This window comes from Rhinopithecus roxellana, chromosome 11 (assembly GCF_007565055.1).
Source record: "Rhinopithecus roxellana isolate Shanxi Qingling chromosome 11, ASM756505v1, whole genome shotgun sequence".
Taxonomy (NCBI): domain Eukaryota; kingdom Metazoa; phylum Chordata; class Mammalia; order Primates; family Cercopithecidae; genus Rhinopithecus; species Rhinopithecus roxellana.
Window position 1 is genome coordinate 117,229,994 of NC_044559.1, and position 112,018 is coordinate 117,342,011.

Here is a 112,018-nt window from a genome sequence, read left to right on the forward strand (position 1 = left end):
TATTAGCCAGGATGGTCTCGATCTCCTGACCTCGTGATCCGCCCGTCTCGGCCTCCCAAAGTGCTGGGATTACAGGCTTGAGCCACCGCGCCCGGCTGAAAGCTTACAACTTAATAAAACAATTCAATTTTTTGAAATGAGCAAAAGATTTGAATTCACACTTCACAGAGATATAGAAATGACCAATAGCCAGCTGGGCACTGTGGCTCGTGCCTGTAATCTCAGCACTTTGGGAGGCTAAGGCAGGCAGATCACCTGAGGTCAGGAGTTCAAGACCACCTTGGCCAACATGGCAAAACCCCGTCTCTACTAAAAATACAAAAATTAGCTGGGTGTGGTGGCATGCCCTTGTAATCTCAGCTACTTGGGAGTCTGAGGCAGGAGAATCACTTGAACCTGGGAGGTGGAGGTTGCAGTGAGCCGAGATGGCACCACAGCACTCCAGCCTGGGCTACAAGAGCGAAACTCCATCTCAAAAAAAAAAGTAAAAAAGAAATGGCCAATAGCACATGCAAAAGTGCTCAATCTTATTAGTCATTTGGGAAATGCATATTAAACCCACAATGAGATAGCCCCACACAGCCACTCAAGTGGTTAATATATTAAAGTGTTAGCAAGGACTGGCATTCTCACACAAGGTTTAAAAGAATACTGCTTTGGAAAATAATTTGGCAATTTCTTACATCAATATACACTTAGCATATGATCCAGTAATTTCACTGTTGGTATTTAACCAAGAGACATAAAAACATATGTCTACACTAAGTCTTGAAACCAAATGTTCATAGCAGCTTTAGTCATAGTAACTCCAAACTGAAAATAACTCATGTGCCCATCAATGTGTGAATGAATAAACAGATTGTAGTGTATTCATACAATGGAATATTACCCAGCAATAAAAAGGAACATACTATTGTACATGTCACATGAATGAATCTCATTAACTTTGTGCTGAGCAAAAGAAGCCAGACACAAAATATTATATGGTATATGATTACTTTTATATAAAACTCTAGAAGAGCAAAATCCAATCTAACGGGACAGAAAACAAAAAATTGTTTACTGAAGTTGGGGATGCCTGTAGGGAGAAGAGACTAAGAATAAATACAGGAAACCTTTTGCAGTAGTGTGAATGTTCACCATGTCGATCATGGTGGTTACACAGCTTTACATATTTGTTACAACTCATCATACTGGCCTGGTCCAGTGGCTCATGCCTGCAATACATGCATTTTGGGGGGCTGAGGCGGGCAGATCATCTGAAGTTAAGAGTTCGAGACCAGTGTGGCCAACATGGTGAAACACTGTCTCTACTAAAAATACAAAAATTAGCCAGGCGTGGTGGTGCATGCCTGTAGTCCCAGCTACTCGGGAGACTGAGGGATGAGAATCACTTGAACCTGCAGGTAGAGGTTGCAGTGAGTCGAGATCATGCTGCTGAACTCTAGTCTGGGCAACAGAGACTCAATCTCAAAGGGGGAAAAAAAAAAAAAAAAAACCTCATCATACTGAACACATAAAGTAGATGCAATTCTTGAATATAAATTATTAGAATTGATTTATAAATGCCATGAACAGTATACATTTTAACATGTAAAATTTATAATATTGATACGTTTAACATGAAACCCAAATATTGAGGCAGAAAGCTTTGTATTTTGCAGTTAATAGTTTCCCTACCAAATATTCCTCTAAAACATCGAATCTGCCACAAGATATAACTCATTTTCACAATAGTTATGCATGGTACAAAGTTCAATATAATAACACTTTGAAAAATAAACTTTTAAATGCTCTAGCAATAAATAATATTTCAACAGATTTGTAAAATCGTCCCTATAAAATGTGAATTTACCATGTACTATGTAGAAATAGGCGATACAAAATTGGATGAAACATGGAGCCTGTTTTCATGAAAGTAACAATGTTATATAGGCCGGGCGCGGTGGCTCAAGCCTGTAATACCAGCACTTTGGGAGGCCGAGACGGGCGGATCACGAGGTCAGGAGATCGAGACCATCCTGGCTAACACGGTGAAACCCCGTCTCTACTAAAAAAAGTACAAAAAAACTAGCCGGGCGAGGTGGCGGGCACCTGTAGTCCCAGCTACTGGGGAGGCTGAGGCAGGAGAATGGCGTGAACCCAGGAGGCGGAGCTTGCAGTGAGCTGAGATCCGGCCACTGCACTCCAGCCTGGGTGACAGAGCAAGACTCCGTCTAAAAAAAAAAAAAAAAAAGTTTATAATGGATAAGAAAATCATACACATTAATGTATTCCAAGATATGTTATTAATATGCCACCTCTCATGTGCCAGACACTTCAGCTGATTTAACCCACACAATATTTTCAGGTAGGTATTACTATCCACATTTTACAAATGAGCTTATTGAAGCCTGGAGAAGTTAAGAAACTTGCCCAAGCTTGCCAGCCAATGGGCAGTGATTTTGAAGGACCACTGGCTCCAAAGCCCATGTTCTATTATGAATTGCAGAGTATAATAAATTTGAAAACAGAGTTACATAGTGCTTTGGGAGCTAAAGAGCTGTCGAAAATGTAACTTGTTTGGAGAATCAGAAAATGACTCATGCAAGAAATCACTTTTAAATATTTAAAGAGTGAGTATGATTTCAACAAATCACAGAGAGTATTGCAGACTGAGAGCTGATCATAAACATGGGGGCAGGAAAAACAAACAAGTTTGAGGAGAAGTGAGTTGTGCAGATTAACGAAATGTTAGCAGTATTAGGGGAGAAGGATAAAATAAGAACCACTCTATTTTAAAAGGCAGTATGAGTTTCTAAAGATTTTCAGTATGAAAACCATAGAGAAGAAACACTGTTCTCAAAGATTAATTTGGACCAGGTGCCATGGCTCCCCCCTATAATCTCAGCACTTTGGGAGGCTGAGGCAGGCAGATCACCTGAGGTCAGGGGTTCGAGACCAGCCTGGCCAATATGGGAATCTCCGTCTCTAGTAAAAATACAAAAATTAGTGAGGTGCGATGGCGCGCACCTATAATCCCAGCTACTCAGGAGGCTGAGGTGGGAGAATCGCTTGAATATAGGAGAGGGAGTTTGCAGTGAGTGGAGATGGCAGCACTGCACTCCAGCCTGGGTGACAGAGTGAGACTCCGTCTCAAGAAAAAACAATTAATTTTGCAGCAATGTATCAAATACATTGGTACGAGGGGATGCAAGAAATGAGAGCTGTAGTCTAGGAGATGAGTAAGAAAGACCAGAACTGGGTTGGTGGCAATAGTCGTTGAAAAGTGGATGGTGAAGAGAACTTCAGTTTCATCTGAAGAGGAGGACGAATAAGGAGATATCTTTTTTTTTTTTTTTTTGAGACGGATTCTCGCTCTGTCGCCCAAACTGGAGTGCAGTGGCCGGATCTCAGCTCACTGCGAGCTCTGCCTTTCGGGTTCACGCCATTCTCCTGCCTCAGCCTCCCGAGTAGCTGGGACTATAGGCGGCCGCCACCTCGCCCGGTTAGTTTTTTGTATTTTTTTAGTAGAGACGGGGTTTCACCGTGTTAGCCAGGATGGTCTCGATCTCCTGACCTCGTGATCCGCCCGCCTCGGCCTCCCAAAGTGCTGGGATTACAGGCTTGAGCCACCGCGCCCGGCCCAGCCGGGAGATATCTTAAAAAATAAAATAAAATTAGGTTTTGGGGTACAAGTGGTTTCTGGTTATGTGAATGAAGTGTATAGTGGTGACGTCTGAGATTTTAGTGCACCTGTCACCTGAGTAGTGTATGTTGTACCCAGCATGTACTTTTGCTGTCCCTCAACGCCCTCCTGCCCTCCCTGCTGCTGAGTCTCTGGTGTTCACTACACCACTATGTGTGCCTTTGCATAGCCATAGCTTAGCTCCCAATGATAAGTGAGAATATATGGTACTTGATTTTCCATTCCTGAGTTGCTTCACTTAGAATAATGGCCTCCAGCTCCATTCAAGTTACTGCAAAAGACATGAATAAGGAGATATCTTGAGATAACGAGAGAATCAAAATAAGATTTTTATTTGTTGTTTTTTATTTGCCAAAGATGTCATGAAAGAGGGAGAGATTGATCACCTATTTGGGATGGGCTATTTTATGAAGCAAGATGTCTCTGACAGTGGAAAGATGAGGTAAGAAGATGGATGAAAAGATTAGGATTTTTTTTTTTTTTTTTTTACATGAAGTATCGCTCTGTCTCCAAGGCTGGAGTGCAGTGGCACCATCTCAGCTCACTGCAACATCCGCCTCCCGGGGTCCAGTGATTCTCCCGATTAGCTGGGATTACAGGTGCCCGCCACCATGCCCAGCTAATTTTTGTATTTTTAGTAGAGACGGGTTTTTGCCATGTTGGCCAGACTGGTCTCAAATTCCTGATCTCAGGTGATCCACCTGCCTTGACCTCCCAAAGTGTTGGGATTACAGGCATGAGCCACCATGCCCTGCTGGATTAGATTTCAAAAAGAGGGGAAAAAAAATCCTTCTTTCTCAGACAGGAGTAAAGAAAATGGAGATAGAGATATTTTGAGGTAGGGAAAAGAAAGTTGAGGTAGGTAGCTCCACTGAGAATGAGGTGTCCTGAGGGCAAATAAGGTTTGGAATGGCACCTTATATATAACCTGATTTTCTTCTCAAAAGATCATATTATTTTTCCCAGTCTAAGAAATAGCCCTTGCCTTTAGAATAAAGGCACTTGGAGCTCTCTATTATAACCTGAGCCCATAGGGACCAATGGAATATTACCTACTAGTCCATGCCATAAAAATCCTCTGATCCAGCAAGACAGGTCTGTTCCCTGTCCAAAAAGTGACCTAGACAGACTTTAATCCAAATATCCTTTCTGTTCACCCTCCCCAATCTGTGGTTTTCCCTTCCCAACTGCTCCCCAAGCTGCTGTTTTCCCTTATACAAACAAGAATGCTTTGAAAATCTCATTCATTCTTCAAAGACGTTTTCAACTCCAATTCTTTTAAGTGTCTTTCCCTGACCACTTCAATGTACATTAAATTCTCCAATAGTTTTAGCTATAAGGTGTCATTTCTTTTGGCATTTAATTATATATCACTTTCCGCTTTTCCAATAGTTTGTAGTGACACAAATAGTTTGTAGTGATACCAATAGTTTGTAGTGATGATGTGTCGTTTCTTTTGGCATTTAACTATATATCATTTTCTGCTTTTCCTTAATTTACACTTGGGTATGTTTTGTCTGTGAAGAAGAAATGCATATGAGAGATCACAAACTATATTTTTAAAAATCCTTCTCAAAAACCCATTAGTGTTTTGCAATTTTGAACAGCTTTGTGGAGTTATAAATGACATACAGCAAACTGCATATATTTAAAGTATACCATTTAATAAGTTTTAACAAATGTGTCCTCTGTGAAACTTTCACCACAATCAAGACACAGAACAGACCAGGCGCGGTGGCTCATGCCTGTAATCCCAGCACTTTGGGAGCCGAGGCAGGCGAATCTCAAGGTCAGGAGATGGAGACCACCCTGGCCAACATGGTGAAACCCCGTCTCCACTAAAAATACAAAAATTAGCTGGGTGTGGTGGTGCACACCTGTAGTCCTGGCTACTTGGCAGGCTGAGGCAGGAGAATTGCTTGAACCCGGGAGGTGGAGGTTGCAGTGAGCCGAGATTGTACCATTAAACTCCAGCCTGGGGGACAGAGCGAGACTCCATTTCAAAAACAAAACAAAACAAAACAAAACAAAACAAAACAAAACACATATCCATCACCTCGAAAAGTGTTCTCCTGCCCTTTTGTAATCCCCACCTCCTCCCCCGCAACGACTCATCTGCTTTCTATCACTGCAGAGTGGTTTGCATTTGCAAGAAGGTTGTATGAATAGAATCATATATGACGTACTCTTTGTTGACTTTGTTTTTGTGTTCACTCTGGGTAATTATTTTGAGCTGGTCCATGGTTGGCCCATGGGCATGTGATCTATGTAGTCCATAGAGTCTTGCACTTAGAAGGGCTCCTTGCTTGTTTGGGCCGGGCACAGTGGCTCATGACTGTAATTCCAGCACTTTGGAAGGCCGAGGCGGGAAGATCACGAGGAGATCGAGACCACCCTGGCTAACACGAAGAAACCCCCTCTTTACTAAAAATACAAAAAATTAGCCGGGTGTGGTAGCACACGCCTGTAGTCACAGCTACTCAGGAGGCTGAGGCAGGAGAATCGCTTGAACCCGGGAGGCGGAGCTTGCAGTGAGCCAAGATCGCACCACTGCACTCCAGCCTGGGCGACAGAGTGAGACTCCATCTTAGTAGGAAAAAAAAAAAAAAAAAAAAAGAAAGAGAAAGTCTCCGTGGTTGTTTGAACGCTCCACTGTCATTGTTTTTGAAGTTCTTAATACTTTGTGAACAAGAAGACCTACATTTTCCTTTTGCACTGGCCCCACAAATTATGTTGCTGGTCCTGAAATATTCATCCATATGTGTATATAGATTAACCATTTGTTTTGTTTTATTGCTGAGCAGTTATTCCATCATATGGATATACTACAATTTGTTTATCCATTCATTCACTAAAAGCATTTGGGTTTTTTCCCAGTTACAAATAAAGGATCCATGAACTTTTGTGCACAAGCCTATATAAAGACATGCATTCGAGCTGGACATAGTGGCTCATGCATATAATCTCAGCACTTTGAGAGGCCAAGGTTAGAGGATAGCTTGAGGCCAGGAATTTGAGACCAAGCTGGGGAACATAGCAATACCCTGTCTTGAAAAAAAAAAAAATGCCTTCATTTCTTTTAGGTAAATACTGAAATGCAGAATGACTGAGTAACATAGTTAAGTGTATGTCTAACTTTTTAAGAAATCACAGTGTTTTCTTTTTTCTTTTCTTTTCTTTTTTTTTTTTTTGAGACGGAGTCTCGCTCTGTCGCCCACGCTGGAGTGCAGTGGCGCGATCTAGGCTCACTGCAAGCTCCGCCTCCCGGGTTCACGTGATTCTCCTGCCTCAGCCTCCAGAGTAGCTGGTACTACAGGTGCCCGCCACCACGCCCAGCTAATTTTTTGTGTTCTTTTTTTTTTTTTTTTTTGAGACGGAGTCTCGCTGTGTTGCTCAGGCTGGAGTGCAGTGGCCGGATCTCAGCTCACTGCAAGCTCCGCCTCCCGGGTTTACGCCATTCTCCTGCCTCAGCCTCCTGAGTAGCTGGGACTACAGGCGCCCGCCACCTCGCCCGGCTAATTTTTCTTTTTTTTTTATTAGTAGAGATGGGGTTTCACCGTGTTAGCCAGGATGGTCTCGATCTCCTGACCTCGTGATCCGCCCGTCTCGGCCTCCCAAAGTGCTGGGATTACAGGCTTGAGCCACCGCGCCCGGCCAATTTTTTGTGTTCTTAGTAGAGATGGGGTTTCACCGTGTTAGCCAGGATGGTCTGGATCTCCTGACCTCGTGATCCGCCCGTCTCAGCCTCCCACAGTGCTGGGATTACAGGCATGAGCCACCGTGCCTGGCCTGTTTTCTAATTTTTAAAAGAGATTCACAAATTTTTTACTTTATGCACAAAGAGTTAGCATGGTTTCTTTCATGGGATGAAGTACCTGGATAATCCATTCAATGAAGTTCACTTAGTGCAACTTAATGAAACCTATATCCTTTGCACACTGGGGAACATATTGAGGCTGTATTTTTGGATCACATCATACTGGTTTGAGCAAGAACCCTGGCCAATTTCACAGGTGGCTCTAGTATAGCTGCTGGAGACCCATCTTGCCCTTAAGAGTAAGAGGTGAAAGGAAACAGCTAGCATGTACATGCACTTTTCAAATATTTCCAGTTTTTCTAAAGTGGTTGCACCATTTTACATTCCCATCAGCCGTGCAGGAGAGTTTCAGTTGCTCCACATCCTAGCCAACACTTGGTGTGGTCAGTCTTCAAAATTTTAGACATTCTAATAGATGTCTTATTTCATTGTGGTTTTAATTTTCACTTCCCTAATGACTAATTATGCTGTTGCTTTCCATGTGCTTCTTTGTCAGTTGTATATCTTCCTTGGTATAGTTACTGTTCAAATCTGTTGACCAATTTTTTTTTCTTTCTTTCTTTTTTTTTTTTTTTTATTTTGAGACAGGGTCTCACTTTCTCACCCAGGCTGGAGTGCAGTGGCACGATCTCAGTTCCACCTCCCAGGTTCAAGCGATTCTCATATCTCAGCCTCCCAAGTAGATGGGATTACAGGTGCAAGCCACTATACCCAGATAATTTTTTTTTTTTGAGACAGTCTCCCTCTGTTGCCCAGGCTGGAGTGCAGTGGCATGGTCTCGGCTCACTGCAACCTCTGCCTCCCGGGTTCAAGCGATTCTTCTGTCTCAGCCTCCCAAGTAGCTGGGATTACAGGTGCCTGCCACCATGCCCGGCTAGTTCTTTTGTATTTTTAGTAGAGATGGGGTTTCGCCATGTTGGCCAGGCTGGTCTCGAAATCCTGACCTCGTGATCCGCCCACCTCGGCCTCCCAAAGCACTGGGATTACAGGAATGAGCCACTACACTTGGCCTGTTGCTGAATTTTGTGGTGGATTAATTGCTTTCTTTAATTATTAAGTTTTGAGACTACTATATATTTTATAGGTAAAAATCCTTTATCAGATATATGATTTGCAAATATTTTTTCACAGTTCATGGGATAATTTTTATTTATTTATTTATTTAGAGACAGAGTCTCACTGTGTTGCCCAGGTCAGTTTGAATTCCTGAGCTCAAGCAATCCTCCCACTAAAGTGCTGTGATTCCAGGCATGAGCCAGTGGGAGAATTCTCTTGACAGTACCTTTCAAAGGGCAGAAGTTATTAATTTTGATGAAGTTCTGCTTATCAAGTTTTTTATTTGAAGGATTGAGTGTTTAGTGTTATATCTAGGAAATTATGGGCTAACCCAAGGTAACAAAGATTTTGTTCTATTTTCTTCTGGAAATTTAATATTTGAGGTTTTATATTCGGGTCTATGATCCATTTTGAATTAATTTTTGTATATGATATGAGGTATGAAATGAGGTTTATATTTTTGCTTATAAATATCCAAGTGTTCCAGGGCCATTTGTTGAAAACCTATCTTATCTCTGCTGAATTGCTTCTGTACCTTGTCAAAAATCAGTTGTCCATTTATGTAGGAATATATTTCTGTTAGGTCTATTCTGTTCCATTGAATCTTCTTTTTTTATTTTTTATTTTTTATTTTTTTTTTTGAGATGGAGCCTTGCTCTGTTGCCCAGGCTGGAGTGCAGTGGCACGATCTTGGCTCACTGCAAGCTCTGCCTCCCAGGTTCACGCCATTCTCCTGCCTCAGCCTCCCAAGTAGCTGGGACTACAGGCGCCTGCCACCACGCCCGGCTAACTTTTTGTATTTTTAGTAGAGATGGGGTTTCACCCTGTTAGCCAGGATGGTCTCAATCTCCTGACCTCATGATCCACCTGCCTCGGCCTCCCAAACTGCTGGGATCACAGGTGTGAACCACTGCGCCCGGCCTTGTTCTATTGATCTTCTTGTCTGTCTTTTGCCAGTTCCATGTTATCTTGATTACCATAGCTTTATAACAAATCTTGAAATCAAGTCGTGATTCGTGTTTGTGACAGCGACAGTGTTAATGATGTTAGTAATCTGTAATGTGTATGTTCTTAGCACATCATGATAGAATTTGACTAAGCATGGTGTGGTTACTTCAACAGGATGAGAGCAATGATACCACTAGAGAGAAGTGATATCATTAATTTTAGAGGAAAAAAAACACTTTAAAATTTCACCAGTTTTTCTATTTGTAGGTATCACAATGGGAAGGAATGTCAGGAAGAAAGCTGGTGCATTTGGGAGAACACTTGTGAAATGTAGCAGAAGGCCAGGCGTGGTGGCTCACGCCTGTAATCCCAGCACTTTGGGAGGCCGAGGTGGGCGGATCATTTGAAGTCAGGAGTTCCAGCACAGCCTGGCCAATATGGTGAAACCCCGTCTCTACTAAAAATACAAAAATTAGCTGGGTATGGTGGTGGGCGCCTGTAGTCTCAGCTGCTCAGGAGGCTGAGGCAGGAGAATTGCTTGAAATCGGGAGGCAGAGAATGCAGTGAGCTGAGATTGCGCTACTGCACTCCAGCCTGGGCAACAGAGCAAGACTGAGTCTCAAAAAAAAAAAAAAAAAAGTATAGCAGAAGTGAGCTGTAGTGGAAACAAACGCAAAGGAAGGGAATGAGAACTGAAACATGAAGAGCAAGAAACCTCTGAACACAGAGGACTGATCTGGAAAATGAAAAGTTGAGCATTGTGGTTTGGAAGGAATATTGGAATTCATTTAACCCAATCTCCTTATTGTTTTATTGATGTGAAAACTGAGACACAAGGAAGTTACTTTAGAGCTTATCTATAATCTCCTTTAGAAAAGAATCAGTCGTGCAAATTTGGTTCTAGGCTGACAGTTGAAAGTCAGGACCGGGCGCGGTGGCTCAAGCCTGTAATCCCAGCACTTTGGGAGGCCGAGACGGGTGGATCACGAGGTCAGGAGATCGAGACCATCCTGGCTAACACGGTGAAACCCCGTCTCTACTAAAAACTACAAAAAACTAGCCGGGCGACGTGGCGGCGCCTGTAGTCCCAGCTACCCGGGAGGCTGAGACAGGAGAATGGCGTGAACCCGGGAGGCGGAGCTTGCAGTGAGCTGAGATCCGGCCACAGCACTCCAGCCTGGGTGACAGAGCGAGACTCCGTCTCAAAAAAAAAAAAAAAAAAAAAAAAAAAGAAAGTCAGGACTTTGTAAGTAAAATCCTTCTGTTCCGTAGGTATATTATTGTAAATAAGAACTTCATTCTTAAAGAACAATTTCATACCTTTCAAAATTGATCATGAAAATAAAACAAAATTTACACATATGCGATCATGAATATTAATTATGTAAGACTAAAAACAATATAAAAAGTAGTATTTTAAATGCTCCTTTGTGGAATATTTTCTACATTGGTACAGATATAGTCCAGGGAATTTTAGAATGAAGATACCTTTTTTCCTTTTGTAAATATGTAAATTTCATTTTGTAAATATGTATATGCATATAGAGTAAGCATATGCATTTTTCATTGTGCTAAACGTTGAAGTGCCTTCAAAACTGGAGTCATCTATTCTGAAAAAATCTTTGAATGGTAAGTGATGGGAAGGAATAGATTCCTTTGTGAGGTCTTCAGTTTCAAAGATCCTTTGGATGTATCAGCTGCTGAGTCAGCAGAATCAGCATCAACCCAGACCAGCTGGTAAGTGTTGCTAATCTAGTTACCTGGTCTGTGGTAGTTACTAGGTGTTCATAAAAGAAAAGGACCTGATCTTTGTAATAGTAAAAGACAAAAGTGGAAGAAGTCATGAATTGAATTATGACGAATTGGATGAGTTTATATCATACTATCATTTGTTATGAAAAGGTTATTTATGGACCCTGGCATTATACAGATTGGTTCAAACTTCTCCAAATGAGACGTCAAACTATGATAGAGCAGCTGTTCCAGCATATCCATTAGGAGCAAAAGAGCAACAGGGGTGGGGACAGTACTGCGTCTAGTTGCTGGGTAAGAGTCTGAGAGAGGCTGTGGTTTTCAAACATTTTTGCTTTTTTGAAACTATACCTTCTCTCATATTTTTTTTTTTTTTTTTTTTTTTTTGAGACGGAGTCTGGCTCTGTCGCCCAGGCTGGAGTGCGGTGGCCGGATCTCAGCTCACTGCAAGCTCCGCCTCCCAGGTTCACGCCTTTCTCCTGCCTCCGCCTCCCAAGTAGCTGGGACTACAGGCGCCCGCCTCGTCGCCCGGCTAGTTTTTTGTATTCTTTAGTAGAGACGGGGTTTCACCATATTAGCCAGGATGGTCTCGATCTCCTGACCTCGTGATCCGCCCATCTCGGCCTCCCAAAGTGCTGGGATTACAGGCTTGAGCCACCGCGCCCGGCTACCTTCTCTCATATTTTTAAGTGACCTACAGTTTTTTGTGGGGGGATGAAGTCTCACTGTTGTCCCCCAGGCTGGAGTGCAGTGGCATGATCTCAGCTCATTGCAACATCTGCCTCCCAGGTTGAAGCGATTCTCCTGCCTCAGCCTCCCGAGTAGCTGAGATTACAGGTGTGTACCACCACACCCAGCTAATATTTGTGTTTTAAGTAGAGATGGGGTTTCACTATATTGGCCAGGCTGGTCTCGAATTCCTGACCTCAGGTGATCTGCCCACCTCGGCCTCCCAAAGTGCTGGGATTACAGGCATGAGCCACCGTGCCTGGCCAGTTATTTATTTATTTTTAATCTTAACTCTAAACAGTTTCAAAGGATGTAATTTCTGGTGACTTTTAACAGCTTTATTTAGGTGTAATTCAAATACAGTATCTGTGCATATTTAAAATGTATGATTTAATAAATATTGGCATATATACCAATATATATTAAAAATGTAGTAATGAAAGCATTACTACAGTCTAAATAATGAAGATAGAGTGTCACCCCTTCCCACCCTTTCCCCCTCCCCAAAATACCCTATCTCTTTTAAAAATTTCCAGTGAAGCCATCTAGGCCTGGTGCTAACTTTGTTGAAAATTTTTATCATGAAATTCAAATAGAAATTTTCACATTAAATATTTCTTGGGGTGGGCATGGTGGCTCACACCCATAATCCCAGGACTTTGGGAGGCCAAGGAAAGAGAGTTGTTTGAGACCAGGAGTTTGAGACCTGCCTGGGCAACATGGCGAGACCCCATCTCTACAAAACAAAAAAAGATACAAATAAATAAGTATTTCCTCAGTGAGCTTTATTAGTTTGTGCCACTGAAGGGATTTGCCATTTCCTCCGTGTTGTCCAGTTTATGGGCATAAAGTTGGTCATAATATTTTATTATTATCCTGTTAACATCTATAGCATCTGTAGTGATGTCAGTTCTCTCATTTTGGAAGTTGTTAGTTTGTGACTTTTCTTTTTTCCCCCAATTAGTCTGGTTATAGTTTTTTTTTTTTTTTTTTTTTTTTTTTGAGACGGAGTCTTGCTCTGCCGCCCAGGCTGGAGTGCAGTGGCCGGGTCTCAGCTCACTGCAAGCTCCGCCTCCTGGGTTTAAGCCATTCTCCTGCCTCAGCCTCCCGAGTAGCTGGGACTACAGGCGCCCGCCAGATTGCCCGGCTAGTTTTTTGTATTTTTTAGTAGAGACGGGGTTTCACCGTGTTAGCCAGGATGGTCTCGATCTCCTGACCTCGTGATCCACCCGTCTCGGCCTCCCAAAGTGCTGGGATTACAGGCTTGAGCCACCGCGCCCGGCCGGTTATAGTTTTATCAGTTTTATTAACCTTTTCAAAAAACTGGCTTTAGTTTCTTTTATTTTCTCTATTTGTGTCTTGTTTCTCATTGATTTCCATTCTGATGTTTACTGGTACCTTTCTTCTGTGTACTTTGGGTTTCATTTGCTACTTTTTCTAGTTTTTTAAGGTAAAAGCTGAGATCATTGATTTGAGACTTTTCTTCTTTTCTAACATAAGTGCTATATTATACTATAAATATCTCTGTAAATACTGCTTTAGTTGCTTTCCACAAATTTTGATATGCTCTGTTTTCATTTTTATTCTATTTAAAATACTTCTCAATTTTCATTTTTATTTCTCTTTGACCCTGGGTTAGCAAATTAGTTGTTATTTAGTTTCTAAATGTTAATTAATATGTTAATTCATTTCCAAATATTTGGGGACTTTCGACTAGCCTTTTGCTACATACTTTTAATTTAACTCTTTTTAGTCAGAGAATATACTTTGTATGACTTGAATGTTTTTAGATTTACTGAGATTTGTATTATATCCCAGAATATAATCTGTCTTGATAAATAACTCATGTACACTGGAAAATAACGTACATTCAGCCTTTATTGGATGGAGTATTCTATCAAGTTCAATTAAATTAAGTTTGTTGTTAGTACTGTTCAAGTCTCTGTAGCCTTACTGATTTTCCTCTACTTGTCCTGTCAATATTGAGACAGGGAAGTTAAAATTTCAGCTATATGATGTAGTTGTTTATTTTTCCTTGAAATTCATCAGTTTTTGTTTCATGTACTTTGAAGCTCTGTTATTATATGCAAAATGCATAAAATTGTTATATTCTCTGTTTTTGTCTTTAAAATAGTTTTCTTATACACATCATATAGTTGGGTCTTGTTTTTAAAAAATAGACTGACAATTCCTGCCCTTTAATTGCAGTTTAGATCGTTTGTATTTAATGTAATTATTAATGACTAGGTCAAAATCTATCATCTTACTTTTGTTTTCTATTGGTCTCTTCTGTTCTCTTTTCTTCTTGTCCTCATTTGCTGCCTTTTTTGAATTATGTGAATTTAAGAAACTTTTATGTATTTCTACCATTGTCTCTCCATATCCTTTTGTTTGATTTTCTTTTGGGGGTATTACTCTAGGGTTTATGGTATGCATTTTTAACTTATCATAGTCTACTTTCAAATAATATTTATACCACTGCATGTATAATGTAAGAACTCTTTCAGTATTATATTGCTATTTGTCTCCTCCTATCTTTTGTGATACTATTTTCATATATCTTACTTTTGCCTATGCTATAAACTCCATAATACAATTATTATTATTATTTTCTTTTTTTTTTTTTTGAGATGGAGTCTCCTTCTGTCACCAGGCTGGAGTGCAGTGGCCGGATCTCAGCTCACTGCAAACTCCGCCTTCCGGGTTCCCGCCATTCTCCTGCCTCGGCCTCCAGAGTAGCTGGGACTACAGGCGCCCGCCACCTCGCCCAGCTAGTTTTTTTGTATTTTTTAGTAGAGATGGGGTTTCACCGGGTTAGCCAGGATGGTCTCGATCTCCTGACCTCGTGATCCGCCCGTCTCGGGCCTCCCAAAGTGCTGGGATTACAGGCATGAGCCACCGCGCCCGGCCTTAAAAATTCTTATGTTAATTCAATCATCTCTTTAATTTCCGGTTTTGTTTCCATGGACTGATTGCCCTACTGGTTATTAGCCACATTTTCCTGCCCCTTTATGCGTTCAGTAATATTTTATTGGAGTCTGGCCATTGAAGAATTTTATATTTTTGAATGCCATACATATATGCATTCCTGTTAAGAGTTTCATAATTTGTTCTGCCCCTAATTTATGTTGCCCAGCTTACCTTTCAAGAGTTACTCTTTCAGCTTTTTTAGAGCAAAGGTAGAGGCAGACTCCCTGTCAGGCCACTCCCCACTACCAAGACATTAGCCTTTTGGAGTATTTACTTAACACTCAATGTATTCTACTCATTTTCTTTCCCTCTGGCTTTGAGAACTAAAATGATTCCCTGACTTGTATGAACTCAGGATTTTTCAGATTTTGCTTCCCTGGTAATAGGTCTTTGCCTAAACGTGCTTTGCCCAAACTTGTAGAGCTTTACCGTACCCATGACTAGATTAGCATTCAAAGCCCCAAGGGGAACCTTTGTGCAGATTTTTTTTTTTTTTTTGAGATCAAGTTTTGCTGTTGTTGCCCAGGCTGGAGTACAATGGTGCGATCTTGGCTTACTCCAACCTCTGCCCCCTGGGTTCAAGCAATTATCCTGCCTCAGTCTCCTGAGTAGTCGGGATTGCAGGCACCTGCCACCACGCCCAGCTAATTTTATTTTTAGTGGAGACAGGGTTTCACTATGTTGGCCAGGCTGGTCTCGAACTCTTGACCTCAGGTGATCCACCCGCCTCAGCCTCCCAAAGTGCTGGGATTACAGGCGTGAGCCACTACGCCTGGCCCCTAGTGCAGATTTCTAAAGCTCTTGTCTGCATGGCACCCTCCTAATATATTGCCCTCCAAATTCTAGTCTCTTGTCCTCTTGGCCTCCTCAAACCTTGATTTTTGTCTCTTCAATGCAGTAAGACCTTTGGGTTCTTTTTGAGTCCCACCTCCCTGTGCCACAGCCTAGAAACTGATTCCAGGCAGAACGCTGTTGCAATCATTGGGCTCACTGCATATGCTTCCTTTCTTCTTGAAATTATAGTCCAGTGCTGTCTGTTGTCCCATGTTTGAAATCATTCCATATATTTTGTCCATGTTCTATTTGCTTATTGTAAAAAGATAAGTCTGGATCTTTTTACTCTCTCATGACCAGTAATGGAGGTTTGCCATTTTAATCATAATACATTTTATTTATTTACTACATTTAACAAACATTTATGGAATACCTACCGTGAAGAGCCCAGAAATAGAGAAAAATGAGTCACAGACTAATGCTTATACAATTAAAAAGTTACAATATTGTGGTAGCTTTTAAGTATGACCCCAAAATTCTTTGACATTCTTTCCACAAAGAGGTAAATTTTATTTCCTGTTCCCTTAAGTGTACATGTGTGACTGCCTGTCCAAAAGAATATGGCTGAAATGATGCTGTGCTTATTTCCTAGCCCAGGTCTTAAGAAACTGGCAGTTGCCTGGCTCTTGCAATACTCAGTCGTATGCCCATCCAACACACTGAAAGGAACCAAGCAGATACATAGGAGCTCCCATGTTGTTGTTCTGGTTGGTAACCCCAGTGACTCAGCCAACTGCTAGGACCAACTGCCAGACATGTAACTGAGCAAACTTTGAAATGACAGTAGCCCTGGCTGTAGTCATTCCAGCCTCTGAGCTACCCCTGCTGAGACTGTGTGGTCCCGGCTAAGTTATAACCAAATTTCTGTTTGTAAGCAAAATAAATTATTGTTGTTGCCCTAAGATGCGAAATTTTGCAATTTGCATTTTTTTTTTTTTTTTTTTTGAGATGGAGTTTCGCTCGTTGCCCAGGCTGGAGTGCAATGGTGTGATCTTGGCTCATTGCAACCTCCACCTCCTGTGTTCAAGCGATTCTCCTCCCTCAGCCACCCGAGTAGCTGAGATTACAGGCATGTGCCACCATGCCCAGCTAATTTTGTATTTTTAGTAGACAGGGTTTCTCCATGTTGGTCAGGCTGGTTTTGAACTCCCGAACTCAGGTGATCTGCTCACCTCAGCCGCCCAAAGTGCTGAGATTACAGATGTGAGCCACCGTGCCCGGTTGTAATAGACACCTGTAACACATATTATACCATTAAGTGCTATAATAGAGGTAGTCAATTAACAAATGAATTAACAAATATTTATTATGTGCCTATTACTAATCAGGTACTGAGTCAGGAAAGGCTTTTAAGAAGCAAAATCTAAGTGGAAGTTTGGAGGAGATCTAGGACCTAAATAGGTAAGAGCAGGAAAAGCAGAAATAGTTGTTTGTTTGAAGATATAAAAAAGCATGGGGTGAATGCCAGTAGTTCAGAAAGGCTAACATAGAGGCTAAGGAGAACAAAACTGTGAAGAGATGAGTTACTGAAAGGCCAGTTCATTAAGGAGCTAATGCTAAAGAATGGGGGTTTAATCCTGAAGGTAAGGCTACTCTGCACACTTGTAATCATGCAATTAATTTAATTTTTTATTTAATGGCTATCTTCCCCATAGGCTGTACTCCAAAAAGGCTAAATCACACAAAGCTTTTATCCCTGTAATTCCAGCATCTAAAATGTTACCTGGCACACATGGGAGTTAATGAATTTACTAATGACTGAGTAACTGAAGAAACCCTGTAAGAATTTTAAGGAAATGATATATAATCAGCTTTGTGTATTAGAAAAATCATTCTGGCAGTAGTACAGAGAATGGTTCAGAGGTAATAGCTGCATTAGCCATTTTGGGCTGCCATAACAAAATACCAGAGTGAGTGACTTATACAACAGAAATTAATTTTCTTGCCGTTCTAAAGGTTGGAAGTCTGAGATCAGGGTATCAGCATGGTTGGGTTCTGGTGAGGGCTCTCTTACTGGCCTGCAGACAGCTGCCTTCTTGCCCTATCCTCACGTGGCAGAGAGAGGGAGAGACGGTAAGCAATCCAGTGTCCTTCTTATAAGGGCACTAATCCCATTAGCAAGGCCCCAGTCTTATGCCCTCATCTAACTGTAATTATCTCCCAAAGATTCTGTCTCCAAATACCATCACAATGGGGGTAAGGGCTTCAACATTTGTATTTTTGAGGATACAATTCAGTCCACAGCTGTAGGAAAGGAGAAAAGACAGCAGGAGGTAAATGTAACAACTTGCCTAAGAGATGAGAGTATAAACTAAAGTAGTGACAATGCAGTGGAAGAGGAAAGACTGAGAAATAGTAATCATTCCTCCTTGGGCTGGAATTAACTGTTAAAAACCTTCCTAGTATATTCCTTTTCCTGAACTTTAAAATTATAGACTTTTCCCTGTAGTAACTCTATTTGCATATCAGTTTTTTTTTTCTTTTCTTTTCTTTGAGACAGAGTCTCTCTCTGTCACCTAGGCTGGAGTGAAGTGGCCTGATCTCAGCTCACTGCAACCTCCATCCACCAGGTTCAAGCGATTCTCCTACCTCAGCCTCCTGCATAGCTGGGATTACAGGTGACCACTACCATGCCCAGTTAAGTTTTGTGTATTTTTAGTAGAAACTGGGTTTTGCCATGTTGGCCAGGCTGGTCTTGAACTCCTGACCTCAGATGATCCACTTGCCTCAGTCTCCCAAAATTCTAGGATTACAGGTGTGAGCCACCACACTCAGCCAGTATTTTTGTTTTTAATGTAGATGAATTTTCAAAATCAAACAGAGATAAAGGGATATAACATTTGACAAACAACCACATAATTTATTAAACATACAACATTACGGAAACATTTTAATGTGATATTGATACGTAGTCTTCAAAATGTTTTAAAAACTATGGTAATACTAAAAGTGAAACTCTATAGAGTTTCAGTATTTTAAAGTGATAATAAGGGGCGTTAACCACAAAATACAAAGCGTTTCACTTTTTATGTTTGGCTTTTATGTTAAATATTGAAAGTTTTATATTTTAAAAATGTTTATTATTTATATAGCACATGAATCATCAAGACCCCCCTGCCCCCATAGCTAAAGTCATTCTACATCAGAATACATGGACACTGCTCTCAATACTAGTATGTATTATTCCCAGTGCACACACATTGATAATCAAGGCTTGAACAGTTTGTGCCCTGGCTTATTGCTGGCAACGGAGTAATTCAGTCTGGAGTACAGAACACATCCAAATGCATTTTCATCAATATCTGGCTCTGATACAGCCAGTCCGAGCCACCAATATCTGGCTCAGGGACTTACGATAATGGCCGAAGACACTGCTCAGGTTCTTAAGGTAAACAAGGTGTCACCTAATTCTGTCAGCCCAGCAATCAAAGCACATTTTTGAGAGGGAATGTTCCGACTTCCTTATCAGTTGTGATATTTCCAAATAATTCTATGCTTGTCATAATGAAACACAAGCATGCTTTTGGTATTGGCCCCTCAAAATACTAAGAAACTGGTGATACCAACATATCATTTTTTACATTGTGTGTTTTAACATTTTTTCTGCTTTTGAAAGAAATACATGCTCATCATTAAAATATTTTGAATAATAAAATGCACAAAGAACATTGTCTAGAATCTTGCCACTCAGAGATAATCATGTCATAATATTCTCATGTATTTCCTTTCAGACTTTTAAAATTGTGGGCATTTGTAATTTTCTAAGGTTTGTAACTTCCTTCTGAAAACTTATGTATTCAGATGTCTATGGAAATATGAATCTGTATTATGCACCTTAAATGGCTGTGTAGTTTTCACATCTTGTGTACTGTGATTTAACTGACCAATATTAATTACAATGATCAGAAACACTTATTTAGTGCTTACTCTATGCCAGGCACTGTAATAAGCGTTTTGCTTGTACTAATTCATTTGATCCTCACTACCCTATTATTCTTGTTTCTTACAGATGAAGAAACTGAGACACCAAGAGGTGAAGCAATTAGTCCAATCACTTAATGTGGGACATTTTAGTGGTTGGCAGTGCTTTGATCCTTTAGACAATGTTGCCATGTATACCTTTGTTCACGTTTTAAAATAATGTCTTTAGGATTAATTTGCCGAAATGGAATTGCTGGGTCCTAAGGTTTTAAAAATTTGTTACATGCTTCCAAATATTTCCTTTGGGAAGATGATACAGTATTTACAGTTCATCCAACAGTATGTGAGTGTCTCATTCCTCACATCCCTGATTCTTTGCAATTTTCTTTTTTTTTTTTTTTGAGACAGAGTTTCGCTCCCGGGTTCAAGCGATTCCCAGCCTCAGCATCCCGAGTAGCTGGGATTACAAGCGCACACCACCACGCCCGGCTAATTTTTTGTATTTTTAGTAGAGACGGGGTTGCACCATGGCCAGGCTGGTCTTGAACTCCTGACCTCTGGTGATCCGCTCGCCTCGGCCACCCAGAGCGCTGGGATTACAGGCGTGAGCCACCGCCCCCGGCCGATCCTTTGTAATTTTTACCTAAATGACAAAACATTATGTAACTGCTACTTTAATTTGAACATTTCACTTTTAGAGGTGGGACTTCATTTTTAATGAATTTTTGTAAGCACTCTTTGATTACTATATATTAATCCTGTGTTGACATGTCAGTATTAGTTTCCATGCTACATTTGGAGGTGCCGTAATTTGGGGGATAATTTCCATAATTTCAATTTACGTACAAGATGAGCTTACTAAGTTTGTTCCAAGTGGGATGCAAAATCTCTAGTAGATCCTCCTTAAAACTTCTCCATGACACAGAAAATAATTTTTGTTGGTTAAACTTAAAAGTAAAATAATTAAATCAACATTTTGGGTTGCTAGGAATCACGCACTGATCAACTTCTAGCTCCAGTTTTTTTGTTCTTTTTTTGCTCAGTCTAGGGAGGCTATCTTGGGCTGTGAAAGGCATGTCACCAACCATCACAGCTGCTGAGTGACTGCACGGTTAGTCAGTAGGTGCCAACGCCCTACTAGCAGAGCTGTCTGCAGATTCCGAAGCCTGGCGTTCAGGGACTCCCGGGAAGGAGCCAGCGTTACCTCAGCCTCTCCGAGGGAGCCTCGCGCCCTGAACACTCCCCTTTTGGGATTCAGGCCAATCCGTTCGGCTCCCATGACTTCATCCGAGCAAATTTGTCACCTCACGCAGCGAATTAAACTGTTTACCTAGAAGATGATCCAAAGGAATTTCCATTTCCTTCCAGAGGGAATACAAGGTTATGATAACCGAGAGAGCGAGACGAAAAATGGGGCACGGCTCTGCCCAAACTCAACCTGCTTTCTTTCTCCTGAGTCTCCCAGTCACTCCGGGGGTTGTTAGTAGGCTTGAGCACGCCTGAAGGACCCCGTCTTCCGGAGACTCCTAGCCAAGGGAAAAGCAGGAAACACAAGAACTAATTCCACTCTTCTGTGTGACTAATTAAAAGAGGAGTCAGGCAGAGGGGACTCCCTGTTCAGCCTTTACTGACGGGGCAGGCTCGGGGCACCTTTGGGACAGGCAGTGCCGAGGTCGCCCAGATTCCCGACAAGCTCCGTGCGGGGGCTTTCTCGGCTCATTGCTGTTGCCGCCGCCGCCGCCGCCGCCGCCGCTGCTGCGGTGGTTGCTGGGTTTGGGTGAGACGAGGAGCTGTCGCGGACCCTGTAGAGTCAGTTTCTGTCGCTCTTTTTACCTGAGGAGTCTTCCTTCCTACGTCGAGCCCTGAATCCCGTGCTGTCGACGGGGGAGTCCCCGCGGACACCTCGGCACGCAGTGGAGATGCCTCTCTTTGCCACCAATCCCTTCGATCAGGATGTTGGTAAGTGTTTTTGCCGCTCCATGCCCATTCCTCACCGGACTGCACGCTCACTCTGCCAGCCCCTTCCTGCATTCAGGACCCTCGGACCAGGGCCGAGGAAGAGCTCGCTCTTCCCCTTTCCTGAGCTTCCCTCCTTCAGAGCTGGGAGGAGGTCGAGGGCTTGGCGCATTCTCTTTGAAAGAAATGGGACTCAGTCCTGTAAAATGGGCCTTGAGCTAGGACCGTAGGTTGCCAAAGAACTGCTGAAGGGGTTGGTGTAAAGGGCCTGGGAGGAGCAGCTGGTGTAGCATCTGGTGCAGGGACTGTGCTTCTGGACGAACAGCGAAGGGTTTAAGGCGTATGTCGACTAGATTAGGATGGTAAACCCTATACCAAAAGTGCTTGCCTAGACAAATAAATGTTGAGCGTCTGGAACTGGCAGAATGTTTTAGGTAAGGTTCCTTAGAGGATTTTAAAATCTTTTTGCAACGGTAACTGAAGGAGGGAGCTCTGGTTAAGGGTAGACTCTCAAAAATGTTGGGAGCAATGAAGATGAAATACTTGGCAATAGCTGAAACTGAATTGAGGACCTGAGCCTTTGGGATGTCTCTCTTAGGCTAGGTCTCTGCACTTAAAAAAGTGTAAAGAAGTGTGGAAGAAGTTGTTGAATCTGGAAAGAGTCTGAAGTGCTACATTTTTGTTGTTTTCTGAATCACTGGTTTTAGGTACTGATTATGTCAATTCAATAGGTTTGCTTTTTGTTTATTTTTTATTTTATTTTATTTTTTTTCTGGCTTGAAGATAATAATTATGGGAATTTGAGTTTCCGGGGAGAGAATTTTGGTTTAATTTGAACACACGTAGGAACTACCTTGGCACACAAGTGCGGAATGAAAGCAAGCCAAATACCATTTCCAAATCCCTTATGGCAGAATGTAATGATTACTGTGAATAAGGAAAACCTTATGAAGTTACTTTATATGTCTGTGTGTATTTTAATTATGAAAGGTGGATGTTGAATTTTGCTTTTTTAACTCTTCCTTAGAGCATGTCACTGAAACTTGGAGATTTATATAAGACTAGAAAAAAGGTTCATCCTTACCTCTGCCACTTCTCAGCTCACAGTGAAATCATAGACATTCTTTGAGTTCCAGTGTTCTTGTCTTTAAAGAGGGGAAAATACATCATTCCATTCTGCGATTAAATGATATGTGTAGAGGGCCTGCTACAGTACCTTTATGTGATAGGCACTTACTAGATGCTACCTTTTTTGTTCCAGCTTAAATGAGTGTCCTGAATCTTAGCAGTGGACGGAACCTTGGAGATCACCGATTATACTTAATGAATTGGAAAATTGCATTTAATTTAATAAGCAGTTAGCACACACTACAGGACACAGTGGCTCAGTGACATAAGAGATACGGTGATGAGCAAGGCCTAGTTGCTGCTCTCAAGCAGTTTTACATCTCACTACATGAATCTCTAGGGGAAGTACTTAAAACAGCTTCTTAGTACTTGTTTCTTCTGTTTACAGTACCTTTGTCTAGTTTTCTTGGTTCTGTATAATTTAGCTAGCAACTACCCAATCACCTTTGTATTCTACTGACTTTGTGAACACGTATTTGCATTGGATTCGGGTAAATTTCTTAATGTCAAACCCGTTCCTAGTACCTGTACCACCCAGTTCAAACACAGGCACCTTCTTGCCTTTATGCTTTTGCCCTGTGCTTACGCTTTTTTTTCTCTTTCAACATATCCTTATGTGTTAAGGCCAACTCAGAATCCAACTTGTTATACCTGAATTATTTCCTGATTGCTGTAGCCAAGGGTTTCTCAGTAGCAACGTTATTGACAGTTTGGACCAGATAAATATCTTTGTCATAGGGGTTTGTCCTGTGCAATGTAGGGTGTTCAGCCTTATGCCAGTGACACCCAGCCCCCACTCATGATTTTAGAAGTCTCAGGACATTGCTAAATGCCCCCTGGAGGGACAAAATACCTCCCAGTTGAGAACCACTGCACTAGTCCACTCTTAATTTCCACCTTCTTACAAAATCCTCTAACTTATTTTAGCATTTTTGTCTTTACCAAATTACTTAGCATTAAAGATATATACTGTATTTTCCTACTTAATGAGTGGTTGCTACATAGAAGGTGTTTAATAAACGTTTGTTGAGTTGAGAATGTGTCAGTTGAGCCTGCCAGATAGTACACTTCTTCAATGTAGCAACATTGTTTTGCTCCAGAAAAGCTTACTTTTAAAAGTTGCTCACGTTTTGGTATTGAACCAATTCTCTTCTCACAGTCTGTGTATTGAAATGTTCCAAAAGGTTTATCTGAGAAGACCCCTCAGAGATTCCCAGTACATAATCTTTGCGCAGATTCCAGTAGACTCCTATATTATTTTTAAATAGTATAACATATGGAATACGGTGTATAAAATACACTTACCATTTTTTTCTTTCACTATGTCATAACCAGTAAGTATGTCATAACATTAAAGTAACTCATTTGATACAATTATTTATCACTTAACGCTTGTATACATTTGCACGTCTTCAAAATTATTTGTCTTCAGTCTTAATCTGAAGCAGAATCAGAAATTCAGTGACTGATTTATTTAACATTTATTATAAAGAGACAAAATGCTGGTGATAGCTTTTCCCTTGAAGAAACACCGAAAGATGTTATTAGGATGTGAGTTCTGTGAGGACAGGGATTTTTGTTTGATTTGTTCACTGCTGTATCCCTGGCTGTAGACCAGTGTTTGGCATGCTGAAGAACTTTCAGTAAACATTTATGGAATAAATGAATCTCATTTTGGACATTATAATTCAAGAGTTGAATTTAGAAGCAATGTAAAGATAACTTATTTCATCAAGTTTTTATTTCAAAGTCTCTAGTGACTTCCACCTTGCCAAATCCAGTGGTCACTTTCTAGTCCATTTGTTTGTTGATCTCTTAAGCATTCCTCTTTGACATACAGTACTTTATTCATGGGATTTCACGACACTAAACTTTTTCTTATTTTCTACTTAGCTTCTTTTAGGTTTTTTTGCTTCTCCTTTTTGTAACTTCTAAAAGTTGAGTGCCCTAGGGCTCAGTTCCGGAGCCTCTTCTTTCCTTCCACTTTTTTTTTTTCCCTTAGAGTATTAGGAAGCAATTTAGCTTAGTGTTCATAATTCAGACTCTGAGGCCACACTGCTTGGATTCAGTCCCAGGTTTGCTGCTTACCGGCAGTGTGATTTTGGGCTAGTTGCTTAGATACTCTGTGTCTCAGTTTCCTTATCTTTAATATGGAATATAAGGGTAATAATAGTTCTTACCTCAGAGAGTTGTTGAGAAGGTTGAGTTAATATTTGTAAAGCACTTAGAAAAATTTCTGTACTTTTTATTAAGATTTTAAAAAGAATCTCATCCAAGTTCTTAGCTTTAAATACCTAGTGTATTCTGGTGACTCCTGGATTTATGTTCTTTTTTTTTTTTTTTTGAGGCGGAGTCTCGCTCTGTCGCCCAGGCTGGAGTGCAGTGGCCGGATCTCAGCTCACTGCAAGCTCCGCCTACCAGGTTTACGCCATTCTCCTGCCTCAGCCTCCCGAGTAGCTGGGACTACAGGCGCCCGCCACCTCTCCCGGCTAGTTTTTTTTTGTATTTTTTAGTAGAGACGGGGTTTCACCGTGTTAGCCAGGATGGTCTCGATCTCCTGACCTCGTGATCCGCCCGTCTCGGCCTCCCAAAGTGCTGGGATTACAGGCTTGAGCCACTGCGCCCTGCCGTGTCTCACTATTCTTACCTTACTTCAGTCGTTGTTATCTCTCATAGTCAGTGGCAAGAGCCTTCTTCCTTTTTTTTTTTTTTTTTTGGAGACGGAGTCTGGCTCTGTCGCCAGGGCTGGAGTGCAGTGGCCGGATCTCAGCTCACTGCAAGCTCCGCCTCCCGGGTTCCCGCCATTCTCCTGCCTCAGCCTCCCGAGTAGCTGGGACTACAGTCGCCCGCCACCTCGCCCGGCTAGATTTTTGTATTTTTTTGGTAGAGACGGGGTTTCACCGTGTTAGCCAGGATGGTCTCGATCTCCTGACCTCATGATCCGCCCGTCTCGGCCTCCCAAAGTGCTGGGATTACAGGCTTGAGCCACTGCGCCCGGCCGAGCCTTCTTCTTTGTTACCACTCTTGCCTCTACAATCAGTTCTCATTTACAAAGGTCAATGATCTTTTAAAAATGTTAGATAATGTCACCTGCTCAGAGCTCTCTTGTAGCTTCCTATCCTACTTAAAGGGTAATGCAAGTTTTTTATTGTGGTTCACAATATGGCTCCTTCCTGTGTGTCTGATATGATTATGCTCTCCAAACTCACTCTCTTGAATTCCAGGGTTTTGAATCTGAACGCTCCAAGCTCATTCCTGCCTCTGTAGCTACGTGGTACTCTTTGCCTGGGATACTCGTCACCCAGGTATTTGAAGGTCTGGATATTCATCACACCCATTCAGGACTCTGTTCAAACGTCATATTCTAAGAGAGGCTTTTCCTAATAATCTTCTGTAAAAAATATCCATCTTGGGCTGGGTGCAGTGGCTCACACCCGTAACCCCTACACTTTGGGAGGCTGAGGCAGGAGGATTCCTTGAGGCCAGGAATTGGAGACTAGTCTGGGCAACATAATGAGACACTGTCTCTACAAACAATAAAAAAATTAGCTGGCATGGTGGTATGCCTGTAGTCCCAGTTACTTGGGATGCTGAATCCAGAGGATTGGTTGAGCCTGGGAGGTCAAGGCTGCAGTGAGCTATGACTGCACTCTTGGCTGGGCAAGAGAGTGAGACCCTGTCTTTAAAAAAGTAAATAAATAAATTTTAAAAAATGCATCTTTACCCTCTCACTCTGTTTCTTTGTTCCATTTTTTTCTTTATAGTACTTAGTTACCTGACATTAATTGATTAATTATCTTTTGTGTGGAATGTAAACTCCATCAAGATGAGAACTTTTCATTTTTTTCCCCTAATACCTTAGGGATAGTGTCTGGTATATAGAAAACACTCAATAATTATTTATCAAATAATGAATTATCGATATTTTTCTAGAACATCAGTCTTGAATTTCTTTTTTTTTTTTTTTTTTTGAGACGGAGTCTCGCTCTGTCGCCCAGGCTGGAGTGCAGTGGCGCGATCTCGACTCACTGCAAGCTCCGCCTCCCGGGTTTACGCCATTCTCCTGCCTCCGCCTCCCGAGTAGCTGGGACTACAGGCCCCTGCCATCTCGCCTGGCTAGTTTTTTGTATTTTTTAATAGAGACGGGGTTTCACCGTGTAGGCCAGGATGATCTCGATCTCCTGACCTCGTGATCCACCCGTCTCGGCCTCCCAAAGTGCTGGGATTACAGGATTGAGCCACCGCGCCCGGCCAGTCTTGTATTTCTATTTGGTGTTCTTTTTTCCCTCCAAAACAAATTCATCTGTCAGAAAGCTGAAGTTAATTTGCCCAGTCTGGCTCTTCATTCATTATTTGCTAGCATTTTTGTTTGTTTTTAAATCTTTTTTACATTAATGTAGATGGGGTTTTGTTATGTTGGCCAGGCTGGTCTTGAACTCCTAGCCTTGAGTGATCTGCCTGCCTCAGCCTCCCAAAGTGCTGGGATTACAGCTGTGAGACACCCGGGCCCAGCCAGTTTGGTAATATATTAGTGTTGTGGTTATCTTGACTTGAAACCGAAGAGGCATCTTTGAATCATTTCCTTGCCTCTGCTAAATCATCATATGTCTTTGTTTCTATAATAGAATATTTGTGTTCCCAGTCAGATTGTTTTGGGCCAGTCCACGTCCTACATACTTGGACATTTTTTTAGTCCGCTTTGCTTAGTCCAGTCAGCCTTATAAATCATAAGCCAGATGAATCTTAAATGTTAGTGTCACATTCTCCTGAAGTGTGGTATGATAGAAAGACCTTGGACTTTGGGTTTAAATTGCACCTGCAGCATTTACTTTTAGTAAATGGGCACAATATATAGTTGGATAGGTATAGGACCCCTTTGAATTCACTTTTTACTTTGGTAAATAGGGATAGAAATATCCATTATACGTCATGTGGATGCTATGAGGATTACTTGTAAAAACACATGACATTCTAACTCTTTACCAGAGTTGAATAGGCTTCAGATATCTCAAGGTCAGCATGTTCAAAACCATTTGAAATTTTTCTTCTCAATTATGCTTTTCATCTGTTTTGATAGTTGGTACCTTAGTTTACTTAGTCATACAAGTCGAGAACTTGGGAGTAATTCTTGACTTCTGTAGTTATAATTTTGTACATTCTAAACAACAAATGTATCCTGTCTACCCTGTGCCAGATACCCTGGTACTGAATATGCCCTCAAGGATTCCAGGTTTGGGTCACCACTCTCTCAGATTAGTATAGTAGTTTCCAGCTGTTCTTCCCTGCCTCCAGTTTTTCCCTAGTTATTTTCCAGGTGGCTGATGTTGATATTTTTAAAATGTAAATCTACGCGTGACCCCTCTGTTTAAAATATTTCTACAGAGGGCTGGGCGTGGTGGCTCACACCTGTAATCCCAGCACTTTGGGAGGTCAAGATGGGCAGATTATGAGGTCAGGAGATCGAGACCATCCTGGCTAACACAGTGAAACCCCGTCTCTACTAAAAATACAAAAAAATGAGCCGAGCATTGTGGCGGGTGCCTGTAGTCCCAGCTACTTGGGAGGCTGAGGCAGGAGAATGGCATGGACCCGGGAGGTGGAACTTGCGGTGAGCCAAGATCACACCACTGCATTCCAGCCTGGGTGACAGAGCAAGACTCTGTCTCAATAAAACAAAAAACAAACAAACAAACAAAATTCTAGAGAATCTACAGCTTTCACAGTACTTTGAACTTTTCAGCAGGGCATGTAAGGCCTCTTACGTTTGGCTTTGTAACTCTTCAGCCTCATCTTCCACTTTTTTCTTACAGGTGTATTTCACTCCTTACCGGTTTTATGCCACTGTGCTCTTCAGATGTGGATCCTCTGGCTTGACATACTTATTTTGTTCATTAATCCTCAGTAAGTTTGTTTTGAGGAGATGATGCATGTAAAGCACTTAGCGTAAGCACCTGAATATAGTAACCAATGGATACGTTTTAGCTCCTTTTATAATCAAGTTAGAAATAGATGTGGAGACTATTGGATTCTAAGGTGTGCAATCAGTTACTGTCAAAACATAGGAGAGAAATGTGAAAATTCAGAATACGAGTTATGTTAACCGTCTGATGTCCACTGGATTAAGAACTTTTTTCTTTGGTTCTTCTGTCCCTATTTTACCTCTCCTCTAAGCTGTTGTTTCTAATGCTTTTAGGTTATCGTTTCTGTTTTGCGCTCCTCCCTGAAATCCTTCCATGCTGTTCTTTTGATACTTCTTTTTCTGGTTAGCAGAACTTCAGGTTGCTTTTTCTTTGCAGATACAATTTCCAGGAGGATCAGGGACATTAGATGAAAGATTTTTGAAGAATTGATTTGCAAAGAGGATAATGTCTTTCAGACTTACTTTTCCATTGGCCATTTTTAATGAACTGTTACATCTCTGGCCTGACTGAATGACAGTCCTTTCCCCACAGCCTAAATGTGACGCGAAGTCATCCTGTCAGCATTTCTCACCTCCCCAGATCTTTGACAGTCATAACTTGAGAAAAATCAAAAGTAGCTGTTTATCAGAAAAAAGTTCTCCAGTCTATTGAAAAGACTATTGAAATTCAAATGAGTCTCTGTGTGTGTTTTTTCTGGGTACTGCTGGGCAGATTTCTCAATCTCCTCTTTTTGAGTATTAGCGTAAGGATAATCTCAGGATAAAATGAGATCATTATGAAGCTTTGAATTCTTCAGAAGCAAGTCTGTTATTTTTGTCGCTTTTCCTTTTCCCACAAACCTTGTTTTTGTCTTAGAAAATAAATAGTTTTGACTTCATTTGCTATTCACAGAACCATGTTGTAGGTAGTTTATATTCTTCTGATTAAGAAAAAAAATACTTGTTCTTTTATAACTGGGAAGAATTGTGCCACTGATTTTGATGATTTTGAGGCAGCCTGAATAAATGATGTGAACAATTTTAGATTTCTAAAGTGGGTTGTGTTTCTGATCCATCCATACAAATTTGAGTCAGATGCTGATTCTATTTATGTGTAGGAAAGTAATGAAGTAGTTCATGAGTGTTCAACATAATATCTGCTGATAACTGTATCATGTGTTCCTGGGTATATCATTAATTCAGGAACTGTAAGATAGCACTCAATTATGATAGGCAATTTATTTATTTATTTATTTATTTTTTTGAGACGGAGTCTCGCTCTGTCGCCCAGGCTGGCAGTGGCCGGATCTCAGCTCACTGCAAGCTCCGCCTCCCGGGTTCACGCTATTTTCCTGCCTCAGCCTCCAGAGTAGCTGGGACTACAGGCGCCCACCACCTCGCCCGGCTAGTTTTTTTTGTATTTTTTAGTAGAGACGGGGTTTCACCGTGTTAGCCAGGATGGTCTCGATCTCCTGACCTCGTGATCCGCCCGTCTCGGCCTCCCAAAGTGCTGGGATTATAGGCTTGAGCCACCGCGCCCGGCCCGATAGGCAATTTATATTTGATCAGATAAACTGTTGACTTTTTAATAAGTTTTAATATGCTTAGCTATTATGTTTTTAAATAAGGCGACAGGTTTTAGAATATAAGTGTGTTCTTTTAAAAAATGCACTTAAAAAAAAAGCCTACTTGGCTACCAGTCAGTAAGAATGATGAATTAATTATTAAAATGCATTACCAGACCAAAGTAATACCATGCTTTCCTTTTTTAAGATGAAGTAAGTGATATTGTTCAGAATGACTCACTCAATATTCTTGGGCTTTAGAGGGGTTGAGTACCTAGGAAGCAGGCTCTGGAACTCCTCAATCAGAGCACTTCCACTTGGGTTTGCTGTATATATTGGGTTTCTTTTAAGATAAAATTCTCTTATAGAGTGTTGAATGATAAATAATTTGAATAGTCTTTGTTTCCTAGGAGAGAGCCTCTAAATCCTTGGAATTTTCTGAGTGACAGGAGCATCTTTGTTATTTATGATGTGCCCCTGGGATAATAGCTTAGTTTATGCTAATAAGATGACTCAGTCTGGGGGCTGGCCATTCCAGAAGGACTAACCATGTGATGAAAGGATTTGGGCTTTGAGTCACAGGACCTCCTGGAAGGATAGGGACATGGAAGTTGAGTTCCACTATGTGGTCAGTTATTTCATAAATCATACCTATATAATGAAACCCCAATTGTAGAATCCATGAAGGTGCATTTCCCAGTCCATTGAAACCTACACTGAAAAACTGAATATCCCACAATAAAAACTAGAAACAAGCTATTTGTGAAAATGCTCTGTGATGTGTGGATTCATCTCACAGAGTTAAATGTTTGTTTTGGTAAAACAGGTTGTTTGTTTTGATAAAACAGTATAAAAACTCTGAACACTGAAGCTCAGTTGAGCATTCTGGTAGGTGATACACACTGATGTGCTCAGAGGGTGATGAAGCTTCCTAGCACAGAGCTTTCTGTTTCAGACCCTCCCAGATCTAGCTCTAAACAGGTGATTGTTTGTATCTGGGGGTCTGCATTCATGGATTCAAAGAACAGTGGATCAAAACTTGTAGAGGAAAAAATATGATGTCAGTACCAAACACATAGAGACATTTTTCTTGTCATTATGCCCTATACAGTATAATTATTTACATAACATTTACATTGAATTAGGTATGATAAGTAATCTAGAGAATTTAAAGTATATGGGAGGATGTCCACAGGCTTTATGCAAATACAATGCCATTTTATATTAGGAACTTGAGCATCCATGCATTTTGGTATCTGTGGAAGGTCCTGGAACTAATCCCACATGTATACCAAGAGACAACTGCATGTCTCTATTGGCTGGTCCGGATTTGTGTTTTTTATGATAAAGCTCTAATTGTAATAAAGTGCTTTCTGAGTTATGTGAGTTGCTATAGTGAATTATCAATCCTAAAGGATAGTGGGAACTCCCCGTTTGTATCCAGTTGGTCAGAAGTGCCTGGGGATCCCAGAGCTTGTGCCTGAGGTTTGAAGTGAAGGGAGTCTTACGGACTTCAACTTGTGAAGTCTTTGCTGGCTGGGTAATTAGCATCGGAAGTATGCTAGCCCTCTGAGTAGTTAGCAGTACATTGTAGAGGGTTTCTGCATTTGAAAGTTAAGTTTGAAAACCATGAAACCAGGTATTATTTAAGGTCAATGTGCTACTATGACTTTTTGTGGCTTCCATATTGCAGATACATCAGTAGTCTTATCATTTTTTGAGCACTTAGACTGAGAGCATTGTTACTGAAATAATTCCCCAAAGTAAAACTTACTGTTTTCAAGGGATTTACAATATATTACTAAAACTTGAACAATGATAGGTAAATTTGATCTAGTTCTCTGCATTTCCCTCTTCCAAACCACTTTCACATATTGGTGATAGATTAATGCTTTTCAAAAACATCCAGTTCTTGTTTTATTTCCTTGTTTAGAACTCTTGGCATTCTGATGTTTCTTGAAGCAGTACAAATACCTGAGCTAGTATTTTAGGTCTTAATTTTGTTCTGTTATTATTCCAAACTTTCACAAAGTAGTATGTATTTCAGCCAGCCTAGATTCTTCATTATGCTTCTTTTCTGTTTTGATTTTAGTTTTTACTTTATTCACTTAATTAGAAACAAATGAATTTATTATTCTGTCCTCTTCTTATTTTCTAAATATATCAGGAAGCCCTTTCTGATTCTCCTCTTCTCTCTCTCCAGGCTCTTTACCTTTCTTTCAGTTTGCTTTGGGCTTTGCGTTATTTGAAACCCTTTCAATCTTACATTTAAGTCTATCTGCTGGTTGCACTTCCTTTCTTAGATTGTAAGCTACTTCTGGTAGGGTATGGCACGGACAGGAAGGCTATTCCATTTTGCTGATTGTCATGCATGTCTGTGTGAAGAGACCATCAAACAGGCTTTGTGTGAGCAATAAAGCTTTTTAATAACCTGGGTGCAGGTGGGCTGAGTTTGAAAAGAGTCAGCGAAGGGAGATAAGGGTGGGACCATTTTATAGGATTTGGGTAGGTAAAGGAAAATTACAGTCAAAGGGGGGTTGTTTTCTGGTGGGCAGGAGTGGGAGTCACAAGGTGCACAGTAGGGGAGCTTTTTGAGCCAGGATGAACCAGAAAAAAGGACTTTCACAAGGTAATGTCATCACTTAAGGCAAGGACCGGCCATTTTCACTTCTTTTGTGGTGGAATGTCATCGGTTAAGGTGGGGCGGGGCATTTTCACTTCTTTTGTGATTCTTCAGTTACTTCAGGCCATCTGGGCGTATGCGTGCTAGTCACAGGGGATGCGATGGCTTGGCTTGGGCTCAGAGGCCTGACACTGAGTACGTGTTCAAATTTTATAATTGCCTGCAAGTAAATTGCTTTATTGAGATCACGAATTGTTTGGATCTGTGTATTAATTCTTATGCAAGGAATTAATTTGTGTGAATAATCTGCTTTTGCTATCTTCTATGCTATAAGATTTTAGGGTAGCTAGGTAGGTAGCTAATAACCCATTGGTTATCCACTTGGTCTTTACTAGATGCTTATTTTAGTTCTCCAGTGGTAGTAACTAACTAGCAGGTGATGCTGTGATATATAGCAGGTATTATACACCTGTAAAATATTTGGTCAGAGTTGACTGCTTTCTATTTTCTGCATTTAAACTCACATGACCTACCTTCCGCTCTCAGTAGTAGGTCAAAATGAGGAAATAAGTGTACTCTGTTGATCTAGGCAGCAGGGCATAGGGGAGAGTATGGAAGCAAGAATTTCATTATCACATGGTCAAGAGCAACCATTACAGATAAAAATGTTGGTATGAGTCATTTCCACCCTCCCCCCAACCCATCTCTGTTTAAAAAATAGAGACTGCTGTTGAGGAGCTTGGTGATGTTATCTTTCAGCATATCTGCTCTTTGAATTGCAGTGTTCCAGTCAAGACTGGTTACCCTCTGCTTCTGTACAGCTGTTGTTATGGAATATAATGACTTTTTAAAAGTATTTTTTCTCCTACTTATATTCTTTTTCTCTTAAGTTGCTTTTTTCTTTTTCTTTTTTTGGTCTTTTTCTTTATCTTCCACATTAGAAGATAGTTCCCTCACACCTGTAATCCCAGCACTTTGGGAGGCCGAGGTGGGTGGATCACCAGGTCAAGAGATCAAGACCATCCTGGCTAACATGGTGAAACCCCGTCTCTACCAAAAATACAAAAAAATTAGCTGGGCGTTGTGGCACTCACCTGTAGCCCCAGCTACTTGGGAGGTTGAGGCAGGAGAATCGCTTGAACCCAGGAGGTGGAGGTTGCAGTGAGCCAAGATCACACCACTGCACTCCAGCCTGGGTGACAGAGCGAGACTCCGTCTCAAAAAAAAAAAAAAAAAAGATAGTTCCAAATAGCTTGCTTGTTTGCCCATGGCTAATACTGGAGAAATCAAAATCACATTGGAAGTTCTCATCATGTGGTTAGGTCTCACTGACTTTTACCTTCACTGTAGGTTGGTCTGGTGGGCCGTTGGCTATGGAGTTCTGCCTCTCCAATCCTCCCCCTGCAATATTACTGTCTTTAGGTCTTTCGTCTTGGGCTGACATAGAGCCCCCCAGAAAAGAGTCTTCTAATTTCTTGGAGGGTAACAGTTCCAAATGTTGAATCAGCCTTGCATACCTGGGATGAATCTTAACTGGTCATGGCATATGTAATTCTTCTTATACATTGTTGGATTCAGTTTGCTGATATTTTTTGTTACCGGTGGAAGGTGTCCGAGTTATTGGCAGTGTGTCTGTACGGGTCTGCAGCAATCTCAGTTCTTGCCTCCTCAAAAGAGAGAATTCAACTGAGGGGCATAAGGCAGAAAAAGAGATTGAGGCAAGTTTCAGAGCAGGCATGGAAGTTTATTAAGAAGCTTTACAGCAGTAAAGAAAGGAAAGTGCACTTGGAAGAGATCTGAGTGGGCGATTTGAAGAATGAGTGCGGTGTTGAACCTTGATCCCAGGACTCCATAGGTTGGCCCCTTTCCTATGATTCTTCCCTTAGGGTGGGTGGCCCGCATGCGCAGTGCCCTCCTTATACCTGGGAGGTGAGCATGCACAGTGTGTTCAGGAAGTTGGATGCATGCCTATCGGAGGCTTTCTTCCCTTTTCTGGTGGAGTGCCCTGGGAAGGTCATATACTGCCATTTTGTCTCGTAATGCACATGTCTGGACTCACTCACCCGATACCTGGGATTTTATTGGAGCCCCTTTTTTTGCTTCTCCCTGGTGCCTGCATTCAATTAACACTTTAATGTTAACACTTGTGGACTGTTAGGAGCTTGTTTCTCCCTGGTGCAGGCTGCCAATTTATCACTTTTAGAGAGGCAATGTGATAATTGCTGAATCACCCAACATTCCTAGTGGGTGAGAACCCTCTCCTGCCCTGCTCATACCTGTCTTACTACCTGTAACATTTTGTTGGGGATTTTTGCATTTATGTTCATGAGAGATATTGACCTATAGTTTTCTTGTAATATTTTTGTCTGGTTTTGGTATTAGAGTAATGCTGGCCTCATAGAATGAGTTAGGAACTATCCCCTCTGCTTCTATATACTGGAAGAGATTACACAGAATTAATATAATTTTTTCCTTAAATGTTTGGTAAAATTCACCAGTGAACCCATCTGGGCCTGTGCTTTCTGTTTTAGAAGATTATTAATTATTGATTCAGTTTTTTAAATAGACGTGGGCCATTTAGATTGTCTATCTCTTGTATGTATTTCGGTAGATTATGTCTTTCAAGGAATTGGTCCATTTCATCTAGGTTATCAATTTTGTGGGCATAGAGTTGTTCATAATATTCCTTCATTTTCTTTTCAGTGTCCATGGGATCTGTAGTGATGTCCCTTCTTTGATTTCTGATGTTAGTAATTGGTGTTTTCTCTCTTTTTTTCTGCCTTAGTTTAGCTTGGCTAGCAGCATATCGGTTTTATCGATCTTTTAAAATAACCAGCTTTTGGTTGTGCTGATTTTCTGTATTGGTCTTATGTTCAGTTTCATTGGTTTCTGCTCTAATTTTTGTTGTTTGTTTTCTTCTGCTTGCTTAGTTTGGATTTAATTTGCTCTTCTAGTTTCCTAAGGTAGAAGCTTAGATTATTTATTTTAGATCTTGATTCTTTTTAAAAATATGTATTCAATGCTATAAATTTCCCTCTAACCACTGCTTTTGTTGCATCCCACAAATTTTGAGAAGTTGTATTTTCATTTAGTTCAAAATATTTTAACATTTCTTTTAAGTTTTTTTTTGACTCTCGTTTAGAAGTGTGTTAATCTCCATATACTTTGGTGTTTTCCAGCTATCTTTCTGTTACTGATTTCTAGTTTATTCCATTGTAATCACTATGTGATTTCTATATTTTTTAGATTTTCGTCTTGGTTTGTTTTATGGCCCAGAAGGTAGTCTGTCTTGGTGAATGCTGCATGTGAGCTTGAGAATAATGTGTATTCTGTTGTTTTTGGATGAAGTAGTCCATAGATGTCCATTGTCAATGATACACAGTTGGTTAATGGTGTTGTTGAGTTCAACTGTGTCCTTTCTGATTTTCTGCCTACCTGACCTGTCCATTTCTTTTTTTTTTTTTTTTGAGACGGAGTCTCACTCTGACGCCTAGGCTGGAGTGCAGTGGCACGATCTCGGTTCACTGCAACCTCCACCTCCTGGGTTCAAGCAATTCTTCTGCCTCAGCCTTGCCACCACACCTGGCTAATTTTTGTATTTTTAGTAGAGATGAGGTTTCACCATATTGGCCAGGCTGGTCTTGAATTCCTGACCTCGTGATCCACCCGCCTTGGCTTCTGAAAGTGCTGGGATTACAGGAATGAGCCACCATGCCCAGCCTGACCTGTTCTTTTCTGATGGAGGGATGTTGAAGTGTCCATGTGGAATAATGGCTTCTCTGTTTCTCCTTGCAGTTCTATCCATTTTTGCTGCATGTATTTTGGCATTCTTTTGATAGGCACATACTTGTTAAAGATTGTTTTGTTTTTCTGGAGAATTGAACCCTGTGTAGTGTGCCTCTTTATCTCTGATAACTTTAATTGCTCTGAAGTCTAATCTGTCTGAAAATAATATAGCTTTTTCTTTTTACTAGTTTTAGCGTAATGTATCTTTCTCCATCTTTTTACATTTTTTTTTTTTCCAGACAGGGTCTCATTCTGTCACCCAGACTGGAGTGCAGTGGTGCAATCTTGGCTCACCGCAACCTCCACCTCCCGGGTTTGAGTGATCCTCCCATCTCAGCCTCCTGAGTATGCTCAGCTAATTTTTGTTTTTTTTTTGTAGAGAAGAGGTTTTGTCATGTTGCCCAGACTGGTCTTGGACCCCGGGCTCAAGTGATCTGTCCACGTCGGCCTCCCAAAGTATTGGGATTACAGGCGAAAGCCACTGTGCCTGTCCTCATCCTTTTACTTTTAATCTCTGTGTGTTTTTATGTCTAAAGTCAGTTTCTAATACACAACATATAGTTGTGTGTTGTTTTTTGATTCGCTCTGACAATTTCTGTCTCTTAATTGGTATAGTATGTAGACCATTGACATGTAAAGTGACTGTTAATGTACTTGTGTTAATATCTACCATATTTGTTACTATTTTCTATTCATAGCCCATGTTCTTTGTTCCCATTTTCTATTTCACTCTTTTTTTGACTTTTGGCTTTTGTGATTTTAATTAAGCAGTTTACATGATTCCATTTTATCTCCTTAGCATATCAGTTATACTTTTTTTTTTTTTTTGAGATGGAGTCTCGCTCTGGTGCCCAGGCTGGAGTGCAGTGGCGCGATCTTGGCTCACTGCAAGCTCCGCCTCCCAGTTTCACGCCATTCTCCTGCCTCAGCCTCCTGAGTAGCTGGGACTTTTTTGAAAAACTTTTTTGTTTTTTTAGTAATTGCCCAGGAGTTTTCAATATACATTCACAACTAATCCGAGTCTGCTTTCAGATAACACTGTACTACTTCATGCGTAATGCAAGTACCTTATAATAAATAAAAGTATTATGAATTCCTCCCATTCTACTTCCTTCCATGTAAGTAGAATGAATGAAATGAATGAAGTAAGCATTCATTCATTCTACTTACATGGAAGCATACATAAGAATATCAGAATATATATAAAATCATAGGTAATGAATGCATTGTTGCTGTTATTTTGAATAAACTATTTTCTGTTAGATTAAGAAGAAAAATAAAAATAAAAGTTATTATTTTTACCTTCAGGTATTCCATCTCTATTCTCTTCCTCATTGTTTTTTTTTTTTTTTAGAAAGAGATAGGATCTTGCTCTGTCGCCTAGCTGGAGTGCAGTGGTACGATCATAGCTAACTTCAGGCTCGACCTCCTGGGCACAAGTAATCTCCCACTTCAGCCTCCTCAGTAGCTGGGAATACAGGTGCATGCCACCAGGCCCAGCTAATTATTTTTTTAAAAATGAGGTCCTGTTCTGCTGCTCAGACTGGTCTCCAATTCCCATCCTCAAGTGACCCTCCCACCTTGACCTCCCAAAATGCTGGGATTACAGGCATGAGCCACCCTGCCCAGCCTCTAATGCTGTTTTTTTCTTTATGTAGATCCAAGTTTCTGACTTAAATCATTTTTCTTCTTTGTGAAGAAGTTCTTCTAACATTGCTTGCAAGGCAGGTGTACTTGCAGTAGATTCCCTCAATTTTTGTTTGAGAAAGTGTTTATTTCCTCTTCACTTTTGAAGAATAATTTCTTTTTTTTTTTTTTTTTTGAGACAGAGTCTCGCTCTGTCACCCAGGCTGGAGTGCAGTGGTACGATCTCGGCTCACTGCAAGCTCCGCCTCCCAGGTTCACGCCATTTTCCTGCCTCATCCTCCCCAGCAGCTGGGACTACAGGTGCCTGCCACCACGCCCAGCTAATTTTTTTGTATTTTTGGTAGAGACGGGGTTTCACCATGTTAGCCAGGATGGTCTCGATCTGACCTAGTGATCCACCCACCTCGGCCTCCCAAAGTGGTGGGATTACAGGCGTGAGCCACTGCGCCCGGCCGGCGAAGAATAATTTCTTTTTTTTTTTTTTTTTTTTTTTTTTTGAGACGGAGTCTCGCTCTGTCGCCCAGGCTGGAGTGCAGTGGCGGGATCTCGGCTCACTGCAAGCTCCGCCTCCCGGGTTCCCGCCGTTCTCCCGCCTCAGCCTCCGAGTAGCTGGGACTACAGGCGCCCGCCACCGCGCCCGGCTAGTTTTTTTTTGTATTTTTAGTAGAGACGGGGTTTCACCGTGTTAGCCAGGATGGTCTCGATCTCCTGACCTCGTGATCCGCCCGCCTCGGCCTCCCAAAGTGCTGGGATTACAGGCTTGAGCCACCGCGCCCGGCAAGAATAATTTCTTAGGATAAATAACAAGCAATTATTTTCTCTGAACACTTAAATAAATTTTTATTTAAGGAAATACATTCAGTCAAAACTTGGTTTTCTTTCCTTCCGTCCCCTCTCCATATTATCAAAAAAATACATCAACAAAACTAGCTAAATAATTAACTTAATTACCTGAAACTTTTTTTTTTTTTTTTTTTTTTGAGACAAAATCTTGCTCTGTTGCCCAGGCTGGAGGGTAATGGCACGATCTCAGCTCACCACAACCTCCGCCTCCCGGGTTCAAGCGGTTGTCAGCCTCCTGAGTAGCTGGGATAACAGGCATGTGCCACCACAGCCGGCTAATTTAGTGTTTTTAGTAGAGACGAGGTTTCTCCGTGTTGATCAGGCTGGTCTTGAACTCCTGATCTCAGGTGATCCACCCGCCGCGGCCTCCCAAAGTGCTGGGATTATAGGCGTGAGCCACTGTGCCCTGCTACCTGAAACATTTTTGTAAAGATTTACTAGCAAGTAAATAAGCTTTTGTTAATGAAAATAATATTTCTTATTTTAGTCTATTTGCAGATGGTGGTAGACCTATGTATAATTATTTTTATAAAGAAAAATCAATGCATTATATTTTATACTAAGAAGCAACTGCATTGTGAATAGGGAAAATAATTGCAAGAGATAATGAGGGTACATCTTTTCAAGATGGCCATGAAAATAACTGGAATGCTGGCAACTATTCTGATTTGTTGTTAAGACTTGATTATACTATAGTTTTGTGATTTAAATGTGATTATATATATTTTAAATATTTTAAAAATAATGTTTCTGCAATCCCCTTTACAATCTACAGAGAAAGCAACCAGCGAGATGAATACTGCTGAGGACTGGGGCCTCATTTTGGATATCTGTGATAAAGTTGGTCAGTCTCGCACTGGGTGAGTATTTAGCATTTCAAAGGATTTTTATTCTTCCTTTTTAAAAAACACGAAGGGCCAGGTGCAGTGGCTTGCACCTGTAGGCCCAGTGCCTCGGTAGGATGAGGTGGGAGGATCGCTTGAGCCCAGGAGTTGGAGGCTGCCGTGTGTGATGATTACATGCATGAACAGCCAATGTACTGCAGTCTGGGCAACATAGTGAGACCCCCGTCTCTTAAAAAAGAAAGATCAGGAGGTAAAGTATATTACCATTTCGTTTAAAAAGAGAGTATTTTTATTAGAAAGAATTGAAGAATCATCCCATTTGGGTTATATACCTTTTAACCAGTTAGGGTAACATGACTGGTAAAAAGTTGATACTTTAATCACCCTCCTTCATATTTTCTTTTGCAGTCTCGTTTTTTCCACTGATTTTAGAGTTATTAGTGATTTCTCAGTTACCAAGTTTCATGGTTATTTCTGAGTTCTTTTCTCCTTTGTCAGATTTGCAACATTCCAACTAATGAATCAGGTGGAATTGAAAAGAAATTTTTTCTTTCTGTTGAAAGATTAGGGGAATTGAATCTTAAACTTTTTTGGCATATATTACAGAGCTTTCCAAACAGTACAATAATTGGATTACTTGGTGTGGATATGGGTGATTTCTTCAGCTCCTGGGCTAACAGCATTTAGCCTTTAGCAGTTTCATTTACTGCTTTGTGCCACACAAATTGTGTTATCTTATTTGTGCGCTTTCATGTGAAAAAGATTAGGAAGCACTCACTGTTGCATTATATACTTGATATCTGCAGTGGTAATATTAAGCCTTTGCTAGTGTCTTCTTTGCCTCTTCTTCCTTCACCCCTAAATAGAGATGTTCCTAAAACTTTCCCTGATTCGTTTTTTATTTTTAAGATTTTTTTCTTTTGTTCTCACAACTTCCAGCTGTCTTTATGTAGATGGCATCTGTATTTTCAGCTCTTCTTACTCAAACACTTGCCTTGTGGACTCTGCATTATTTGTGAATATCGTTCTATATAAGCCGTCATCTCACCATCTAAAAACCAGAACTCCTGTCTCTTTTTGCTTTAAACCTACTTTCCTTCAGTTTTTCCATTTCTATTAATGACAAGATGATTCTTTCATTGCACTGAAAACTTGAGTCACCTCCACATTTATTACTTATTTCTATCCATCTGCCTTCATAATCTCTCTCAAAATGTTGACGTTTTAAAGTCTCCTTAATCAAGTTTTTGAGCATGGCCAAATGGTGGGGAGACAGTTTTCTTCATGGGCTGTCTACTGTCCACTCTAGCTTTTTTTGGCCCCTAATGTCCTCCCACTATGAGGTTCCCAAAGAATCTCCCAAATGTGGTCCCATTCATCCCCTTTGTTGTATTTACATTATATTCTGGTCTGGTTCATTAATTGAAAATTTTTAACTACTGTATGTTACATATCGTGTTCCCTTTTCTCCATTTTTATTTGCCCTACTTAACTTTGGACATTCCTTACCTTGCCTAGGCTAGCGAATTAATCCACTGGCATTTCTTTCCGTTTCCATCTCTCTTTTTTTTTTTCTTTTTTTTGAGACGGAGTCTCGCTCTGTCACCCAGGCTGGAGTGCAGTGGCCGGATCTCAGCTCACTGCAAGCTCCGCCTCCCGGGTTTACGCCATTCTCCTGCCTCAGCCTCCCGAGTAGCTGGGACTACAGGCGCCCGCCACCTCGCCCGGCTAGTTTTTTGTATTTTTAGTAGAGACGGGGTTTCACCGTGTTAGCCAGGATGGTCTCTATCTCCTGACCTCGTGATCTGCCCGTCTCGGCCTCCCAAAGTGCTGGGATTACAGCCTTGAGCCACCGCACCCGGCCGCGTTTCCATGTCTTTTCTAATTCTTATATCCAGTTGCCATATAACTGTGTTCATGTTACTCTCCTACCTTCCATACTGAGTTCAGTTTAAACTCCTTAGTCTTCTGAATCATTCATTTTCATTTTTTTCCCTCCTGTATAACATTCATTTCAGCTCAACTATTTGAGTTCCAGTGCTTTTTTTCTACCTTAGTTTGATGCTTTTGGTCCTTTTGTTTCTTGAGGATGGAATGTTTTCCTCTTTAATTTCCCGTCTATGTGTCTCATATCCTTTCAGACCTAATGTAGATATCACTTCTTCCACAAAGCTTTTCCTTATCCCCTTTACTGACAATGATATGATCCTCCGAATCCTGAAAGCACTCTATCAAAACTATTCTTACTTGTGTTTTTTCCTGCATTTTAGTAACTTACATCTAATGAACTTAAGTTTCTTAGATATACACCTAGTAGATTTGTAGAGTGAATGGTCCATGAACTTTTGTTGCGCATGGGAAAGAAGCCAGTAGCTTAGTGGTGGAGATCATGTACTCTGGAGGGAGATTGCCTGGGTTCAAATCCTGGCTCTAGCCGTTTAGCTGTGTCATGCTGAGTAAGTAACTTACCTTTCTGGGCCTTTCTTTTCCAGTTTGTCACCTGATAATAATAATAGTATCATCTTCATAGGGGAGTTGTTGTGACTGTGAGATTAGTTTTATCAAGTGTTTATAACAGTATCTGGCACATGGCTGAATGAGTGCAACTCTGCGTGCTTTTGATTGAAGTCATATTTTGTGACAGTTTCTGTTGAAGACTGGATACCAAGCTAGACCACTTCGTGTGGATTTTGGAGATAAAAATGTTGTCTATCTTTATAACTGCAAAGTCCCTCCTCTTGCTCTTCACTCTCTTGGTTTCCTTTTTATCTTTACTTTGGTGTTTTTCATTTTGTAGACGCTTTCTGTAATAATGGGGTCAATTGCTTGAAGTTGTTTGTCAAAAGGCAAACCCCCTTTTACAACTATAAAGATTCCATATTTTTCCAGTTAAAAAATCAATTTGTAATGCATCTGAAATTCTGTATGATGTAGCACAAAGCTGTAGAGATCAATTTGTTTTCCTTCATGTTAACATTATTATGCCAGAAATGTTTATTAGTTATTCTTTTCCCTATTTTATTTCCTTTCATATTTGAAATTTGCTAACTTATAGCTTTAAAAATATTTTTTGCCTTTTTGTTTTTATCCAGTATCAATAAGTTTAGATACATGCTCTTTTTTTTTTAGTTTTTCAAATTTATTTTTAAACTGCATACTTTCTCTCAGTATATTCCTTAATATTTGAATTGTCAGTTGGGGATTTTAATTGGCATTATACTAAATCTGTTAATTTACTTCGGAAATATTTTCAACTTCAGTGAATTCGGTAATGAAGGTGGCTCTGTTTGTTCTTTTAGTCAGTGTTTTTTCCTTTTCTTCTTCCTTCCCTCATTTTTTTTTTTTTTTTTGAGACAGAGTCTCGCTCTGTCACCCAGGCTGGAGTGCTGTGGCCGGATCTCAGCTCACTGCAAGCTCCGCCTCCCGGGTTCACGCCATTCTCCTGTCTCAGCCTCCCGAGTAGCTGGGACTACAGGCGCCGCCACGTCGCCCGGCTAGTTTTTTGTAGTTTTTAGTAGAGACGGGGTTTCACCGTGTTAGCCAGGATGGTCTCGATCTCCTGACCTCGTGATCCGCCCGATTCGGCCTCCCAAAGTGCTGGGATTACAGGCTTGAGCCACCGCGCCCGGCCTCCTTCCCTCATTTTTTCTTCCCACTTACTCACTTAGTTTTGACTCCTTTAATAGTTATTGCTTTCTGGTTCTTTTAAATCCCCATTAAGTTAATCTTCAAGCATTTATTGTGTGCATAAATGGGATATCTTGTTATATAGCTCTTGTTAATAAAGAGTTGTTTGAAAAGGATTAAGCAATAATTGAGATACTGTTCTAGTATTACTGAGGTTTTAAAAAGTATCAGGCCTTCAGTAATTGCTCCTGTATGTGGTTTCTTTCAATAATACTGTTTAACATACATCTCCAGTTGTGTTTTCTGTTTCTTGTTCTCCCTTGATAATCTTGTATTAGGAAATGGTAAACATAAGGGTCATATTAGGACATTCATGGGCCATAGGCATTTTTGACTTCTTGGGCCCCTCTTTCTATTAAAAAAATTAAAACTGTTTTACATTGTTTTAAGGAAAAATTTATTAGTAGTATATATTGAAACATTTTCTTTGAAGCAAAAGTTCACTTTTTTCTTCTTATTTTAAAAGAAATTAAAACATTTTCATATACTTCTAAAATTACTGTGAGTCCTATGCACTGTGTCTACATGCCTAATGCATATACAGAATTGGGTTATATATTCACAGGTCAACTTAGTAATAGCAAATTGTTAGGTTTCTTTCAGGTGAGCACTAAACTGTGGGATACTTATTGTGTCCTTCCTAATATGTCATTTGTTTTTATTTTTGTGCTAAAATACATATATATGATAAAATTAACTATTTTAAAGTGTTCACTTTAGTAGCATTAAGTACACTCACATGCCCACTGTCTGCCTCCAGAACTTATCCATCATCCCAAACTGAAACCCTGTGCCCATTAAACACTAACTCATTCCCCTTTCCTCCAGCTCCTCTGAAACATTTGTAATTTGTCCTTAATATTTTAAATCATTTTATAATTAGTATATATGGACAACTTATAGAAATCTGGTTTATGTTTTGTAGGAACCTGTGATTGGATATGGGTTGCTGATGTCAGCATAAGAATGTTGAACAGTATCGTAGGCTGCCATTGAGGTATTCTAAATACCTGATGTGCTTTAGAGAAGATTAAAACGTGTAAGTGGGATGAGAGGGAAAAGGGGACATGAGTTTTCCAGAGACAAATTCATAGAGTCTTTTGAAGTAGAGGGATGTTGTAGATTGGAATGCAGTTCAGAAGTGATTTGTGTATCAGGCAACAATCTAGGTTTAGAAAAATAATTATTATTTCCATTTGGTGCTAGCCTGAAATTTTATAAAGTGCAGCGATCTTTTTAAGAGGACAGATTCAGAGATGGTAGGAGGACTTTAGGAGGAGGATTTCACTTTCAGTAATACTGTATTTTTTAAATCAAAATGATTTGTAGCTAGTAATATATGTAGAATTATTTAGAGGATAAATAAAATGAAATAGTTCATATTAACCTTTGTTTTTCTCTTTTGGCTTCTTTTTAAAAAGTCATCTGTCTTAGAATTATGGTAGTTTGAAAAATATTCTTAGGTTTTAAAGGGGGAGAAGAGAGCTATTATTGTGAAGTTTCATTTAGTCAGAACTGTGACCCAGAAACATGGCTGTCAGTGGTGCTGTGAAAATTTTTTCTTAATTCCTTCTCTTAAAAAGAAATCCAGACAAACCCATTTTCTGTTCTTTAAACTACACATATACATATGTGTATGTATTTTTGTTTGTTGATTTAAAGAGATACGCATGCTTATATATTCTTTTAAAAATAGGTATATATTCACATGGCTCAAATATTAAAACAGTTTAAAAAGGTGGACATTGTGACAGGTCTAATTCCTCTCCCTGTTTTGCTGCTCTTATCTTCTATAGGCTAACACTTCTGTATATTTTGTATCTTTCCATTATTCTTTTATACAAATGTGAATACATTTTCCCCCATTTACATGTAATAAGCATATTGTATATACTCTTCTGCATTTATTAATTACTTATTATCACTTATTGACTGCTTATTGTATCCTGTCAGTCTTAGAAATGTATTTTTTTGAGTCTATTAGTATTGGACAAATTTAGAAATTATTTTGTAGTTTAACATTAATTTTTGGTTAGTGGCATGTAGAATAATACATACACATAATTACTGAATAAAAATTAATAATTTTTAGTAATTATCTCAATTTCAGAAAACCTACTAGATGTAATCCCTGTTTACTTCATTTAGGTTGTAGTTTTTTTTTTTTTTTTTAAGCTTGAAGTACTTGATTATGCCAAACCTAAAACTTTTAACAAACATTCTAAAATTTTTTTCTGACGTCTCAAGATATTCACATGATTTTTAGTGTGCAATTTCCAGTGTATGAGTAACTAGTGAAGAATGCCCAGCCAATTAGGTCATATGATGGGCTGAACAGCCTTCATTTGTTTAGAAATCAAGAGAACTTTCACAATGATAATAGCAGTTTTCTTTAACATGTTTTCACATAAATAATTTTTCTGTGTTAGTGTTGACTGATTTGTTTATATTATCATATGTAAACATAGATGTGAAGATAGATACTGATTATCTGCAATAACAAGTTAAAATTAAAGTTCTGTAATTGACCTCTAGATTAATTTTTGCTATTATTTTATATGTTAATTGTCTTTTCTTAGCTTTAGCCAAAGATATAGTTGATTGAAGGTGGAAAACATCATGTAACTTTTTCTTTACCTGACTACTGGGTATATTTTGGTACTAAATTTATTCTAACAGAATGAGAAAGATCATATTATAGTCATTACTGGTATTTTGTGAAAAATACAAGTGTAAGCCTTTGGGAAGGAGTTTGTTAAAAATGGTTTTCCTTGGCTTTGTATTTTGTCCTGGACTGGACTGTGACTGTTTCTGACCTTTGGTAGGTAGGTGAAAGAATATTTCCTGATTTTTGTAAGGAAAAAATAATCTCTGACCCGGATATCCTAGAGTTGAAAGGGCAGCATCAGTAGAGAAACAGACCTCTTTCAAGTCTTTTTTTTCTTCCTATAATCGTATCTTCATTTTACAGAACTTTGTCTTCAAAGTCTTTTAAATGCTCTTTTAAGAATAATCTCCACGTATTGACTACTTATTATTTGCCAGACCCTGTTAAAGTGCCTTATGAATACTTTGTGTGATCATCACAGCAGTTCTAGGTACTGTAGATTCTCCCAGCTTTCAAGTGAGAAGTGTAATTCATATTTAGGATTCTTTTGTATAACTTAAAATAGGGGAAGGGTTCCAGCAGAATTAAATAATTTTTTTATTTTTTTGAGACAGAGTTTCACTCTTGTTGCCTAGGCTGGAGTGCAATGGCACGATCTCGGCTCACTGCAACTTCTGCCCCCTGAGTTCAAGCGATTCTTCTGCTTCAGCCTCCTGAGTAGCTGGGATTACAGATGCACGCCACGATGCCTGGCTGTTTTGTATTTTTAGTAGATATGGGGTTTCAACGTATTAGGCTGGTCTTGAACACCTGACCTTGTGATCTGCCCACCTCGGCCTCCCAAAGTCCTGGGATTACAGGCGTGAACCACCTCTTCCAGCCCACAGAATTTTTTTTAAAAACATGATCTCGATTTCCATGTTTTGTTCAGTTTTGTAACATGGCAGAAATTCTTTAATTCATTTCCCTTTCTTTGCATTAGTCATTTTTTCTTTTATTTGTCAAACACTGAATACCAAGTATCATGCTTTGGCTATACAGTGGTGAATAAAACAGGCATACCCTTTGCCATCAATGGTGCTGATATTCTAATGGTGGAAGATGTGAAATTAACAGATAAACAGATGATGGTCAATAGCTAAGAAGTTAGAAACCAGAGTCCTTTAATGGAAAACAGAAGGGTAGACTGGTATGAAGGGATTACATTTATGCTATAATTTTAATGTTGAGAAGAGACAAAGAGTTCAAAGCACTGCAACCCAGAAAGAAGAATAGCCTGTAGGTGAATGCTGAATGCTACAAGGTAGAGAAAACTTGATGCCTTCTAAGAACTTGTAGGATAACAACGGAAGTCAAGTTGTTGACTAGGCAGTAGGGAATGGGATCCGATGCGAGCTAATTTTTCTATCTTTACTTGCCTAGACAATGATTTTACTTTGTTATTTTACTAAGTCTTAAAAACGCTATATATTTTACAGAATGAGACCTGTCGAGTTCTAATGACTGTTGAGCTTGGTTTGCAGATGAGAAAACTAAAGCCCTGAGATTTTAATGTGACTTGTCTAAAAGGAGTGAGCAGAGGCAAAATTAGAAGTCAGATTTCCTTACTTCCCATTTTATGTTTTTTTCTACCTTCACTGTGCTGTGTGCTTAAGTGCTTGTATGAGCAGTTATATTTGAAGGTTGAAATTACGAATCAAGACATACCAATCTTATATTAAAGTTTTTGGTGATTCTTCTCTCCCCCATACATTATGTTACGTTGTGTTTTGTTTGAAATACACCTTAGTGTTATATGGTCTGGGAAACTGAAAATATTATACTGAATTTAATCCTCAATATTTTAGTTCGGTATGTAGAAGTTTAGTTTACCTCCTTTTCTAATGAAGTCCTTTGGGACTCACATGAACGTGTTTGTTAAATAGTCAAATAGCATCCCTGTGTATATTTATCTATATTCATGTTCCATTATCTCATAAGAAATGCCTACTTAATAAGCTTATCATTAAGGGAAGAATTTGATATTTGTACTCTATATTTTACCCCTTTTTATATGTTGTGTGGATTATGTTTTATGTAATGTGTGTTACAAATCAAATTTGCATTTTGAATGTGTTCGTATATAAGGATTGCATTATTTCTGTTGTGATTTCTTTTGTATTTTTATATTAGAATTCTCTTATGTCTGTGACATGCCTTCACACTTATGAAAGGCATCTAAATAAACTTTAATATTCAAGGAGCATTTATATTATCTGTTAATTTCTAAAATATTTAGTTCATTCAGCAAAGATTTCAGTTCCCATGTCTTTTAGCTCCTACGTGCCCGCTAGGTCCTGGTTTACTAAGACCTATAAAAGCTATGCATGCACATACTCCTCCTTCTTCCAGAAATACGTATGTCCTTGAATGGTAAACCACAGTAAAGCTTTTTTCATAGCATTTTAGATGAAGATGTAAAGTTTAAATCACTCTAAAATAACTTTGAAAGCTACAGTTGTAAAAGTAAAGAAAGAATGAGACATTTTTGTGCTTTCAAGAACTAACATTGTTGAGAGTCTTTCAATCCCTGGCATGAGTCTAGGAGTTTTATATTAACATTCGGATAAGGAGGTATTAGACATCTCCTCTTTTACAGATGAGGTCTGTCAAAGCTTCAAATCCTTTTTCTACTGTATCACAATGCTTCTTTTGTTTAGTGACGGTTTTCAACCTGGGTGGTATTGCTCCATTAGGGATGGTTTCAGGTGTCCCATGACAGGGGGGTTACTACTGATGTTGATCAGTAGCAATTAGCAGGGATCAGGGATGCAACATGCCAGATAGTCTTTCACTAGCGTTCTTGTACTTTTTTAGTCCGACTTCATAGGTTATTAGAGGCTAACTATGCAAACATATTTGTTAACTATGTTGTTTATTATTATTGCTATTGATAATTTTTGTTTTGATCACTTTTCTTTTACATTTGCGATACTTTTAGGCAAATACCCTGTTATTTTGTTATGCCCTGAGAGAGGGATAATGAAGAGGTGATATCCTCATTTTGAAAAGTTGATTGGTCTCAAAATCATTGATTAATTTAGTAATATATACAGGAATTAGAATTTAAATTTACTGTTTTTTCAATGACAATAATTTCCTTAAGAGTATAAAATCTTCCTGTCACTACTCAGCATATGGTTTTTATGATACTAAAAAGTAATTTTCAACTGAGATATAGAGCTATTTGAAATAAGAGACTTTTCAAAAGTTTTATACAGCGTAGGATGTCACAAATCTTGACTCCTTTTTCCAATAATAGCTTTAAATATTCTTGACTTCCTCCTATATAGTAATGGAAATACCTTTTCAGGTAATCTCACTAACTGGTGACTGCGCTTAACGTTGAGCTATAGATCTCTCATAACTGCACAACAGTATACCTGTAAGTAGATAGACATTTATAAATAATATAGTGACATTGTTGAAAACTTACTGTGGGCCATTCAAAGACATTTGAAATTTCACTTTTTTTGGAAAAGAGAATTGCAGGAATGCAAAATTGCTTTTAGTTTTCCTTGATCCTCTGACTGTAGAATTGAGCTGTATCATATACATGTTTAACCTACTGAATTTAACTGTATTCTTTTCCAGCCTCCTCAGGTTTTTTTTCCCAGAAAACTTGTGCCTGCCAATTCATTTAGTGAGCTTACATGTGCTGTCTCACAATTACAATTCCCACTTTTCTCATAGCGGCAGTACCTTGCTGTGCTGAGGGCCATTCTTGCTCGGAGCATGCATATTTTATCTAACATAGTCCTATATGCAAGCCAGCTTCTTCAGCTGTTGCTCAAAGTAACAGTTTTGCTTTAATAATTGAGGAAAAGTTGGCTATCTTGGACACGTTTGAGAGACGGTTCATGAGTTCTCCAATAGGTAAAACCCTAATCAAAGAACATGGATTAACTACAGATTTGGCCTTACACCTTGACTTTGGAAACTGACCTTCAGAAATGTTGCTCTTCTGTGACATCTTACAGCAGTGTGATTTGTGTTATGGTCATTTATCAAATAATAAGAGAAGTAGGTATTTTTAGGTGGAAAACTGGGAAAGGTGAGAGATAATTCTCCTTTCCCTATTCTTTGTCCCTGTCCCTGACCCCTATCTTTTTCTTTTCCCATCTCAAGATAAGGAAAAGAGAGGATGTGTCTTACAAAAAGTTTTAAAATACCAAAATGGGGTTTTAAGAAGCTTTTTGAGAGAGATGAGGATTTGCCCACCCTTTAAACAGGTAGGTGATGGAAACCTTTGGTAGACTCTTCTAAGTGCACGTGCAGATTTTCTCTTACCATGTATTTTACAAGATATTTTATTTGTGTTTATTGCCACCTGTCTCTTTTTCTCACATCCTCTGTTTCTCCCAGCACTATTTATTGTGCGTTTTCCCCCCTTATCATGGTTTTATTATAGTTTTATTATCTACATTTTATGAAAGGATGTGCGTTTTCCACTTAGCGAACTCAGTGGAAGATATGCAGAACTTGGTAATAAATAGAGCTTTATAAGGAAGATGAGTTATTCTACATATTAGTTGCACAGTAGTGAAAAGTAGTATTTTTTGTGTTTTGCTCAGTGACTTTTTTTTGAGCATCAGCCATGTTGAAGGCACAATTCTGGGCCCCATTCACAATGACGATGTTTTAAGTTCAGTCATGGGAGAGCAACAGCAGTTGCTAAATAATTCTTGTTTTTATTTTCTCAAATTTCAATTGAGAGTTTATTATGTGCCAGAGGGCATGGTTAAGGAGTGGCATGCCAAGGATGAGCTGTGTAACCCTGGGCCCTGCCTTCCGCAGCCCTCATGATGAGGAGATAAATAGTTAAGGAGAAAAACCCCACAAACCAACCCAACAAAAGAGAGGTGTTAAATGCCAAAGCTTTATCACATGGTGGTGAAGAGTCGGATTGTCTGCTTGTAAGGTTCTTAGCATGGCATCTAACACAAAGCAGGCACTCCCTAAGTGTTAACTATTAGTGTTACAACTATTATCTGACAGATTTAGTTCAATATTTGAGTTTGCAGGTGGAATACCTAACATTCCAGGCACCGCTTGATGTGGGGAGCTGTCAAGGGCCTAAGTTCCTCAGTTTAAGAGATGTGTAAGCTCTGATCTGTAGGATGAGTAAGCATTGACCAAGAACAGCAGGGCAGGAGAGTCCTAGCGAGGGACTGGAGGTCCCAGAGAGCAGGGTGCTTTTGAGAAGTGATCCAGAGATGAGATTCATGGGTGGATTTTGTAAGCCTGACCTAATTTGGGTTTTATAAACTTGAAGTGAATTTAAGTACGTATTATGCTTAAGTCATGTTTTAAACAAAGATTAAAAGAAGACCCAAGCAATTCTAAATAATATGACTTAGTACTATTCAAACCTACTAGCTGTCAGCTTTCTTTGTTAGAGGCTGTTCTAGTTATCTCTTACTACACACCTCTTAGTAGTAACCATCCTAACACTTAGCTTAAAAGAACAGTTTATTATATCTCAAAGTTATGTGGGTTAACAGCTGGGCAGTTATTGTGTGGGGTCTCTCAGGAAGTTGTAGTTACATAGTGCCTGGGACTACGGTCATCTGAAGGCTTCACTGGGATAGATGCTTCGTATGGCGAGCAGTGATGGTTGGCCATTACCTGGGACCTCACATGGGCTATCAGTTGAAACTCTTACCCAAGGCCTCTGCTTGTGGCTTGAGTTTCTCACAGAATGGTGGCTGGCTTCCCAGAGGGAGCATCCTAAGAGCCAGTGCTCCAGGAGACCCAAGTGTACTCCACATGGCTTCTTGTAAACTATGAGTCTCAGAATGTCACTTCCACTATATACACACACACACACACACATACATATATGTATATGTAGACACTTTTTTTTTTTTTTTTTTGAGACGGAGTCTCGCTCTGTCGCCCAGGCTGGAGTGCAGTGGCCTGATCTCAGCTCACTGCAAGCTCCACCTCCTGGGTTCACGCTATTCTCCTGCCTCAGCCTCCTGAGTAGCTGAGACTACAGGAGCCCACCACCACGCCTGGCTGATTTTTTGCATTTTTAGTAGAGACGGGGTTTCACCATGTTAGCCAGGATGGTCTCGATATCCTGACCTCGTCGTCTGCCGGCCTTCGCCTCCCAAAGTGCTGGGATTACAGGCGTGAGCCACCACGCCCAGCCTTTTTTTTTTTTTTTTTGAGGTGAAGTCTCGCTAGTGTCATGATCTTGGCTCACTGCAAGCTCCGCCTCCCGGATTCACTCCATTCTCCTGCCTCAGCCTCCCAAGTAGCTGGGACTGCAGGCGCCCGCCACCACACCCAGCTAAGTTTTTGTAGTTTTAGTAGAGACGGGGTTTCACTGTGTTAGCCAGGATGGTCTCGATCTCCTGACCTCGACTTCCACTGTGTTTTATTGGTCAAGCAAGTCACTGAAGTCAGTCCAGATTCAAGGGGAGAGTGGTTAGATGTCACCTCTTGATGGGAAATGCTAAGGTCATATTGTAGAAGAGCATGTGGGAAGGGAATTATTACCATAGTTATCTTTGGAATACATAATTTGCTTGAGGCCTGTTAGTTCCATAAGTGTTGAATCAGAACTTTGAACTTAACAAAACAATGAAATGTACCATTAGAAAAAAATCTAATAGACAAAATTATAAATTCCACTTTTGATACTTTGAGACACTCAGTCCTTAAGAACTGGAATGACAAAATGTGATACAAGAGTTACTTCATTTTTTTTTTTTTTGAGACGGAGTCTCGCTCTGTCGCCCAGGCTGGAGTGCAGTGGCGCGATCTCGGCTCACTGCAAGCTCCTCCTCCCGAGTTTACGCCATTCTCCTGCCTCAGCCTCCCGAGTAGCTGGGACTACAGGCACCTGCCACCTTGCTCGGCTGGATTTTTTGTATTTTTTAGTAGAGACGGGGTTTCACCGTGTTAGCCAGGATGGTCTCGATCTCCTGACCTCGTGATCCGCCCGTCTCGGCCTCCCAAAGTGCTGGGATTACAGGCTTGAGCCACCGCGCCCGGCCAAGTTACTTCATTTTTTAATCTAACATTTAATTATGACTTTTGACATGGAAAAAACTGTTCTGTGTTGAAAGATGTACCCATTTGTGCGTATTTATAAATATGAACAGCTGACAGATATGGAATCTTAACTGACTAGGTAGTCATGAAGATTTTCTTTCAAGGTGCCTTTTCATGGCTTGGTTTTAGACACATGTCCTGATAAAGCTTTTAGTTTATGAAAATTCATAAAAGCCAAATTAAAGACAATAGCATTTTCTGACTGGGCACGGTGGCTTACACCTGTAATTCCAGCACTTTGGGAGGCCAAGGTGGGTGGATCACCTGAGGTCACGAGTTCGAGACCAGCCTGGCCAATATGGTGAAACCCTGTCTCCACTAAAAACAAAAAAATTAGCTTTGTATGGTAGTGCCCACCTGTTATCTCAGCTGCTTGGGAGGCTGAGGTGGGAGAATTGCTTGAACCTGGGAAGTGGAGGTTGCAGCGAACTGAGATCGTACCACTGCATTCCAGCCTGGGACACAGAGTGAGACTGTCTCAAAAAAAAATAAAAATAAAAAGATAGTAGCATTTTCTGAAATTGATGGTTTTAAACATGATATTGTAGTTTATATAAAGTTTGGACAATTATGTTTATGTCACAGTTTTAACTTATACAGGGATTCACTTAAGTTTTAGAAAAAGACAGTAGGCTAGACTATGAACTTCATGAAGCAGAGTCAGTCTCCTCTTGTTCACTGCTTTATTCCTAAAGCCTTGCATAATACTTGTCACCTAGAAGGTAATTAATGAACATTAGTTATGGAAAGTATTATGAACAGAATTCTTTGGTACCTATTGAATTTTTTTTTACCAGTGCCACTCTAATTTTTATGGAGGTGATTCACCCTGAAAGTCTTGCTTACCTAATTAGATTAATCGAAAGAGTTGGTATCCTTTAGCACTGATATATACAAATAGTACTGTATGTGGTAGAATCAAATTATCTGAGTACTTCCAACAAGATGAATGAGCAAAAATGAGAAGTTTTCTTAATTTACCGTTAGATCAGAGAAGTGACTGCTGATAGAATTCATTAAAAAAAAAATCTGTCCTTTGCACATTTGCCTTAAGAGCTTCAAGTTCTGCAGAGTTTGTGTTTTGTTTCAGAGATTAGATAGGTCTATTGCAAAAGAAAGCACAGTTTGGATATTTCGGTCTGAAGATTGATTGATTAATTTTAATTTACTTCCAGGCATGAGCTGACTTGTTTTTAGTAGTTACGACTTCACATAGAAACTGAATGGTTGAGAGTGGTCTGATGGATCGGGAGTGGGTGTAGGGAGGATGTGGTAGAGAGGAGCTCCATCTTAAATCTGTTTTCTTTGAATCTGACAGTGCAGTTTGTTGAGGCAGGTTGGAGTAATACTAGTAAATAATGAAACTCAATATGATGCTTCCAGTTCATCAGCTGACATACACTGTGTAGGTAGTTATGTACATTCCTGCAAAGTCTGTTTTCTGTCTGCTTTGTGATTTGAGAAAAAGACTTTGGAAGCTGTATCCGTATAGAAATACTGCCCCCTTTTCCTTTACCCTTTTACAAACTATATGAGCCAGATCTATTCATAAAAAGATGATTTTGTGGATGAACATAGATTTCACTGTTGTGACCATAACATCCAGTTTGCCTTGGACAATTGTAGTTTGTGCCTGCTGTTCCTCTGTTATGTCCAGTGAGCACCGCCTTTCACTCTCAAAAGGGTGCTTGTGTAGAGGATGAATTACATAGACACCATGCTTGTAATCAACTTTCATTTGTCATTGGAAGGATAATAGCCATAAATATACTTACATTAAATTCACTTGTAATCCCCATAGCTTTTAAAAAATAGTATTTTAACCATACTTTTAATAGCATGGTAAGATTTAATAATTATATATATATATGTATGTTCAGTATTACCCATCTGGTGGACATACTAAAAACTGAATTAAAAATGCATAGGACAGAATGAGATAGTTCACAATAGTGGGTAAGTTCTGTTTTGTAGACAATTCTGAAGGGATTTTTAAGCTAGTATCTAAAAAGATACTGCTGTGTTTGCACAAACAAGGTGTTCATCAGCACTTAGGAGCATTCTTACTGGCTTTGCAGCTCTGTCCTTTTAATGGTTCAGTAACCGATTTTATTTTGGTGCCAAAGATATCTTTGCCTTGGTTTTTACAATTGGCTGTGGTAAAATAACATTGGAATGTCTAAAATAAAAAGGAATAATTTCATTTCAATACACCTTTCCCCATCATCCTTTCCAAAAGCCACAGGTTTCATACCTTAAAAATAAAAAAGTGATTTGTAAACAAAATATATAATCAATTTTATTTAAAATTTGGTAAATAAAGTGTACAGGATTATTTTCTAAAATGTTTATTCAGCTGAATCATCTTTGGATTATTTTTTACTGATTTTAAGTTTAGTATTCAAATAATTCTTTTTATCTGGCCTTTACCATGCCTTGAAGTGATTGTTTTGTGTTTTTATGTCAGCATGGTAGTCACAACTGCAAGTTAGTATGGGATCGCAGACCCTGGCTCCTAAATTAAGTCCAACTGTGAAAAAGGCCAAATCTAAATAATAGTGTTAAAGTACATAGTTTCTTCAGTCTAATGATGCTGCTATCCGAAAATTTTAATATCTTACAAAATCAGTAAAGTAGAAGAAAAAAGTTTTAGACTAAAAAAATCGAATGCTTGACACATAATAGACATTCAATAAATATTACTTCTTTTGTGTGTTGTTTCTCCCTTCATGCTCTTTAGGTGGAAGCAGCCTCACAGGCAGTTGAGAATCCTTAAAATCAGGAATCCTACCTTGTATCCTAATTTTTCTATATAATTATTAAAAAGGATTTTTTGTATTTATTACAGTGCTAACTAATTATACTTAAGCGTATTGCTTTACTTTCCAGGGCTCATTGGAGTTCAAATTGCTTGATAAATGTTTTTGCTTTTATAAATATATGTATATTTCACATACCATCAAATTTACCATTTTAGAATATGCAATTCAGTGGGTTTTAATGTGTTCATAAGTTTGTGCAACAGTATCTAATTACTGAACAATAATCATCCCAAAAAGAAACCTGTACTCATTAGCAGTCACTCCCATTGCCACCTCTCCTCATTCCTGGAAACTACTAATCTACTTTGTATCTGTATGGATTTGCCTATTACAGACATTTCATATAAATGGAGCTCTGCAATATGTGTTCTTTTGTGACCAACTTTCTTCATGTGGTGTAGTTTTTTTTTTTTTTTTTGGGAGACAGAGTCTAGCTCTGTCACCCAGCCTGGAGTGGAGTGGCACAATCTCATCTCACTGCAACCTCCACCTCCTGGGGTCAAGAGATACTCCTGCCTCAGCCTCCAGAGTAGCTGGGATTATAGGCACATGCCACTGTGCCTGGCTAAGTTTTTGTATTTTTAGTAGAGATGAGGTTTCACCATGTTGTCCAGGCTGGTCTCGAACTCCTGACCTCAGGTGACCCGCCTGCCTCGGCCTCCCAAGGTGCTGTGATTATAGGTGTGAGTCACTGTGCCCAATCTTATGTTGTATAATTTTTTGGAGGTTCATTTATGTTGTAGCTGGTATTAGTACTTCATTTATTTTATTGTGGTAAAATATATTTAACATAAAATTTACCATTTAAATAATTTTTAAGTGCGTAATTCATTGGCATTTAGTACATTCACAGTATTATTCAACCAACACCACTATCCATTTTCAGAACTTTTTCATCATCCCAAGTAGAAACTCTATACCTTTGAAATAATAGCTCTCCATTCCCCTCCTAGCCACTAGTTACTTTTTTCTATGTTCTGTCTTTATGAATTTGTCTATTCTAGGTACCTCATGTAAGTGGAAGCATAGAATTATGTGTGCTTTTGTGTCTGGCTTATTTCACTTAGCATAATGGTTTCAAGGTCCATCCATGTTGTATATATAGCGTGTGTCAGAATTTTCTTAAGGCGGAATACCATTCCGTTGTATATCACATTTTGTTTATCCATTCTTTTGTTGATGGACATTTGGCTGTTGTGAATACTATTAATACTACTCTGAACATGGGTGTACAGATACTGGTTAGAGTCCCAGCTAGATTATATGTGGTTATACTTAATTTTTTGAGGAACTACCACACTTTTCACAGTAGCTACACCATTTTACATTCCCACTGGCAATGTACAAGTGTTCTGATTTCACTACATCCCCTCCAATACTTGGTCTCTTTCCTTTCTTAAAAACGTAGCCAGCCTGGTGAGTGTGAAGTGGCGTCTCAATGTGGTTTTGATTTGCATTTCCCTAATGACTAGTGATGTTGAGCATCTTTTTATGTGCTTATTGGCTATTTGTGTATCTTTGGAGAAATGTCTATTCAAGTCCTTTCCCCATTTTTGAATTGGGTTGTTGTTTGTTGTTGAGATGTAGGAGTTCTTTATGTATTCTGGCTGTTAATCCCTTGTCATGTGTATGATTTGGAAATATTTTCTGCCATTCTGGTGGGTTGACTTTTCTTTATTGATGGTGTCCCTTAATGCACAAAAGCTTTTAATTTTGTTGTTTAATTTATGTATTTTTTTAAATGAAGAGTTGATGTTAATTTGTAAACATTTGGTAGAATTCACCAGTGAAGCTTTCTAGTTCTGAGATTTTCTTTGTGGGAGGTTTTCTTAATCAGTAATTTAGTCTTTTTACTAGTTACATAGCTCTATTCAGATTTTCTGTTTCTTCTTAAGTCAGTTTCTTTTATTTTTCTTTTTTTCTTTCAACACCTAAGCATACCAGAGTTTCAGTAGTTTCCTGTCTTTGTAGGGATTTGTCCATTTTAACTGGGTTTATCCAATTTGGTGGCATAAAGTTGTTCATAGTGTTTTGTAAAATCCTTTTTATTTCAGTAAGGTTGAGAGTAATGTTCCCTCTTTGTTTTCTAATTCTAATAAATTGAGCCACCTTTCTTTCTTGGCCAGTCTAACCAAAGGTTTTTCAGTTTTGTTGATCCTTAAAAAAAAAAAAAACTTCTGTTTTCATTGGCTTTTCTCTATTGTGTTTCTGTTGTCTGTTTCATTTATTGCCTCTCTTTATTGTTTCCCTCCTTCTGCTTTGCTTGTTTTGGGTTTAGTTGCTCTTTTTCCTGGTTTCTTAAGGTATGATCTTAGGTTATTGATTTGAGATCTTTTTCCCCAATTCTTTAGATTGTAGCAAAATAAACATAGCATAAAATTTGCCATCTTAATGGTATTGAATACCTGCATTATGTTGTGAACTATAGTCACCATCTACCTCCAGAACTCTTTTTTTTTTTTTTTGAGACGGAGTCTCGCTCTTGTTGCCCAGGCTGGAGTGCAGTGGTGCGATCTCAGCTTACTGCAAGCTCCGCCTCCTGGGTTCATGCCATTCTCCTGTCTCAGCCTCCCGGGTAGCAGAACTCTTTAAAACTGAAACTGTATACCCATTAAACAATTGAACAAAATTGAACAACTACTCCCCATTCCCTGCTCTCCAGGCCCCCTGGCAACCACTTTCTGTCTATGATTTTGACTACTCTTTTTTTTTTTTTTTTTTTAATTTTGGAGATATGGTCTCACTCTGCCACTGAGGCTGGAGTGCAGTAGCACAATCATGGCTCACTGCAGCAAGTGATCAGCCCACCTCAGCCTCTGTAGCTACAAGTGTGTGCCACCATGTCCGGCTCATTTTAAAAATTTCTTGTAGAGACAGGGTCCCACTATATGGCCCAGGCTGGTCTCACACACCTGGGCTGGAGCAATCTTTCTACCTTCATCTCCCAAAGTGCTGGAATGATAGGTGCAAGCCACTGTGCCTGGTCTTGATTTTGACTACTCTTAGTACCTCATCTAAGGGGCATCATACAGCATTTGTCCTGTTGTGACCAGCATAATGGCTTTAAGATTCATCCCTGTTGTAGCATATGTCAGAATTTCCTTTTTATAAAGGCCGAATAGTATTCTTTGTATGTATATACCACATTTTGCTTATCCATTTATGTGTCTGTGGACACTTGGGTTGCTTCCACCTTTTAGCTATTGCGAATAATACTGCTGTGAACACCAGTGCACCACTATCTCCTCCAGACCCTGCCTGCTTTCAGTCCTTTGGGGTATATACCTGGAAATGGAATTGCTGGAGCATATGGTAATTCTATTTTTATTATTCAAGGAACCATTATACTGTTTTACACGGCACCTGTAGCATTTTACATTCCCACCAACAGTGCACAAGTGTTTCAGTTTCTCCACATCTTTGTCAACACTTAGATTTTTTCTGTTTTTCTTTGTAGTAGCCATCCTGATGGGTGTGAGGTAGTACTGAGATCATCTTTTTTTTTTTTTTTAAATGTAGGTGCTTATAGGTATAAATTTCCTTCTGAGCACTGTTTTTACTGTACCCTTAAGTTTTCTTGGGTTATGTTTTCCTTTTCATTAATCTCAAAGTATTTTCTGATTTCACCTGTGATTTTTTTCTTTGAGCCATTGGCTATTTAGGAGGATGTTGATTTTCACATATTTTAATTTTCTACATTTCTTTGTTCTTTCAAATTTTATTCTACTGTCTTTGGAGAACATGCTTTCTATGATTTTTTTAAATCTTTTTAAATCTGTAGAGACTTGTTTTGTGACTTAACATTGTTTATCCTGTGTAATGTCCATATGCCCTTGAGAATAATATATTGTATTATTTTTAGTTGAAATAATTTATAGATGTTGACAATGTGTTATTAGAGGAAAATATATGTCATTTTAATCTGATGATTTAATATTTTGAGGCTATCCTTTTGACTTATATAAAGACTCCCTGTTTATGTTATCTTAATTTATTGGGAGGCACATCTGTGGCCAGAACATAGCATGTTTGAGAGTGACAGGTATGAATCTTGTTAGTGCCTATTACTGCCTGGTAACTGGCATCATGGGCAAGGAACTGTACTTCAGTAAATGGAGGACTTGGTTTGCTGTGAATGTTTTGAACACTGAATAAGTCCTTTGCTATTATATAATTTTTGAGAGCCTAAGCACATGATGTTTCATAGGTTATATGAGTGGTTACTCTGCTTTACTATTATCACTAATTACCATAAAACATCCCCATGAAATGCATGTTTGCTACATGCTTGACCTGTCATTTAAATAGATCTGTTTTTACTGAGCTATGATTTATCTACAACAAAAAATGCATCCCTTGTACATGTATGGTTTGATAGTTTGATGCGTTTTGACAAATATATACACCTATATAAGTATCATCCCAACCAAGATGGCATTTAATCACTCCCAAAAGTTCCTTCTACCTTATGCAATTACTAATATGCATTGTCACTATAGATTAAATTTCCTTTTCTAGAATTTCATAAAATGAAATGGTATTGTTAGTACTCCTGTGTCTAGCACTAAATATGTTTTTTTTTTGAGGCGGAGTCTCGCTCTGTCGCCCAGACTGGAGTGCAGTAGCGCAATCTCGGCTCACTGCAAGCTCCGCCTCCCGGGTTCACGCCATTCTTCTGCCTCAGCCTCCCGAGTAGCTGGGACTACAGGTGCCCGCCACCTCGTCCGGCTAGTTTTTTGTATTTTTAGTAGAGACGGGGTTTCTTTTTTTTTTTTTTTTTTTTTTTTTTTTTTTTTTTTTTTTTGAGACGGAGTCTCGCTCTGCCACCCAGGCTGGAGTGCTGTGGCCAGATCTCAGCTCACTGCAAGCTCTGCCTCCCGGGTTAACGCCATTCTCCTGCCTCAGCCTCCCGAGTAGCTGGGACTACAGGCGCCCGCCACCTCACCCGGCTAATTTTTTTGTATTTTTTAGTAGAGACGGGGTTTCACCGTGTTAGCCAGGATGGTCTCGATCTCCTGACCTCGTGATCCGCCCGTCTCGGCCTCCCAAAGTGCTGGGATTACAGGCTTGAGCCACCGCGCCCGGCCAAGAGAGACGGGGTTTCACCATGCTAGCCAGGATGGTCTCAATCTCCTGACCTCGTGATCCGCCCGTCTCGGCCTCCCAAAGTGCTGGGATTACAGGCTTGAGCCACCGCGCCCGGCCGCGCTCAATATGTTTTTAAGATGAATTCATATTTTTGTGTGTATCAATATTCCTGTTTTTTTGGGAAGAGGTATTACATTGTGTTAATATATTGCAGTTTATCCTTTCATCTGTTGATGAGCATTTGGATTGTATCCAGGTTTTGACTCTATGAGCAGAGCCTGTGTGAACATTCTTATACAGAATACTGGATAGTGTGCTTTCACTTTCATGTCCTTAAGGGAAATTATGGTTCTGTGATTTCATTTGATGTAAGCATTAGATATATGTTATTTGATTTCCAAATATTTGGATATTTTTATGCTATCATTTTGTTATCAATTTGTAGTTTAATTTTGTTATGGTCAAGGAATGTACTTTGTATGACTTTAGTCCTTTCACATTTATCAGTGTTTGTTTTACAGGACAGAATGCAGTCCATTTTGTTGAATTTTCCATGTACATGGGAAAAAATGGGTATAGTGCCATGGGTGGGTGGATTGTTGTGGAATGCCAGTCAGGTCACGTTGTATCATAGTGCCATTCAAGTATTCCATATCGGTAATTTTTTTTCTTGTGTTATCAAGTCATTGAGGGGGGCATGTTGAAGTTTCCAGTAGATTTGTCTGTTTTTCCTTTCAGCTCTATCAATGTTTCCTTTATATATTTTGAAGTTCTATTATTGTGTTCATACACATTTAGAATTATGTTTTCTTGGGGGACTTAACCGTTTTATTATTATGTACTGTCTCTCTTTATCCCTGTTAGTATTCCTTGTTATGAAAACTGCTAACAGTAGTGAACTGATACAAGTATAGTTGGATTACAGTCTTACTCTGCCATTTTTCTAGATGATTGGTTATGTTTCTTCTGTTTTCTCTTTCTGTCTTTTGTGTATCAACCAAATAGTTTTTATGGTTTTTTTTTTTTTTTTTTTAAAACTTTTTTTTGAGACAGGGTCTCACTCTCTCTCTCAGGATGGAGTACAGTGTTGCCATCACAGCTCACTACATCCTCAACTTCTGGGGCTCAAGTGAACCTCCCACCTTAGGCCATTCCCTGTGCCCCTAGGAGCTGGGACCATTTCTGGCTAATTTTTGTATTTTTTATTTTTATTTTTTGTAGAGATGAGATTTCACAGTGTTGCCCAGGCTGGTCTCGAACTTCTGGGCTCAAGCCATCTGCCCGCCTCAGCCTCCCAAAGTGTTGGGATTATAGGTGTGAGCCACTGCACCCAAGCTATTTTATTTTCATTTCTCTCTTAAAAGTATTTGTAGTGGTGGCTCTCTGTTAAATTTTTTCATTTTTTTCTCTCTGTACTTCAGTTTAGATACTTTCAGCATATTTTCAAATTGACTGATCTTTCATTCTTACCTGATTAATTCCATCCATTTTTCACTTTACATATTTTTTGTCTCTAGAGTTTTCTCTGGGCACTTTTTAATATATCATTTCTTCATGATTATGTGGATTATTTCCAGCATACTTTAATAGCTTATATAAAGTCCTTGACTGCTAATTTCATCATCTTTGTTATTTCTGCATTCTTAGTTGACTGAATTTTCTGCTAGTTGTGTGTGATAGTGTTCTTCTTCATATCATGTCTTCATATCATTTTATTGAATGCTTAGTATTTTGAATTTTACATTGTTGAGCATCAGGTGTTGTATTCCTGTTAAGGAGTGTTGGACTTTATTTTTCAGAAGTTGTTACATTTGTCTGTGGCTTATGTTGTTAGGCCATGTGTAGGTATGGTTGAGCTGCGTTGCTAGGGTCTAAACTCCCCTGTATATCCACTGAATGCTCTGGATTTTCAATAGATGCTTCACTGTGGTCTCATTTCTGACAACTGTGTGAACTTTGGATCTCTTTAGCATATTGCCCTGGTCGCTTTTTGACCAGTTTCATGGAGTTTTTCACCTGTGCATGTGTGGGTTTTTCAGAAAGTCTTCACTGATACTTGGAAACTGCCTCTAGGCAGAAAGTTGAGGCAAACTTCTGGCTTATCTAATTAATTTTCCTTCTTGTGGATTATCATTCAGTACTGCCTGTGGCCTCATGTCTTTAAAAAGTTAACTTCAATGTGTATTTTCAATCTATTTTTCCAGTTTTCTAATTGTTTACAACGGGAGTGTATAGTCTGGTCTGTTTTTCCACCCTGGCTGGAAGTGGAAGTCATGACCTACCATTTTATTTTCAAAGCTTTGTTTTTTTTCCTACCCAGAATTATCCTGAAATGCCTCATCTATGATTACTAATAAGAGAGCCTGTTAATTCTGTTTGAAAAATTTGAAGGAACTAATTTACAGTTTTTCAACCATGTTATTAATAAAAATTAAATTTCCCTACTTTATCATAGTCTCCCTTTTTATCATAGTCTTTTGTCTATAACAGTTTAAGGGGCAGGGGGAAACTAGACGTATTATTAAGTAATTTTTATTTTCTTGTTTTTTAGACCTAAGGATTGTCTTCGGTCTATTATGAGAAGAGTGAACCACAAAGATCCTCACGTTGCTATGCAGGCTTTGACTGTGAGTGGTTTCTTTTAACCTGTACCACAAAATTATCTGCCACAATGGAGCCCCTTTAACTTCTGATTTTGTGCTTTTAGCTTCTAGGAGCATGTGTATCAAACTGTGGCAAAATTTTTCATTTAGAAGTATGTTCAAGAGATTTTGCTAGTGAAGTAAGCAACGTATTAAATAAGGTAAGGAGCATTATTTCCAGAAATTAATTAAGGCAGTCTTCTTTCTTCACATATTTTATTGTTTAAATCTTCACAAAGGACTATTCTGTGCTTTTTAAGAAATCCTTTCTAGGATGTGTCTATCCAGTATATAAATAAATATTATGTTTTGCTGAAGAGACTGCAGATTCATGTAACTTTGAGTTAGTTTTTTCAAGCCATATTACAGTATTTTTAACCTGTTCTTTCCATCATACTTTCATCTGATAAGAAAACAGGTATTTCTATATCTAATTAAATAATATCAGTCTATTTTAGGTACCGTTTTTGTAGGCACAAGATGTTTTCCTAATGGAAAACCTTTCAGAAATACTGCGAAAAGTCTATGGCACCGTTGAGTTTTTATCTTTATCAATAAGGCCACTTCCTGGCCATCACAGGATTTTAATACTATACTGCTGTTCTTACTGGCCGAACCCACAGCTGGAGTTGCCTCAAAAGTGGTGGCGGGAGAGTTCCCACAAGGGACTGCCCCAAACTTCCAGATAGGGCTAGATGAGAATCCAGAAAAAGAGGCACTAAATGTCAGGGTGATCAGTCTAAAGCATTTATTAGGGAAACTTATGAGGGCTGCAGATTTATAGGAGGATTTAAGGAATTTAACTCAAGGTTGGGGCTGGTTTCTATGTTTTTAGCAACACGTTTGATCTTTTAGTGTTTTGAGCCGCAACCTGAACAACTTTATCAGTGCCTGAAAATGTTCAAGGCCCCAGTTTGGGTCCAAACCTATGGTGGAAAACATGCAGCTGGCTGGGTCACAGAGCGGGACAAGGCACTCTGTTTTTCTGTTGGGACACAGCAAAAAGCAGGGAGAACTGGTGACCCTACAGCTGCCCACTCAACTGCGTGTAGAATTCCAGTCACACAATTCAGGAAAGTTTTAAATTTTCAATTAGTAATAGGTGAGTTCTCCCAGTAAAAATTTGTGCATTCTAAAGGTCATTATTTTTAGCTTTTTTAGGGGGAGTATTATAAATCAAGAAAAAGTTTTTGTTTGTTAAAAGGGAAAATGCCTGATGTTTTTGGGAAAAATGAATAGTTCCAAGTTACAGTAGAAAAAAAGCTGTATAGAAATATAGTAAGAATTTAAAATTCTGTACTTTTTGAACATCATGGTTAAGTGATAATTCTTTCCCTTGCCTGCTTTTTGCATTAATATTTAGTTATTTTCTACTAATTAATAAGCATTGTCTTTTAATGTCCTGAATGTCTGTCGAGATGTACAACTGTTTATGAAGAGGTTCTAATACCATGTTTTTTGTAATGTAGGTGAAAAATGTGGTATACAAACCTGTGTATAATAGTGCAAACAGCCATTTCAAAAAACGACTACCTATAGGCAAAGAGGACTTCTCTTTATTTTCTGAATGTTTTACAATGAACATATTGGTTTGGTACCTAATAACGTCCCACCTTTTTTTTTTTTTTTCCAAGGCTGCATCTCGCTTTGTCACCCAGGCTGAAGTATAGTGATGTGATCTCAGCTCACTGCAACCTCCGCCTTCCGGGTTCAAGCGATTCTCCTGCCTCAGCCTCCTGAGTAACTGGGATTACAGGCATGCGCCACCACTCCTGGCTGGTTTTTGTAAATTTTAGTAGAGACAGGGCTTTGCCATGTTGGTCAGGCTGGTCTCGAACTCCTGACCTTGTGATTGCCTACCTTAGCCTCCCAAAGTGCTGGGATTACAGGTGTGAGCTGCCGCGCCCAGCCAACATCCTGCCCTTTTTAAAAATTTCCTTTTATTAAACAAATTAAGTTCATATATAGTCTCAATAAAGCATTTACAAATCCATTATGTGCTCGCTGGCCAAAATACAGTTTACGTGCACTTAGGAAGAATTCTTTTTCTTCCAATAGAGTAATCTAAAAGTCTAACCTTCTCCACTTTTAAAAGCTTTAGCTAATTATTTAGTAAACATTAATTTGAAATACATTTATGACATTTCATAGAGGAGTTATCTTCACTTTTCTCTGCTATCTGTGAAGATTTCTTTATATCTATTACATCAAATAAAAAGACTTTAGATAATTGCCACTATGAAGATACATCAGTATTTTAATGAACTGGCCAGGTTTTTTTCCATAAAGCAATGAGTAAAATAATTTATTTTGAAAACTCACTACATTTATCTCTTTCTTTAATACAGAAGAATAGTGCCCTGCACACCTGCCTTAGACTAACCTCAGTCAGTGTTGTACATCAACCATAAAGAGTTAACGTTATTTTGAGCTGCATGCTGTGGTTCATGCCTGTAATCGCAGCACTTTGGGAGGCCGAGGTGGGCGAATCACTTGAGGTCAGGAGTTCAAGACCAGCCTGGCCAAAATGGTGAAACCCCGCCTCTGCTAAAAGTACAAAAACTAGCTGGGCATTGTGGTGCGCACCTATAATCCTACTCGGGAGGTTGAGACAGGAGAATCGGTTGCACTCCTCCCCCTCCTGGGAGGCGGAGGTTGCAGTGAGCTGAAATCAAGCTGCTGCACTCCAGCCTGGGCCACAGGGTGAGACTCTGTCTCAGGGAAAAAAAAGGAAAAAAAAGTTATGTTATTTTGAAGAAATTAAATTTTCAAGACGATTAACATGCAGTGTATCTCAAACCAGGCCCCAGATAGTTAAGCATCATGGAAAAAATGCATAGTCATGAACATTAAGAAGTCAGGAAATCGGAATAAAGGAACTATATCGTTTATTCTCACCTTCCAACTTTTGTATTGCTTTGCAAAAAGGAAACAGATACTTTTCCTTGTCTTACTGATGTACAAACCTTACTTCATTACAAAATATTCTGAAGTCCTTTCAGATCTCCAAAATGTTATTACCTATTTAATGCTTTAATTTTAAGTGAGATATATATTATGGGTTTTTTTCATAGTGTGAACATTCGTTTTATTTCTAATAACTATATTTTCTTATTTGTCTATAGCTATGTGTAATTTGTAATTCAAAAAAATCTATAACTTTATAATTTTATATTTAAAATGTCTGTATTAAATCATTGGCTAGGAAATTGGTGCTCTTTTATTTCTTTTTCTATTTTACAGGGTCATCCTAAAGTATGTGAAAAATTAAAGGCTCTTATGGTTGAATGGACAGATGAATTTAAGAATGACCCACAGCTTAGTCTAATATCAGCAATGATTAAGAATCTTAAGGAGCAAGGAGTTGCGTTCCCAGCTATTGGCTCTCAGGTATTTTGGGAATGAAGCTGTGTGTGTGCTGCAGTTTGTTTGTCTTAAATAGCTATGTTTATTTGAATTTTTTTCTTCATTCCCTGGTCATTTTTTACTACTTCAGAGAAATTTTCATTAGTAATACTAATTGTATTAGTAACTAGTTGTATTGGTAGTTAGTAATAGTAGTTTTCTGGCATTCAGAGGTGCCAGAAAAGTGTTACAATGAAATATTAATGTGCTCCAACCTCTCTCCTTCTTTATAAATGAATTGGTTTAACAATTTGCAGTTTTTGAAATTTTTTGGTATAGTTTTTGTTTGTTTGTTTTTGAGACGGAGTCTAACTCTGTCACCCAGGATGGAGTGCAGGGACGTGATCTTGGCTCACTGCAACCTCTGCCTCCTGGGTTCAAGTGATTCTCCTGCCTCAGGCTCCTGAGTCGCTGGGACTACAGACACGCAAGGCCACACCTGGAATTTTTTTTTTTTTTTAAATAGAGATGGGTTTCACCTTGTTGGCCAGGCTGGTTTCAAACTCCTGACCTCAGGTGATCTGCCTGTCTTGGCCTCCCAAAGTGCTGGAATTACAGGTGTGAGCCACCAGCCCGGCCAGTACAGTTTTAATAATAGACACAAAATAGCTTTATTAATTAGATAACATTATCTTCTTAAATGCTCTTAATGCTATAATTGTCTACAAAGAATGACAGCTCAAAAATCAGGATATCCTTAGAAGTTAGGGATGACTTGAGAGATTCTTTTGATGAGGAAATTTATGAATTCCTGTATTAACAATGAAAGGACTCTAGAAGGGGTAAATGAGAAGAGAAGCACCTGAAGTATTTTTCCTTGGTAATAGCCGACCAGTACAGAAGTCTTCCTTTCCCTAGTGGATATGACTAAATAGCTTAACTTTCCTCTCCTGTCTGCCCTTGTGCCAAAAAAATTCAATCTTTAATTTATGTCATATAGAAAAAAAATCAAGAAATGTCTTTTTTATTCCTATTTCTATTTTGGGTAACCTTCCTTTAGGATGCCCAACTAATCAAGAGGCTTAAAATATGTGCTGATTTACTATACTGTCTTTCCCCAGTTTATTGACTGGAACAGACTATAATGAGTGATATAAAATCATGAACGGAAATCTGTGAGTGTGGAGGGCTTACATTTTGACCACTTCAGGGAGTCATGTAGCTTATCTACATTCATCCAGACCTACATGTGCTTTCTTCCCAAGGCATTTCCAGTTTATCTGAGCACTCTTGAGATGTGAAGACTCAAAAATGTATTTGGGAGAGGAAGGAAGCAAAGGACATTTTTCTTCTTAAAAATTTTTTTAATTTTTGATTGGCTTTACAATGATAAATTATATCTGAAAATTCATTCATTCATAATTGATAGCTGGTTGTTACTACTCAGTCTAGTTTCTAGAATCTGTATAATTAAGGAATAATCTTAAGCAGAATAATCCAAGACATTATACGTTCGTTGACAACAGAAACAATGTTTATTTATCAAAGAGTAGACTCACTGCAGAGAACCCACCTAGAATAGGTAGAGAAAATGCAAGCCCACTAAATATCTAGAGTCTTTGGTTCTTGTTAACTCAGAACGTGGTTTGACCAGCATCACTGGCATGACCTGGAAGTTTGTTAGAAATGCAGCATGGTTGAACCCACTCCAGACCTATGGGTTCATTATCTCCATTTTAACAAGATCTTCAGAAGATTTGTATGCACGCTGAGGTTTGAGAGGCACTGCTGCTCTAGAGGACAGCCTTCAGTCCAAGTGAAAAGCGCATTTCAGTCCACAAAGGGACTTACTCTTGTAAGAAAAGGAAGAATTAATGATTGTGCCATATGTACCCTTGTTTGGTTAATCTAGAATCTTAGCCACGGAAACAGTTTTAGGGATCCTCTAATCTAATCCGCTCACTCATTTTTACAGATAAGGAAACTGAGACTCAGAGTGGTTAAGTGACTTGCCCAGGGCCACAACTCATAGTTGACAGCTGGAACTAGAACACAGGCATGCTGATTCTCAGTTCAGTGTTCTTTTCACTGCCCGAGTCTGCCTTCTTTGATAGAGAGGTTAGTGAATATGTGTCTGTCCAGACTAGGCTTCTAGTGGAGTGAACACTGGCAAGAGCATTGTGTCTTGATTGGTAGAGAAACTAGCTTATTCTCTTGTTCAAGAGATTCAGGACGTAGAGGAGCAATAGTAAAGACAGGACTTACTTTTCATCCTTTGATCTAGATGTTAGCAAGTATGTAGCAGCTAATCTTGTCGTAGTAGCTATATTTCACCTACAAGAAATATATATATAAAGTAAAATATGATGAGGTAGAATGATTTTTTTAGTGGTTTCTGAAAAGCTTATTAGAAACCCTACATGTAAATTGCTTCACATTAAATGAAAAAAATATATCATCTAAGTTCAATTGCAGAACTCCCTGTAGATTTTAAAGCCACTTAGTTACTTAAGTTATTACTGTGTTTTCATCAGACTAGATTTTTGTTAGGGCATGCTTAACAAAAACCTCTGAAGATATATTTTTCTTTTCTTTTTTTAGCCTGGCTAATTTTTTTGTATTTTTGGTAGAGACGGGGTTTCACCATGTTAGCCAGGATGATCTCAATCTCCTGACCTCATGATCTGCCCGCCTCAGCCTCCCAAAATGCTGGAATTACAGGCATGAGCCACCGTGCCCGGCCAGGCATTTGTTTTTAGAAGAGCTGAGAAGAAAAAAACTTTTTGAGGTTCACGGAATACAACTTTAAAAACTCTCAATTCTGACCTATCTCTAGTTTCAATTTTCTTTAGATAATGTTTTAATTATCAGACACTTCTGAAAACTAAAGGTATGCCTGGTCAGAAATAACTTTTGTGGTTTATATAAATTTTTGTTCACAATTTGGCAAACTTCACAATTAGACAGATTTGAACTTTTATGGTGTGTGAAGAAATCTCTACCAGTCGAGAAGTGCAGAAACAAACTGTGATATGTGAAGCAGTATGTTCCCGAAGTGCACTTTTCATTCAAAGTTCCTTTCTATCATCAGGTTCTAAATGTAACAATGACACGTGTCTTATTTAGTAGCCAACTACAGTAGCAATGCTGCTAGCCTACTTCTATCTTTACATCAAAAGTTAGTGCTAACAAAACTGCATCATCATGAGTCAGGTGACTTTATCACTTTTCTTAATATTTTTACATTATTTTCTTCTGTACTCAGATGAAAAAAATATACTTAGAAAAACATATCTTAGTCGGGCGTGGTGGGGGCATTTGTAGTCCCATCTATTTGGGAGGCTGAGGCAGGAGAATGGTGTGAACCCGGGAGGCGGAGCTTGCAGTGAGCTGAGATCGTGCCACTGCACTTCAGCTGGGCGACAGAGCAGGACTCTGTCTCATAAATAAATAAATAAATGCCTGTGTGTTTGTTTGACAATACGAAATCCAGTAAGTGAGGAGTGTAGAACTGTATTTTACCATAATATCGAATATTTTTCCTTTCATACCCTCAACAAACATTTATTGATTGCTTGTAATATTTAGGCACATTCCCTCAGGGAACATGCAGTCTGGTTGTGGAGACAGACATGTAATCAGACAATTATAACAGAAGCTGAGATTTTGCCTGTTACAATGTTCCAGTCACTGTTCTAAGTGCTGTACATGTGGCAATTTGAATGTTTTTTAGAATTCCATTTTTAAATTGTTTGCCCTGAGAATGACAATATACATTCATAACTTTTCATAATCTACTTTGAGTTAATATTTGATGGAAAATAATAGAAACTGTGCATCCGTAGAGGTCCATTTACACTGTAGTTGTCATGTGTATTACCTCTACATACATTGTAAGCCCTGGAGGTAATGTTACATACTTTTTGTTTTAAACCCTGAATGAGCGCATCTCATCTAATGTTGGAATCGCATGTGTTAATTTAATATTCTAAATAGGCTATGAGGTGCCCATGAGGTGTAGGTGCTATTATTGTACTCATTTTATTGATGAGGAATTTGAGGCACCAAGGCTAATTTGCCCAGTGACATCCAGCTAGAAAGTGGTAGATCTGGGATTTGAACTCATGTCTGCCTGACTCCATAACTTACATTCTTAACCACTCAAATCACAGTACCTTGTTTAAAGGTGTTACCATAAGAACAAACAAGAGAATGTGTAATTAACAGGTTTAGGGATGCTTCATTGAGAGTGATATTTTAGCTGATTACTGACTGATGTGTTCAAACTCAAAAGGGAAAAAGTGAATGGAGCAAAAGAAGCCATAGTGGGAGAACGTTGTGAGTAGAAGCAAATGAGTGTCAGACTTGTAAAGCACTGGTATATAGACTGCTCAGGAACTGCTGGCAGTTTCTGGGAACTGGTGGAATGATTGGAAATGAGGTTGGTAAGATAGGTGAAATTCTGATTTGCCTTGAATGCTTTGCAAAAACTGAGAGGCCGTGGAGCCCATAGGCTTAAGAACTTGTAATTCCAGAAGTGTGAATTGATTTATATGTTTGTTTGTTGTGCATTCCCTTATTTACACAATTTAATAGAGGCAGTGATACACTGTCAGAATTAGCTACTTGTAATTTGGTTTACAAAATAGGATTTTTGAGCATTTATATCATTATATATGTATATGTATATGAGTTCCTGAAGATAACATCCTGACACATGATCCAAAAGGAAATGATAAGTATAACTATTAATAGATATTTAAAAAATTTTAACTATTTATGTTTAAAGTAATTATCTCTTTCTCTCTCCCAGCCCCTTTTCTGGTTTTGGAGTTTTTTTTAAAACACATTGAAATCTTCTCTAGGCTGTCTTCTCTGAATTGTGTACCATATGCTTTGAGTTGAACCTCTTGACACAGACCTGGGAGGGTATGCCTAGGCTGCCTCCTGTAAGTGTCCGGTTGCTCTCTGTGTCCTCCAATTCGGATTCTTTTCCCTCTCCCTTTAAGGTGGAAGCTGCTGCAGTTTGGATTTCTTTTTTCAGAAATCTGTGCTAGATTGATGAGAAAGGTTTTGCAAATTCTTAGGGGTATGTAAGGGGAGGAGAATTTGATAACAACCGTCAAATGCTGTGTTCTTCTTTTTTGTCAGGCTGCAGAACAAGCAAAAGCAAGCCCAGCTCTTGCAGCCAAGGATCCTGGTACTGTGGCTAACAAAAAAGAAGAAGAAGATTTAGCAAAAGGTGCGTTTTTAAGTCCCTGATGGTGGGAAGAAGATAAGCCTCTGTTTTTTCTCTGAGATATTTAAAGATAAAATAAATAGAACTTGGTAGCAAAAGCTGAAACCTACTTTGTTGCCCTCCTTAGTATTCTTCCCTTTCCTCTTGAGAGGCAGTTGCTGTTGCATGTGTCCTTTCAGTCTATGCTTTTGTGGCGGTTTTTTACTATCCTGTGTATCCAAAAACAGTATCAAGTGCTTTTTTGTGTCTAACAAATTTGTTTTTCATAGGTAGTACCCTTGAAGTGCCATTTGCCACTTGCTTTTCTCATGCAACATTATGTTTAAGATCTATTCATGTGACATACCCATTAACTGTTCTGTAATATTCCAGTGTACTAATGAGTATACCACGTTTTTCTATCTTTCTACTGATGGATGTGTGGATTCTTTCTGATTATTATTATTATTATTATTTTACTAAAATTAGGCTGCAGTGAGTATTCTTGTACATATTCTCTGTGCACATATGTGTGACTCTCTCTGTTACGTGTGACTAAAAGCAATATTGTTGGATCATGGCATTGGTACATCTTCAGTTTTGCTAAATGGTTGTATGATTTGCTTTTCCATTAGCAGTGTATGAAAGCTATTATTAATCTCTGACAACACTTAGTAATCTTAAGGGTTTAACTTTTGTGAATCTGGTAGGTTTAAAATGATGTCCTGTTATTTTAATTTTAATTTTTTTGATTGCTAGTGAGACTGAGTTCTTTTTTATATATTCACTGGTCATTATGATTTTCTCTTGGGTAAATTGTCTTTTGTTAAATAAAGTAATGATATGTAGAAGTCTTTATTTGAAATATTAATTTGTTATCTAATTATTGTAGATATCTACTCCCGGTTTTTGACCTTAACTTTGATAATGGTGTATTTCATCAAGTAGAAATTTTAAGTTTTGAGAAGGCCAGAGCTGTTTGCTTTTTTGTTATGATTTTTACTTTTTAGTGGCTTTTAAAAAATATTGTTCCCTACCTCAGGGTCCTAAAATGTAGTTTTCTGTATTGACTTTTAGTAGCTTTAAAGTTTTGTTTTCATGTTGGTTCTTTTATTAATCTAAAACAAGAGTGGAAGAGCAGAAAGGGCTCTGGGTTGAGTTGAAAGCAGGATAATCAATGCCCTGAGATTACATTTCAGAGCCTGAATGACATATGGTGATGGTCTGCACTGGGGGAGTAGTGGTGGAGATAGAGGAGACACATTTGAGATCTATTTTAGAGGATTTGTTACGTTGAGTCTTTAGACTGATAAGAATTACCCTTGGAGCAATAAAATCCTGATTCTTCAAGATTACCTTTAAAGCTTTGATTTAGTAAGTCTGCAGTGAAGCTTGATACACTTGACTTTCCAGGCAATTTTGATGATTATCTTGAAAACTTAAGCTATAGGAATACATTTAAAAGGTCAAGGAAAATGCAAAATATCTGCAGCTGAAAAAGAAAAGTAGATCTAAGAGTTTGTATTTTTTATTACCCAGAATAATTTACATTGTATTTGTTCAGTAAAAATAGGAGTTACCATGCTGTTCCAATTTTGTTAATTTATTTTTAAACTTTCAGTTGTGAATGAATGAATAAAACTGACAAAATGATTTTTGTTCAATATATCAGGGTATGTTCTAGTTTCTAACTATGCTGTTGAAGGAAGAATACCTTTTACCTTGATGTCTTTTTCTACTTCTTCAGATTGTTGGGCATAATAACATTTTGGATTTTTAAAAACTCATTGTTTTCTAGCCATTGAGTTGTCTCTCAAGGAACAAAGGCAGCAGTCAACCACGCTTTCCACTTTGTATCCAAGCACATCCAACCTCTTAACTAACCACCAACATGAAGGCCGAAAAGTTCGTGCTATATATGACTTTGAAGCTGCTGAAGATAATGAACTTACTTTTAAAGCTGGAGAAATTATTACAGTTCTTGATGACAGGTAATGTTAATATTACATTTAAAATTTGTATGAAAGTATGTAGGGCTTCCGTGTTTCATATTATTCCTGTTGCTTGCAGTTACCAAATATAATAATAAATACTGACCCAGATGCTTCTCTGTATGGCAGACAGTTGGCTGATTTGCTTGTGTTATACTCAGTGGATTCTTATTTTGTCATTTAATTTTTTTCTTATTTCTTAGTTTTTCATTTGTTTTGGTGGCCTAGTTTAATCTATTCAGTTTTGGTTCTACCTAATAATATAAGTTGTTACATTATTTAAAAAGGTACAGTTCTGGAAAAACACTGAGTATGTATATGTACTTAATGGAATTTGTAAGAAATATATAATCTATTGAGTTTTTTTACACAGAACAGTATATCCATATGGAACAACTTTATTTTATATGGAATTATACATTTATTCAGGAGGTGATACAGTGCATCAGTTTTTTTACTATAGCTTTGTGATGTTTTACTTGAAAATGAATTGTCACTGATGCTTGTTACTGATAATGCAGTATTGAAATTTGCAGGTGTTTTTTAAAAATCAGCTCAAATTGATTTAAAGTTCTTCCTGTAGTGTCTGTCTTACTTACTGCCTTAGTCCATTTGGATAACAAACTACCATAGACTAACTGGTTTAAAAACAACAGGAATTTATTCCTCACAGTTCCGGAGTATAAGTCCATGGTCAAGGACCCGACAGATTCGCTGTATGTGGAAGGCCCACTTTCTGGTTTGTAGAAGGCTGTCATTTTGCTGTGTCCTCACGTGGCAGCAGGGGCAATGAGGTTTCTAGGGTCTCTTTTATAAGGTTGCTAATCCCGTTCATGACCTAATCGTTTTCCAAAGGCCCCCCCTTCTGATACCATTGCTTTGGGGGTTAGGATTTCAACCTGTGAATTTTGGGAAGACACAAACATTCAGACATATTTTAACTTTTTTTTTTTTTTTAATTATTTGTTTGGTTTTTTGAATGGAAGAAAATGAAGTAAAATTTGAGCTGTTTGGCTGGAAGTTGCACAAAACCTTGCATCTGTTCTTTCAAAAACATTTATTGAGTGCTTGCTAGCTTTCCATATACTAGAGTTTACACCTAGGAGTGTACTCTTTGTGAATGTTTTACACTGTGAACAGCGTCATCTTTCATATTTGTTCTGTTGGGAGATAAAAAGAAAAACCTTGCTGATGTGTACTGGAAAGAGCAATGATTTAGGAATGGAGACTGAAAGTGAGAGCCTGTCTTTATATCTCATTACAAAGCCTTCTTACTCTGGAGCCTGTGAACCACCTGAAGCTGACAATTTTTTCATATGGGTGCCTCTTTTTTGGGAGAGAGTCCATAACTGCAAAGCATGCCTCAACAGTCAAAAGGATAAACAACCCTGTGTTTAATAGCTTCTTACCTTTTCTGAGTCTTCTCAGAAATAATAATGGAAGATTCATTGGCCTTTTCAGTGGGTTATTGTGAGATTCAAATTTTGTAATAGTGTAAGTTAAATACTACAAAAGATAAAGATTTATAGAAATAAAAATATTGTGGTAAAGCATTGTTTTCTGTTTGTCATAGTGATCCTAACTGGTGGAAAGGTGAAACCCATCAAGGCATAGGGTTATTTCCTTCTAATTTTGTGACTGCAGATCTCACTGCTGAACCAGAAATGAGTAAGTATTTTCCAGCCTGCCAATAAATGATGTTTTCTAATCCTTTTCTTAATGGAAGTTGAGTAAACTGAACTTTTTAGAGCAGTGTTGCCCAGGCTGGAGTGCAATGGTGCGATGTCAGATCGTTGCAACCTCCGCCTCCCAGGTTCAGACGAGTCTCCTGCTTCAGCCTCCCGAGTAGCTGGGATTACAGGTGCCCGCCGCCATGTCCAGCTATTTGTGTGTGTGTGTGTGTGTGTGTATTTTTAGTAGAGACGGGGTTTCACCATGTTGGCCAGGCTGATCTTGAACTCCTGACCTCAGGTGATCCACCCACCTCAGTTTCCCAAAGTGCTGGGATTACAGGCGTGAGCCATTGTGCCTGGCCTAACTTTTTTTTCATATATATCTATGTAGAGGTTGTTGTTAAAATGCAAATTCATTAAGAAGTTTTACAGAATTTATACATTATATGTTTTTCTTACCAGTTGATTATAGTGTGACAAGTATAACCTCAGGGAGAATATTTCCTGTTCAAAGGTTGGGACCGTTTCTCTAGTGTGTAGTCCCAGACTTGAAAACAGTGATCTCCAAGCAACATGTCAGATATTCAGAAGGAACCATTTTTACTAATCATATAAAAGTTTGTTTGATTTACAAACCCTGCTGACTAGGATAATAAACTAGAAAGTGGGGCCGTGGAGAAAAAGTGATACCAGTGGCAGGCTTAACAGTTTCAGGAGACATAGTCGGTCAAAGTAGTGAGAGACAGTTTACTGTGTTTCTACATAATACTGTGCTTTAATGAATCTTCATAATGATGAGTTTAGTCATCAAGCAAAGTTTAAGTCATAATCTCCCTCTATTTAGGAAAACAGAAAAATAGATCTGTGTTGGTTAAATGGCATTGTGTAATGTGCTGACTCTTTAAAATTTTTAAACAGCTTCTATGTATAGGTTGATATGCTATAGTTGTTTGGCAAAATAGCTCATACTATCTTTTTTTAATGCTAGATAGAAGGGATCAAAGAAAATTACAAACCACAAGATGCTTAGGTGTTTTTTAGTTTATAAGAAATTTAAGAAAAAAAATCTTTGTCCTGGTCATCTTTTTATTTCCAGTAGCTCCTAATAGTAAATCTTACAATACATGCTACTTTATAGAATAAATGATACAGAAATATATATGTTAACAATAAAGAGACACTTCACTTCTCTTTCAAGAGGAGGCTTGAACAGCAAACCAGAAATTACAGATCTTTAAGAAAATGACGCACTCTCATAGTACTGCCAGGGTGTCTGGTGTCATGTTTATAGAGACACATTGGTGAGACCCAGTCTTTCAATGATGTTTTCTATGTCTGTGAGAGTTCAAAAACATGTCAGCCTTATTTAAATGGCATTGCGTAGTATGCTGACTTTTTAATAACCTGGGCTAGTAATGATGTTTTGTTTGTTTTTGTACTTTTTTTTTTTTTGTCCTGAATCAGTTCCTGGAGAGGATAGAATTGCTTGGAGTTCTGTTCAAGATAAGGTCCAGGATCTCATGTAGATCCTGGAGCCATTTCATCTTTTTTTTTTTTTTCAGTCGTATAGCAATGCAGCTTCAATATGAGTTTTCAAGTTTTCCTCATGTTTTTCACTCTGGACAATCTAAAAGAGAAACTGAAGAGAATCTAAAAGAAATGTAATGGGGTTGTAGTTCTCAAGCGTGGAGAGCAGGTGCTAGCATGATCCCCAGAACATCATTCTTTTGAGGAAATAGAAGCCCACTTCACTTAGCCTGTCAAATAGAAATGGCTGCCCTATTTAGCTTGCTTTTGCTTTGGAGATACAGTAAAATAGTGTGAAATCTTTTTGTTATATATTGTATATAAATAATATTTTTTTCACACACACATAGTATTAGTTCCTGTGAGAAAAGGGGCTACAAACTTGTGCATCGAGAGCTGTTAGAATATGAAGTCTGCCATGTGTTTTCTTGTGGGTAATGGCCAATGCAGTGCTAGCCCAGCTTTCTACTTGTAATAGCTCAAGATATAAAAAGCAAAAATGTCTGCAGCAGATGTTTCTTTTCCTTTATAGGAAACTGAATCAGCTGAAACTTTTTTTTGTATGTAGAATTTTGCTTTTGGTGACTTGAATGGAACGATTATATTTCTTAGGTTGGAAATTAAGCTATTTCTGTGTTATACAGAAGCACACAACACAGAGTAACCAAGTGATTGGATTTCATGTTCTTAGGGTAAAATCACAGGCACAGGCCGGATTCCAGGAGTATGGGCTAGTAGAGCAAGATTGATTGGGATTCAAATCCAGGCTTTGTCATTTATTCGCTTTCTCTTTCACAAGAGTTTTTCATCTTTCCAAACTACCTTATTTATAAAAAGGGCATATCTCATAGGATTGTTTTGGAGATTCACAGGAGGAAATGTAATATTCCATCAAGCATATTCAATAGTTTAATAAACATTATTTCCCTTCCTTAAATTGCCCCCTCCCATCTCCCTTTCCATCATGATTCCTAATATTTTTATGAATTGATCGACCACATTGATGCAAGGATTAAAAAGAATAGAAAGGAAGTTTGTTTAGTAGAGTTGTATGTGCCTTTCAGTAGTATTTGGAGTTTGTTATATAGCTATCGTTACGTTAAATCGTTTTTAAAGATAGCTTTGGTGAGTAGGAGAACTATGTGCTTCCGGCCAATGGATTGTTGATCCCTCAATGACCACTTATTATTGTCAAATGGTAATATTACATAACTAGAAAGTACAGGCTGATTTGTCGGAAAACTGAGATCCCTGCCAAGGCCACTTGCAAAGTTCTCCACTGGCATGGACGTCATTCTCTAAAAGCCTAAGTGGCATGCCAGAGAATATATAGCTGATTTTCCCATTCATTACATTGGAGTAGTGTGGATTTTCTATCAAACCAGATTTTTTTTTCCTGTCAAATGAGATTTTTTCTTGAAGGATTGGTAATTTAAAAAGAGGGTTTATTTTAAATTGCAGAATTCATTTAGGCCATTGTAAAACTTTGCTTTTGTCCTCCAGCTTACTAAACTCTGATATGTAGTAGGTGATTAATCTTTTTTCAGAAATACAACTCTTATTATTAGTGAAATCTGTTTTTATGGAAAATGTAAACTGTTTACAAGAAAAATTAAGAAATCCAATTTCATAAAGTAATGTTTTGTTATTACTGCCAAAATCTGCAACTCAGTTATTTCCTAAATTGTGCCTTTTAGCTTGCTGGGAATATAAGAAAAATCCCCAAATCTCTCTTGGAAGTTAAAGTGCTTTAAAGTAGAATTTTAAATGTATTATAAAAAAAGATAACTTTTACGTATCTTACAGTTAAAACAGAGAAGAAGACGGTACAATTTAGTGATGATGTTCAGGTAGAGACAATAGAACCAGAGCCGGAACCAGCCTTTATTGATGAAGTAAGTGGTTTCCATGGTGATAGGCGTTGGTACTTTATATTGAAATTTAAATGGTTTTGCTTAAAAAGAAAATTGATTACTTGAGTTTTTTTGTTGCAAAAATTCTTGTGTTTTTTTTGTTACAAAAATTCAAGCAATGTAGACGATGCAGATTGTTTTTTAAACTTCCTCTCCAGTCCTTTGTTTGCCATGTCAGAGCCTCATTATTTTAAATTCCTGCTGAATATTCTGTAGAGTGACCTTAACATGATTTATTTAATCTATTGTTGAATGCCTAGGTTGTTTACAGCTTTTACAGTGCTGTAGCGAGATTTTTTTTTTATATCTATCTTTGTGTTTCTTTAGGGTAGATACCCAGGAGTGAAACTGTTGAGTTGAAGGATTTGTGTGTTTTCCATGTTAATAGATACTGTCAAATTGTTGAGCAAAACAGGTTTTTACACTCCTATTCGTACCATGCGAGAACTCCTGTTTCCTGGCATACTCGACGAGGATATAAATTAGTTTATTTTGCACATTACTGAGGAAGGGACACTCGTTGACTGTCTGTTGAAACAAATAAATTACTGTTCTAAAAATAAAATTGTCATTAAATTACTTCTACATAAATCATTTTATAAAAGCAGTGCTAATATATTGAATATCATTGGAGATGATTCATGGCTCCTCGTATTGACCACATTCTAGTATTTGAGGAAGAGCTTATGCTAATTTTATATTAAATGTCTTCATATGTCATTGTCACACCTGAAACAATGTATATTTTTAGTAATTATGCTCAAAAATATAATGTCAACTTGGTGACACACCATAATTTTTGGAGCCACATAATGGTACCCAAATTTGTATTATTGGATTTAAATTTGAGATTTCTTGAATTAAGTTAATCACTCCTATTTAGTTAAGCTTTATAGAAACATCTGCTGTTGCTACATATAAAGAAAAGATTGAAACTGGCTACCTTTTTCATCTTTAAGTGTGTTTATGAAAAAATAACATGTTTGTGGTTGTCTTTTTCTACTCAAACTTAATACCGTGTTTTAAAAATAACATTAACATAACTGTTGAATTAACTTAATAAATTAAATTATGCAACTAGCAAACCATTCAGGATTTTTCAAGTGTCACATTGTATAGATCAGGGGTTGGCAAACTCTCAGGCCAAATTTAGCCTGTTGCCTGTTTATTGGAACACAGATACATTTATTTATACATTGTCTGGTTGCTTTTGAGCTGCAGTGGAAGAATTGAGTAGTAGCAACAGAGATAGATCATATGGCCTGCAAAGCCTGAAATATTTACTGGCTGGCCATGACGGAAAAAGTTTGCTTGGCCCCTGGTATAGATAGTTTAAAGAGAATCTTTTCAGATCCTCATTTACCATAGCACTCTTTCCTAAAATTGATCTGCCTGAGAACATTCTCTCCTACCATTTGTCGTTTTTCCCCCGCTCCTCTCCCTTTTCAAGTCTTCTCTCCCACTTTACAGAAAAAAGGCTTACCACTTGCCCATAGTGAAGATTGCCGTGGTACATTGCCTCAGAGTATAAGAATTACCAGGGATGGTTCCAAATATTGGTGTTTGGATTAAGAAAGGAATGGCTCTAATGACTAGTTAATACAGCTGAGATGGTTTCATATTTTTTGTTTTTAAAAAATAGGACCAAAATGAATTTTCAGCTAGTAGATCATTAAAAATAATTTTTAATGACAGACCACTGTCACTCCGTTCCATCTTTCAGAAGGCACTGAAAGAACTTAATGAAATTGCCATAATAGCTTGATTATATAAACAAAATTTCTCCTCACTTGCAACTATAAAAACGAAAAATAGGAATAGAACTGATGCTGAATCCTGGCTCATTCTACTTTTCAAAACTTGAAATATAGTTAATGTTGTTTTGACCCTTTATGTATTAATAATAAATATAATCATTACCATATACATATGAATGTATCTAACACCGAGAGTATTATCATCAATTTACATATTTTTAGTGCAAAGAAATCTCATATGGTCATCACTAGAAAACTTTCAAGTATATTAGGATAAAATTTTGGGGGGGGGGAAATTGAGTGGAAATATGATAAGTTCAAGGAGAAAAACAATTTGAAATACATGACAGAGACTGTTTTTTGAATGGTAATGGTGAGTGCAGATTGCTATGGTGTTTAAATTCCTTTGGCTATATTTAAAGGAATTTTTGACTGTTTCATTTTAAAACGTCAACGCTTAATCTCCTGGAAATCTTATTCTTTGTAACATTTTAAACGTATGAAAAATGAGATGTTATCTCTGAAATATGTGAAGGGTAGTTTATGGGCTTTTAGCAGTCTTTTGTGGGAGGCAGAAACAAAATTTGAAGAGTGAAACAGACTATGGAAGACTGTGCTAAGGACAAGGAATCCACCTGGGCTAGGGGAAGTGATGTTTGACTGATTGCATTGTATAAGAAAATGCTGGCCGGGTGCAGTGGCTCTCGCCTGTAATCCCAGCACTTTGGGAGGCCAAGGCGGGCGGATCATGAGGGCAGGAGATCGAGACCATCCTGGCCAACATGGTGAAACCCTGTCTCTGCTAAAAATACAAAAATTAGCTGGGCGTGGTGGTGCGCGCTTGTAATCCTAGCTACTTGGGAGGCTGAGGCAGGAGAATCACTTGAATCTGGGAGGCAGAGGTTGCAGTGAGCCAAGATCATGCTACTGCGCTCCAGCCTGGGGGACAGTGAGACTCTGTCTCAAAAAAAAAAAAAACTTGCAGAGGCAGACTAGTTGTCTATCCAGAAACCCTACTTCTATGACACTAAATAATTTTAAATATTGTGTAGTGTTCTGTAAGCAAACAAAACAGAAACCATCTGTATGTTAATGGACTCTCACTTTCATTTGACCTTTTTTTGTGTGTGGTAGGCACACTTTCTGACATATTTTTGTTTTGTAAGACTGCTTAAAATGAAAATTGTGAATAATTTACATTGAAAATTGGTATCCATTTCAAAATACAGAATTCTTTTGACTTGGGAAGAGTTTTTTTTTTTTAGCATACTTACGTCACTTTCACTCTCTGATGATTAATTTGTTTCTCAAGCTATTTTCCTTTTACACAGAATCATAGTTTTTAAATTTTAAGTAATTACTTTGCTTAGAATTAGTAGTCTTTGTTTGCCCTATGTACCTATATATAGTAGCATAACCATGTGAAAACCATGCGTGGAGAAAGGTTTGTAATTGTTTTAGTAGTAGTCATGGTAGACTAGATCTGTTTTGATTTTTTAAAAACTGTAAATACATATATACTTATGTATCATATAGATGTGTTTATGTAATGATGGTTTCATTAGTTCCATTGGTCTGTACAACAGAAGATTCTAAAATAGATCTGTGTCACTGGTTTGAGGTATCTTCCAGCCTTTCCCACATAGGAAAATAGATAGTCTTCCTCCTTCCTTTTATGACTAACGGAAACACTGGTAGAAAGAAAATGTAGAATAAATCCTGAGAGTCCCACTTAGAAGAGCAGCTGTGATACAGCTGAGCTCTGCCTTACTGAAACAGCTGCTGTATTCACCATGGGGGAGAAGGAATGACAAGTTGTTAGTCAGAAGCAACGCCATCTTGAGATGGATAGTACACTTGTTGGCGTGGCTAAGCTAAAGCTGCTCTGAAACAAAGCAAAATCCTCTAGCATGACATAAGAGGTGGAAGAACTCACGCACTGTAAGTTTAAATGTGGCTCGATTTCTTCTCACTTAAGAGAATCTCTGTTAGCAGTTGGTTTGTTTGTTTATTTAATTATTTATTTATTTATTTAGACAGGGTCTTGCACTGTTGTCCAGGCTGAAGTGCGTGGTGAGATCATAGCTCACTGCAGTCTTGACCTCCTTGGCTCAAGTGATCCTCCCACCTCAGCCTCCTGAGCAGTTTCAAAAATATATAGGAAGCACTTTCAAGGCTCTGACTTCATGTGGTACTAAAGAGAATAAATACATGGGACACTGAAAACATAAAAGCAAAATTGGAGTCTCCATAACTATGAATTTCGAAAGTTTGTCTAGTTAATAAGGTGAAAACATAAAGTTGCATAAAGGTTGGTTGCTTTTTATATTAACTACTTCATTCCTGTAGGATAAAATGGACCAGTTGCTACAGATGTTGCAAAGTACAGACCCCAGTGACGATCAGCCAGACCTCCCAGAACTACTTCATCTTGAAGGTAAAACTTTTCTATTTACCTTGCAAATAAAGAATAATTAGAGGTTACTAACTGGTGTCCTGTTGAAGAATGGGTTTTGAGAATAATATTAAAAATGGAACATTTCTCACTTCTCCTTGACCCGGGCTCCCTTTCTTATGCAGTTTAGACCTTGGGTAGAATTTGAATTCTTACAATTTTCTATCCAAACTAAGTGTTCTATTCAACATTTTAGAATCTTGTAAAATGAAAAATGGTACTTTAAGATTTTGAGACTAATATTTTAGATTAAGTTGTCACCATTATACTTTAAGAAAATCAATTTTGGATTCTGCAGACTAAGGTTAACGAATGTATATTTTTATTACTCCAAATTAAATCTTTTATTCCTTAAATTATACAAATATCTATCAAAGGTTCACATTTTTTTTTTCTTGTACTTTCTTATGTTCCTTTACATCTTGTCATTTTAGCAATGTGTCACCAGATGGGCCCTCTCATTGATGAAAAGCTGGAAGATATTGATAGGTAAAAGAACATGGGTGCATTTATGTTGTGTACCTTCCTTACTGACGCTATCGCTATAAACTGCAAGTGGGCTATAACTGCCTTTTTTTTTTTTTTTTTTTTAAAGAAATATTGTGGAGGAACCAATTCTCATTCATGTGTCTTCTGCTAGATGTGGAGAATTAGACTCATCTGTCCTTTTCTTTAAAGTGAGGATTTGATTGACCTTTACAATATAGTCAAAAAGACCAGCATAGATAGGTCTTTTAAAAACAAGGGCTTAGCGGTGTAATCCTCTTTGCTGAAGTGGCATTACCAGAGCTCAGAAATGACCCATATGTTAGTAAGTAGGGAAACCAAGATATTTCTGGTACAGTCAGGTACGATAAGCTGGAGTTCCCTCAGCACAGCACGTAAGCCTTAAACAGTTTGGGTTGCTTCAGGGCTAAAATGCAGGATATTTTTGTTATAGGTGAAATTTTTAATAATGTCTGCTAGTACTACTTTTTGCTATTTTTGATATTTTGATGTATCAGTATTTAGAACATTATATCATTTCAGGAACAGCTATGTTTCAAATTACTGTGTCATGTTTCAGAAAACATTCAGAACTCTCAGAACTTAATGTGAAAGTGATGGAGGCACTTTCCTTATATACCAAGTTAATGAACGAAGATCCGATGTATTCCATGTATGCAAAGTTACAGAATCAGCCGTATTATATGCAGTCGTCTGGTGTTTCTGGTTCTCAGGTAAGCTTTTAGAAGCCCATGTTGTTTTAAATTCTCAAATGCACGGTCAGACGTGGTGGCTCATGCCTGTAATCTCAGTAATTTGGGAGGCCAAGGCAAGAGGATTGCTTGAGACCATGAGTTCAAGACCAGCCTGGGCAACATAGTGAGACCCTGTCTCTACCAAAAAAAATTAGCCAGGCTGGGGGCATGTTCCTTGGTCCCTGCAACTCGAAAGGCTGAGGTGGGTGGATAACTTGAGCCCAGAAGGTCGAGGCTGCGGTGAGCCTTGTTCACACCACTGCACTCCAGCCCGGGCAACAGCGACACCCTGCCTCTAAAATAAATAAATAAATAAATAAATAAATAAATAAATAAATAAATAAATAAATTCTCAAATGCATTTGAGATTATTTGGAATAGCTGTTTGAAACTTTCTGAAACTAATGTTTAGAATTAAAGTTTAACAGAATTTTTTTACTTGGCAATTACAGTATATAACATACTGATTATACTAATAGTTTTTTGTTGTTGTTTTTTCAAAGGAAATTGCTTGTATCCATTGCAGTCTGTGGCAGTTTAGGAAATGTGACTTGTATCCATTGCAGTCTATGGCTACAAAACAATGAGTTCAAATACACTTTTTAAATGTCCTTTGGGATTCCTTAAAAAAATACCAACATACAGAATATTAAAATATATTTAATGTAAAGGGAGATTAGTATAAAGTTTCAAGGTAAGTTTCTTTAATGCTTCAGTATGGAGATAAACATGAGTTCAGCATATGTTTAACTAAAAATGAAAACCATCAACAGCCTATTTCATTGAAAAGCGTTTTTCAAAATGCCTGTTGACAGAAGTAACTTTTATAAAAGGATTCCAGAGTGGTAATTTTTCTTGCTTTTGTAACCGAATACCTCTACAGAGAAAGTTCAGTATGCTTATTAAAATTTTAGAATTGAATATGATTTCTCTTTAACTGTCCCAGGTGTATGCAGGGCCTCCTCCAAGTGGTGCCTACCTGGTTGCAGGGAATGCGCAGATGAGCCACCTCCAGAGCTACAGTCTTCCCCCGGAGCAGCTGTCTTCTCTCAGCCAGGCAGTCGTCCCGCCGTCCGCAAACCCAGCCCTTCCTAGTCAGCAGACTCAGGCTGCTTACCCCAAGTAATTTGACTGTTGATTCTTGTTTGGAGTTAGTGCTGTTACAGCTGCTTAAGTGCTGTAGTTATCTATAGTTATCTGTAACTATAGATAAGTGCCCCAGTTATCTATAACTCTAAAATATGGCTAATAAATATCTGTGATCAGCGTCATGTGGCCACCCCATTCGTGGTAACAAGTAGTAGAGCCTCTGTGGTGTTCCAGTACCAGCCAGCAAGCTGGTCCTCTGCTCCCCACTCGCTCAACTCCTGTAATCTGGTTTCAGCCCTATATTTTTAATACTACTCTTACCATAAGTTTTTATTGTTGTTTTTATTTGCATCTATGATATTTGATAATGTCTTTGATGAAATTTACATGTAGTGACTATAATTTGTCATTTTCCCACACATTTTATATAAAATTTAAATTCTGTTATTTAAAAATTATAGTTCTGAGCTGTCTCTTTAAGACAGATATTTTCTTATTTTTGCCCTATTTTGGAATTTAGTTTATATTATAGGAAGGTACCCCATTTGAATCAAGAAGGTACAAGAAGATAAGCGCCCTTGTTTCTCAGGAGGCAGATGGCTGAATATGTGATGACAGAGGCCCATTTACTTTTGCCATTTACTTACAGTGCTCTCTGTCATGTAGTTAAATGCTTATTATGTGTTTTTTCTTCTGCTTTAATGGGACTGTAAGCTGAAATCTTTTCCTTGAAGCAAATAAAGGATAGGCTTTTAAGAATTTACCAACGTGTATTCTAGAAGTTACGATATTCTAGCTGGCAATAGAAGTTTCTAGGTAGCACAGGCACAACTTCTAGAAACCTTTCCAGCAGGAAAGGATTGCCCAGGAATTTTCCTGTACTGCCCTCTCTATTGCACTATTCATCCTCAAAGAGTTACGTGTTGGAGATGCTTGGGGATTTTCAAGCATTATTTGGTTGTCAGGTTAGTATCCCGAAGTGACCTTAACGGGGATGATGGCAAGGCCTAAGTCTCAGAAAACAGGGCATTCCCTAGTGGGTTATGTATGTTAGAAAAAGATGTTAAGTGTAGCTTGCTCTCTTGCAGGATTTTTTTTTAAGTTGAAATCTGGTGGAAATGAATACCCTTATGGAAAATAAGCAAGCAGCTGTTCTTAGAGTAGCATATTGCTTTACAACTAGATACAAAGTGGGTAGAAGGTAGGAATTGTTGAGAAAACACTAGGGTTCCCGACTTAATAGGACCCTTGAGCTATTTTAGTATTAGCCAGAACTGCCACCTCTCTCCAGCTAGTCCTCTGTCTGACTATGTCACATGCTCCTCTACCTACCTTGTTACTAGAGATTACTTGAGACTCATTCTTCAAGGTCAGGACCTTGGGAAATTATCTTCGTGAATGAGATAACCTGTTGGTAGGTGCTTTAACAGTGAAGTTCTGTAGCACTGTGGCGCCCTGCTGCTGTTCTCTGTGAGTGACTGCTTCTGCAGGCGGGATGTGAAATCCCTGGCATGGGCCCAATCCCACCTATAGAGTGTAGCTATTAATGTCACCTCTCAAGGAACACGTTTATTTCAATAGGTGTCTTTTGAAGAACATTTTCTTGAAATATCTAGCCCTCCCGTCCTGGCTCATTCCTGCATATTCTTTAGTTGTTAGCTTAGCTGCATTTTTACTGGGACATCTTCCTTGCTTTCCCACCTGTCAGCACTGTTCCTCCTGTGTGCTGTCAGAGGACTGTGTGTGTACTTCTGTCTATTTCCTGGCTGGTAGTTGCCTTTTTACTTGTTTGTATCCCCACTGAACGGCACTATCTTGAGAGCTGGCACTGTTTCTTTCACCTTTATAGCCATCCTATGTAGCACACAGTTTTACACTGGACAGGAACTCAGTAAATATTTTATAAATACATGTTTTAGTGTTACTGACAATTTCAAGTACTATATTAGATCAGTTAGGTGTATTTTAAAAATTCCTTGCAAAGGCTTCACAAAGGCTTAGAGGGCATTTAAATATCTATATATAAAGGTGCAATATGTAATATCTATTTATCAATATATAAAAACAGATGTGTGTTTGTGTGTTTCAATGGGGAAATGAGGAATTGCTGGTATAGCAAATGTAGGATGAGGAAATTGGAAAGAGTGAGAGCCAGGGTTAGAGGTCTCCTTACTAGAGATGTCCTGCGTATTTGACTCGAGCTTTCTAGCGGCAAATCAAGGTCAGTGAGGATTGTTGTTGTTTTTGGTAGGCAGGTTTTTTAGCACTGCTCAGTTTATATATATCTGAGAGGCTATCTCTTGTTACATATAATTTTGGTGTTAAAGCTCACCGTTTTTCAGACTTCCGTCATCCTAGGACAGTCTTATTAGTTGGGGAAGGTGTCACTGATGACAGTTTTCTAAAGCTACCTCTAGCGATGGTAGTATTATAAGGTGATAATAAGTGACAGTTACTGTTAGTATTATGAGACCACTGAAGCTTATGTATTTATTTGTCTCTGATTTTAGTTTACTGCAGTCAGCATGTGCCAGGCACTATGTTAGACACTTGAGAGTCTTCTTTAGCTTCAAGGTGCTTACTGAGTAGTAGGGGCAAACACATAAAAAACATATAATTTTATACAACATGATTTATATAAAGAAAGATATATGCCTTGTGCTTTAGGAGCCTCAGGGTTTGAGGAGGTTTTCCAGGAGGGTTATTCTTAGCCAGTAGAAAAAATGTGAGGAAGATGTTCTAAAGATGTGGTAGTCTGGAATGGCATGGTACTGGTGGAGTGAGCAAAGATGGGAGGTGTGAAAGGTGCGTGGTACATATCGGCATTCCAGCAGCACACTTACCAAGGGATGAAAGCGTGTGGGGAGCAGCGAGAGACATACTTGAAGACACTGCCAAGGTCGAAGAATGCTTGTTCTAGATACCGTCTTAGGGATAATGAAAAAGTTCAGAAAGGGCTTTAAATGGGAGTAGTGTAGATGGATTCATAGGGGCAAGATTAGAAGCTGGGAGACTGTGGATATTAGGCAAGAAATGATGAGTATTTGTTGACAAGATACAGTGCTATTAATTGGAAAGAGTTGTTTAGGAGATTAGCAAATAATTATACATTGGGTGACATGGTTGGGAGATAGTGCAATGCAGATAAGAGAAAGAAGTATTGGTGAATTGCACAGTTTTGCCCAAGGCAACTGGGTGGACGGTGGAACTGTAAATTGAGAATGATTACAATAATGCTGACATTTAAGGGATATTTAGTATGTGCCAAGCACTGTGCTGTGTGCTTAACACAAAGTAACTTATTCCTCATAATAACCTGTGAAGTCGGTAAACTATTACCCCCATTTTACAGATGGGGAAACTGAGACCTGGAGACAGAACCAAAGTCTCACTTAACTAAGATTCTAAACCAGACATTCTGACTCCAGAACTCAGCACACAGACTCTATATTATGGCAATATTATAGCCCATACCATTGTAAATAATAGTATGAAATTTGACATCTTCTAATCAACTTTATATCTCACACATATGGAGTGATGACAAATAATGCCTTAGGTCACCACATTAGTTGGTGAAATGTAGCATTAAATTACCGTCTCGTATAATAATTAAATTACCATCAGATAATGAATTTGTGCCGAGTACAAGAGCATTGAATTGACCAACAATAGATTTATAAATAACAATTGGAGGAAAGTTTAGAAATAGGCAGTATTTTGAAAATTCGGCAGTTGCTTTATATATAACTTGTTTTACATTTTTAATACAAACGTAGGGGGAATTCTCAGCATCTTAGTACTTCTCTTCACATAGCTAACCTAGTGTCTTACAGTGGAAATGCATGTATTTGGTTGGAAACAGGAAGACAGGAAGTAGAGGCAGTGGATAAAGACAACCTTTAAAGGATTTTTTTCTTTCTTTTTCTAATCGGAGCAGTGCACAAGTGCAGGGCCTTGAGATGGGAGTACTGGCAGCGGAGCGGTGGGAGCGGGAGGCAAGCTCAGTACCTGAGGGGGTGCAGCTTCAGAGAGTTGATCAGCATGGTGGTATTTTCAAGGAAATAAGAGAAATGAGGGTATGAGGCCTTCCTTTCCATTAGTCCTCTGGGACAGTTCTTTTCAAGGACACTGGTGATGCCCATATTGCTAGACTCTTGGTCAGTTCACCATTCACCTCCTCCTCCATTTGACAGTTCGTGATTCCCTCTTTTCTGAAATGCTTTTTTCACTTGCCGGTGACATTCTCTTTTCCCTTCTGCCTCACCGCCACTTCTTCTCAGTCTCATTTGCCTCTTGCCGCTTTGTCTTATGGACGTCAAGGTCCAGTGCTCAGTAGATGGACTGCCTTTTTCTCTGTTTGCAGCCGCTTCCTGGGGGATCTCATGCAGCCCCGTGATTCTGAATGCCTCTGCGATTCTGAATGCCTCTGCCGAGGATTCCCAGATGCTCCCAGATGGGTGTTTCTCCGCACTTCCCCACGGGCCAGCAGACTTGAATAGCTGACTGCCTATGCAGGACAACAGGCTTGAATCTGACTGCCTATGCATTCTCTTTGGTTGTCTGTTTTTTGGACATCAAACTTGACAGATCCAAGATTATTACTTTGATCTTCCCCACACCCCTCCCACCCCCCAGTCTACTGTAGTCCCATCATAGTATTCTTTTCAGTGAATGGCCACTCTATCAGTTATTTCTACCAGTTTTTCAGTTCTAAACCTCAGGCATTCTGGACTCTTCTGTTCATTATCATATTTTGAAGGCATTATCTTCAAAATGTATCTAGACCCTGTCCCTTTCTCCCATCTTCACCATTACTGCCGTGGCCCTGCTGCCCTTTGGCTCTCTCCTGGTTGATCGTAATAGCCTGCAGTCCGCTATCCTGGTCCAGAGGGAGCCCATTAAACCCTGTGGAATCTTATCACCCTTCTGCTCAGAACCAGCCAGTGTCTTTTTGTCTCACTCAGAGTGTAAGCTACAGCCCTTACTGTGGCCATCAGGTGCTGTGTTCTCCAGCCCCTCCCCACCACCCTAGTCCTGCCGGGTGGTCTTAGTTGCTCTCTCCGCCGCCTTAGTTGCTCTCCCCGCCGCCACCGCAGCTCTCGTGGCCTCCTGCTGTTCCTTGAAGGTGCCTGGTGTTTTCTCTCCTCAAAGGCTTCTTTCTCTTTGCCTGAAATGCACTTTCCTAGGGAATCTATCTGGCTCACTCCCTCACTTTTTCCACATCTCTGCTTAAATATTGCCTTATTGGAGAGGCCCCTACCATAAACTAGAATCCGTGGTCCCAGCTGCTCTTGGACCTCCGTATTGTGCTTTGTTTTTCTTCTTAGCAGTTATAACCACTCGACACACAATCCATGTGTTTATTACCCTTTTCTACCACTAGAACAGAGGCTCCATGGTGGTGTAGACTTATTTCCGCAACCCCCCGCCCCACCTTTTTTTACACAATGCTTAAATAACACGTTTTAATTGCAATGCCTAATATCACAATGCCTAAAATAACAATGTTTGGCACAGTATAGCTATTTAGTAAAAGGTTATTAAATGAATTGGCTATATGAATGAATGCTTAATAAATAGCTTTTCCGTTTATCTGTAAGTTGCTCTATAAATCAGTATTGATCTAATGAGTGCTTTTCTTCCTCCACAGTACAATGGTGAGTTCCGTTCAAGGAAACACGTATCCCAGCCAGGCGCCGGTATATAGTCCTCCTCCTACCGCTACTGTTGCTGCAGCAACTGCCGATGTCACTCTGTACCAGAATGCAGGACCTAGTATGTCCCAGGTGCCAAACTATAACTTAACCTCATCAACCCTGCCTCAGCCTGGAGGCAGCCAACAGCCACCTCAGCCACAGCAACCGTATTCTCAGAAGGCTCTGCTATAGGACCCGGTGTTCCACTTGGTGGCAGATGCCTGCTAAATGCCACTGACAATGTTATGAGATTCATTACTCTCTTAAGATGTGTTTATCCTCAGCTTATAGGAATCTCTCCAGGTCAACAAGTTCAAATATTCAAGAAGGTAGAACTCTCTTCAATTTACACTGACTTTTTTTAGAGGTTCTTCCCCCACCCCCAGAGGAATGAAACTACTTACAACATTTAATTCCTTTCATAATATGAAAGAATTGATACAAGGCTATTTGTCTCGTAAACCTGGTCTGCAGAAAGTCAAACTTACGAAAACTGTTGTGGCAAATGTTATGTACATATATTGATATGTAACTGCATTAGTGGCCATTTTGAATCACAGTGGTGATCATGTGAATATATTTAACACTGTGTTAAATTAATTTACATTGCTATTTTATTTTAATCATAAACAGCTACCATGTTTCTTAATGTTTTGTGTAAATTTAAGGTAATTATACTATCCTTTTAAACTGCAAGAAAACAAAGTTGTAGCGTATTTACCTGAAGGCGCATTATGTTGTCATGTGTTTCAGTTTCACATTAAACTGAACCTTTTACTAATTGTGAGCTAAAGATACATATATAAATACACATGTCTTTCTGTAGCCTCTGCATACTACTAGCTGTCATCACACCAGCGTACAGTAGCTAAATTTTTGGTGCAATTATAGCAAATGATAATGTTCCCTTTTGAACTTTTACATTTTGGCATGACATTTCAGAATACTGTGAGACCATGAGACAAAATTGAGAACGATCACATTCTTTATTTCTTATTTTTAAAGAAATGATGTTGGTTTACCTTTTCCTAGTTGAAGATAGTAATTAGGTTTCTAAGCTGTATACTGTGTTTATTGGTGGCAGTGACACCAAAGATAGAGGCAATGGATAGAAATTTTTAAACTGGAAAGAAAACCTGAATTACACTACATTTTTGAAGTCTCTTGTAATTATTTGGGATATCAACAAAATTTGATTCATCTGTCTAATGCCATTGCTAGTCTTTTAAATATGTCTTTTAACACATTGTATCCTCTAATTCTTCATTAAAATGGAAATAAGTAGATGTTTCAAAGTAATCTATATTCCTGGCTTTGCTTAATGGTTTATATATTTATTGTTATCTTTCAAACTGGATTTTTGGGTTGCTCTTTCTGGTCTTTTAAAATTCGAATGGAATTATTTTGGCTTCCTACTTGGGAATATTTTCGAATGAATGCGTTTCTTTTAATTCATGCGAAAAATGTTTTCCACTGACATTGTAATCTTAAATATTTACAGTTTCCCTGGTTGGGCTATACTATTATTTTAACACTATTTAAAACAACTGAAAAGTTTGAGTTGAATATCATATTTAATGAATTGATGTAACAGGTTTCATACTATAAATGAAAATTTGATGCTTATTTTCTAAGACTGTTGTAATCAGGTATCTTGTTTATTTTCTTTGAGAGAAGATTAAATCTTTGGCGAGTAATCTTAAGGGTGATTAATTTCACAGGCTCAGATTTAAAGCACCGTAGTTTTAAATCTGAGCCTGTGAAATTAGTCACCTGTAAGATTACTTAAGGGTAACTTAAGTGTTTCGCTCTAGTGTTGTGTTGCGATTTCCTGTGTTTAAAATATGTTGCCCTGCCCTGAAGTCAAATTTCATGTTTTAAAAACTAGAAGTTACTTTTTGATAAACATCAATCAGATTATAATCTTTTCCACTCCAATTTGAGTATTATGGTTTAACTGATACACTTTTCCCCAGTTTTTCTTTGTCTTTTGATAAATTCCTGTTTACCAATGTTAAATGTATCATTTTCCCATTTTAATTTTGATATCTTCCATGTTGAAAATCAATGACATAGTCTCTAATATGATTTTTTGCCCCATAAAAGTCAAATAACAGTAAATAGAGAAAACTACCCTCATTACAACCCACATACATTTTTCTTTACCTATTACATTACGAGGCTTGTAAAGGTTTAAATGATGAGTACTTTAAAACTGTTACTGTATGAGTTTATGCCTTCCTGTTATTAAAAATGAAAATACCAGGGGGAAAATCTCCAATGAAAGTCAAGCACTGGCTTGTCTTTCAAATGACACGATGACGGTAGAAATAGGAGGGGGCCAGTTAGGATCATGAATGACTTTAAGTTCTGAAACCTGCAAATCTTGCACTTTCAAGAAATCTTTCATTAATAGCTGTCCTTATTTTGAGGGAATAGAATAATTTATAAAATGAACTAACTGTAACATAGGCCGGACGCGGTGGCTCACACCTATAATCCCAGCACTTTGGGAGGCTGTAGTGGGTGGATCATTTGAGGTCAGGAGTTCGAGACCAGCCTGACCAACATGGTGAAACCCCATCTCTACAAAACTACAAAAATTAGCCAGGCATGGTGGCAGACACCTGTAATCCCAGCTACTCAGGAGGCCGAGGTGAGATAATTGCTTGAACCTGGCAGACAGAGGTTGCAGTGAGATGAGATCACGCCACTGCATTCCATCCTGGGAGGCAGAACGAGAAATAAATAACTGTAATGTAAACTTCTGTGAAGCAAATTTTATTTCTCTTTTTTTTTTTTAAAATAAAATTTGAGGTTGATTTTCTATAAAATAGTGACACGTAAATGGAAAAAATCTAATCCAGTTAACAATCTAGCATATATAGCCAACAGGCCCATGGCCTGTGATGTTATACCAGTGCCCTGAACCTGTAAGAGGATTTTGAATGCGTACCTAATGGGACTTTACAGCCTCTTCTAACTCTGTTTTTCTCCCTCACTGTTACTTATCTTCCCTACGCAGCGAGGGACCTTTTTATGTGCCTACAGATTCCTTTTTTCATGTACTTCTGGCGTTTTGTTTCTATACCTCATAGTTTTTGTATTTAAAATGCTTAATAGACCAGTATCTTTCTTCTCTGATAACAGCTTTCCTATGCGGTATGTATAATTCAGTTTTAAAACATCTTTTTTCCAAAGCTTCAAGTTGATATAAGACAAATTAGCACCCTACACGATAAACTATGCAACTATAAAAATTATGGAAATTATTTTCCAAAACGAGATTTATTGGTATAATTGCTCAAATTTTCATCTGTTTAATATACATTAAAGTCACTATTTTCTTTTCTCATGTATTTTCTTGGTTTATTTTCCAGTTGCAATAATTACAGCTTGCCTTCTGTTACATCATTTTTAAAATATTTAATAACAAAGTTATAGTTTAAATTTTTCACTTGTATCATTTTCCTTTTTTTTCTTTTTTCTTTTGGATTAACTGCTTGTACCCCTTAGAATAAAATATATAGAAGAAACTTACCTATTTTCTCAAAGGCCTTATATTCAATTATCTTTTATTTTAGAATCATGATTCCATTAAGTGTTCTTGTCAAGTACCTAGATTGTTTTCTGTATTCTTTATACTGACATGCCCAGTACACCCCCATGTTTTTAAGCAAAGCTGCCTTCATTGTATTATATGTATTCTTTCTTAGAACGGTCTTCTTTCGAAATTACTTAGTCCTTGGTAGTATCTTTTTCTGAAAATTTCCAGGCTTCAGAAATTCTCTTCTCTATGACATTCTAGAACACTTTAAATCTCAGTATTTAAAATTTTAGATTTCCTTGATGAACACAATTGAACATTTTATTGGTGCTAACTTGTGGCCAAACTGCACTTTGCCAATTATCTGATTCCCTGGCTTCTGCTAACACTTAACCACTGTCATTACTGTCTTTTTGCTGCTACTGTTAGACCTAGAATTTCTCATAATAAATTATTAAGAGTCAGTAAACCCCTGGATAAAAGCAAAAGGGACTGATTTTAATGGTCTTTTAGTGGTCAGAGACTTAAAAACAAAAAGTCTTTTCTGTTTTACAGAAGAGTAGTATCCAAATTTTTTGATTAGATAACCCGATGAAAAACAAATTTTTTTAGTGTGTAGCCTTAAAAATATGTACATTTATTTAGTCACAAATTTTACAAGTTCTGTACTAATGCATATTGTACATTATGAAACACAGCAAAAAATAGAAATCTTAAAAGGATGAGATAAAAAGTTATTAATAGAAATTTAAATATTTTCTTTTTATGTGGTAGTGGTTTGTTTTCTCTGTACCCTAGAATGTATGAACCTGGTTTGGAGACCACTTGGTTAAGAGGCTAAGATTAAACAGGCAGGGGATGTAGAATGTTAAGTAAGTTTGTCCCTTGAAGTAAATATCTGTTAATATAAGTGGCACTTTCTCAAAAAATTGTTGAGAAATTTTCATACTTACAGAAAGATTGGAAGAGTGATAACACTGAACATCTAATTACTATTCATCTAGATTTGCTAATCATTAAAAATTTGCCACGTTTGTTTTATCTCCTTGTGTATGTTTATATATGCACGTGTGTGTGTATATATATATAGACGTGTTCATATGTGTATACACACGTACTTTATTGTGTGAACTGACACGTTATAAACATTGTAAACCGTATTTCTAAGTTCTTCGTCTTGTATCTTGTAAGGATTTGGACAGTTTCCCACATAACCTAAACCATTTTCACATCTAAGAAAATTAACAGTAATTCTGTAATATGTTGTTATTGAATGTCCCTCAAACTGTCTTTTATAGATATGTAATATTTTAAGTCCAGGATCCATTCCAAGAATATATAACCATACTTCTAATGTCCTTTGCTTCTCTACTAATATGGGTTAATCTTGTCATCTCCCCCAGTGCTCCATGACATTGACTTTTTAAACACTCCTGCCAGTTGTCTCGTAGAATTTCTTACGTTCCGGATTTCTAACTTGATGCTCTGTTCTCATTGCCTCGACTCTATTCCTTATTCCTAAAAGAATTACAATCAGAACCATGTGAGTTCTGGTTAGAGGTAACGAAATTAAATTTTTCAGGCTGGCATCGGAAGCTGCACACATAAAGGAACGTTGCTAACCCTAACATGTGAGGGCCTGTATCCTCAGGCCATTGATGCTGCTGTGGCTCAGTATAGTTTCATGTTCTTCATCTTGAATTGCATTCAGAGTAGCTGATGAAAATTTGCGCTCTTTCCTCATTCAAACCCAAGTCAGCTTTTCTCCATTTATTCAATACCCACCTTATTCACTCAGGATGGCTTTTAGGTAACTCTAGAAATGTAACCAGCAAACAGAGTTCTCTGTTTTTAGATGCAAACATTTTGGCATGTTTGTTTTAAAAGACTTCTCATGACCCTAGTCATAACCTTCTGTTAAAATATGGAAATCACTGAAGGAGAGGGAAAGTCCTTTCTTTTTAAAAGTTATCATTGTTACTTATTTTCCTCAAATTGGTAACTAAATTGGAAGCAGATTGAATAAAATATATAACCACAGTCAATTTTGAAACACACGCACATTACAGTAACGTATGCCATCAACTTATTAAAGAGCTAGTTTGGGACTTGTTTCAGTTGGTTAATGTCATTTAAAAAATAGAATAAATGTTTGTAATCAGTTGTTTCTGTGGCAGGATACATCAAGTTTCTTAACTGCAGGGTAATCACATTATCTTGTTACTTTAGGAAAAGGTACGCTGTATCAACAGTTAAGAATGTTTTTGGTTAATTATAGGTGATACTGTCTGTTAGCCAGGTTAAGATGCCAAATAGAAAAATTTATGTGAGACGTCCATGTATGGTTATTTTTCTCTGAACCAAAAATGGAAAAAAAAAATCTGTTTACTGTTTCAGAATTTGTTTCTATTTCTCCAGAGAAAAGAAGGGTGTGATATAAGTATCTGTGATATTCTGTAATTTAAAAACATAATACGCTGTAAAGGAGTGGCTGAAAATGACTGAAGAAGTTGTAATCAGGAATACAGGTAAATTCACTTAGAGGAACCATTATAACAAGTTCATTTCTGTAAAAGGTGGATGGCTCCTGACAAAATGGTTTCATTAATTTGTATTGTAAATGTATCATACTTTGTGACTACATGGATTTCTTTTAAAGAAAGGGATGGAGAGTGGTAATGGTATTTGGGGTTGAAGATAAGAATAAGAACTCAATTAAGTTGTAGGAATTTACTCGTCCATTCTGCTATTAAGTGGAAATTTCAGTTCATGGCTTTAGGAATTCAGAGAACTAGATTTTAATCCAGATATATCTTTTGTCGAAAGAATATCTTGGTAGATATGCGATTTGGGGCAGCTCCATGTATATTTCTGGGTCGCCTACTTATTTATGCATTGTAGGGCTAATGTAACATGATCTTTTCTGGCTTGTATAAATTTTCTGTTTCATATCTACCTCTGCCTACCTTAAATATCCCTGCCATTCAGCCTGAATAGTTTACCTATGACACTGAATGGACGTGGATACCATGGTACTGAAACTTGGGCGCATGATTTCTAGCATGTAGTTATAGCAGTGTACTTTCTGCACGTAACCTGGGGGTACTTTATTTCCATTAGTATCTGGTGAGGGGTGAGCCTTTTGTTCTGAGTGATCTTTTTTTTTTTTTTTTTTTTGGAGACAGAGTCTTGCTCTGTCACCGGGCTGGAGTGCAGTGGCCACAATTCAACTCACTGCAAGCTCCGCCTCCCGGGTTCACGCCATTCTGCCTCAGCCTCCCGAGTAGCTGGGACTACAGGCGCCCGCCGCCTCGCCCGGCTAGTTTTTTTTTTGTATTTTTTAGTAGAGACGGGGTTTCACTGTGTTAGCCAGGATGGTCTCGATCTCGACCTCGTGATCCACCCGCCTTGGCCTCCCAAAGTGCTGGGATTACAGGCTTGAGCCACCGCGCCCAGCCGACTGTTCTGAGTGATCTTACCAGGAACATCTGCATTCCAAGTAGAAGCAATTCAGTCATTAACTTTCACTGGTGTTGATTTGAAAAAATAAAAATAAATAGTTGAAACTCTGGGACATACACTGTATTTGTATACTGCTTCAAACTAAAGGAGATAAGTAGCATCAGACTACATGAAATTTTATTCTTGATGTTCTTGTACGCAAAGTGGCATCTTAGTCTTGGTGAACTGAAAACGATAGTGTCGCCAGTATACTACACTTGCCGTTCTTTAGCTGTTGTATTGCTGAGATGCCAGAGTACTATGGAAACTAGTAGTTTCCATCTTTTGTGCTGGCTAAAATTGTCTACCAAGTAAGGTGCAAAATCAGTGATTTTTTTTGTTTTTCATCACAAATATTTGGCTTAGAAAAATGCCATTATATACTGCTTAGTTACAAGTTATTAATATAAATAAGTATTAAAGTAGACATTAAATTCAAGGAAAGTTGATTTGTTTTTAAAATCGGCTTTTTTCTGGTGTTGTCAGTTACATTTATCTATTGTTTTATATAGTTTCATAAAACAATTCCAAGAATAAAAAATACTTGTTTTTCAGTATTTGCACTTTATAAGATTAGATACCATGCTGGCATCTAAAAAGCTTTCCTAAAAGTATATATTATTTAATGAAATCTGATGAAGAAGTTGGGGCTTACTTCAAGTACTAAGTAAACTGGATAAGGCTTTTATACTTGTTGAGGGGGAAAGACAAACTTTTCCAGTTGTTTATCAGATTGTGTTGTCTCCCTTTGTAAACAGGTACATTTTAAAATCTTTTTTGCTGTCTTTTGCTCATGTTTTATAAGGATGGTCACAGAAAGGAATATTGGTTGGGCTCTACCAAAAAACAAGTAAAAAAGAATTCTCAGAGTAAATACTAATTCTGTGTTTATACAACTAATGCCTTTTTCTTTCTTTTAAAAAAAGCCACTTAGATTCTAATAGATTTTAATTTTAGTGAAGTATTTTAATATCAAAACATCAGAACAGTCTCATTTCATTCAGGTGGTTGCTGAATATTAATTTACATGGGATGTGGAGGCAGACAGTCAAATGGATTCTTTTCAGGTTAAGTTAAATAAGCATTCGATGTGGAAAGACCTAGTAGTTAGAATAGAATTACATTAGACTACGAGTTAAATTCCTGTGCTTTTGCTTCCTTCATTAAGCTACGTGGTAGAGTATTTCTACTTTTCTTCTTGCCTCTCTTGTATTTGAAAAAGAATAATTTTCTTAAGGTCTTTAGCACGATGGAAGCAAATTCCATTTTTATTTTAACTTTTCACCAACATTTGTAGATATTTAACTGTGCTGCTTTGTATATTTGAAAGGCAAAAAAAGCCTCCAGATTTTTATTTGTCAGAGCATATTTGTTGAAACATGATTTTGTTTATGCTTGCAGTGGGGAAAATTTAAAATGGAATAAGTGCCTGGTTTATGCTGAATGTTTTATGTACGTAGTGATTTAAAATGGTCTCAGGATATTTTTCAAAGTTTAAACGAAGGCCGTGGTGTTAAAAGCTGAAGGAGCGGTGTGTAGGTAATATGTCTTAGTAGTTTTGTCACAAGTCAATATTTTGAGATTAAAACTTTGAAGTGCTAGTGGTCATTTTTGACCAAGCGGTAAACATCACTAAATTAAAATTGGGTAGCATTATCTAAATTACTGTTTAATGTCTTTTGAAAATGACATTTCTAAATATGAATTCATGGCTTATTAATCAAATGCCATTTATAACTCGTTTGTTTCTAGATGTTTATTCCAAGAGCTGTCATTTGAGAAATGTAAAATGCTATACAGAATGCTTAAAATCAAGAGAACTCTGAACATTGGGGGTGGTTTCTAGCAGATACCTCTTGGATATTGGACTTTAATTGCTATAATTTTGATGAAATGATGCTCATAATAGAATGCAGTGAATCCTGTTGTTAATGCACACTTGCCTTCAGAAAATCAGAATGCTCTGCAAAATTGCACAATAAAGAGGCCTTAGGATGTATGGGGAAAACTGGGTTAGAGGCTCAACATCCAAAAACTTCAGCAGTGACATACCCGACAATAAAGATAGGACCCTACTAAGAGCAGCACAGTTTGACACATGTTAAATGGTTAATAAATGTGGCGCTTTACCTTGGAAAAGACCTGAAGTGTGCCTGTAAAAGTGGGTATAGGAAGGGTTGCAGCTCGTGAGTTAAGGTGAAGCTGTGGAAGGAGAGTCAAGTGGAATCAGAGGGTGAGTTCTAATCCCAGTTAAGTGTGACTCAGCACTTGCAGTGAATGGAGGCTGCCCACTTGTGTTCTGTGTGTTGTGATGCTAGGTGTGGTTTTCCACATTTCACCTAGCGTTGCTCCTGGATGAAACCATGCATAAGCAAATTGTGAAATTTGTGTTCTGCTCTTATTATTCCTTGGTTTAGTAATTTCCCGGAACAAGTTTGTGTTTTCCAAACAAATGTGATATCAATATTGACTTTAAAAGACATTTCATGGTGGAGAATAGGTGGCTATTTACCATTTATGTCTACCAAGAAATATACTCTTTCTACTTCTAAATGAGTAAGAATTGTGGACAACATCTAAGATACAAAACTCCTTCTTGGCCGGGCACGGTGGCTCAAGCCTGTAATCCCAGCACTTTGGGAGGCCGAGACGGGCGGATCACGAGGTCAGGAGATCGAGACCATCTTGGCTAACACAGTGAAACCCCGTCTCTACTAAAAAATACAAAAAACTAGCTGGGCGAGGTGGCGGGCCCCTGTAGTCCCAGCTACTCCGGAGGCTGAGGCAGGAGAATGGCAGGAACCCGGGAGGCAGAACTTGCAGTGAGCCGAGATCCGACCACTGCACTCCAGCCTGGGCGACAGAGCGAGACTCTGACTCAAAAAAAAAAAAAAAAAAAAAAAAAAAACTCCTTCTTCCTCCTTACCAGATCAGAAATGATCCCAAATGAACGTGTAAACACATTTAGATTCAAATAGTTATTTTATATGTTCTGCTTAAAATGCTTAAAATCCATGGGAAATTAAATGCCCTATAAACCCAGTAAGAAAACACAAAATACATCAAACTCGTGAGAAAGTATGTACCCTACAATCCCGCCTCTCCCAAAAAAACAAGGAAAGAAAAGAAAAGGATAAACATCACTCTTTGAGATAAGTGGTCACAGCCTTTGTGTCCTTAATTTATTTTTGTTTATTAACTGTTGATGGTTTGGTCTTTATTTGCTTAAGTGTTTACACTATTTTCAAGATACACTAACTGCCTTCTTAGGTTTTACATTTCACAGCACTAAATATGGCAGGCATTTATTTAAATATTTAAGTACCTTTAGAAATCAGAAAACTTGAACCCAGGTCTTTTTATAAATTCATTTTGATATCAACATGTAAACTTACTGGAAAATGAACAGTAGGGAAACATAGCAATGAGTCCACTCGTGTTAAAATTTAATTGTTACACCATATGTTATAAGGTCTTTTGCACAAGTCCTCCCTCATTTACATGTTCCACAAGCTCATTTGTAACATAGTAAGTTCTAGGAAACATTTTAGAACAATGCTGAATTTGGTGAGTGGGATGCCAGGCTGGGGTCTAAACCCCAATTAACCTATGATATAACCAGAATGTAGCGTGGCGTTACTGGTGTGTCTGACTCATATCCCGTGAGTGCTTTATGGGAGGGTGCACCAAGTCCAAGGACGATTGCCAGGGGCGCATCTCCTAGTGGCCATCCGTAGGTTCTGAGGCTCCTCCACCTTCCCAGAAGCGATGGGGCTTCTCATCGCTACCCTCAGAATACCCGCTATAGGCCAGTGTGCTGTCGTCCTTTTTGGGAGTCCCAGAGATAAATCTACCTGCCTTCTTTCCTCTTTGACAACTTTACCTGATCCATGGAAAGACTAAAGACAATTTCGCAGCCCCTCCTTTTCTCTCTCTGAAGCAACGTTCTGTGGTTTTTCTAGTGGATTGAAGGCCGAACTGAAACAGATAGAGGCCATAGGTAGGCTAATTTGATACCTGTTTATCATGATAATCCTTAAATGTGTTACTTTTTCTGAGCAGCTACACCTTGTATATCCACCCGAGGAATCCAAAGCCCTACACCCATCCTTAGAGGCAGTTGAGCAACCAGTTATTGGAGCAGGGCCCTTGGTGAGGAGCGGGACAGGAGAAAGGAAGGTGGTCATTTTCTTTGCCCCTAAACGCCTCATTAGACAATCTTCATTGAATGCTCTCTCAGGGTTTCAAAGTCAATGCTCATTTCGTTATGATTTTCATTTCCTTATGATTCCAGCAATTTTATGGCATGTTATATCTTAATTCTGCTGTAGGAAGCACCAAGGTAAACTAGGTAAACCTTTGCCCTGTCTTGCTTGTCATTCTTAACTGGGGGAAAATGCAAATATACAAAAGAATAAGTATAACTAATCAGGAAAATATATTCTGTTTTCTTCTGGACATTTATGAATTGGAAAAGAGCCTGATGAGAAAAGAGATCTTCGCTTTCCTGCTTCGCTGTCCAACCGTCCCTCGAGTGAAATGGGAAGCAAGGGTAGGTGGGATGGCATGGGACAGACTGGGGAAGAGGAACTCCCATTGCCCAGGAGGGGCCTTGGTCTTGGGGGATTCTCCATGTGTGTGGTCATTTCTTAAAGACTGCAGTGCTATAGCTTCCCAAAACTTTCAGGAAATAAGATTACCCTGTGTGATTCAAATTGACAAAATAGTAAAGAAGGAACCACAGTAGGAGATGGGTACGTTAAAGCTGGGGTTAAGCACTGCTGGCTCAGCCAGATCAGTCTGACATGTTTTATTTGGCCTGCAGCGTTAAAAAATGTTTTTTCAATAGATGGTATTTTATGTCTAGGTGATTTCCCACCAAAAATAGACTTTGGGCTCCTTGAAAAATCCCAGATCTAGGCCAGGCGTGGTGGCTCACGCCTGTAATCCCAGCACTTTGGGAGGCCTGGGCGGGTGGATCACGGGATCAGGAGATCGAGGTCATCCTGGCTAACACGGTGAAACCCTGTCTACTAAAACTACAAAATATTAGCTGGGCTTGGTGGTGGCTGCCTGTAGTCCCAGCTACTCGGGAGGCTGAGGCAGGAGAATGGCATGAACCTGGGAGGTGGAGCTTGCAGTGAGCCAAGATCACGCCACTGTACTCCCGCCTGGGTGACAGAGCGAGGCTCAGTCTCAAAAAAAAAAAAAAAAAAAAAATCCCAGATCCAAAAACATGAAGCCTGCATTCCCACAACTATCCATGCTGTCTCCAGCTTGCTACTGAGCCCTCCCAACTGTTGGGGAGAATCAGAGATGGACTCTTGTCAAAGCAGTAAAGAGACATTTATTATTATTATTAGAGATGGAGTTTCACTCTTGTTACCCAGGCTGGAGTGCAATGGCACCACCTCGGCTCACTGCAACCTCCGCCTCCCGGGTTCAAGCGATTTTCCTGCTTCAGCCTCCTGAGTGGCTGGGATTACAGGCACATACCACCATGTCCAGCTAATTTTTTTGTATATTTAGTAAGAGACGGAGTTTCTCCATGTTCGTCAGGCTGGCCTCAAACTTCTGACCTCAGGTGATCCGCCTGCCTCAGCCTCCCAAAGTGTTGGGATTACAGGCGTGGGCCACCGCACCCGGCCTGAGAGATTTTACACAGAAACTATTGCAATAGGGAAAAGAGACTTGCGTCCAGAACTGGGCTCAGTGGAATACAGTAAAGACAGATGGGGACTTACAACCAAGGGTGGTGGGCAGTAGTCCATAGGTGGAAAATCACTAAGAAGAGACCTCGGGGATAGAGAGGATTCTTGCTAAGAGCAGGCCGGGGTGATCAGCTAGCCAGGGTGGAGGACGAGGGCTTTGATCAGATCTCAAGGGCAGGAGGACTTCTCTCTAAACTGACTTAACAGGATTCTTGCTAAAACCGGGCTGTGCAGGCCTGATAAGGACGGTGGCCAAGATCGAAGCCTGAGAAGAGGTTTTAGAGGTCAAGGAGAGCATCTTGCCGCCACTTCACTTTTGCCTGACCCAGGGGATATTTGAAGCATTGTTTCCTGCTTTAAAGAGAGGGTGGATCTAAGACCTCACTGTTCATTTGGACTATTGAGCACTTGGAATGGGCTGGTGCAATTGAGGGACTGAATTTTAAATCTGATTTCATTTGAATTAATTTAAATTTAAAAACCAGCAGTGTAAGCTATTTTGTAAGCTGTTTTGGTGGGACTGTATTTCACGGTAACCATTGCATCCATAAAATAGTATTGTAGTGTATGCACTTTTCACTTTTTTTAATATGGCTGCTAGAAAATTTAACATTACACACATGGTTCACATTCTGTTTCTCTTGGACAGTGCTGGACTGTGGCTTCTAGGACCTGGCCGTGAGCCTAAAGAATGTGTCTTCGGCAGACAGACTCTGGAGTGGGTCCCCATGAGCCCTTCCTTGTGATGTTCAGACCTTTATTTAATTCCCTTTCTTCGAGTATGGGCAGGACATGTGACTTGCTGAAAACCAATAGACTATGGCAAATGTGATGGGCCATCACTCCTTGCTGACATTATTACGTCATGGTTTTGCTGGCAGGCTGAGCTTGGAAGCAGACCCTTCCCAAGACGAGCCTCCAGAGGAGAACTCAGCCCTGGCCAACACTCTCATTACAGCCTTGAAGAGGACTCAGCTAAGCCCTGTCCAGATTCCTGGCCAGCAGAAACTGTGAGATAATCAGTGTAGGTGGTTTTAAGCCATTAAATGTGTAGTAATTTGTTATGCAGCAAGAGAAAACATGTGGCCCAGAAGGGTTGGGGCACATGGAGAACTATAGTAATCCAGCAAGAGGACGGTGCAGGATGGGAGGAGGGTGAGGACCGAAAAACTATCCATTGGATACTGTGCTCACCACCCAGGTGATGAAATAATGTACACCAAACCCCTGACACAATTTACCCAGGTAACAGAACTGCATATGTACTCCCGAACTTGAAATAGTTGGGAGGAAGGCTGGGCGCAGTGGCTCATGCCTGGAATCCCAGCACTTTGGCAGGTCAAAGTGGGAGGATCACCTGAGGCCAGGAGTTCAAGACCAGCTTGGCCAATATGGCGAAACCCTATCTCTACTACAAATACAAAAATTAGCCAGGCACAGTGGTGCACACCTGTAATCCCAGCTACTCGGGAGGGTAAGGCAGGAGAGTCTCTTGAACTCGGGAGGTGGAAGTTGCAGTGAGCCAAGATCACACCACTGTACTCTAGCATGAGCGACAGAGTGAGACTCCATCGCAAAACAAAACAAAAAAAATGTTGGGAGGAAAAAGGAAGTAATCTAGCCAAAGGGAAATCTGCCGATGAGAGTGAATCTTAGTTGGTGTCACTTAAGTATCCCATGAACAAGCTGTTTCTCAGGTGCTGACCGATGCGGCTTTGGTGCTGATTAGCTGACTGTCCTTGGTGATGATTACTTGCATCCTACGTTGGTCTGCTTCAGGGAGAGGAAGTTCAGGTCTAGCTGATTTTTGAAGGTAAACTCATTGTTTGCGAGAGTTAAGTGGCTGGGTCCAGGCCACTGGGGCATGGTTGAAGTTGGCCTTATCCTACTGCTTGCAGTATGTTGGTGGTAGTTTTAATTAAATGTGCCATGGAACAGATTGGGCCCCAACGTCTGTCAGATGGATTAATCACAGTGGCTGACGGATTGGCGTATGCATGGAAACATTTGCCAAAAGCTTAATGGTGTAGAAATGAAAGGTAGAAATTGTTGGGAGATAATCCTCCATAGTTCTTGCACATCTTGCAAGCAGAGACGATGACAGTGATTTTTCTAGGCCATCTTTTCCAGGATATTTGTATAGCACACAGCCTTGGGAGATACAGACAGCGTCTCCTCCTGGAGCAAAGGGCAGGTTTGTTTACACCCTTGGAAGATGGAGTTGGTGTCTCTTTAGAGCAAAGCGCAGGCAGGCTGACCATGATGAAAGGCTGAGAGATCTAGCTCAGGGCTCCTGTTTTGTTCTGCAGCTCACTGCCTTTGCCCTTGTCACCTGCCCTTCTTATCTCCCCTGTGCTTGAGGAACTGGCACAGGAAATGATACTCCGGCTCCTGCTAACGCTGTGAGTAACGTAGTTCTTTGTCTTGGAGCCATGCCTCTGTGCCTTCTGTCAGCATTCCAGGAACTGTGGCTGGCTGACTTTGCAGCTTGCCTTCATAGGTCTTGACAGTTACGTTGGATGGTAATAATAAAGTCAAAAAGTCGTTTCTTGTCGAACAGAAGTTAATCCACTTATGACGAAACTTTTCCCAGAATAGGCTTGGAAGCCCACGTTTTTTCATTCCCTAGGGTCAGGGGCTGGGATTTTTGTTTGGTTGGATAAAATTACTCCCACCGATTTATAAAATATGTATATCAACAAGCAGGTCTTCCCAGGAGAGAGGTGATCACACCTTTCGCGGTGGCTTACTGAATTCACCTTTTCTGGGCCTCAGTTTTATCATCTCTAAAATGAGAAAATTGGCCAGCCGTGATGGCTCATGCCTGTAATCCCAGCACTTTGGGAGGCTGAGGCAGGCAGATCACCTGAGGTCAGGCGTTCAAGACCAGACCAACCTGGCCAATGTTGTGAAACCCCGTCTCTACTAAAAAAAAAAAAAAAAAAAATTAGCAAGCTATGGTGATGCGTGCCTGTAATCCCAGCTATTCAGGAGGCTGAGGCGGGAGAATCGCTTGAACCTGGGAGGCGGAGGTTGCAGTGAGCCAAGATCAGGCCATTGCACTCCAGCCTGGGTGACAAGAGCGAAACTCTATCTCAAAAATAAATATTTAAATAAAGAAAAATAAAATAAAATGAGAAAATTATGTCTCTTAAAGGCCCTTCTAGCTACAATGGCTCCAGGTGATGTGAAAAATACCATCACTTTATTTATTCAACAAGCTCTTGTCCTTACTATGGGGCGGGCACCAGTCTAAGTGCTTTTCAAATAACCCTTTTAAACTAGGATGATACTAATAACCCCTGCCATAGGTGAGGAGACTGAGGCACAGAGAGGTTAATCATTTGCCCAGCGTCATCCAGCTAGCAGGTGGCATAGCTGGGGTACAAACCTTGGCAACCTTTGTGCGTGTGTCCTCCATGCTGTGTTGTCTCCCATCTTGTCATCAAACAATTGATTCAGTCTCCACTGCGTGGGAGGCCCCTCCTGAGAATGCTGGAGGCCACAGGGGAGAATAAAGCAGGTCCTTGTTCTCCAGGGTCTTGCACTAATGGAAAATTTTGTATTTTTCTCTCTCCGTGTGTGTGTGTGTGTGTGTGTGTGTGTCCCACAGAAGGACGCCAAGGTAAGCATTTGCATGAAAGAATGCCCCATTAGAATGCAGAAGTCTCCATTATGTGTGGGTTAAAGAATTGGTTCCAGGTTTTTAGTTTGCTTATTGAAGATCGTTTAAATAAACCTTAGGGTTCTAATCTGATGGTAGTAAACTATGTCAGACTCTTGCGGGAAACTGTAGACATAATTGGTCCAAAGTTCTACCTATTCAATACCTAAGATTAATACAACTGCGTATAGAAATTTAAGTAATTATACTGAATCACATGCCTTAAAAATGGTTTTTGTCAACGCTAATCCCCTTCATGTGTGTAAATTTGAGCTTCTTGCGGAAAATCATGGAATCTTTATTCTCTACTATTACACCAAGAGCAATCAGTTTTGCAACATTCACTTAATAAATGTTGAGTGGGTGGCCAGTTCCGCTTCACCGTTTGCAAGCTGGGTCTCCAGAGCCCTGGAGAATCACACTCACGAGCTTCAGGGGACAGGCTTTTCTGAAAGAACGACTTACTGAAGGTCAAGGGAACAGACACCCTCAACTGTCACCGCCCTGGGCCCAAAGGAACAAGTGTTGAGCGGCAAGTGTGTACGGCGATTGCTGGGCCTAGGGGGAGGGACAGACTGACAGCTGAAACTGGCACAGTGAATGGGAAAGAGGGACGAGGGAATCAACGCCCTCGCTTCTGCTGCTGCCCACTGGCCTCCTGCCAGTCCTCTCACTGGCCAAACCCAACTCGAATACAGAGTGATGGGGAAATATTGAGGTCAGGGAGAGAAGTGGAGGGGAGCCAGCATGCTGGAGACATACTCCATTGAAGCAGGCATTGTTTAACTCACCACCTGCAAAAACATTAAATTTTTCTCTAACAATTACATTACCATGCATATTATTTTATGAAAACCCAAAACATGTTCTAGGTTCTTTCGAGTTAATTGTTTGCTGTGTACATTGCTAAGAATTTACATAAAGTACTGAATTTAAATTATCAGTAGGTGGTGCTGCTGAGATTGACTCTTGAAAAATCCAAATTAGCCATTTAACAGAAGATGATCTAGACTTCGGACAGATTATTTGGGAAAAAATGTAACACTACAGGACAGTTCATTTATGACTCACTGTTCTTCCATGACATCTGGAACGCACCGATGTTTACAATTTTATTTCCTTCATATGTGGACCGTTCTGGGTTTTCTCAGCAACCAAAAGAGCTGGAGCTGATGTTTCTCTGCAGAATTAGAAGGATGGTCATGCTAAAGGCGATATGCTAGACAAGGGGTAGCTGTTGCCTTTATGTCTTACTTTCCTGTTAGAGGTTCACATAATGAATTATAATGTATATCAAGGTTTTTAAAATGGTTGAATTTGAATTTTCTGGAGAAGAGAATTAGATGCAAGGAACTTCAGAGCCATGTCTTCTGAAAGCATCAGAAGTGAGCCCCTGAGGGGCCATTTTCCTAGCAACCCTCAAGAAGTAGAGTATTATAGGCCTTTACCAATAGAAATAGGCCCATAAAAATCCTGGAACTGTGAAATGTTTAACCTGGCATGGATTTTAAAGATGCCCAAGTCCTCTATTTTCCAAACAACATCAGAGGGGTACTTGGTAAAATACAGATTCCCAGGCCTTTTGTCTGCAGATTCCGATTGAGTCAATCTGGGATGGGACTGGAAAGCTATAATTAAGTGCCTCGCCGCCCCCCAGGAGTCCTTAGGTCACCTTAGTTTGAGAAACACTGCTACTATGCAGCCTTCTCCTTTCCAACAAGGGTCCTCACCTTCTTGGTCTAAAGCTTCACAGACATTCTGAGGTCACGATCACTTTTGACAACTGAAGAAAGCTATGGACGCTTTCACCAGAAACATACCTGCCTAGAGTTTTTCGTATAATTTCAGGTGCTTCAGGAACCCTTTAGAACTCTTTTTTTTTTTTTTTTTTTGAGACAGACTCTTGCTGTGTTACCCAGGCTGGAGTGCAGTGACGTGATCTTGGCTCACTACAATCTCCGGCTCCTGGGTTCAAGCAATTCTTCTGCCTCAGCCTCCTGAGTAGCTGGGATTACAAGTGCTCACCACAATGCCTGGCTAATTTTTTTTTTGTACTTTTAGTAGAGACGGGGCTTTGCCATGTTGGCCAGGGTTGTCTCAAACTCCTGACCTCAGGTGATCCACCAGCCTCCCAAAGTGCTGGGATTACAGTCATGAGCCTCCACACCCGGCCTAGAACTCTTTTCTTTAGCCTCTCTTACAACCCTCTATCTTAGACTTGGTTTAAAACTCCCCAGCCTAGATTTCAAGGCTTCCCCTTGCCCCATCCTACCAGTTGAACCTCTTGTCTCAATGATAACCAGGAGCTGTGAAGAGGAACCAATTATATTCCAAGTTGAAATCAAAGGAACCTCTGTGCTTTCCTTTAAGCGTATATGAGGCCTTTGCAATACAGAGTGGAGTCTATTAAGGAAACATACGAGGCAGGATTTCATAGATTGCAGTCATTGGCATCTTCCAGGGGGAAAAAAAAGATGATAAAAGTCACTGGTGGTCTGCCAAGGCAGACATCTCACTTCGCTTTCTTCTATTCCCGAGGACACAGTGTGTCATTTGTAGAGTATCATTTTGGGCCCTGTCATGGCACCGCAAGTCATTCTTACAACCCCCTGGTGAGTCATAGGGACTTGCTTCAGACTCCACCAGAGTCTTGCTGAAATATCTGTTAGCATCAGTAGGCTTGGATCCTGCCAGCAATTAGAGTTGTCCAGTCACTCAAAACAGTTTTGTTCTTTAAAAGAGACAGGGTCTTGCCATGTTGCCCAGGCTGGTCTTGAACTCGTAGGCTCAAATATTCCTTCCACCTCAGCCTCTTCAGTAGCTGAGCCTATAGGGGCACACCACCACACCCAGCTCCCAGTCACTCAAGTATTTTAAATTATTGAGACTAGTAGGTTTACTACTAGCCTGAGTAAATCTATCAACAGTCTGATACTGGCCTTGTAATGTAAGTTCAAAGTATTATTGTTATTACAGAGGAGGGTCATATAGATTAATTTAGGTGCCTTAAGTCAGATCATACATAAATGTTGAAAATAGAAGTCATACCTGGGCCACTACCTCTGTGGTGGTGATTTAAACCATTACATTTTGTTTACTTCTGTACTTACGATGATGACTATTTACATTAAATTAGTTTATCCATGCTTAAATAATATAAGAACAAAAAATATACTCAAATGAAATGGCAAGACACAGTTTTTAAAAATATCCATGTGAACAGTTTAAAAATGTAACTAATTGTTGGTATGTATGATGATTTCATTTAATTCCCATGGTTTCATTTTAGCAATGATATAAAGGTGAAAATAGAATTCAGCAGATGTTTAACCACTAGCAGGATCTAGCATTGAGTGAGTGGACAGAAAACAGTTAACCAAGCAGGTGGACTGCTATCTTTTGAAAGGCCTGTTTACGAAGTTGGCGCTTGGCTGGCGTCTGGGAACTTAAATTTCGGGAGGGTTCCCACAATTCCCAGAATTGATAAGAGTGGCTCACTGTGCCTAAATGATTTGCATGAATGATGTGGTTTATGCTGAACACCTGCTTTCCTTCTGGGAGTCTGGAATTTTGGTGGGTTCCAGGCAGAAGGTGCCTTGGCGCCCAGCGCCCAGTAAAAACCATGGGTACTGAGTGTCTGAAGAGCTTTCCTGGTGGCAACCTTTCATATGTGTTGTCATGGCCCATTGCTGTGGGAACTCAACATGTCCTGTTTGACTCAACTGGGAG

At 39.0% G+C, this 112,018-nt stretch overlaps 1 protein-coding gene across 4 annotated transcripts; it reads left to right on the forward strand.

Moving 5' to 3' along the window:
• Positions 1-21,422: 21,422 nt before the first annotated feature.
• Positions 21,423-105,912, forward strand: STAM (signal transducing adaptor molecule). 4 transcript variants are annotated; one of them, XM_030940989.1, is made up of 16 exons: positions 21,423-21,674; positions 39,938-40,022; positions 63,868-63,943; positions 64,024-64,119; positions 67,202-67,348; positions 72,455-72,545; positions 74,320-74,512; positions 76,086-76,180; positions 79,519-79,607; positions 83,732-83,819; positions 84,272-84,326; positions 84,904-85,057; positions 86,025-86,200; positions 91,821-91,827; positions 103,392-103,466; positions 105,275-105,912. In XM_030940989.1, the coding sequence occupies exons 1-16, from the start codon at positions 21,635-21,637 to the stop codon at positions 105,305-105,307; spliced, it is 1,500 nt and encodes a 499-aa protein (XP_030796849.1). In that variant the 5' UTR covers positions 21,423-21,634; the 3' UTR covers positions 105,308-105,912. The 4 variants fall into 4 exon arrangements, with proteins under 4 accessions (XP_030796849.1, XP_030796848.1, XP_010353051.1 ...); XM_030940988.1 differs by lacking the exon at positions 105,275-105,912 and having other exon boundaries at positions 103,392-103,847; XM_010354750.2 differs by lacking the exons at positions 103,392-103,466; positions 105,275-105,912 and adding an exon at positions 50,470-50,573 and having other exon boundaries at positions 21,435-21,674; positions 91,821-93,165.
• Positions 105,913-112,018: the final 6,106 nt, after the last annotated feature.

Excerpts from the sequence above, each read along its gene's own strand:
- STAM (XM_030940988.1), top strand. The coding sequence starts at position 21,635 with ATGCCTCTCTTTGCCACCAATCCCTTCGATCAGGATGTTG. Across the intron at positions 64,120-67,201 it reads TAAGCAACGTATTAAATAAG|GGTCATCCTAAAGTATGTGA; the intron begins GTAAGGAGCATT and ends TCTATTTTACAG. Across the intron at positions 74,513-76,085 it reads ATTACAGTTCTTGATGACAG|TGATCCTAACTGGTGGAAAG; the intron begins GTAATGTTAATA and ends TGTTTGTCATAG.